Source organism: Heteronotia binoei, chromosome 2 (assembly GCF_032191835.1).
Source record: "Heteronotia binoei isolate CCM8104 ecotype False Entrance Well chromosome 2, APGP_CSIRO_Hbin_v1, whole genome shotgun sequence".
Classification (NCBI taxonomy): Eukaryota; Metazoa; Chordata; class Lepidosauria; order Squamata; family Gekkonidae; genus Heteronotia; species Heteronotia binoei.
In genome coordinates, this window is record NC_083224.1 from 102,346,656 (window position 1) to 102,490,834 (window position 144,179).

Sequence of the window (144,179 nt, forward strand, 5' to 3'; positions counted from 1 at the left end):
TTGTTTTAATTTCAACCCATTGGTTCTGGCCCTACCTCCTGGGGCCACAGAAAACAATTCCACACCATCCTCTATATGACAGCCCTTCAAGTACTTGAAGATGGTCAGTGCCAGATTAAACCCTGTGGAGGCTCCGAGGCAGTCAAAATCTCGGTGGCCCCCTCACAAATTATCTCAGAGTCAGAGCCCTGCTGCAGCCTGCATGCATCTTCTTGAAAGCCCCTTTGGCAAAGCTGGGGGAGAGGTGATAATGTCAGCAGGAGCTGCATCAAAGAGCGACTCAGTTGCTGTCTGTGCATGAAGGCTGGGAGGGCTGCAAGCAGAGGGAAAATCGGAGGGGGGCAGCCATCCCAGGGACCCTAAAGGTGTGGGGTCCCATAGGCCGGTGCCTACTTGGCCTAATTGTTAATCCAGCCCTGTGATGGTGATCATATCACCTCTCAGCTGCCTCCTCTACAGGCTGAACATACCTAGCTCCTTCAACCTTTCTGCATAGGTCTTGGTCTCCAGACCCCTCACCATCTTCATCACCCTACTCTGGACCTGTTCCAGCTTGCCAATTCACAGATCCTTATACTGAGCTGCACACATGTACAGAGAGAAAAAGAACATGCTTTGGATAGGGGTCTCCATGTGCTCAGCCACAATAGGTGGCTACATTTATGTAGGATATGAGTGGGGGAAAGAATGGAAGGAAACATGGGTTTAGATGGGAGGCTAAATTTACAATTTTTGCACAACAATGCATTAGCTGCATTATTATTTTAATCTACACAGCCAATCAGATTTCCAATAGCCAATTCAGAAGTAGTGCTAGGCTAGAGTCCCACCTGCTCCACCTTCTTTCAAAACATTTGGCAAGCACTAGGTAAGGTGTTTGTGGGCACCATGGCACCCACAGGAACCATGCTGGGGGACCCCTGTTCTAGTATGTTAGTATAAATGTATGAAATCCATTAAAAGATTATATCCAGAGTGCCATATAAACATTGTTTAAGATCTGTGGTCTTGAGAAAAATAACATGACATAAAAGATCAAAGTGAAATCCAAAGTATAGATTCAATTTTTTAAAAAATCTTGCATACTTGTAACTCCAAGTAACCATCTGCTGAATCACACATATAATGCAGAGCCAATTCTAGAAACTTCCAGAATTCTAACTATCAAATCCTTTTGCCCAAAGAAGAAACTTGCAAAAATGACTCTTGTTCCTCAGTAAATTCAGGTGTCATTCAGACATCAAGGCATTAGCACATGAGTTGCCTGTCACTGACTTTTATTTATTTTATTAGATTTATCTCATGCTGCTGCTATAACATAAAAGCCTGGCACTGTGTGGAAGAGACCCATGCAACTAGCCCCACCCACTTAATTCTGGTCCTTCAATTACTATAGCAGCAATGTGGGTTGAGGGTGTCAATAAGCAACTCCCACACTACAGCTGTAATTTATGAAGGGCAACCCAGTAACTTATGTTGGTGAGATATCAAATAAATAAATAAATAAAATATCCAAAAACCCTAGGAATTATTCCAGATGGAATTCTAATTTTGGTCCTCAGTTACTTATCCAATTATCATCACAACAAACACAAGTCACTTTCAGGAAGCATCTTGGTAGGCAAACCTTAAAATCCACTGGCTTCCTTGCATCCTCAGGGCATAGGGATGCCAGGTCCCTCCTGGCAACCAATGGGTGATGGAGGGACTTACTAGGAGAAAGAGAAAGGCCCAGAAAGTGACTTTATCATGCCAGTGGTTTCTGCACAACACTCTGGTATTCTACCAGTTTCTACCATAGAGTTTTTGCACAAATATCAGTGTTGCCAGAAGTCACTGGTGTGATAACATCACTTCCTATGCGTATGCAATGCTAGCAACGTGGCGTAGGCCTTCCTCTTCCTACTGGTAAGTCACTTGCCAGTCAGCTGATCAGCAGCTATCAGCCTTATCAAGGCACCATATGGGCTAGCATGAACACCAATACAGTTGAGTGAAATCCAACAATCAAATTTACATGTGTTTTGAGAAAGAAAATGAATATCTATTTGGAAAAAATATAGCATATAGAAGCACTTATATACCCAGTATATTATCCTCCTCCTGTTTTCCTCTTTTGTCTTTGGCACTCTTTTAAGAAGAGTTCTCAGTGGGGGACCTATTCACTAATCTGTCCACTTTCTGAAAAATACCTGTGGGCAACAACATTCACTGTTGGAGATTTACCAGTCAAACAAAACTTCAGGGAGCAAGAAAGAAGATCTATAAAAGCAAGAGAAAATATAACTCCAGCTGATTACAGTGGAGCCTGCAAACCAGTACTGCAGGGGGATTTCTGAAGATCACCACTCTGGAGATAGCAGAGAAGGCAGAAAAATAATTTAAATTGTTTCTCCACAACTTGCAATCTGATCAAGGATAAACCAGAGGAGATGTCAAGACCTGGCAGCCCTAAACACATTTCACCCCCAAATTTTCCAACTAACCTTACTCTTTGCTTTGGGCTTCTTCCTCGCCTTCAGCAAACCAGCCCTTGATACATTTTAAAGTTCAGGGTTGAACCAACACAAGAAAGAACTTCTGTCTATCTTGAGACAATAGTCAGTGCACAAACTGAGCAAATCAAACAACTTTAGATGCAGCTGGTCAAGACAACACAAGCAGATCACTTCGAATTGCAAAAGGAAGCCCAGATGATTCAAAATTCTGAACTCTACTAACTTCATTCTTTTACCTGACTATCTTTTGGTCTTCTACCCCTCCCCCCTTTTAAAATAAGGGTAAATAGCAAGTTTGCATGACAACAGGGATTCAAATCCAGCTAGGCTTCCCAATCCCCCATCCCAGGCGGGGGACCCCCCGATTTAGAGCCTCCTCGCCCGCTCGTCAAAAATCCGGAAGCAGGGGAAAAATGGCGGCCCTTCCCTTCCCACCCAGCCCCGATCGCAGCAGCTTCTCCTCGCCTCTTCCCTTCCCACCCAGCCCCATCACAGCAGCATCTCCTCGCCCCTTCCCTTCCCACCCAGCCCCATCACAGCAGCGTCTCCTCATCCCTTCCCTTCCCAAACAGCCCAGATCACAGCAGCTTCCCCTCACCCCTTCCCACCCAACCCCGATCGCAGCAGCTTCTCCTCGCCCCTTCCCTTCCCACCCAGCCTTGATCGCAGCAGCTTCTCCTCGCCCCTTCCCTTCCCACCCAGCCCCATCGCAGCTGCTTCTCCTCGCCCCTTCCCACCCAGCCCCATCGCAGCAGCTTCTCCTCACCCCTTCCCTTCCCTTCCCACCCAGCTCCATCGCAGCAGCATCTCCTCGCCCCTTCCCTTCCCACCCAGCCCCATCGCAGCTGCTTCTCCTCGCCCCTTCCCACCCAGCCCCATCACAGCAGCGTCTCCTCATCCCTTCCCTTCCCACCCAGCCCAGATCACAGCAGCTTCTCCTCGCCCCTTCTCATCCAACCCCGATCGCAGCAGCTTCTCCTCGCCCCTTCCCTTCCCACCCAGCCCCGATCGCAGCAGCTTCTCCTTGCCCCTTCCCTTCTCTTCCCACCCAGCACCATCGCAGCAGCTTCTCCTCGCCCCTTCCCTTCCCCTCCCACCCAGCACCATCGCAGCAGCTTCTCCTCACCCCTTCACTTCCCCTCCCACCAAGCCCCAATGCAGCAGCTTCTCTTTGCCCCTTCCCTTTTCCTTAGGCTTCCCAATCCCCAGGTCCCAGCCTGGGATTTCCAGTTTTACAGGCTTTCCTCAGCCAGCTGGCCGGCGGGCGAAGCTCCTCCCCCACAGCCACCCTGTACCTCTAGTTCTTGGGCAGGACCTGCAAACAGGTATAGTTTTAAAATGTGTGTGTGTCTTTAAATTGGAGCAGGAAGTACTTCAAGGGGGAGGGTTAGCAACAGCAGACCTTGTGAGAGTGCAGCCCCTCTGTTTGTTTTGCTTTCCTTTCGGATAAGTGAGTGTGTGTGTAAAAGAGCAGCGTAGCCCCTGTACTTTCCAGACCTGCTTGTGGAGGCACCAGAGACTCCTGCTTTGTTCTACTGCTTCAGACCAACATGGCTGCCCACTTGCACCAGAGACAGTTAAGCATGTGTGTGAGTGAGAGAGAGAAAACAGGGGAAAGGGAGGGAACTCTATTATTCCTTATGGAGACTTATTCTCATAGGAAATAATAAAAAATTGATCCGCGGGTATCTGGGGGGGCTGTTTTTTTAGGTTGAGGCACCAGATTTGCAGCATAGCATTCAGTACCTCTCCCCAAAATACCCCCCAAGTTTCAAAAAGATTGGACCAGGCGGTCTAATTCTACGAGCCCCAAAAGAAGGTGCTCCTATCCTTCATTATTTCCTATGGAGGGAAGGGATTTAAAAGATGTGTGGTCCCTTTAAATGTGATGGCCAGAACTCCCTTGAAGTTCAATTATGGTTGTCACACCCTTGCTCCTGGCTCTGCCCCAATGTCTCCTGGCTCCACCCCCAAAGTCCCCAGATAATTGTTGAATTGGACTTGGCAACCCTAAATTCAGCTGTCCTCCAGGGTCCCAGCCAACACTTTAGTCTAACAATCCCACCACACTGGCTCTTACATTGTTTCTATCATGGCTGGTTTCTGTCTTTTTGAATCCTGGGCAACAGAGTACACCTGCACCCCAACCCCCCTATGGTACAGTCCCTTTCTCCTGTAACCACATCCCTTCCATTTGACTGCACCCATTGGGTTCTACCCCTTCTTCAAGCATGTACTTTTCTATTTCAATTAGAAGAAGACGACGACATTGGATTTATATTCTGCCCTACACTTAGAGTGGCTCACAATCTTCTTTATCTTCCTCCCTCACAACAAACACCCTGTGAGGTATGTGGGGCAGAGAGAACTCTCTCAGAAGCTGCCCTTTCAAGGACAAACTCTATGATAGCTATTGGCCTACACAAGCCCATTCCAGCAGCTGCTTATTTTAGTAAAGAGAAATCATACAAAATTTTGCTTTCTTTTTAACTTTTAGTATAAGAAGAAAATACGCTTTCCATGATTTTATTTAGAGTGCTGTTCAATAAAACAGCCATTTGGCCTTTGCCAGCATCTGCAGCATGCACAAACACAAAATTCCAGATGTGGACAGAGCAAGGTACAAAGAATTCCTGAGGATTTTTTTCAGAACAATGGTTTGCACTCTTTTGGCACCATTATCATCACAGCACTGACCATGAACATTGGACACCAACAACCATACTTCTGCCCAGTTCAACACTATGCTTACAAGACCTTTTCCAGTTGTGTCCGTAATGCGCAGAATTTTTTTAAAAAGACCTTCTTGATGTTTACTTATTTGTGGTTAACAAAAAGAAGGGGAATGTATGATATCAGTGTGGGCAAATTGTCCCTTGGAGCCTTGGTGAGAGTTTAGCAGATGCTTACTTTCTCAAATAATCCATCACCAGGGACATCGATTATGATTGCAAGATTAGTTAGTTATGCTACCACAGTGAAGTACACAGGCACCCTAAAGGCATAATACTAAATGTAGAAAACTCTTCAAATCATGTGCCTTTTCAACTTGAGGTGACAGCAGTTGCAGACATAGCAGTGTGAGAAAGCAATATGCAAGTAATCTTTTCTACTCAAGGCGTTTGGATACTGATGAACAGCTCTTGCAATCACCACACATGAAGAGGGTGTGAGCTGAACTGTTAGGTAATCTAGTATCCCTGCTCAGAAGTGGATGTCTCATGTCTGAATATACTAGGCTTGCCAATTCCCAGGTCCCAGCAGGGGTTCTCCCACTTTCCCAGGCTCCTTCCTGTTCCCAGTCAGCTGGCCAGCGGTGGGGGGGGGGAGCCTCGCCCCCACAGCCACCATGTGCCTTTCCCCCTCCGAAGGCTTCAGACTCCGCTTGGAAAGATGGTGTGTCAGTGTCTTTAAGGCTGAATGGCTGCGGGGGGAGTAGGCAGAAGAACATAGCTGCTCCCAGATCCTCAGTTGGTTGCACAATCTTTGCAGAGGTCGTTTGCATAAGAAAGGTAAACTTGAACCTTTGGTTGCTCTGTGTTACTTTGAAGAAGTTGGAAGTTCAGCAACTCGTGGGTAGAGATGACAATCTCCTGCTTCAGAGTCGTCAGAAACCGGGGTGGGGGGAGAATGTCTGCTGGGCGCTTCATTATTCCCTATAGAGATAGATTCTCATAGGGGATAATGGAGAATTGATCTGGGGGTATTTGGGGCTCTGAATGGGCTGTTTTTTGAGGTAGAGGCACCAAACTTTCAGCATAGCATCTGATGGCTCTCCTCAAAATGCTCTCCAAGTTTCAAAAAGATTGGACCAGGGGGTCCAATTCTATGAGCCCCAAAATAAGGTGCCCATATCCATTATTTCTAATGTAGGGAAGGCATTTAAAAGGTGTGCGGTTCCTTTAAATGTGATGACCAGAACTCCCCTTGGAGTTCACTTGTGCTTGTCACAAGTTTGCTTATGGCTCCACCCCCAATGTCTCCTGGCTCCACCTCCAAAGTCCCCTGATATTTCTTGAATTGGACTTGGCAACCCTGTTGTTCAGTCGCACAGTCAAGTCTGACTCTTTGTGACCCCATGGACAAAGTCACGCCAGGCCCTCCTGTCTTTCACCATCCTTCGAAGTCTGCTTAAATTCGTGTTTGTTACATTAGTGACACTGTCCAGCCATCTCATCTTTTGCCGTCCGCTTCTTCTTTTGCCTTCTGTCTTTCCTAGCATCAGGATCTTCTCCAGGGAGTGCTCCCTTCTCATTTGGTGGCCAAAGTATTTGAGCTTCAGCTTCAGCATCTAACCTTCCAGTGAACGGTCTGGGTTGATTTCCCTTAGGACTGATTTGTTCTTCTTGCAGTTCAAGGGACTCTCAAGAGTCTGCTAATGGACGGCCGGCCTGGCTGCGTCCCGGAGAACCTGGACTTAGCATTGCAGGCCATGGCAGGTTGGCTCAGGCTGAGTGGGTTGAAGTTGAATCCAACGAAGATAGAGGTCCTTTGCTTGGGCCGTGGTGCCCTGGGGGGGGGGGAAATCCCCCTTTCGGCTTTTGACGGTGTACCGCTGAAAGTGGCCCATAGAGTCAGGAGCTTGGGGGTTCTTCTGGAGCCTTCATTGTCAATGGAGGCATAGATAGCGGCCACTGCCAAGTCCGCATTTTTTCATCTTCGACGGGCGAAGCAGCTGGCCCCCTTCCTTGGGCGCCAGGACCTAGCAACGGTGATCCATGCTATGGTCACCTCGAGACTGGACTACTGTAACGCCCTCTACATGGGGCTGCCCCTGTGCCGAACTCGGCGGCTGCAGCTGGTGCAGAATGCAGCGGCTAGGCTGCTGTTGGGGCTCCCAAGATGGGAGCACATACAGCTGGGGCTGCGTGGACTGCACTGGCTGCTGGTGGCATACCGAGTTCATTACAAGGTGCTGGTTATTACCTTTAAAGCCCTATATGGCCGAGGACCTGTCTACTTGAGGGACCGTCTCTCCCCACATGAACCCCAGAGAGCGCTGAGGTCAGCTGGAAAGAACCAGCTGAATATCCCTGGGCCAAAGGAGGCCAAATTGAAGCCTACCCGGGATTGGGCCTTCTCTGTAGCGGCCCCCCTACTGTGGAAACAACTCCCGGAGGAGGTACGGGCCCTGCGATGCTTAGTTCAATTCCGCAGGGCCTGTAAGACCCACCTCTTTAAAACAGCCTTCACATAAAACCGAGCCAAGAAAGACCTGTTGGATATGTTCTGTGTTTTATGTTTTAATCACTGGATTTTATGAAAGATCTTAATTATAGCACCATAATCTTAAGTCTAATGTAATTTTAATGATTTTAAGGATGATTTTATAATTGAAATTGTATTTGAATTTATAATTGATTGCACATGGTTTTATTGTATACTGTATTTACATGTTGTGAGCTGCCCTGAGCCTGCTTGCGGGGAGGGCGGGATACAAATAAAAGGTTATTATTATTATAAGAGTCTTCTCCAGCACCACATCTCAAAAGCATCTATTCTTCTGCACTCGGCCTTCCTTATGGTCCAGCTCTCACAGCCATACATTACTACTGGGAATACCATCATTTTGACTTTTGTTGGCAGGGTGATATCTCTACTTTTTATTATACTGCCCAGGTTTGCCATAGCTGTCCTCCCAAGGAGCAAACGTCTTAATTTCATGGCTACAATCACCATCTGCAGTGATCTTGGATCCCAGAAATGTGAAGTCTGTCACTACTTCCATGTCTTCCCCTTCTATTTGCCAAAGTGTAATGGGGCGAGATGCACCCAAATCGCCCATGCTTTGTGATGGTAAGGCAATCTGCTTTTAAGTTGCCTGACAAGCATAACAGTTCCCAAGGTGGTTTACAATCAAAACAAAACAGAAACAATTCACAGTTTGTAATCGTAACTCAGCTGTCATGGCAGCAGGTAGCATTGAGTGGGAGTGATGTTCAATTCTTCTTACCAGTCCTATAGATGTACTGGCTACTGCTTTTTCATGAGTGTATTGACTACTCCAGGGTGGATTTACTAGTCAACATGAGTCACATCCCACCACAAGAAAGGTCAAGAGCCATGAAAGCTATCTTTGCGTCTGACATTCAGTCACTTGAATCAGCAAGACAGCCGACATTTAAGGCAACTGTCTACTAGCACTGCGACGTGTTCCATGCCAATCAAGCACCCCAATAGAGAGTAAGAACTATAACCGTGAGTTATTTAATAAATTCTGATAATTGTGAACCCAAGGTAAGACCAGGTTCTACTTCTGTGAATTTTGCCTCACCCAAGAGTCAAGGATTTTCTTAAAAATTTCATCAAGACCAAAACATTCTAGGCCATAATATTTTTTACCCAGGCTTTTAACTGAGGGTCTCCATGTTTTAAAACTGTTGCTAGAGTCTGTTCCTAGCTTGAGGACTGTTTTCTATGTACATTGTTGTTTTGTGTTATTTTTATTGTTCATTTTATGATAATTTTAAAAATTATGTTATGTTATTTTTCCTTCCTGTGATATATCATATGTAGGAGTACTTTAAATGCCCTGTACCAAGAGAACTGGTAGCATGCAATGGTATACAAGTTCTCTGAAATTCTTTTAGAGATCAAGAAAACATTTTTATTTATCATTAAAAAGTAAGAGATGTGTGCACTCTCTGAACTTTGGTTGGGAGACTTTCCTGTACCCTCTGGAACAGATACAGAGAAATGCAAGCAAAATGGTCAGGAGGTAGGAGTAGTACCTTCCCTAAGAGAAAAGACTGAAGCAGCCAGGATGGTGAAGGTAGCTTTAAAAATAACTAAGAAGGATGTTTCCGTGAGTGATGAGCAAAGGCACCAAACTGTGGAAGCAGCAGCAAGCAGAATGAAAGTACATGGGAACAGGTTTTGCCCATCCTGGGCCCATACTGCTCACAGTTGTCCCTGTCCTTTCTGCACCAACAAGCCAAGCACCTTGCCTGACCTATCTCAAGATATCAAGGGCATGATTTCAGCAAATCTGACCCTCACAGTCATGATACATTAGAAGAGAGGGGAGGCATGATTTTGGTTGCATTGCAAGCACAAGGTTTTGAAAAATGAATTGGCTGACATCTACCTGCAGGGCAAATTCTGCTCAATAACAAGAAACAACAGGAAGCAGAGAGTAGGTATAGTTTGGTGTAGTGGTTAAGAGTGCAGACTCTTGTCTGGGAGAACTGGGTTTGATTCCCCACTCCTCCACTTGCACCTGCTGGAATGGCCTTGGGTCAGCCATAATGATGGCAGAAGTTGTCCTTGAAAGGGCAGCTGCTGTGAGAGTCCTCTCAGCCCCATCCACCTCACAGGGTGTCTTTTGTGGGGGAGGAAGATAAAGAGATTTTAAACCGCTCTGATACTCTGAGATTCAGAGTAGAGGGCAGGATATAAATCCAATATCATCATCATCATCATAAATGGACAGTTCTTTCAAGTGGAGGGAAGTAAGCAATGGGACCCCATAGGATCAGGATTTGGGCTACTGCTATTTAATTTGTTCAGAATGATCTAGATCTGGGTGTGGGCAGGGTAGAAGCCAAGTCTGCAGATTCAGAAGGATCTCAAAGCCATGCCATCTCACATTAGAATAAACAGGTGTTGGGAACCAAAATCAGCACCTCCTCTTGAGGAACTATATAACATGTCACTTTTAATTTGGGGCCAAAATGTGTTAAACTTATGCAGTTACCTTACACTCATGATGTATCCCAAGTCTAAACTTGTTTACTCAGGACTAAATCCCATTATGTTGCATTCAGTGGCCTTCCTCATAAGCAAACAGGGTAAGCCCATGGCACCTTAAAAACTACTTTATCATGACTCTGGATGAAGGGGTTCAGGCTCCAAAAAGATGCATCAAAGGTTAGGACTGAACCCTGTGCCTGTTTAGAGGGAATTTGCTCATAGCCACACTTCTCCACCTTACCACATCCATTCTTCTCTGCTATTTATTACTTTTGCTCACCATTGCATTTTAGATTGTACTAACCTTGGGAAAAGAACTGACCTCTTTGCTGTGTTTTGTTATAAAAAGTTCTTTGTACACACACAGTGCAAAAATAAATAGACCTGAGCAAAGTGACTGTGTGAGGTAGTCTAGACTTGCACAGTGAGCTATTAGTCATCATGGATTATGACAAAAAAGACCATCTATTTTTATCTGATTTAAGCAGCAAATACAAAAATATTATAATACTGGTGTGGTAAAATTACTAGCATTAATTTTGAGCACAGTAAGAGAGTACCACTCCTCCCTATGATCACTTTCTTGTGAGGATGCTCAATTAAAAGCTGTGGGATTTACTTCCATATCAATATGCATAAGATTGGACTGTGAATCTCCTAAATGGAATACACAGTAAATTCTGCAAAGGGGGCTCTTAAAAGCATTACACTGTAGTTGCTTTTGCTCATGGTGTGTTCTGCAATTTATTTTTAATAAGTGATTTTAAAAAGGAATATAAAAGATAAAAGGCATCTGTGGGTCTCAGAAGTATTTGTACAGACTGAGATTCCAAGGACTGGCAGGATTAGTTATCACACTACCCAGTATCTTTTAATATATAGATAGTATGTAGATATTGTGTATTCTAATTCTAGGCTTTAGAAACCAACACAGACACTGCCTACCCAATTTACTTTTTCCTGCAACAGGAAATTGTTTTGAAAACATGCTCAACTCAAATTTAATAATGCACACACACTTGCTGTTTACAGATAAACACCTGCACCCATTAAATGAGAAATTAGCAACAGGAAATCCTTTCATCTTTATATCTTCCCTGTTGACACCAACCAGAAATTCAATTCTTGCTTGGACCAGCAAGCTGTATAGGTGACCCTGATACAAAGTAGAACATAACAGAGCCAAGAAAAAATAAAAGTGCTGCAGCAGTGGAACAATAACCCACGCTACAACTGGGCGGAATAGTAAAAGATGAGCTGAGTTATACATTGCCAGTTCAAGTCTACAACATGAATACTTATTTGACTGAATGGTATCACACATTTAGACAGCATAACCATCTGTGAACAGTCTTCTGGCATTTGTGTCAAGCTCAAACATGGCTTTTCCAACCAATATTGCAGTCGGAAATATGAGAACACTTTGACATAAATCTCACACCACATCCTCCCTCAACTATTCTTGGTGGCATATGTCAACTCATCCCTCCTAGAGCAACCTTTTGATTTTGTGTCAGGCTCCCAAATGTTATTCCACAGTAGGGTTTTGATGCTTCTTTGCAGTCTGCAGCAGTAGAAAATGGCATGTTTCTTTGTTGTAGTCGAACACTTGGGTGCCATAATGATTCAGCTAAAATGATGTAAATTCATTGGCAAGAATGAACACAGAAGTGGGATCCACCACACAGAATATAAAAGGAGGGAGGGAGGGAGGGAGGGAGGGAGGGAGGAAGGAAGGAAGGAAGGAAGGAAGGAAGGAAGGAAGGAAGGAAGGAAGGAAGGAAGGAAGGAAGGAAGGGAGGGAGGAAGGGAGAAAGGGAGAAAGAGAGAGAGAGAGAAAGAAAGAAAGAAAGAAAGAAAGAAAGAAAGAAAGAAAGAAAGAAAGAAAGAAAGAAAGAAAGAAGAAGAAAGAAAGAAAGAAAGAAAGAAAGAAAGAATGAATCACCAACTGTTGAATTTCTTCAGGAGTAAATATTTTGCATTCATTTCAGGTAGTTTTGTCCAGTAACCGGGACCAGGACAATCTCATAATTGAAAGCTTATCTCTACCCATGGAGGCCCAGGTTACCACCACTGCCAGATCGGTCTTTTTCCATCTGAGGCGGGTCAGACAGTTGGTCCCATATCTTGACCTGGCCACAGTAACCCATGCAATGGTCACTTCCAGACTAGATTATTGTAACACTCTCTACATGGGCTCCCCTTGACCCTCCTCCAGAAACTCCAGCTGGTGCAGAATGCTGCTGCACAGATGTTGACTTCGTTGCCTGTACAGGCACAGATTCATCCTGTGCTGTGTGCACTGCACTGGCTACTCATTGAGTACCAGATCCAGTTCAAGGTGTTGGTGCTTACCTTTAAAGCTCTATACGGCCAGGGGCCAGCATACCTTCAGCACCACCTCTCCCTGTATGAGCCCCATAGATCCTTACAATCAGCAAACCAACAACTTTTGGTGATACCCGGCCCCAGAGACGTCCATCTGGCCCCAGAGACGTCCATCTTTCAGCCCTGGCCCCTGCCTGGTGGAACAAGATCCCCCTGGAGAGCCGGGCCCTGCGGGATCTGCTTCAAGTCCGCAGGGCCTGTAAAACAGAGCGCTTTCACCAGGCTTTCAGCTGAGGCAGTGGGCATCACTTGTTATCGGCCTCCCCTCCTCATTCCATCCCAGTGCTACAAGATCTGCTGAACCTGGACAATAGGTCACATCTGTGAGGCAGAATCTGCCATCTTAGTCTGTCTTATTTTAGATTTTATATATTTTAAACTGGTCTTTTACTATTTTTTCTGTTGACTGTTTTTATGATGTAACCCGCCCTGAGCCTGTTCTACAGGAAGGGTGGGCTAAAAATCAGACAGACAGGCAGACAGATAGATGATAGATAGATGATAGATAGAAGATAGATAGAAGATAGATAGATAGATAGATAGATAGATAGATAGATAGATAGATAGATAGATAGATAGATAGATAGATAGATAGATAGATAGATAGATAGATAGATAGATAGATAGATAGATAGATAGATAGATAGATAGATGATAGATAGAAAAGAATCTTGGAATTTACCAATAATTTGTAAATTCCAAAATTCTACTCTGTGTCTATTGTTGGGTATCGTAGTCCCCTGGTGCTGGGTACAGTCCCCTGAAATGAATGCAAAGGTCACCTTTTGGCCTGGCTCTGTAATCCTGGCAGATCTGTAATAGTGGTTATGGAGGGGTGGAGGGTTATGAGAGCTAATAGCCAGGGGGAAGTATGTACCACTGAGTCATGAATGTTACAGAGGCTGTAAGGCTCCAGAGATAAGAAGCATTAATACAAATATTTTGAACTTGATACATCGTTTTGAGAATCTCAATGGAAAGGCTTAAGTTGTTTATATGTGTATCTCTTGATAAAGATATTTATTGAAATGGGAAGTATAGTGATTAAAATTCCATTGAAAACCTACTTTATGCACATTTGGAGAATTTATATTCATACTACTCTTGTGTATTGAACATTCTTTACATATTCCTTGGAATCCTTGAATTGCATTGGCACTTGGTGGTTTGGTTTATGCTATTCTGATCATTGTATTTATTGGCAACAGTGTGTGTATTATAAAATAGTGAATTTTTCCTATAAGTATTACTAGTGTTTTGTGTATTTTTCATGTGTTTGTGTAATTTAGTACATTGTTTTCATTGAACAAGGGAGATATCTGGTGTTTTCTGGTTTCTTTGCCCTCAGCAGATGCCACTACCTTTTCTTTGCGGTGGTCAATGTTACTACCTCACACCAAGATCACTTACTTTGCAAGGAAGAGGTGGTGGCCAGGTATACATATGCCACTACCTTTAGTGTTCTTTCTTTGTGGTCCTGACCCCCGTTATTCTCAGACTTGTTTAGCAGTGACAAGAGCTAGAGTCTTCCCATGAGATTCAGCCCCATAGCCTGAAAATGTGGCTTCAGGGGGCTGTGGAATTGGCGGAGCATCATGGGCCCCCTCAGAGAGGCCTGAGAGGAGCAGAACAGAGCAGAGCAGCTCTGATAAGCTGAGACAGCTGAGTTTTGAAAGACTTCATTCTGAGGTTGGTGTGACTGCTTAAAAGGCTGAGTTGTGATAGCTGGGGAACTGCTGTATGTTTGGGTGAGTGGGCTAAAGGTGAAAGTGATTGAGAGTGATTGTTGATGGTTGCTTAGGAGTGGTCTGCTCCATCCACTTTGCATTTTAAGCTGCGCCATGCCAAAGGCACAAGCCTTTGGCGCGAGCCGAAGGGCGAGAGCCGAAGGGAGAGAGCTAAAGGGCTCTTGGTCTGGGGGCTCCCTAAGGACTCCCTTGGACTGGGGGCTCCCTAAGATCCCTGATTTCCTTGTTCTCCCAATAAGGTAAGTTGACCTTCCAGAAGGGGAGCCACTTAAACAACAGCATTTAAAGAGGACTGTATATATATATATATATTTTGAAGGTAGAATGCCAGCAGGAGGGTGGGGGCTTTCCAGTGTTTTGCACTGAGTGTCACATGTATGACTATCTGCCCACAGGACAGAAGTCTTAGGTGTGTGCTCGATGTAAGGAGCTCCTAGTCCTCAGGGAACGAGTTCGTACCCTTGAGGCCAAGGTGACTGCCCTGGAGAAGCAGAGACGGTCAGTTAGGCAATTGGGGAAGACTCTCGGGGGCGTATTAGATGAGCCCCGCTCTGAACGTGGCAGCCCCATTGCTGCCAGAGAGCATGAGGGTCGAGAGGGAACAGGGCACCGTGCTGAGGATAAAGGGAATGCGCCCTCAGAAGGGACCTCTTCTTCGGTTGGTGAGCAGGTATCCTTTCACGCCAAGGAACCATCCCTGGGCAGGGGGAGAGGGGGGGTCTTAGTAGTTGGTGATTTGATCCTTAGGCAAGTAGACAGCTGGGTGGCAAAACGGCGTACTGACCGTATGGTGACTTGCCTGCCTGGTGCAAAGATAGCGGACATTACGCATGTAGTAGATAGGCTGATAGACAGTGCTGGGGAGGAGCCGGTGGTTGTGGTGCATGTTGGCACCAACAATGTGGGGAAATGCAGTCGTGAGGTCCTGGAGGAAAAATTTAGGCTGCTATGTGGGAGACTTAAGGCCAGGACCTCCAAGGTGGCCTTCTTGGAAGTGCTACCTGTTCCACGTGCAGGGCAGGAGAGACAGGCACAAATAAGAAGTCTCAATGTGTGGATGAGACAATGGTGTAAGAAGGAAGGGTTTAAGTTTGTTAGGCACTGCGATGCTTTCTGGAACAAGCGGGAGCTATACAAAAGAGACGGTCTCGACTTGACTCCGAATGGAACCAGGCTGCTGGCACTTAAAATCAAAAAGGTGGCAGAGCAGTTTTTAAACTAAATCTTGGGGGAAAGCCGACAGGAGATGAAGTGTCTCTGGTTCGGGAGGACTCGTCTCAAAGAGATGAAGGGTTGGCTGCTATTTTTCTACCGAGTAACAGATCAGAGTTGTCCACAGTGATGGTGACAAACAGTATGGACTGTCTGCCAGATTCTCGAGGTGGCAGGAGGAAGGTGGCAGGCCTAGCTCGCCTGGGAAATTATAGATGTTTGTATGCAAATGCTAGAAGTGTCCGAAGTAAAATTGGTGAATTGGAATGTTTAGTGTTGGCAGAAAACATAGACATTGTGGGAATTTCAGAAACTTGGTGGAATGAGGAGAATCAGTGGGACACAGTGATTCCTGGATATAAGTTATATCGAAAGGATAAGGAGGGAAGGGTTAGAGGTGGGGTGGCTCTCTATGTCAGAGAGGATATATGGTCCAGTAAGACTGAGGTCAGAGAATTAGATTCCCTTTTAGAAATGCTTTGGGTTGAAATAGAGGGCCCAAAAGGAAATTTAACTATGGGAATTTGTTATCGCCCACCAAATCAAAAGACAGAGGACGATTATAATATGATGGAAGGATTAAAGATAGCGGCTAAACGTAAAAACTGTGTCGTAATATGTGATTTTAACTACCCGCAGATTGATTGGGTCAATATGTGTTCTGGTCGAGAGAAAGAGATTGAGTTTCTTGATGCTCTCAATGACTGTGCTATGGAACAGATCGTCTCAGAACCTACCAGGGTTGGGGCAATCCTGTATTTGGTCCTAAGTAATGCCCAAGACTTGGTGAGAGATGTAAAAGTGATTGCGCCGCTTGGGAACAGTGACCATAATGTTATTGATTTCACCGTTTGTATAAATAGGGAGTTGCCCAAAAAGACCAGCACAACCACATTTAACTTTAAAAAAGGTAAATTCTCTGAGATGAGGAGGCATGTGAGGAGGAAACTGAAAAGAAAGGTAAATATGGTCAAAACCCTTGGGGAAGCTTGGAGACAATTTAAAACTATAATCCTAGAAGCTCAGATAAAATACATACCACAAGTTAGGAAAGGCACAAACAGGTATAAGAAGAAACCTGCATGGTTAACAAACAAAGTAATGGAAGCTGTAAAAGGTAAGAAGGACTCCTTTAAGCGGTGGAAAATCAGTCCAAGTGAGATTAATAAAAGGGAACACAGGCTGCGGCACATCAAATGCAAGACTGTAATCAGGCAGGCAAAAAGGGACTATGAGGAGCATATTGCAAAAAACATAAAGACCAACAATAAAAATTTCTTCAAATATATTAGAACCAGGAAATCAGCCAGGGAACAGTGGGGCCCTTGGCTGACCAGCCAGGGAAGCAGTGGGGCCCTTGGATGACCATGGGGTAAAAGGATTGCTGAAGGAGGATAGGGAAATTGCTGAGAAGCTGAATGCATTTTTTGCCTCCATCTTCACCGTGGAAGATGAGAAGTGTTTGCCCGCCCCAGAACCACTAATGTTGGAAGTGGTGTTGAAAGATCTGAGTCAGATTGAGGTGACAAAAGAGGAGGTCCTACAACTAATAGACGAATTAAAAACTAATAAGTCACCGGGTCTGGATGGCATACATCCGAGAGTTCTGAAAGAACTCAAAGTTGAACTTGTGGATCTTCTAACAAAAATCTGTAATCTTTCATTGAAATCTGCCTCCGTTCCTGAAGACTGGAAGGTAGCAAATGTCACCCCCATCTTTAAAAAGGGTTCCAGAGGAGATCCGGGAAATTACAGGCCAGTCAGTCTGACTTCGATACCGGGAAAGTTGGTAGAAACCATTATCAAGGACAGAATGAGTAGGCACATTGATGAACATGGGTTATTGAGGAAGACTCAGCATGGGTTCTGTAGGGGAAGATCTTGCCTCACTAACCTGTTACATTTCTTTGAGGGGGTGAACAAACATGTGGACAAAGGAGACCCGATAGATGTTGTTTACCTTGACTTCCAGAAAGCTTTTGATAAAATTCCTCATCAAAGGCTCCTTAGAAAGCTTGAGAGTCATGGAGTAAAAGGACAGGTCCTCTTGTAGATCAAAAGCTGGCTGAGTAATAGGAAGCCGAGAGTGAGTATAAATGGGCAGTCTTCGCAGTGAAGGACGGTAAGCAGTGGGGTGCCGCAGGGCTCGGTACTGGGTCCCATGCTCTTTAACTTGTTCATAAATGATTTAGAGTTGGGAGTGAGCAGTGAAGTGGCCAAATTTGCGGATGACACTCAATTGTTCAGGGTGGTGAGAACCAGAGAGGATTGTGTGGAACTCCAAAGGGATCTGTTGAGGCTGGTTGAGTGGGCGTCAATGTGGCAGATGCGGTTCAATGTGTCCAAGTGCAAAGTAATGCACATTGGGGCCAAGAATCCCAACTACAAATACAAGTTGATGGGGTATGAACTGGCAGAGACTGACCATGAGAGAGATCTTGGGGTTGTGGTAGATAACTCACTGAAAATGTCAAGACAGTGTGCATTTGCAATAAAAAAAGGCCAACGCCATGCTGGGAATTATTAGGAAGGGAATTGAAAACAAATCAGCCAGTATCATAATGCCCCTGTATAAATCGATGGTGTGGTCTCATTTGGAGTACTGTGTGCAGTTCTGGTCGCCACACCTCAAAAAGGATATTATAGCATTGGAGAAAGTCCAGAAAAGGGCAACTAGAATGATTAAAGGGCTGGAACACTTTCCCTATGAAGAAAGGTTGAAATGCTTAGGGCTCTTTAGCTTGGAGAAACGTTGACTGCGGGGTGACATGATAGAGGTTTACAAGATAATGCATGGGATGGAGAAAGTAGAGAAAGAAGTACTTTTCTCCCTTTCTCACAATACAAGAACTCTTGGGCATTCGATGAAATTGCTGAGCAGACAGGTTAAAACGGATAAAAGGAAGTACTTCTTCACCCAAAGGGTGATTAACATGTGGAATTCACTGCCACAGGAGGTGGTGGCGGCCACAAGCATAGCCACCTTCAAGAGGGGGTTAGATAAAAATATGGAGCAGAGGTCCATCAGTGGCTATTAGCCACAGTGTGTGTGTGTGTGTGTGTGTGTGTGTGTATATATATATATATATATATATATATATATATATATATATATATATATATATATATATATATATTTTGGCCGCTGTGTGACACAGAATGTTGGACTGGATGGGCCTGAGCTAACATGGCTTCTCTTATGTTCTTATGTTCTTAATGTGGTGATGTCGATAGTGTTGTCTCCTTGAGTGGCTCTTCGAGTTTGAGTCAGCTCTCTAAGAGCTCTCAGAAGCCAAAGAGAAGGCAGTCAGGTGGCAGGGCAGTAAGCAATGCTTACCATCCTGCTGCTCGACTTCCTCCTCAGCTCTCTGAGCAGGTGCAGTGTGGTGTCATGGTGAGCCATTCTCCAGTAGCCCACCCTAGCACCTCATTACATTTGCCCCAGCCAACCAACCAACTTCTGGGACATGCCTGGAAAGTCAGAGGTGTGGCCATGGGATGCCACACCATGGCTATAGGCCTGGTGAGACTGCTGGCTCTTTAATTGCCACTCAGCTAACACCTGATCTCCAAAGCGGAAGTGTATGGAGAAGTTACTGAAAATTTAATGGCCTACTCAGCCCCTGTATATCAGAAACTTTTCTCTCTACTTGTACTATTCTTAGGAGTGACTTTGCATGTAGGTTACAAGTCTTTATGATGCCTGGAAGACCATGAAGTGGACTTCAGTTTGGCTGCCTTAAGATTTTCTTCAGGCATTCATTATTAGCATGAAAACAGATTTTAAGAATAGCTTTCTAGAAAGTTCAGCTTAATTTATATGAAGCAGACATTTTATCATTATAAATAATACCCCAGGTGTTAGAAAGAACCAAGTAATTATAATCAAGGAAAGTTGCCAACTGCTTGACCCAGGGAAGAGGCAGCACTAATTACCCTATACCAACATCCTCCATTTCCTAGGAGCAGCAGATCCACCTTGTTGTTAGAGAAAAAAGTAAAAACAGTAACTCTTCTCAGATTTAGAAATCAGCAAGGTGATATAAAACTGGCAACACAACCAAAATACAAAGATCACCAAGAAAAGCTATCCAGAGTCTGGGTCCAGATGGCCAGTATAAGTCACCTCAGGGATGCCCCACAACCAGACCAAGAAAGTACATTCAAACATTTATTTATTTATTATTTATTACTTTACATTTATATCCCGCCCTCTCCGCAAGCGGACTCAGGGCGGCTTACAACATCATAAAAACAATCAATTCAATAAAACATATAAAACCATAATTTACTTATCAATTTTAAAACTATTAGCACTGTTTCAGTCCAATATAGGCGGTATTGACTTCTAATTATCATCGCCAGCATTCTGTAGGATGTCCGGTGGCAGCCCCTTTTCAATCAACCACAAAAGCCTGTTTAAACAGTTTGGTCTTACAGGCCCTGCGGAACGCTGACAAATCCCGCAGGGCCCTTATAGCTTCTGGGAGGGTGTTCCAAAGTTCTGGTGCTGCCACCGAAAAAGCCCTGGATCTCGTTATGCATAACCTGGCTTCTTTTGGGCCAGGGGCAGACAACAGATTTTTTGCCCCTGATCGCAGTGCTCTCTGGGGGATACATGGGGAAAGGCGGTCCCGTAGATAGGCAGGTCCCTGACCATAAAGGGCTTTAAAGGTTAATACCAACACCTTGAAGCGAACTCGGAACACAACAGGCAACCAGTGCAGTTCTCTCAGCACTGGCTGAATGTGCCCCCGTCGTGGTAGCCCCATTAACAGCCGTGCCGCAGCGTTCTGCACTAGTTGTAGTCTCCGGGTTAGCGTCAGGGGTAGCCCCATGTAGAGAGCATTACAGTGATCTATTCTTGAGGTGACCGTAGCATGGATTACCGTCGCTAAGTCGTTGCGCTCCAGGTAAGGGGCCAGCTGCCGCGCTTGCCGAAGATGGAAAAAGGCAGATCTAACGGTGGCTGCCACCTGAGCCCCCATTGTAAGGGAGGACTCAAGGAGCACGCCTAAGCTCTTGACCTTAGGGACCGGTATCAGTGGTACCCCATTAAGGGCCGGCAGCTGGATCTCTCTCCCCGGACCGCCCCGACCCAGGTAGAGAACCTCTGTCTTCGTCGGATTCAATTTCAGCCGACTCAGTCTGAGCCAAGAGGCCACGGCTTGTAATGCCAGGTCTAGATTTTCCAGGGTACAGTCACACTGGCCACCCATCAATAGGTAGAGCTGGGTGTCATCCGCATATTGATGGCAACCCAGTCCATACCTCGTGACAATCTGGGCAAGGGGGCGCATATAGATATTAAATAGCATCGGGGATAGGACCGCTCCCTGTGGCACCCCACAACTAAGAGAGTGCCTCTGGGATGCTTCCTCCCCTATCACCACCCTTTGTCCCCGATCTTGGAGAAAGGAAGTCAGCCACTGCAAGGCAGATCCCTGAATCCCCACGTCGGTAAGGCGGCTAGTCAGTAGCTGATAGTCAACCGTATCAAAAGCGGCTGACAGGTCTAATAGCAACAGCAGAGCCACCCAGATCCAGATGTCGCATAAGATCATCCATGAGAGCGACCAGAACTGTCTCCATCCCGTGACCTGGCCGGAAGCCGGACTGGAATGGATCCAGTGCGGAAGTGTCCTCCAGGAATCCCTGCAGCTGAGTCGCCACCGCCCGCTCTATGACCTTACCCAGAAAGGGAAGGTTTGACACCGGCCGATAGATCGCCAATGTGGCCGGGTCTGCTGATGGTTTTTTTAAGAGGGGACGGACCACTGCCTCTTTAAGAGGTGTGGGAAAGATCCCTTCAGTCAGGGACCTGTTGATAATGTCCTGTAGTGGTTCACGTAGCCACGTTTGGCTAGCCTTTATAAGCCAAGATGGGCACGGATCTAACCTACAGGTCGTAGGGCGTACAGCTGCAAGGATCCTGTTGACTTCCTCCAGACTGAGTGGACTGAAGGAGTCCAGAATTGGACCAGAAGACGTGCTCGGTGCCCCAAGTTCATCTACTGTATTAATTATGGCGGGTAAGTCGTGTCGGAGTGACGAGACCTTATCTGCGAAATAGCTCACAAAAGCCTCACAGCCTATTTCCAATTCTCTATTATTTTGTTTGCCCTGCAGCAATTCTGTTAATGACCGAATTATACTAAACAATTGAGCTGGGCGTGAGGTTGTAGATGCGATTCTGGATGCAAAGTGATCCTTCTTTGCAGTCCGAATAGCCATCTCATAGGTCCTCATAAATGACCTATATGATGTTCTCGTAGCTTCGTCACGAGCGTGGCGCCATTGTCTCTCTAGTCGTCTTAATCGTCGTTTCATTGATCACAGCTCCGGGGTATACCACGGAGCGGATCGTGATCGAGGATGAAGAGGACGTCTGGGAGCGATTTCGTCGATGGCCTCGGAGAGCCGGTTATTCCAGGTCTCCACTAGTCCATCCAACGAGTCACCGGTGGGCCAAGGGTCCCGCATAGCCATTTGAAGCCGCAGTGGGTCCATCTGACTACGCGGGCGAGCCAAAATCTGCTCACCGCCTAAACGGGACAGGGGTGGCATGTCCACACGGGCCTTCAGGACCTGGTGGTCAGACCATGGCACTGCCTCGGCAGATATCTGACCCACTGTTACTCCCGCCGCAAAGATCAGGTCTAGTGTGTGCCCAGCCTGGTGCGTGGGCGCTGTTACATATTGGGAAAGTCCCAGTGCTGCCATGGAAAGCACTAGGTCCGTCGCGCGAGTGGAAGCTGCGTCCTCAGCATGGACGTTGAAGTCACCCAAGACTATTAGTCGAGGGTGCTCCAATGCCCAGCCTGTTACAGCCTCCATCAGGGACGGCAGGGCACTGGCTGGTGTGTTAGGCGGACGGTACACCAGCCAGATTGCCAAACTTTCCCCAACGTCCCACTCCAGGCCCACACACTCCACGCCCTTGATCTCTGGCGGCGGAAGTATCCTGAAGGAGCAATCCTCCCACATGAAAAAGGCCACCCCTCCCCCCTGCCCGCTAGTCCGGGCCTGGTGAAGGACGGAGAACCCAGGCAGGGCTACTTGGGAGAGAGCAACTGTCTCCCCCTCCCGCACCCAGGTTTCCGTCATGCAAGCCAGGTCCATGTCCTACCTGGTGAAAAATTCTTGCAGGACTGAGGTTTTATTATTTATGGACCTGGCGTTGCACATCACCAGGTGTGAGAAAGTGACCCCTCTTTCCCCAATATTGCAGTCACAAACGTGATTGCCAGGGCGCCTGGAGAAGTGAGCTTGCACCCGTCTGGCCAGAGAGTGCGAGCAGAGCTATTCAGGAACCAAAAGGGACTCATGTGTACCAACAGCATAAGTGTATACGTGCTTGAGACAGGCACCGAGTGTCTGCAGACACACACGGACGTTTCCCCGCTAATGCGTGGAACCCGCCATGGTGAGGAGGAGGTTACGCCGCCACAGAGCTGTCCAGGCGACCGGTGTTGAAGCGCTAAGCATGGAAGCCACTGTGTTCCGCTAACACCACTTGTAGCCATCTTCCTGCCTGGTTGGGCTTCATTCCTTCTTAGTGGGAACCTCACGTACACACCTTGAGTCATTACTAGCCCGCAAGCAACCCATCTGTTTCATGAATGGATTAATAGCTCGACTGTTGATCCTAATTGCTCAGTAATATCCTGCACAGCAATTCTTACCCAGGAGATGATGAGAAAGAGGAAGGATCTCTCCTGCCACATCCAGGTCCTTTGTCTACACCGGGGATACCTAGGTCCATATCTGATTCTCTATTGTCACATTCCCAGATAATCCCATCTTATCCCAATCACCCAACCATTTCCATACTGATATCACTGGAGCCGCCCCAGGCCCTGTCGCAACTTGGAAGTTTCCAGGATGCCCAGGATGAAGGTGAAGCTCATTGGTCGAAGCACACACCCAATCAGGTGTCGCCAAAGACTCACCATTGGTCCAGCCGATGTCCAGCCTTCGTGGTCATCAGCGGAACCTCCCATCTCCCCTCCCAGTCACCTCCCATCCCCTCAGGAGTGAGGTGACCCTATATAACCTGTGGACTAGCTACCCACAGGTGTGCTCTCTATTCAGCAACCCCCATATCCTGCTGTATAGATACACCCGCAATTCCTGATCAGTCTCGGGTCCTCCCCCATTCCCTCATTCGTCGCCATCGGAGTCTTCCTTGGAGTCTGCGAGAGGTAGTATCACCCTGTATGTTCATCCTTATATGTACCCCTATCGATCTATCTATATTTCTGTAGACCTGTGTGGATGTGTGATTGTTTTATGTTTTTACCTTGTGTGAAAGAACTATTATTTCAAATAAATTACAATTGATTTTATTAGAGTCCAGTTTATTGAGCATCACTCTCTGAATGGTTGAGCCTGGTATACATTGATAAAAAGATTCCTATTAAAGCCAAGTGTCCATTAAACTAATTCCCCAACCTTGTTTTGAGGGCATTTTGGCTTACACAGGGACGGAGGCGAGTGTCTCCTCTTGGCCCTCCCACTTGCCATCCTTGGGATGGGACACAGGCTGGAAGGAGGGCGGGCCCTCTTGTGTCTCGTACTCCTTCCGTTCACATTCTGCCTGCTCCCACCGCTGTACTTTCCCCTCCCCAGGAGCACTGGAATCCCCTGGCCCGACATCACTTACCAAAGATTTTCCGAAGACTGGGTCTCTGTCTTAAGTCAGCAACCACACAACGTGTTCTGTTCTTTTGCCCACTCTACCTAAAAATTTCTGACCACTACTAGTCGTCTCAACCAATTAAGAAGGATAATAATAATAATTTTTATAATAATTTTTTTTAATTTTTTAGTTCGCCCCCTCCCCCTACCCTCTTCTAATTAATTGGTCACTATCTTATCTCAATTTAGTGGATAATAATCCCTTAGGTCAAATAAAACTATTCAGTCGAATTTTAAATCAATTTAAGACCCCAAAATAACCCTAAATAATAGGTGGGTGGGCCACTAATTGCAGCTGGTAGTTTGCTTGCTGGGAGATTGGATGTGCTGGTATGCTGCAGTTCTTAAAGTGCTAAATAGTTTTAACACTGAGTGTTCTCAGTCTCTTTAAAAAGCAGGGAGGCAGGTTTTAAAGTGCTGGAATATTGCAGTTCTTAAAGTGCTAGATCGTTTGACCTTAGGTGTTCTCAGTCTCTTAAAGGTGCAGGAAGGCAGATTTTAAGTGCTAGTATGCTGCGATTCTTAAAGTGCTGGATAGTATACTGCAGTTCTTAAAGTGCTCTTTAAAGTGTCAGTGCGGAAAAGAAGGTGCTAATATGCTGTAAGTCATTGAGTATTGGCCAGTTGTTTAGCATAGGCTAATCCTGATCTCCATAAAGTGGCAGTACAGTGCAGAGGTATCAGAGTATGATGTACAGAGGTAGTGCGGAGGTAGCAGGGGGCAGGTCACAGCTCATCAGATTTTTCAGTGTCTGTTTCTTTGGTGTAACTTTCCTGCCCGCTTCTCGTTCACCGCCGGGTTGGGTCAGCCCCTGTCCCTCTTCGGGCCAGGCATCCCAACCTTCTGGTTCTTGTGCAGGTCTCCTCAGTATTAAATCCACCAGCTCATTGATCAAACCTAGTCCTTGTTCCTCTGCCCTTTCACACCCTCCTCGTTCTCTCTCCCCCGGTTCGAGTCCCTCACACAACGTCAGTCCCGCTCGAGCTCAGCCGCGGTAGTTCTCTGCACAGCCCCCTCCGCAGCTCCGCAACTCTCTATCTCGGCTGCCTGACCGAGCCGCTCACCTCAGTCCACGGCCACAGCGACCGCGGCCTCCAGTAATCTCCACAATATTTTCCTGAGTGCTTAATGTTTTCTTCATTGCACATCTGGATCCTGCCATGCTCCCACCCTCACCCCGTCCTTACCCATCTTCCTGCCGCCTCAAAAAGCTACCGCATATGAAGTGGTAGCAAATTGGCAAAGCGCTTCTGAGGTGCCTTTCCTGACCATCTGAAAAGCTGGGGAGTACCCAGGAAGCAGTGGTCAAGTGCATGAACAGTGTGACAGCTCCTCCAGGGCATGTGCGGCCACTCTCCATTCCAGCAGCAGGCTGCACGCTATCTGACTGCCCCAGGGCACTTCTCTTTCCGCCGGCTTACTTCTGGGATGGGAAGCTGCCACCCCAAGCTGGCCATCTGTACCCAGCCCTAGAGAGACTCATCTGACTTCCAGTAACACTCGAGTATACTGTAGAGTTCTTTATTTCTTCCCACCGAATGTCAAGTCGACGGATTCAAGAATGAGTCAAAGTTGATACTAAGTCTTCATTTATTGATAACCGGTACTCTGGCGCAAGCCTCTAGCTTGCTAACAATGAAACCAATACATGGATACATGGGTTTTAAGATACACTTCAAAACCATTCCTAGGGGGTGGGGGGTTTACAGGAGGAAACATTCACACACAACTACTAGATACTTTCTCAGGCAATGGATAGCAAATGCCCTTGAATTGTTATGCAAGGCTTCCCCCCACCTCAGGCCCGGAGAAGGCGCCGACTAGTTTCCTTCACACCAGTTACAAATCAAAATAAGAAAAGGGGGGAAGGGAAGCAACTAAGGTAGAACATTAGCAGCAGTGGATCCATTATGATTTTAACAGGGCCTCTTGCTTAGGCCATGATCCCCAGTCTTAAGTCGTTATTAGTCGATCTTGACACCGAACTCTGACTAGCTGCAGCAAAACAATTTATGAGAAACCAGCAACATATTGAAATTAATGCATATTGCAGAATTCTGGGGTTTTAATTAAAAATGATGCGTTAAGCACTGTGAGCACATTTCCCTGTCTGCACCAGGCCTTTTCATGCCCCAGCTAAATGCTCCCCATTACTCTGCTGCCATTACTACTATTTAGCTAAGCAGAACAAAAGACTGATATGGTTCTTGCTGGGGCGAGGAAGCAGAAAGCTGTAGAATGAATTGGGACATTGTTAATGGCTGGCAGCTTGTAAGTTTGGGTGAAGCAGAAAGGAAAGAGTGGGGGGGAAAGATTAAGGTATAGTGTTGTCAGCCTCCAGATGGGACCTTGGGATCCCCTGGAATTACAGCTCATCTCCAGACTACATAGATCAGTCCTCATGGAGAACATGGATGCTTTGGAGGGTGGACTCTATGGCACTGTTTGGTGTAGTGGTTAAGTGTGCAGACTCTTATCTGGGAGAACCAGGTTTGCTTCCCCACTCCTCCACTTGCACCTGCTGGAATGGCCTTGGGCAGAGGTTGTCCTTGAAAGGGCAGCTGCTGTGAGAGCCCTCTCCAGCCCCACCCACCTCACAGGGTGTCTGTTGTGGGGGAGGAAGGTAAAGGAGATTGTGAGCCGCTCTGAGACTCTTCGGAATGGAGGGCAGGATATAAATCCAATATCATTTTCTTCTTCATTGTACCTTACTGATGTCCCTGTCCCACCCCCAGGCTTCAGTTTCTCAACTTGGATCTGGTGGCCAGGGATGAGCTAGCAACCCTATCTACCAATACATAACAGAATGGAGACACATCTGTTTTGGGGGAGGTATGAATTTTACATCAACTGGGTGCATAGATCAGGAGGAGCTGAACCTCCTTCTCTCCTTCACCATGCTCTGATAGCTAAATTGCTTTTCTCAGTTGAGATGCTGCAAGTGATGTGGGCCGAGGAGAGTAGGTGATGAACTGTTGAAAGAAGAGAGAAGCAGGTCCCAGGGGGGAGTGCAAGATTTACCTCTTGAGCCTACAGAAAACAGATTCTAGACTGCACCCCATTAACAAGTGATCGTGCTGAGCTAAGACATTTTAGATAATATATTGAAGATACCTCACCCAATTACTGCTTCAGCTGCTGCAAAATAAACAATGTCTTTAATCAAGTCTTTAACAGAGTAACACCAACTCTTTAGTCACCTGCATCTAAAAATAAGTGGCCATGACTCAAGTGGCACTTCTGGCAGTCTTCTGTTACTGCCTCTACAAAGGTAGAGGAACAATTATTGGATCATTCCATCAGACCTACGACCCATTTTGGGCACCTATTCTTACACTTGGGCACTGAGCAGCCCATTTCCATATGAAATTGAGTCAGCATACTCCAGGAGAATGATCAGATACAGTATACACCGAAGTTAGTTAAACTAATGATGGACTACTCAACAGCTGAAGAAAGGCTGTATTCTATTGTGCTTGAAGCCCCACACAAACAGTATATGTGTGATAGAGATTCAGGTGGGTAGCATACATGCATGACAGCTGCTGTGGGATGGGATTTTGGCATGTACAAGTCTTCAGCTAGAAAGGTTTGGATGAGGGGGTCCCTAAGGATAAACTGGAGAGAGGAGAGGAGAGAGAGGACAAACACAGATTCTAAGTGCAGGCAAGTTATTGAGTTTTAATGTAATATCAAGTAAAGAAGTTAACTGCATTAAACTTTTTTAAAGGGCATAGTTTTTCAGTGCCTTCATAACCTCTGGCCAGAACACTGGGAAGTGAGAACAGCTTTGTTACTTACTGAGTAACTGAGCAAATTCCTATTACATGTTTCACCTGAGAGTGCTACAGTTAAGAAGGATATACACCTTCATTGATGTTGAAAATGTTAAAGAAGAGTCCTGAAATATCTGAGGGGGGTAGCCCCCAAGAAGCCCCCTTCAGCATCCATACAGTCAGCCACAGAGTTGTTTGTTTATGGTTTCACCTTCTCATGCAATTTGGATTGCAGGGACTGGGCCACTAATAACAGTTCCACCAGCTAGCAATAGCAGAAGTTAGATCTGAGCTGCCTCACCCCTGCTTCCTGAGATATAGCCATGTACATCCACTGGCTATTTTCTTCCATCCTTTCAGATTAAAAGATGTTACTGAAACCACTGAGGAAAGAGAAAACAAGCCAAGCATGCAGGCTGTGAGTACATTTGAAACTCCCATATTCCTTTCTACTTACCCAGAGGGCTCATCAGCTGCTCCACACACACACAACTACTTGAAGCCATGTTTACACATTTATGACATTTTTATCTTTACTAGGACTCAAGGAAGCTCTCTTCTTAGTACACATGCCTAGGGATTTAGTCCTATTCTTAGCCTGCCTAACCCTTCCTCTGACGATCTCAGGATAGCATATATACCCCTCTCCCCATATGGCTGCTAACTCTGGGTTGAGAAATTCCTTCAAATTTGGCTATGGAGCCAGGGAAGGTAGTGTTTGAGGAGGAGAGGGAATTCATCTTGTAGTCCACAATCCAAAGCAGCCATTTTCTCCAGGGGAACAGATCTCTGTTGTCTGAAGATCAGTCATAATTCTGGCAGATCCCCAAGCCCTGCTGGAGGCTGGCAACCCTATCTCCTAGAGCTGCCAATCCCCAACTGGAGACAGTGTGGTTTGGAGGCCCTCCCCCCACCACTTCAGGGTTATCAGAAAGTGGGGAGGGGAGTGTCTGCTGAACACTCCATTATACTCTGAGACCAGTTCTCATAGGGTATAATGAAGAATTGGTCCATGAGTATCTGGGGCTGGGGGCGTTTTTTGAGATAGAGGCACCAAATTTTCAGCATAGCATCTGGTGCCTCTCCTCAAAAAGCTAACAAGTTTCAAAAAGATTGGACCAGGGGGATCCAATTCTAAGGTGCCAAAAGAAGGTGCCCCCATTCTCTATTATTTCCATTGAAGGGAAGGCATTTAAAAGGAGCACGGCCCCTTAAATGTGATGGCCAGAACTCCCTTCAGAGTTCAGTTATGTCACAACCTTGCACCTGGCTCCACACCCAAAGTCTTCTGGCTCCACCTCAAAGTCCCCATATATTTCCTGAGTCAGGCCTGGCAGCACTACTATCTCCTCGGCACTGTAAGGTTATGTTGAAACATGAGTAATGACAGGCTTTGAAACTTTCCAGAGAGCTTGCAGAGCCTTTGTCAATCATCTTCCAGACCTTTTGGAGGACAGGAGACATGCCACAAGACTGGAGGAGGGCAAATCTTCATCCCAATCTTCAAAAAAGGGAGGGGGGATAACCCAGGAAACTATAGGCCAGTCAGTCTGACCTCTCTCCCAGGGAAGATACTGGAGCAGATTTTAAAGGGATCAGTCTGTGAGCACCTAAAGGACAACTTGGTGATCTGCGGGAGTAAGCACGGATTTGTCTCTAACAGATCCTGCCAGACCAACCTAATTTCCTTCTTTGATCGAATGATGAGTTTACTGAATCAAGGGAATGCTATTGAAGTTGTTTACCTAGATTTCAGTAAAGCTTTTGACAGGGTTCCTCAAGATCAGGCCTCAGATTCAGTGGGAGCTCACAGTAGCATAGTTCCTGAACCTTTCTGAGAGTTCCACCTCCTCCTTCCCTCCTTGTCCATTGAATAGTAGGTGCAGCTGCATAATAATCCCTGGATGAACTCCACCACCTATTTTTCTACAAAATGACGCCTGCCCATGATGTTCTGATGATTAAACTAAAGGATTGCAGACTGGACTCTAGGATACTTAGGTGGATAGGGAATTGGTTGGAGGACCGGACTCAAAAAGACGTTGTCAATGGCATTACATCTGAATGAAGGGAGGTGTCCAGTGGGGTGCTACAGGGCTCAGTTTTGGGGCCTGTACATTTCAATATTTTTATCAATTATCTGGATGAGGGTGTGGAGGGGCTACTCATTACATTTGCAGATGACACCAAATTGGAAGGAGCAGCAAACGCACCGGAAGATAGAGAATTCAATGAGATCTGAACACATTGGAGAAGTGGGTGGATGTGAACAAGATGCAATTTAACAAGGATAAGTGCTGAGTTCTACATCTTGGTAACAAAAGTCAGAAACACACATACTGGATGGGAGATACACTTCTGGGTAGCAGGGTGTCTGGGCTTTTTTTGTAGAAAAAGCCCAGCAGGAACTCATTTGCATTTTTTTTGTTAAAACAATTTTATTTGGTAACACATGGTAACCACCAGGACCAGGGCTTTCTCTGTAGCAGCTCCCAAGTGGAATGCACTCCCTGAGAACATCAGAGCCCTGCGGGACCTACCACAGTTTCACAGGGCTTGCAAGACTGAACTCTTTCGTATAGCATTTAACAACTAAAAGGGAGACAGCTGCAAAGCCTAAGGATTGTTAATATTGACTGACACCACTGCACCAGCATTATGAGTGCAATGACCACCAAAGAGTTGTTAACATTTGTAATTTTATTGATTTCATTGAATATTATTGTTTTAATGTTTTAGATCTTGTTGTTTTATTGGTTGTTAGCTGCCCTGAGTCTGTAATGTAGAGGGCGGGATATAAATGAAATAAAATAAATAAAAATAAATAAATAAGCCAGTCAGACTTTTACACAGAGTCAAGAATAGTTCAAAACTTCACCTTTCCTTCCTCGGAAAGTCACTTCATTTGGGTACCACCACAGTAAAAGTCACCAGCAAAAACGCAGAATAAGCTAAAACCAATTGTCTCAAAAGTCTTGTGCACTGATAGTGTTACCCAAGAGGCAGTCTCCTATTAATTGGGGGAAATTAGTTTTAAAGGAGACAAAGCGAGAGAGGGTAACTGGGATTCTCCACCTATGTGTATGGGGATCTTTCACTTAAAGAACTCTAAAAATAAACCAGTTAGATGTTCAACTGGACAGGTTTTTACCGAAATAAGAATAAAAAGGCAAAACACACACATAAAAACACACAGAAAACACAAGCTAATTAAGAGGAAATCTGGGAGGAGATGAGAGAAAGCAATTTCAGGGAAGCTATAGTTCCCACTCTCAAAGAGCAAGGTCCATGGAAGCAGACGCGAAATGATCAGCATTTCATGGAGAAGAGGAGTAGGACCACACATATATTGGGGTGTGAGGTATGGTGCCAAGAACATGCACACATTGCTATGTAGCGTTGTGCTACAATTAAAGGAGAAAATGCTTCCTGGGGCAGTCTGACATGTTTGCACCCAAAACAATAACTAGATGGGTTTTTCAGAGGTGAACAATGATTTGGGAAAACTTTGATAGTTGTCCCTGAGGTAAACTATAGGTGCTAACGGTGCTTTATGACCCTCTAAGTACTAGATGGGGGAAGCTACCTGGTTTCGTGAATAGCATTGCTTAATTAGAATAAATGGATGAGAGGAAGGGAGGCTAGGTGTGGATGAGGTTAATCCCATGTGAGGAGATTTGTTTTAGGAGAACCATTGTCCTAAATTATGCATCTCTTTAGGGTGGGGATGAGGTTGTTAGCAGGTCAGCCACTCTTTCCTGCACACTTCTAAACCATATGTCCTGGCTGGCATCCATTTTGTGTCATTTAAGGCCAGCTTGTGATATCTGAGCTGATACTTATATATTAGGAAGGGTGTTTGTGGGTTTTCTGTCTATAAACTGCCTTTCAGTAAGAGGCGGGGTCTGACTGCTAACAACAAATACAACAAATACTAACTTCTATCAAATGTATTTGGTGTTCTGAGACCCAAACTCCAATAAAACTTTGACAAACTTACCAGGAAAGTCATATTTCCCATTCAAAACTGATAACTCCTAGTTACATTAGGAAATAAAGATCTCTTCCCTCAAGCTCACATCACTGTGTAAGGAAAGCCCCCTACTTTTCATACATATGGACATCGTGATCACCAGTATGGTTGCCAGGGTGCCTGGAGTTTTGACTCTCACACATCTGCTCTAAGAAGTGGACTTTGCTTACAGTTTCTAAGGCTTATGTGGATACTATAAGCCTCAGCTTTGCAGCAGCATTCTACAAATGAGCTGCCAGCTACTCCTTGTGTGCCCAGTCTTGGCCACTGCAATGGCAGAATCCACACCACCATGAACTGTACAGGCAAGCAGTTTCTAGCCTGTTTTCCATGAACCAAGGGCTTACACCACCAGAGTCCATCTTCCTGCCAGGCTGGACTTCATTCCCTCATAGTGGAAGGCTCATGTACACACCCTGTGTCACCCTTGGCCCGCAAGCAACCCATCTGCCCCATGGATGGATTAACAGCTCAACTGTTGGTCCTGATTGTCTGGCAAGACCCTAAACAATGGTTCCTGCCCAGAAGATGATGGGAAAAGAGGAAGAACATCTCCTGTCTCAACAAAGTCTTTTGTCTATACCGGGGATACCTAGGTCAATATTTGATTCCCTATTGTCACCTTCCCAGATAACCCCATTTAATCTTAAGTACCCAGCCATTCCCATTCTTACCCCAGTCTAACACCCTGGAGCCGCCTCAGGCCATGTGGCAACCTGGAAATTTCCAGGTGCCCAGGACTAAGGTGAAGTTCATTGGTCAAAGCAAACACCCAATTAGGTGTCACCAAGGGACTCGCCATTGGCTCTGCTAATGTCCAGCCTTCATGGTCATCACAGAGCCTCCCCTTCCTCCTCCCCGTCGCCTCCCATCCCCTAAGGGCTCAGGTGAGTCCTTATAACCTGTGGACTAGCTACCCACAGGTGTGCTTCTATCAGCAACCCACATTCCGCTGCATAGATCCATCCTCGATTCCTGATCAGTTTCGGGTCCTCCCCCATTCCCTCAATTGTCGCCACCGGAGCTTTCCTTGAAGACTACGAGAGGTAATATCGCCCTGTCTGTTTACCCTTATATGTTCCCCTATCAATCTATCTGTGTTTCTTAGGCCTGTGTGAATGTGTGATTGTATTGTATTTTTATCTTGTGTGAAAGAACTATATTATTCTAAATAAATTACAATTGGTTTTTATTAAATTAGAGTCCTTTTATTGAGCATCACCCTCTGGATGGTTGAGCCTGGTATATATTGGTAAAAAGATTCCTAGTGAGCCAGGTGCCCACCTAACTAATTCCCCAACCTTGTTTTGAGGGCATTTTGACTAACAACTGATAATGCAGTTTAGGAAGCTTTTAACCTGCTTCTCAGTAAGATGTCCCTAAGGCAAGAAACAATATCAACAGAACAATAATGAAATCAATAAATCAGACAGTAAAGACAATCAAATCATTTCAAATTGCAGCGACAAGCAGTAATTGCACCTCTACCTGGCATTTTCCAACAATCCAATGCTCATAGGAATAAATAAGACTTTAATTAGGTGAACAAAACCCTGGAACTGATGGATTTCTTGCAGAAGATGTACAAGATTGCAGAACTAAGGGCGTTTTCGCACTGACCTTACTCGGGAGCGACGCCCCTCTTCAACGCGCAGCATCTGCGTGGATTTCGCACTAATTGCTCCGCAGAACCCAGAAGAGCCGCAAAGTCCTGCGGCTTTTGCCAAAAACCAGTTTACATTTGCGATGCAAAAGCCGTGGGACTTTGCAGCTCTTCCGGGTTATGCGAAGCAATTAGTGCGAAATCCGCGCAGACGCTGCGCAGTGAAGAGGGACATCGCTCCCGAGTAAGGTCAGTGCGAAAACGCTCTAAGAAAAATCTCTGCCATTACCAGTGATTTCACTGAAGCAGTTATATATCTGTCCATTACATTTGTATCACACCCTTCGCAGTGGCTCAGGATAACAGATTTTGTTTTCTCTATTCAACCACCCTACTAGGTAGGCAAGGCCAAGACAGAGTGACTCACCTGAGATAACCCAGTAAGTTTCATGAGTGAAAGAGTATTTCCTGGTTTTCCTGGTTGCAGTCTGACACTAACCATTACATTACACTGGCTCTGCACTTGCAAACAGTCTACTAAAACCCATGCATTTTATCCCATCTTTCCTTCAAGGAGCCTACTAGATCTGAATATATAGGAAATTTACATGTAGGAAACGGTGAAATACAAATACCTTGCTTTCCGCTGTAAAGGACCTTTTTTAAAAAGGCAGGAGGTAACCAATACTCCCTCTAAGGTGTGGAGTCTTGTGAGCAAAAATTCTACTTTGTGAGCTATTGGCATTAAAGTTGTGAGCTACTGCATAAATTAGTTTGTTCTCGGGCCATTTTTCCTGAGCGAAGACAAAAATGTGTGAGTTGGAAGCCAGAAAATTGTGAGTTAGTTCACATTAACTCAGCTTAGAGAGAACACTGGAGGTGACCACTTTTAATTTGACCTGTAAACCCACAGGCAGCCATTACAGCTTACAGAAGACTGGCATTCTCAGCTCTCTGTAACGGGCACTCATAGTCAGCCAAGGTACTGTACTTTGTACTAGTTGGAAACAGGGATTCTTGATTGCTCACCAGTCACAATAAGGAAGCCAAACATTTGTAGAGCTGTTTGGATGCTATCTAAAGGTATCCAGCTGATCAGAGTGCTTTGTTGCAGCTGCCCCCCATGTGGTGCTGCACAGCTGCTACTATCAGCAATTGTTCAATGTTAGCTCATTTAGAGAGAAAAAATTGCTTGAGAATCTGGTCATTTCTTGTATGTCTCTTGGCACGAAACCTAACTAATCCTGTGATCTCTTCTTGGAGTCTCTTCATGCACAGGCACAAATTATTTGTTTGTTTGTTTGCTTGTTTATGTTAATTTCTATTTCACTCAATCCCACAGATGGGCTCAGGGTGGATTACAACAAATACAAGCCAAGATGGTGACAGGGCAGTGGGTGCATTGAATTACACAGAGTTTTATTTTGCTTAATTCACAACTCAATTAGTGATTTTATTTAATTCACAACTCAATTAGTGGGATTACCACAAATTATAAGAGTAACATTGTGCAGGATTATAATTATAATTATTTTTAAACTTTTTTTAAAACTATTTTTAAAAAGAACATCAATTGTAACTCCTTCAATCTCTGCTTGAAATAAACAAGAAACACTAGGAAATGCTAAGTAAGAAACACCCAAAGCCAAGAAATGCTGAGCAAGAAACATTGTGAGCAAGATATACCTCAAACACCTATGGACTAATGTAACCCTTCCAGGTCCTGGACCTAGCAGAGGATATTTGCCTGAATCAACAAGAGATTGGAAAGCGGCTCTGTGCAGAAGGTGGTGTTGAGAATGCGGTTTCAATGACGAGTCAAAGTTGATACAAAACTACATTTATTGATAAACTGATACTTTCAGTGTAACAGATTCATGAGAGTAATGCTGCAAATACATTGATACAATACTTTTAAGGCTTACTTCAAAAGGATTCCAAAAGGTGGGGGCGAGGGATAGCTCTCACACATAAACTATCATAAATGTCTACATTCTCATAGCATTATCAGGACTCCGTCCTTGCTTTCCCCAGATGGGTCACACTCCCTAACAGGAGTGTATGGAAAGGTGCTGATTACTTCTTCTCAAGTTAGTTTCTTTTCTCTCTACTTCTACTTTGCAAGCAATAAAGCAGGAGGGGGGAGGGGAAACAATAACAGAGCTAACAGACCTTGGTCTTCCAAGATACTTCACAGACCAGTGTTATGGAGGACCCTAAAACAATCAATTAGCAATGGAATTTTACCTTGCTTGACATACTGCCCCCCTTAACATCAGTGTTGGAGTTTTTGAGGGAATGCTTTATAAAACTTGTTTATCAAATCAGGGGCTAAACCATCTTTTTCTGCTACCCATTCATTTTCGCTGGCCGGGAAATGTTTCCATTTAATCAAATAATACAACACTCCACGTTTTACTTTAGCATCTAAAATTTCTTGTTCTTCATGATGACTCTGATTCCCAATCTGGATAGGTTGTGGAGCTGGCAGTTGAGGGTGCCAAGGAGTACCACCTGGGTCTCTTCGCAAAAGACTGCAATGAAAGACAGGGTGTATTTTACTAAACATTTTGGGCAACTCCAGTTCTACCGTCACTTTATTGATTACCCTCTTGAGCTTAAAAGAACGCAGAAATCTATAAGTCAGCTTTTTTGAGGGCTGAGTCAGTGAAAGGTTTTTTATTGACACAAACACAGAATGCCCCACTTGGAAATCCCAAACGGGCACATGGGATTTATCATACTGCTTTTTATAAGCTTCCTTGGCCAATTCCAAGTTCTCTTGGATCCCCTTCCAGCTGCTCTCCAATTTGCCCCACCATTGCTCGAAAGAGGTGGGGTCTTGGGTTTGCTCTCCCCCCGGCAACAATGGGACAGGCTTGCCTTCATACCCATTTACAATCTGGAACGGGGAAGCTTTGGTTGAGCTATGCATACTGTTGTTGTAACCATACTCAGCAAATGGCAGGAGGTCCACCCAATTAGACTGTTGGTGGTTCACATAACACCGTAAATACTGTTCTAAAAGAGCGTTCGTCGTTCTGTCCGTCCGTCTGTGGATGGTAAGCTGAGCTCAACCCCTGTTCTATACCCATCAGTTTGCAAAACTCCCGCCAGAAGTTGGCAACGAACTGTGGGCCTCTGTCACTAATGATCTAATCGGGGAAGGAGTGGAGTTTCACAATATGGTGGAAAAACAAATAAGCTAGTCTCTTAGCGGTTGGCAGTTGCGCACAAGGAATGAAGTGCGCCTGTTTGGAAAAGGTGTCCACTACTACCAGAATTACAGTCTTCTCTTGCGAGGCTGGTAGTTCGACTATGAAATCCATTGACACTACAGACCAAGGACATGTGGCTGTTTCTAAAGGTTTCAATAACCCGGCGGGCTTTCCTCCCCTTTTCTTAGCCATTAAGCAAATAAAGCAAGAAGCCACGAATTCAGAAACGTCCTTTTTCATGGATGGCTACCAAAACTGCCTATTAATCAGATGCAGTGTCTTCACATACCCAAAGTGCCCGGCTAGCTTGTTGGAATGGCAAAATTGCAGGACCTCTGAGTGGAGGCTCTTAGGAACATAAAGTTTGCCATCTTTATACCAGAACCCATCCTCCCCCTTTTGCACTTCACTCAGTCGGTCTTCCCCTTCCTTTTCGGTCTCTGTGGCCAGTCGTTCCCCCCTCCACACATGCACACTTCTCCGTTTGCAGATTCCGTCTTGTTTTGGATTGGGTGGTTACCATGGCGGCTACTTGAGAGGGGGAGATCAAGGAGTCCACTACCTCCTCTTTTTGGCTATTGTGCTGAGGGAGGCGCGAAAGGGCATCTGCCAAGAAATTTTTTGTCCCCGGGATATGCCTTAGTACGAAATCGAATTTGGAAAATAACCCCGCCCACCTAATTTGCTTTTCATTGAGTTTACAACGGCCAGTGAGCACCTCCAAATTTTTGTGATCGGTCCAAATTTCAAATGGCAGTTTGGCGCCTTCCAGCCATGACCTCCATGTTTTTAAGGCATAAGTCACAGCAAGAGCCTCTTTATCCCACACCGACCAATTTCTCTGCTCCTGGGAAAACTTTTTAGAAATATAGGCACAGGGCTTTAGCCTTCCCTCCTCATCTCTTTGCATGAGGACGGCTCTGACCGCGACATCGGAAGCGTCACATTGCACAATGAAAGGCTTCAATTCATTGGGATGGCTTAAGACTGGCTCACTTGTGAACAGCCTTTTGAGCCTATTGAATGCTTCCAGACATTTCGGCATTCAATTTAGCTTTGCTCCCGGTTTTGTTGGAGTCTGGACCCTTCCCCTTTGTTTTCAAGGAACTCAGTGAGGGGCAACATTATTTGGGTGAACCCCGGTATAAAGATTCGGTAAAAGATTGTGAACCCAAGGAACGATTGGAGCTGTCTACGTGTCCTTGGGGGAGCCCAATCTAGTACCGCTTGAACCTTGCTTGGGTCCATAGCCAACCCCTGCCCTGACACTCTGAAACCCAAATAGTCGAGTTTGGTCATGTGGAACTCACATTTTGACAACTTAGCATACAACTTATGCTTCAACAGTGTACTGAGGACTTCCCTCACTAATTTCACATGCGATTGGGGATCTTGTAAATAAATACTTATGTCATCCAGGTACACCACCACCCCCTTAAACAAATATTCTCTCAGCACTTCATTGATAAAGTTCATGAACACTCCCGGTGCTCCTTGTAACCCAAATGTCATCACTAGATACTCAAATTGTCCCATTGGTGTATTGAACGCCGTTTTCCATTCATCCCCCTCTTTGATGCGCACTCGGAAGTACACATCCCTCAAGTCCAGCTTAGTAAAGATTTTCCCCTCCAACACAGTACTGAGTAAGTCCTTGATGAGGGGTATTGGATAAGCATTGGAGGTGGAAATCCCATTAATCCCCCGAAAGTCAGTACAAAGTCTGAGTGAGCCGTCCTTCTTTTTCCTAAAGTGGACGGGGGCTGCATGGGGGCTGTAGTGGGTCGGATAAAGCCTCTCTTCAGGTTCTCATCTAGGAACTTCCTCAGTTCCACCTTTTCAGCCCGCCCCATTGAGTACAGCTTGGCCTTAGGCAGGGTCTGCCCCGGGATCAGTTAAATGGCACAGTCCATGTCCCTATGGGGTGGAAGTTCATCGGCTCCCTGTTCACAGAACACCCCCTTTAAGTCTCGATAAGCCTTAGGTTGAAGAATCTAACATGCTGACAAGGCGGGTGTTTGGCCAGTGTTTGCCTGCCGTCAGACATGGGCTCAGGTGGCTTTGGCTGCTGTTGGGCTTTGTAAGGCCTGGTGGTTGGGTGATTTCATTGGGTTGGATGGCTGCAGTCTGCCAGTGGACTTGTGCAATTCCTAGACAGCCCCACCAATGAGCAGGTGTCTGGGAGGTGGTGGGGGCTGGCTGCTTGGATGATTGTTTGGGCTTGGCCTCTGCCTGTCACTTCAGTGACCCTCTGTGGCTCAGATGGAGAATCTGGAGTGCCTGTATGGTCCCTCAACATACGTTTTTATAGAACTGCTTCCTCTCCACCTCTAGTTTTCCACTTGTCTCAGCAAGCTGCTGCTGAGAAGAATCAGATGTCATTGGAATCCTTCAGGAAAATTCAGGTGCCCTTAGGAGTTTTCAGAGATGAAGTGCCCAATACATAAATGAAGGACTAAAAACAGTGTTGTCCCCTGGCTATCAAGAACTGGTGGCTGCCTTGAGATTGCCTAAGGGACAGGAGAACCTGGAAGCTCTCATAAGGTTGTGTGCAGAAGTGAAACAACATTCATCTTCACCCCCTGTAGATCAGGGGCAGCTAGAAAATCCATTCACAAGAACCTCAATTCCCCCATTTATATATTAATGTAGACTAGAATATTAGGAATTTTAGAATATTGTTTATTGTATTACAAGGGAGTAGGACTGAATTTTTTTAGAAGGGTTTTGTGGCTAGTTAAGGTATATAGGATTGTGATTTTTGTATTGGAGTGCTAATATGAGTGGGTGGAGAAATGGACTTTGGTTTCGAGATGATAAGCTTTGGGTTGGGGATCCCAGTAATTGGGGGACAAGGAAAGTATGGTGGTGGAAGAAGATATTTTAAGGGAAGATGATGATATTGGATTTATATCCCACCCTATACTCTGAATCTCAGAGTGGTTACAATCTCCTTTACCTCCCCCCCCCCCCACAACAGACACCCTGTGAGGTAGGTGCGGCTAAGAGAGCTCTTACAGCTCTGTTGGTGAGCGGGTATCCTTTCGCACCAAGGAACCATCCCTGGGCAGGGGGAGAGGGGGAGTCTTGGTAGTTGGTGATTCGATCCTTAGGCAAGTAGACAGCTGGGTGGCAAAACCACGTATTGACCGTATGGTGACTTGCCTGCCTGGTGCGAAGGTAGCGGACATTACGCGTGTAGTAGATAGGCTGATAGACAGTGCTGGGGAGGAGCCTGTGGTCGTGGTGCATGTTGGCACCAACGATGTGGGGAAATGCAGTCGTGAGGTCCTGGAGGAGAAATTTAGGCTGCTAGGTGGGAGACTTAAGGCCAGGACCTCCAAGGTGGCCTTCTCGGAAGTGCTACCTGTTCCACGTGCAGGGCAGGAGAGACAGGCGCAAATTAGAAGTCTCAATGTGTGGATGAGACAATGGTGTAAGGAGGAAAGGTTTAAGTTTGTTAGGCACTGGGATGCTTTCTGGAACAAGCGGGAGCTGTACAAAAGAGACGGTTTCCACTTGTCTCCGGATGGAACCAGGCTGCTGGCGCTTAAAATCAAAAAGGTGGCAGACCAGTTTTTAACTAAATCTTGGGGGAAAGCCAACAGGAGATGGAATGTCTCTGGTTCGGGAGGACTCGTCTCAAAGAGATGAAGGGTTGGCTTCTATTTTTCTACCGGGTAACGGATCAGAGTTGTCCACTGTGATGGTGACAAACAGTATGGACTGTCTGCCAGAGTCTCGAGGCGGCAGGAGGGAGGTGGCGGGCCTAGCTTGCCTGGAAAATTATAAATGTTTGTATGCAAATGCTAGAAGTGTCCGAAGTAAAATTGGTGAATTGGAATGTTTGGTGTTGGGAGAAAACATAGACATTGTGGGAATTTCAGAAACTTGGTGGAATGAGGAGAATCAGTGGGACACGGTGATTCCTGGATATAAGTTATATCGGAAGGATAGGGAGGGAAGGGTTGGAGGTGGGGTGGCTCTGTATGTCAGAGAGGATATACGGTCCAGTAAGACTGAGGTCAGAGAATTAGATTCCCTTTTAGAAATGCTTTGGGTTGAAATAGAGGGCCCAAAAGGAAATTTAACTATGGGAGTTTGTTATCGCCCACCAAATCAAAAGATAGAGGACGATTATAATATGATGGAAGGATTAAAGATAGCGGCTGAATGTAAAAACTGTGTCATAATAGGTGATTTTAACTACCCGCAGATTGATTGGGTCAATATGTGTTCTGGTCGAGAGAAAGAGATTGAGTTTCTTGATGCTCTCAATGACTGTGGTATGGAGCAGATGGTCTCAGAACGTACCAGGGGTGGGGCGATCCTGGATCTGGTCCTAAGTAATGCCCAAGACTTGGTGAGAGATGTAAAAGTGATTGCGCCGCTTGGGATCCCGCTTCTCTGAGATGAGGAGGCATGTGAGGAGGAAACTGAAAGGAAAGGTAAATACGGTCAAAACCCTTGGGGAAGCTTGGAGACTATTTAAAACTATAATCCTATAAGCTCAGATAAAATACATACCACAAGTTAGGAAAGGCACAAACAGGTATAAGAAGAGGCCAGCGTGGTTAACAAACAAAGTAATGGAAGCTGTAAAAGGTAAGAAGGACTCCTTTAAGCGGTGGAAAACCAGTCCAAGTGAGATTAATAAAAGGGAACACAGGCAGTGGCAAATCAAATGCAAGACTGTGATCAGGCAGGCAAAAAGGGACTATGAGGAGCATATTGCAAAAAACATAAAGACCAACAAAAAAAATTTCTTCAAATATATTAGAAGTAGGAAACCAGCCAGGGAAGCAGTGGGGCCCTTGGATGACCATGGGGTAAAAGGATTACTGAAGGAGGATGGGGAAATGGCTGAGAACCTGAATGCATTTTTTGCCTCTGTCTTCACCATGGAAGATGAGAAGTGTTTGCCTGCCCCAGAACCACATGGGCACCACAGCTCCTTCCTGCAAAGGCAATGAGCTGATTTATGCTCATCTGCAGAGACTAATGGACCCTATTGGGCTCCATCCAGAATGTTCTGCAGGATCTGATGCTCCTTGTTAAATGAGCTGATAAAGGACTAGAATCTCCATCTCTCTGAAGCTACTGATGACAGCTCCCCGATGACCTCTTTGCCCCAATCCCAAATTTTCCCCATGGTATACTATGGCACTTAGGAGGATGAAACAGAAGCTGATTAGAGCCAATTTGACAGTGATCTTGTGATGAAGCTGCCAGAACATCTTATAGGATAATTATGAAATCCTGAGATGGTGGTGAAGACCACTAAAAAGGAATTTTATGTGGCCTCCATCACATCCACTAGTTCTCGCCCAGCGCAATTGTTTAGAATTATTAGGTCTTTAACCTCCCTCTCAGAGAGAACCCCAAATGTTTTAGAGATCTGGAAATTAGCTATGAAGCCTTTGAAAGCTTTTCTACATATAAAACCTTGTTGCTCTGCCAGGATTTGCCAGCAAATATTGATAAAGTATGGGGACTAGATGCCCCTTGGGCATCCTAATTCCAATATTGGACAAATTCAATTAATGCTCCTGGGACAATGTCAAAAGGAGCTTGGATGCCCCTTAGACTCGTGCCCATTGTGGCTGATGAAAGCTAATGACAGTGGAGAACAGAGCCCTCGGGTGAACATAATCAATCTGCCCCTAAGTTCAGGGGTCTATGCAGGGAGACTTAAGGAAGCTGTGGTAAGACCGCTCCTGAAGAAAAGACAGGTTGCTTACCTGTAACTGTAGATCTTCGAGTGGTCATCTGTGCATTCACACTCATGGGATAGTGCGCCTGCGCCGATCCCCAAATCGGTACCTGAAAAAGCCCGGGATTTTTTCGCGCTCGGCGCCAATGGGCATGCGCAGGCGTCCCAATGCGCATGCTCACCGGCGCCAGCGCGGGGATCCCGCCAGTTCCTTCCTGACCGCTGAAAGCCTCTTACTGGAGGGAGACCGTCAGCAGTGGGGAAGGAGGGCGGGTAGTGTGAATGCACAGATGACCACTCGAAGATCTACAGTTACAGGTAAGCAACCTGTCTATCTTCTTCGTGGTCTCTGTGCTTCACACTCATGGGAGATTAGCAAGCAAAGCATACCTGGAGGCGGGAAGACGGTCAACCTGAAGACACAGCTTGCAGCACCGCAGCTCCCAACCGAGTCCTCTGCTGAGCATGCACGTCCAGCGCGTGGTGCTTCATGAAGGCATGCGGAGAAGACCAGGTAGCCGCCTTGCAGACATCGGAAAGGGACACACCCTTCAGGAATGCCACTGACGTGGCCATCACCCTTGTGGAGTGTCCACGAACAGGTCCAGGTAAAGGCTTCTTCGCCAACAAATAACAAAGTTTAATCGTCTCAGTAAGCCACTTGGAAAGTCTTTGAGACGAAATCTTGGACCCTAACTTAGGGGCAGAGTAGGAGACAAAAAGCTGGTTGTCCTTACGAAAACCCCGTAAGCGATTCAAATAAAACAGGAGGGCACGTTTAACATCTAATGCGTGCAACCTGCGTTCCTCATCCGAGGAAGGGCTAGGATAAAACGTGGGTAGCCAAACTTCTAAGTTAAGGTGGAATTGGGAAACCACCTTGGGGAGAAAGGTGATGTCCGGAGCTAAGGAGACCCCTGATTCCCTAAAGGCAAGGTAAGGGTAGTCACAGCGCATTGCCGTGAGCTCCCCCGCACGACGTGCTGAGGTAATGGCAACTAAAAATACAGTCTTCCAAGACAAAAGTTGTAAGGAACATGTTGCCATAGGTTCAAAGGGACGACGAGTCAACTTGTCCAGAACCAGAGTCAAGTCCCACAACAGTGGGGGGGATCTAGAGGGGGGGTGAAGGCGGAACAGACCCTTCATGAACCTCTTGGAATGAGGGTGGGTAAAAACAGAGTAACCCTCTACTGAACCATGGAAAGCAGAGATAGCTGCCAAATAAACCTTGATGGAAGAGAATACCAGCCCCTCATCCACCAAGGCTAAAAGAAATTCAAAAATTGCTGAAAGCCCAACAGAGTCAGGCAACCTAGGGGAGTCAGCCACAAAGCTACTAAATTTCTTCCACTTCCTCTCGTAAGAGGCACGCGTGGAAGGCTTCCTGCTGCTTTGGAGGACTTGCTGGACCCTGGTGGAAAAAGCTAGTGATTGATGAGCCACACTGTCAACTTCAGGTGAGGCACGTTGTGGTGGAGTACGTGCCCGCCCTGGGCCGACAACAGGTCCGGATCCGTCGGGAACTGGTAGAAGACCCCCCTCGACTGCTGGAGCAGGATCGAGAACCAGCTCTGACGGGGCCACCAAGGAGTCACCAGGATGCAACGCGGCCTCTCCTGCACTAACTTGTGGACTACCCTCGTCAGCAGAGGTAGGGGTGGGAACATATAAAGGAACCAACCCCCCCATGGAAGTAAAAGTCCGTCTCCCAGCGAGGCTGGATCTGCACCTCCCCTGGCACAGAACAAGGGGCACTTCTTGTTCTCCGCCGTGGCAAAGACATCCAACCGTGGGTAACCCCAGAGTTGGAACACCGGCTCTAGGAACCGCCAATGCAGTTCCCATTCGTGTGGGGAAGCTCCACCCCTGCTGAGAGAGTATGTTGAGGACCCCCGGCAGATGCGTTGCTTTCACAAAAATGTCCCACTGGAGGCACTCCGTCCAGAGATCCATCGCCAGCGAGCACAACCTGTGAGACACTGTCCCTCCCTGTCTGTTTATATAGCACAGGGCCGTGGTATTGTCCGTAAACAGTGCCACAGTCCTCCCCGCTAACAGTGGACGGAAAGAACGAAGGGCAAAGTGAACCGCCAGCAGTTCCAGGTAATTTATATGGCACCGCCTCAGTTTCGGAGGCCATTGACCTCCCACACATAGATCCTCCAGATGAGCTCCCCACCCCCACAGGGAAGCATCGGTAGCGATAGTCACAGTGGGGGTTGGAAGATGGAAGGGAGCCCCTTGGCAGATGTTGCTCTCCGATCCCCACCATTGCAGTGATTGGAGAGTCCCAGGTGGGATGGTGAACCTCTTCCGAGGTGAGTCTATGAGAGGGCGGAAATGGCGCAAGAACCATAGCTGTAGCCCCCGCATTCGTAGTCTTGCGAAACGTAGCACGCTTGTCATCGCAGCCATCAGCCCCAGCATCCGCTGAAGCTGCTGGGCCGTGCCCCACTGCCGCCTTTGAAGTAGCTGCACCAGACTGATGATGTCCTTTGCTCTCTGCGAAGGAAGGAATGCTCGGTGTTGATCTGTGTCCAACAGAGCCCCTATGAACTGAACTGTCCTTGACGGAGTAAGATGGGATTTCTCCAGCTTGACCTGCAACCCCAGGGTGTCGAGAAGACGCAAGGTGATGGCAATGTGTGTTGTTAGACTCTCTCTCGACATCGCCACAAGAAGCCAGTCGTCGATGTATGGAAAGACGACGACTCCCTGAAGACGAAGGTGGGCAGCCACCACACTCATCAGCTTCGTGAACACCCGAGGAGCAGTAGACAGTCCAAACGGCAGGGCCCTGAACTGGAAATGCCGAGCACCCACTGCAAACCTTAGGAAACGCCTGAACGCAGGATGAATGCTGACATGAAAGTAGGCATCCTTGAGGTCCAGGGTCGCCATCCAGTCCCCTTGATTGATGAGGGGGAGGATTGTTTGCAGCGTGGCCATTCTGAACCTCTGGTACAGAATGAATTTGTTCAGACTCCGGAGGTCCATGATGGGCCTCAGGCCCCCGTCCCGTTTGGGGACCAGAAAGTAGCGGGAGTAGAAGCCTCCTGTTCTGGCCTCTGGTGGAACTTCTTCTATGGCTTGTTTCTGGAAGAGGTTGCTCACCTCCGCCAGCAGAGGTGGGGAAGGGGGAGTGGTAACTACCACGGACTGGTTTGGCATCTGAACAAACTCTATTTTGTAGCCCTCTTTTACGATGGACAGAGCCCACCTGTCTGTGGAGATCAACTCCCAGGCAGGCAGGAAAGGGCATAGGCGGATGGAAGAGCCAACAGTGGGAGCGATGACGCGTGCTTGGAGGAAGTCAAACCCCCTGCTTCTGGGGATGAGTCCCCTTAGACTTGTTGGAAGGTTGAGCCCCGTAACGGTTCCTGCCGTTACCAGAGTAGGAGGGTCGTTCAGGCTGCGTAGGCCGAGGACGCCATTGCTCGGGAGAGAACCTTTGGTAGGGCTTCTTGGTCCAGGGTTTAGGCCACTGCTTGGATCTGGAAGCCTTGGGGGTAGAATGGACGCCCAAATTCTTAGAAGTCTTGACACTCTTGTCGAACTCTTGCAGTGCCGTGTCAGTTGTGGTGCTGAAGAGCCCGCCACCTTCAAAAGGCAAATCTTCAATGAAGGTTTTTGTGTCTTGGTGAAGTGCCGTAGACCTGAGCCAGGAGTGTCGCCGAATGCAGACTGCAGAGGTGATTTGCTTGGCTGAAGCCTACACCATATGTTTCGCTGCAGCTAGTTGTTGTCTAGCCACAGCGAGACCTTCTTTCTGCAGCTTGGTTGCAGCAGCCCTCTTGTCCTCACTTAGAGAAGAGAGAAACGGGGAAAGTTGTTCCCACACGGCATATTGGTACCTAGCCATGCAGGCGGCATAGTTAGACACCTTGATGCCGAGTGCCCCCGCTGAATAGACCTTACGGCCCATTCCATCAATCTTCCTCCCTTCTTTGTCAGGCGGAGAAGAGTGGACCTTCCTGGCCTTTGAGGAAGAGGAAACTACCACCGAGTTAGGCCTCGGGTGAGTAAACAAAAATTCAGCCCCCGTCTCCTGGACCTTGTACATATGGTCCAGCCGTTTGGATGACACCGGAGTCGAGGAGGGTTTGCTCCAAGGTTCCTTGACAACTTGAAGGATCACCTTGGTAACCGGCAGGGCAACCGCAGTGGACGTGTTCTTCTGCATTATGTCGAAGACATTATCATCCACTTCGGGTTCTGGCTGGGTCACTGGCAGTCTGAGGGTGGCAGCAATACGTTTCACAAGGTCCCCATAAGACTTCAGATCCTCCGACGGCGAAATCGGAAGATCCTCAGCCGTCTGGGAAACCGGCGAAGGTTCCAAGTCATGGGCTTCGTTGTCCGACTCCGATGACGAGGAGTCTTGACGAGCGGAGTGCTCCGAGAGAATCGGGGTCGACTCACGCAGTGGAAGCTGGACCGGCGGTGGTCGCCTTGGAGTTTCGACCGGGACCAACTGTCGATCCGGGGGAACAGACACCGACGCCTTCCGGGATCGGTGCGATACCCTCGACATGGAGGAGAATTCCAATGCTCGCTCCCAGTCCTGGTAGACCTCAGGGTACCAATGCGAGGATTCGTAGCAAGAGTAAGGAGGTTGCCACCTGCGTTGCTCCCATGGCGGTATCGGGAAACGTTGAGGTGCATAGAAGGGTTCCGGCTCACGCCTGTCCCGAGGCCTGCACGGGACCGGCGGAACTATCGGTGCCGACGCCTCCACCTCCGAGGTCGATCCACTGGCCGATCGTCGACGGGACCCGGAAGATGATGAGCGCTGGGTCAGGTCGATCTCCGGCTCCTGCTCCGACACCGACAGACGCTGCTGAGCCACAGGGCTTCGGCGTGGAGAGGCCATGATCTTCTTTGGCGGTTTAGAGATCGCCGATGCCGACGTGTTGACCGACGGGGAAGGAGTGCGGGGTCGCTTCCGCTTCTCCTTAGATTTTGCCTTCCTAGGAGCTCGGGTCCCAGAGTCCTCTCGGCGCTTCTTAGCGGGCGTATCCACCGAGCCCTCGCGGGAACGTTTTGTGGAGCCACGCTCTTCCGGCAGTTCGGACAAAGTCAGTGTCGGAGTAGCATCGGCCGATGCAAGCTCCTGTGCCGGGGTGTCGGTCGATTTCGGTACCGATGACTCCATCGGTCGATGAGGCCGAAGCGCCGATTCGGTTAACGCCACCGATAACCGAGCCGCACGATTTTTTCTGGTCTGCTTCGAGAAGTGGAGACAGTGCGGGCAGGTCTCTACTCGATGCGCTTCTCCCAGGCACAGCAAGCACAGGGAATGGCCGTCCGGAGGGGCGATCTTCTTCCCACAAGCACGACAGCGCTTGAAAAACCCCCAGCGACTTTCCATAGAAAAAGGCCGCACGTAAAAACTACTCAGAGTGGTCTGAGAGAAAAACGGGGGAAAGCGAGAGCGAAATACCCCGAGGGGCAGTCCGCCAGGCAAACAAAGAACGCTTTTTTTTTCTAACACTAACTATACTATCAAACTACTAACTAACTAACTAGGAACAATAAACGGGCTAAGAAACGAGAAAAGAGGCAAAGCCAAAAATTCTCACCGACCGGGAAACAGAAAGGTAAACCTCTCAGCGCAGCGGTCAGAAAGGAACTGGCGGGATCCCCGCGCTGGCGCCGGTGAGCATGCGCATTGGGACGCCTGCGCATGCCCATTGGCGCCGAGCGCAAAAAAATCCCGGGCTTTTTCAGGTACCGATTCGGGGATCGGCGCAGGCGCACTATCCCATGAGTGTGAAGCACAGAGACCACGAAGAAGATCCATCTTTAGATCCTATAGATCTAGCCAACTACTGCCAAATATTGAATTTATAATTTCTGGTAAGACAGTTAAGAGAACAGCAGGTGAACAGCTCCAGACTTTCCTAGATGACTCATCGGCTCTAGATCTATTCCAGTCTGGCTTCCACCTCACCCATGCAATGGAGATGGTGCTGTTCACTCTAATAGAGGGTAAGCATTGCTGTTATTACTTGATGCGACAGCATTTGACACTTTCGACCATGAGGTGTTTACTCACCATCTTGCTGAAGTAGGAATTTGAGGGAGTCTTGACACAGCTTATCTCATTCCTTTAGGGTCAAGGGCAAAGTGTGGTGCTAGGGGGAGGGTCTCAACACAATACCCATTGGTGTGTGGTGTCCCTCAAGAGGTGACCCTCTCCCCAATGTTATTTAATATCTATATGTACCCCCTTGCCCAGCTAGTGTGGAGTTTTGGGCTGCGTTGCCATCAATAAGTGAATGACACCCACCTGTTCTGTTGATGGCAGCCAACCAGATGTTTTGACCAAGGATTTTTTTTTTGGGGGGGGGGTGTCTGGATGATTGAATCAGAGTTGATTGAAATTAAATAAATCTAAGACAGAGGTCCTGTGTCCTGTGCTGTGAAGATGCTGGACTGGAGTGCCAACTTCCCACTCCCGGCACAGACTGTCAGAAGTTTGGGTGTGCTTCTGGATGCCTCCCTTTCAGTGGAGGCCCAGATCACAAACATAAGTAGGCTGGCACTTTTTCATCTGCACCCAGCTAGGTAATTGGCCCCCTTCCTGTGTCTCCATGACTTAGCCATAGTAATCCATGCAACAGTCATCTCCAGGCTGGATTACTGTAACTTGCTGTACATAGGGCTACCCTTGATACTGACCCAGAAACTTCAGTTGGTCCAAAATGCAGCGGTGCAGGTTCTCACAACAACCCCACTTAGAGCACACATCCAACCAATGCTGTCAGCTGCACTGGCTACAAACTGAATACCAGATTAGTCAAGGTTTTGGTGTTAACCTTTAAGGCCCTAAATGGTCTGGGACCAGCATATCTACAGGACCACCTCACCTGGTATGTCCCCCCAAAGAGCATTGCATACATCTAATGATAACTTGCTAGTGATCCCTGGCCCAAAAGACATTTGGCTATCCACAATTAGAGGCAGGGCGTTCTCTGTCTAGCAAGACCTGGGCCCTGCAGAGTATGAGACATTTTTTCATGACCTGCAAGGCAGAGATGTTCCACCAGACCTACGGATAAGGATTAGTGATGGCTCATCTGTTCTGCCACCCCTTTTCTCTTTCCCCCAATGGTATTCAGCTTTACAGATGATATTTATGCTGCATTAGTTTTATGTGCATCAATTCGTTTGAAATTGTGCAAGATAGTGCTGAAAAGTATTTTTAATTTTAATTGTTGTTACCCACCCTGTGCCTGCGATGCAAAGGAGGGTGAGCTATAAGTCTAATGTAATACGTAAATAAATAAAAAGTAGGCAATGCATCCAACACCATGCATTTGAAGGGTGCATCCAAATGCATAGGCAGAAAGGATGGATGCAGTGTGCATTATTCTTGGCAAAGTAAGTCAATGCAGTGATCCATCCTGGATCCCAGGAGATATGTGCCTCTTCTCCCATGATCAAGAAGACTGTGTTCGCAAACAGTACTAAAGCAACAGCAACCACAAATTACAATACAAATGTGTTACTTCTGACACTGGCTATTGTACAGGTGCAAAGCAGCTCAGTTCAGTGCTCAAGGTGCATTTTTGAATTAAACAATGGAGACAATCTACCAGCAGCTTGCACCACGAGAAAGGCTGATCAAAGCAAGTTAGCCTAGTAGTTACTTCACAGTATCCACAGTAGACAGTTTCAAATTGAATAAGAAGCAGCCTAACCTAAAGCTCATGACAGTAGCCTAAATGGCACAAACCATAGTGGTCAGTAAGCTGTGTATTAATTCATGCAAGGCCATCTATTGTCTAGGTACCCTTACTGAGTAGGTGCTTGTATAAAAAGAAGTAAACCAGCCCCTGAAGTGCCTTTTCCTCAGAACTAGAAATGGCATCTTTTATTTAAAAACTTGGATGCTTCACTTCAGTCACTGCCAACATTTTTGAAATGTCTTCATCACTGTGTTAGTAACAAACAGTGAAGCAATAAATGAAATTGTACGGAGGGAAAAGCTTAGAGAGTGGGCAACCAGCATATGCTTCTTCAGAATTGTCAAGTCTTTGGTTGCCATGGTAGCATGTTCCTAAAGAAACCAAATTAGGTGCTTGTGCTTTGTCACCAGACTGGTCCAGAGAACATTAGCCATGAGGATTAAATAAACAGGATTTTTAAAGACTGATAAACTGTCCTGTTCTAAGATTCCACTGAGTTGTCATCTCTGGAGGAAAAAATATCCATATAGATCTAACCATAGTACATTTCTATGTTACTGATATATATATATTTAAAGTTTTCCTGGAGCTTTGATGGAACCTGCTCTGAGCCCACTTGTGGGAAGGGCAGGATACAAATCTAATCAAATAAAGATGAATTATCTATTTTAAGTTTACTAAAAGTAAAGAGCCCAAGCAAGGACACACACTACATAATTCTTGTACTGCAAGATTACAAGCTCTAAGATTTGCTAGGTTACATGTTCTATTATCAACCAACATTCTACTAGGAGAAGTAATCAACAGAAAAGCAACATATATATCCAGCTATTTCACTGGCATAGCTAAAATTATTATGATATGCCCATACATGTGTTTTTGACAAGCACCTCACCAAAGACACTATAAAATTTAGCAGTCACGGAATAAGAGGATGCGTCCCTTTTTGGATTAAAAACTAGTTAACTGACAGGAAGTAATGAAGAGGAATAGTAGACAGTTCTCACAATGGAGGAAAGTGAACTGTGTTACAGGAACTGCATTGGGAGTGGTGTCATTTAATTTATTCATAACTTATTTTTAAGTATAGCAGTCAAAGGTGGAGATAATATCATTCAGGATGGTGAAAGCCACAGCAGCTCTAGGAATGTCTTCCTAAACTGAGTGAGTGGACAACCCAGCAAATGAAGTTCAATGTAAGAAAGTGCAAGGTGATCCACACTAGAACAAAAAAAATCTTAACTTTAAATGTATGGTGATGGGATCAGAACTGGTTGAGACAGAGGGAATGAATCTTGAGGTTGTAATAGATAGCTGAATCAAAATGCTGACTCAGTGTGCAGTAGCAATCAAAAACGCAAACACCATACTGAAGATTATCACGAAAGGAACTGTAAATAAAACAGCCAATACTGTCATATCCCTATATAAATCTGTGGTGCAATTTCATTCAGTTTACTGCACACTGTTCGGGTCATTGTATTCCAAAAAAGGCATTACAGAGCTGGAGTACAGAAGAGAGCAGCCAAGATGATTAACAGGTTGGAGCACCTTTCCCAAGAGTAAAGACAGTAGAGATTAGGACTTTTCAGTACAGGAAAAAAAATGAAGGGCCATGATGGAGGTTGATACAATTTTGCACGTTGTAGAGAATATTTCTCTGTTTCCTTAAACACTAGATGAAGGAGACAGGCAACAGACTTGGGATAAACAAAAGGAACTATTTTTTTATTTGATGAGTAATTGAATTGTAGAATTTACTGCCTCTAGAGGTTGTGATAGCTGTCATCATTGATAGTCCTATCCTTCTTTAAGCTATCAGTGGTTACTCACCATCGCAACTAAAGGGAACCTCCACATTCAGAAGCAGTAAACCTCTGAATTACAGGGCTAGGAGGAATATAAGAGGAAGGCCTTGGAACAGAGGTTCCCAAACTTATTTGGCCTAACACCCCCTTTTCAGAAAAAAAAAATACTCAGTGCCTCCCTGGAAATCTTCAGCTCCAACTAGCACAATGGGAAGGTGTCACCGCCCAGCTTCTTTCAACCCAAAAGCAAGCAGGTAGTGGTAAAATGAGGCGTTCTTCGGAGGCTTCCTTGGAAGGCAATGTTTGCCCTGCAAAGAAAAGCAGTGGCACAGTAGTGCCTACCAGGGCTCTCGGCTTGCAATCGTGCCACATGGGAAGGGGGAGTAAGGAGAAGCCAAGTATTACTCCCTGGCAGAGTGGCACCCTAGGTGGTTGCCTACCCCACCTACTCCCACACACTGGTCCTACAGAAGACACTCTGTCTGGGGCATTACAGTTGGCTGAAATTAACAGAAGCAACCACCTGGTAACCAGAGGACTGTAAGAAGCCTGATGCTCTGCAGAAAACTTTTTGAGGAGAAAGCTACAGGTTGGAACTCTTCAGAGAAGTTTGTGCAATTGCCTCACTGCTTCCACTGTCCTGACTTGAACTGTATTGCTGAGAGAGAAACTGCAAGCAACCTTGAGAAGCTGCTAGCTATAGAAACTATTGGCTAGGATAGACTAGTAAGGTTTTTTTGTTTCTGTGTTTGTCTGTACATCTTTTTTTTATTCTGTCTTGTAAATAAACTGCATCCTTCTTATATTTTAATTGGAAGAAGTTCTGGTCCTCATTACTAGTCTAATTGGGTGAATTCACACTAAGTACAGGCCTGACGCTAAGTGTTCTGGCACCCCTAGGCAGAGGCCTGTTCCCCTGCCCCTCCTGTTCCTTATTGCGCGCGTCATCGGGCTGCTCATACTTTGCATGAGCACTCACCCCCGCCCCTCTCCAAAGAAAGCCAGCTGCCTCCCTTTGAAGTGGGGGAGGGGGGCAGCCTGAGCACTCACGAAGAAGTGTCATTGGACGCCAGCGGGCGCAGGGAGATGTAGGCTGGCAGGTGTGGGGAATCCGGTGAGGTGCGGGGAGATGTAAGTCGGTGGGGCACGTGGGGATGGAGGCCGGCAGTGAACGGGGAGGCGGAGGCCGGCAGGGTGTGGGGAGGCAAAAGCTGGTGCGGCATGGTGGCGCCCAAGGCGGCCGCCTACTTGGCCTACTCCCACATGCCGACCCTGACTAAGTAGCAGACAAAATTGGAATTTTTCTCTAAATTAGAAATTCTGGACCCCTCCCAGAAATGTGATGTTTTGACATCTCCCACTCCTCTTTTCTTCCCTCCCCCCTTTATGCTTCCACCACCCCCTTATTTTTATTCACCGCCCTCCAATTGCACCCAAATCTACTACCACCCCCCTGGATCATTCCAGAACCCCCCAGGGGTCAATATCACCCACTTTGGGAAACACTGCCTTGGAATCTATAATCTTTTTTTGGGGGGTCTTCTAGGGCAACTGATTAGCCGCTATGTGAAACAGTTTGCTGGACAAGATAGACCATTGGCATGAACTAGCATGGCTGTTAGGTACACCTGCTTGACTATGATTTAAAAAAAAAAAAGAATATGCACAGTCAAATGTATTTGCATTCTGCCTGGATGTGAAGCAATGTATTTGATGGTTCTTGTGCCCACCATTTTCCTCACTGCATCACAGATTGTGCTAACACTATTGTGCTGTATCAATCTATTGCCACTATCCACTAGTTCCTCTGAACTCCCTGCTCTCATTTAAAACCAGGTCAGGTTTTGCTTAAATTGCCTAGAAAGGAATGGAACAGGAAGGAAGATGCAAGATTGCTGGAGCAAAGCAGGAATTCAATGTTCAGTCAGTCATCTGGAGGTTTGGCTGCTACACAAATCTCTACCTTCGGCAGCAGAAATGAATACAGCATGGAGATTTAGTGTAGATTTAGTCAGTTCAGTATTCATGGCCCAGTGTTCCCTTGTAGCTCACAATTCCAAATTTTACCCACATATAAAGTACAATAAAGCCAGAATTAATCCCCTCCAAGAAGATACCTGTAGCTTATATACCCTCAGAAGCTCTACAAAATAAAATGCCCTCTAAGCACAGCCCTCCTCAGGAATCCATTCCTTTGGATGGGAGCTACTATAGAAAAGCATGAGCACTAGTAGATTCCAAGTGGGTTTTCTTAAGTAGCTGGAAACTGGAAGACCATCAAAGCTTGTAACTAGTATTCTGCAAGGAGTTCCAAAAGATCAGCACTCTACTATATTCAAATGTATGAATTTCTATATTAGTTCTACTTAGGAGGGAAGATCTGTAGATCAACACAAGAACAAGAGTAACAGAAATGAGGTAAGTTTAATTTTCAAAATACAATATTAATAAATGCATCACATCAATAGCAGTATTTCTTCCTGAGTTTTCCATTGCTTTAAAAAACCATTAACTATGAAATACATTACAACTATAGCAGCTTAAAAAGTATTCTTTAAAACCAACATAATGGTATGATGCATTCTACACATTATCCACCAATATGTCGTAATAGTATGTATGGCAATGCAATACACACATTTTATACCTAAAGGAAAAATGCAAAGCTGTTCCAACAAGCAGAGTTAGGAGAATTCAATTTTTTGCTTGTTCAATTTGTTCTCTTTCATGCATAAAAGAGGCACAATATATATGGATCTTTTTGAAAAGCATATTCTCCGTTTCTCATAATTAACTGGCCTAAATTTTCAAAAGCTGCAAACAAATCAAATAATCTTAATTTAAAAAGGAACTGTATCTGCTGGGGTGAACAGTTTAGCACTTTCATTAAAACACTTTCCTTGGAGTACTTAAGATGGTCATTAATTTGTGTTAGCACAGACAGTTGTGGAACCATGGGTGTTCAGAAGCTACTGTGTTTTCAGAGACACTAACACCACAAAGGTATGCTACATTTAAAACAACAATGGTTTTGCTCCCATCAGCTGGTGTTGCACTGTACTAGAACAGGCTGAGCTACTTCTGGAAAAATTCTGTTGTAGAAGCGCAGGACATGGAGGCACAAGTCACAGCTAAGCTAAGCAAAGAAAAGTAGATGGTCATAGGATAATATATGTAATTTCAGGCCATGTAATTAGCATACATCAATGCTTTAGACTGATTATGGAATGCTTGTCCCAAGATCACACTTTCTTAAACTGACCAAATAAACTGACCAAAATAGAAAGCAGTGTTGGGACTGGTTTATCCAGCTAAACAGTGCATCTTTTTTTTTTTAATTGGAACATGACTACTTATCACAAAAGCTGCAAATTTTTGTACAAGAAGAAATTCAGCACTGTACCTGAAACAAGTCTTATCAAAATAATAAAATATCTAATAATTGGGTGCTCTCCAGGTACTTGCTTGTGTGATGGAAAAGGAAATATTGATCACAAATATGCAAGATGCTATCAAAAATGTTGCCTGCTATAGTACAATGCTTGTATTAAGGAAACAGCTGTGGAATTAGCACACCAAACTGAGGGCAGGGGGCTTATGTGAGTGACTGCGAGAATTAGATACATCATAATGGGACAAAGGGGAGGTGGAAGACCAGGTGCTATGTGTATATTCCAATTTCAAAAAAATTTGAGAATCATTTGTGTTGACATGCAAAGGTCACAAGCAGCAAGACTGCTGCACTGAGTCTTGAACACTCTTGTCCTTTGAGTCACAACCTATTCAAAGAACCACCATGATGCAAGCACCACTATAAGCTCTTTCCAATGGTGAGACTACAATGAAGAATGGTGAAATATAAATTTTGTCATTGCTGCTCAGACAAATGCAACATCCCATATTTCTCATGGCACATTTGAGTAGAAACGCCCCCCCCCCCAAAAAAAAGAGCTTACAGATGTTGCTATCACAGGGAAGAATTTCCCAGGGCACTCTATGTAGGAGCTGTAATGGATAGTGAGAAGGTGCATTCCTTTGGAAATACTTTGAAAGTTAAACATTTCACGTAGATGCAATGTAAAAGAGTGATTTGGAAATTTGAGCTTACAAGACAAACATTACTAAAGGCAGGAAGCCTTTATATGTTGGAAGGACTGCTCCCCAAAGTACTTTTTGCCAATGCCATACTTAAGATGCAGTCTCCATCAGTGACTGAATGGGGGTGGGAGTAGGTTACTTCTACCGGGATAACACAAGCATTGAAGCAGCTTTGCCCCTATTCATTCTAAAATAGTGTTTATATACATTCATACAAGTAAAGAGTAACATATAACTCTGCTCTTAAAGGAAAGCTGAAGAATGTTAAACTGAATGGGCCACCTCAATTACATGGTAGATACAGGTAAGTAATAGAACTATACAACTACATCTAGCTCATTCAATCATATCTCTACCAGCCACAGGGCTGGTCATGGAAGTGTATGCTCTAGTCACAGAAACTGATGTGTAAATATAGTCTTGTTGCATCATAGCAGCAGTATCTAAAAACTTTATACAATTCATTTTCAAATTTTAAAAAGACATTCCAAGAAAACTGTCCTTTAATTCACTTCATTAAAAGTTTTGTTCTACAAAGTTTTAACACTGATAAACCCAGAGTCCTTTAAAATAATTATACAAAAACTGACCCCTACCCCACTGCTGAAACTTGAAAATTAGTATCAAAAGGCAGCAGGAGTAGCTGGTTGGAATTCACTGTTTTTTGTGGCCTGACTCAGAGCTCTGCGTTTGGCAAGGCGGGACTTTGAAGGGGGTGAAAGCTTCATGGAACATATGGCCTGAGAGATACTTTCTTCCTCTTCACCGAGATGATTTTCATGCTGGGAGAGCTGGCGGTTTAGAGCAATAGCCTCAGCTGCAAAGAGAGTGAGCTCTTTTGTGCTGCTGTTCCTGTAGATGGTGAAAAGAGTGACATACAGCCAGAGGAGTGAAAATACAACAAAGCTAGAAAAAGACACAAGGACTCTTCATTGTTCAGTTACTTCCAATCATCCAAGAAAAAAATTAGAATAAACTACAAACTCAAGAAAATACTACTCTTCAGTTCAGCTTATACAACCCAGTGTTTTCTCCCAATATCCTCCTATAGGAGGAATCCACCCTTCAATTGCTTTCCATCTCATTACAAGTACTTAAGAAACAGTTACCTTTGAAGAACTTGTGGTGTAGGCAGTCCTCTTTCAGAAGCATTCTACACAAGATTGAAACATTGAAAACTAAGTGGAGGTTCTTAGCATAATAAATATTTATCTGAGGGATAAGAACATGATCATTATGTTTCACAGCTCTCTATTTTTAACAGCATTCCATGAGCAGGCTACATTTCACATGAATTATAGGGTGAAATATCGAAGATTACAATGCACATTTAGATGTGCATTGACCAAGCAGTAAGGCAATAAAGGCAGCCACAAGGCTCTGAATTTCACTCATGTCAATTCCTGCAAGAATGTCATTGGCAACAAAATAGACAACCTTCCTAGCATTTCTAGAAGAAACCTTTTAACAATGTAGGAGTACAGAATACACATATGTTCTTATGAGGAAGAAGCTGTACATTCAGGTTCTTGCATGCACCTACACAGATAACCAGTACTTGATTTAAGAAGAGTTGGACATTCTGCAGTAAGGAATGCAGCCAAAGGTGCTTTGACACATAGATTGGAATGCTCCATGGCACAGATTAATCCTCTAAAGCAGCTTATATACTGAGATTATGCTTTATAAGTAAGGGCTTTGCAACACAGTACTTACCCCTTGCACCCAGGGATGCTGCAGAACCTGAGCAGCGCTAAGCCTCTCCTTGGCATTACGAACTAGCAACTTGGAGATCAGATCTTTGGCATCACTGGAGATATGCAACCAGTCCTTGTCAGGAAACTCATACTTGCCTTCTTGGATACTCTCAAAGAGTTTGTTCTAACAACAACAAAAATTTGTTTGCTCTAAATGTTGGAGGTTAAGTTAATTTTTCTCCTGCTTAAGAAGCCTTAAAATCCTTACATGCTGGGCTTAAGCCGCCTTAAAATCCTTACATAGTTAGCTCTGGGAATTCTGATAGTGAATTGCTAGTGTAAAAACAGGGCTGAAATTCTCCATTAGGGATGTGCATTCGGCTCGGCCGAGTCGAAAATACAGCCGAATCAACGCTGATTCGGTTGTATTCGGCATTGCCCGCAGCCGAATGCCCTTGCCGCCAAAAATGCGGCTCCTGAATGCGGCTCGCCGTATTCTTCCGAACTGCTATTCGGGAGAATACGGTACGGCTGTCAAAAGGCTGCTGTCAATTGTCAAATTCCATAGAAAAGGTGGGAAGCTGATTCTGCAGCCTCAATGGAGCTGCTTGCTTAGCTTCCCGCCTTTAGTGCCCTCTTCCCGCCTCTCCTATAGCCTCCCTGGGGTCAGGGAGGAGGGGGGAGGGGGAAGAGGAGCCCCAGCAGCCAATCCAAAGCATGCATTTGCAAAATGCATTGCAAATGCATGCTTTGCACTGGGCTGTTGTTGTGTACTGTGTAGCTGATGGCCCAGCCATCAGCTACATTGTTATTTTGATCTTTTGCTTACTTGGGTATCCAAGTAAGCAATGTTCTCTGGCCAATCAGAGAGAGCAGTGCTTTTTTTTGAAATTGCTCTCTGTAGGGCCAGAGAACCTTTTTAAGGAGTCTTCCTGCTGGACTCCTCCATTGCTGTGTGTATGTGGCTGGGTTGGTGTGAGAGAGATTGTGCTGCTGCTTTTGGCTGGCCCTTGGCTTCAGCTCCTGCCTGCTGCTCTCTCACTGCCTTACCAGAGACCTCCCTGGACTCAAAGAAGACAAGGTAAGACAGTTTTGGGGGTTTTGTTTTAGTTTTTGTTGGTAAAAGGACTAGAGTCCCTTTACTTGTTCAGATTTGGGTGGGTGAGTACTGGGTGGGTAGGGTAACCTATTTGGGGTTGGGGTTAGGTTCTGCTGGGGGTGTGGGCCTGGGGTGGGGTTTTTTTGCTAATTTGCCCATATCTTAATTTAGTGAGAGGACTTTTTAAAGTGCAGTGTCCTTTTACTTCTCCTGATTTGGGTGGCTTGGATTTCTTGGGGTTAGGGTGAAGGGTTTTTTTTTGGGGGGGGGGAGTTCCTGTATTATTAAAAGTTGAGTTTTTTACTGTTTCATTGTTTGATTTGTTGCTGCTGTGTTGTGTTGCTGCTGTGTTACTTTTATCTTCAGGTTATTGGGGGGGGGTGCTGTTTGGCCTAATTTTCATTGTTTTGTCCCCCTTTTCTGGTTCTGGTTTTAGGGGTGGGGGTGTTGTTGTTGACTGATTTGGCCTGAGTTTTCTTATTGGTGAAAGGCCACTTTTTAAAATCTTGAGTTGCTTTGCTTGGCCTCTTGTGATTATCTGGTTTTGTTTTGGTTTTTTAAAATCTTGAGTTGGTTTGCTTGGCCTCTTGTGATTCTCTGGTTTTGTTTTGGTTTTTTAAAATCTGTTGTTTTAAAATGTGTTGTTTGGGGCAGGGAAGCTGGCACCTGGGTGAGAGACCCAGAGGCAGCAGGCTTTTTGTGGTTTGCCAGCTCTCCCCGTGTTGTTTGGGGCAGGGCTGGAGAGCTGGCACCTGTAGATTGTGTTGTTTGGGGCAGGGAAGCTGGCACCTGGGTGAGAGACCCGGAACCAGCAGGCTTTTTGTGGTTTGCCAGCTCTCCCCGTGTTGTTTGGGGCAGGGCTGGAGAGCTGGCACCTGTAGATTGTGTTGTTTGGGGCAGGGAAGCTGGCACCTGGGTGAGAGACCCAGAGGCAGCAGGCTTTTTGTGGTTTGCCAGCTCTCCCCGTGTTGTTTGGGGCAGGGCTGGAGAGCTGGCATCTGGGTTTGCTGCAGCCAGGTCTGCAGAGCAGACCTTGAGCAGATTGTGTTTTGTACTGCCACGACGTTGGCAACTGGGTTTTTATTGGTGCCAGGCCTGCAGGGTTCATAGATTAGATAGAGGGATGTAGTGCATTTGGGGCCTATAGAGATTCTCTGGTGTGAAGTTAGTTTTGGCTTTGGGTGCCCCTGGAATGGGGCCCCCTGGCCCAATCTTTTTGGGACTTGGGGGGGTTGTAGGGGAGAGTCCCCTGCAGGCCCCCTGCAAATTTGGGGGCTCTCCCTCAAACCCCCTCCCCTCCAGGCGGCTTCAATTATACCCTATTTGCCATTGATTTCAATGGCCCATAGGGTATAATGATGGAATAGGGGCACCCTCTTTGGGTGCCCCTGGAATGGGATCCCCTGGCCCAATCTTTTTGGGACTTGGGGGGTTTGGAGGGGAGAGTCCCCTGCAGGTCCCCTGCAAATTTGGGGGCTCTCCCTCAAACCCCCCCCCCTCCAGGCGACTTCAAATATACCCTATTTGCCATTGATTTCAATGGCCCATAGGGTATAATAGGGCCGTATATTCGGAAATAGCCGCGCATTACCGTATATGCGGCTATTCCGAATACGGCATTCAGCAGTACAAGGGGAATCCGATTTTTTTTTCCCCGTGTACTTCCGATTTTTTTTGCACATCCCTATTCTCCATATCTTGTGCAGAACATGCACTTAATGAAGTCACCGTTAAACATGAATCGCAGTCAGTGAATCCCAAGCCTTTTATTTCATATGGGCTTGCCCAAACCAACTTTCTGCACAACTGTAAAAGTGTGACATTTGAGGCCTCTTTACTCATAATTGCATTTCATGACTCATCATGAAATAGCATAACAATTCATTACTCCAGATCTCTCGGTTTGACTTCGCGAACGAAGATTTAAGAAGGATCAATCTCTCTCTAATGGTTCAATCTACCTATTCAGTATTACTCTGACTGGCAGCAACAAAATCAGAGGTCTTTCCAAGACCAGCCAGGATCCTGTCAAGTGCAGATGGAAGAACTGAACCCAGGACCCTCTAGATGCAAATATTTCTTTTTAAGTTATGAATTCTCCCATGCCACATACTTTCCACTTCTCTCTCCTCACCCTCAAATTTCACAATTCAGACTTGATCTACAGATGAAAAAGAACTTCCTAGTCATCATCCAGAGAAGGAAATACAGTCCACTTGCTTGAGCCCTCTATCAGAAAGAAACCTATTCCAATTGCCAGATACTAGAAAAAAGCAAGGAAAAGACACTCTAGATGCCATCACTTGCAGAGGAAAAAAGTTCATAAGATAGTTGCACCACTTTTGTCAGTATCAGCCTGGTACTGTCATGTATTCAAGGGAAGTCCCACTATTTGGATTAAAAACTTAAATAATGGGGACACTCAAATACAGGATACATGTTTTTTCAATCCAGTTTCCAGGACACCCCTAGTCTTTAAGAGAAATGGAATGAACAAAAAATAAACGTGTATTGAGATCTTACAGTGTTGTTTGGGCAATCCAGAATAGCTGCTGAGGTATTACAAGATCATAATTTATTTGGTTTTTGCACATCTTACTAATGTAAGAATTCTTGGGTGACAACTAGTGGAAGAGCAACATATAAATCTGACAGAAGAATGAGGTGGGAATAGGCTGCAGAATGCTGAAGTGATAGGACAGACTACAGTACTTTAGATTACAGGCAGAGGACCATGTTATGGAAAGACTCCCTGGTGCAGAGGCTCTCTCCCTATTGTGCTTCTACTCTGTTTTCATATGCAATACTAGAACCACCTCCTGCAGTCCAACGATGCACTGCATTCTACTGCACAAGGGATCTAACAGCAGGAAGGAAGTATGAGACTTAAGACATTGCACTTACTAGGACTAACCATAGCCTTCTTTTCAAGCCAGAGTTATATTACAGATTGCTACTAGATGGGCTGTAGAACAACTTTGTCAAGCTGTTTTATTAACAAAGACATTACAATCATTTCTATTAAACCCTCAAATTTACTTAGTTACCTGGCAAATTTTGCAGACTTCTCCTCTGTCCCAGCCACAGTCTGTGCCACAATTCCCCACAAAAGGAGGATAGCCACTTAACATGATGTACAAAATCACGCCCAAGCTCCACAGATCACAGCGCTTGTCATAGAATGTGGCTTCATCTGTGAATACTTCTACTACCTCAGGGGCCATGTACTCTGCAGAACCACACTAGTGTATATGCAAGAGAGATTGTGTCAAAGCTTAATGAAGTAATAAGCACATTAAAGGACAAGTGAAAACAGAAATATGCAAATATTTAAGGACATCTAAATCACAGCAAAGGCTGGTTTACTGTACAAATTTATATGCTTTTTTAGAATTTGTCTTTGACAAGTTCTGTTTAAAGGCATATAAAGCTGCGTTTTTCAATATTTCTATTTCAGATTATAATTGCTAATATTTGCACAAAGCCTAAAGGCTCTCTAGAATACCTGTTCTTTCATGCAAAATTGGTAACAGTCTAAATCCAACATAAAAATACCTCCAGATGATTATTTTAAACACAAAGCCCAGAAGAACTGAGGCAAAATAGTAGGTAATGATCAGAAGGAAATCACTTAATTTTTTTCCTAACATAATGAGTGAGTCCTCAACCTTCAGATGCAAGGAAGCTCTGAAATTACAACTGTTTGCTCCAAGGCTGGCAGATACAGATATTAAACACAAGGAGCAGTGAAATCTGCATGCAAATCTAATTCTAAGACTATAGAAGAACCTTATTCAAAATATTTAAACCACTGATTTTTCACTGATGACAAGTTTCATGCTTCTTGCAAGCAGGCATCAGACCACCTCCCACAACACTGGCAAAGTATTGTGCCAGTTGCTGGGCAACAGCTACTGTAGAAGCAAATAAAGGCATGGAGCATTCTTAGGTAGTTCATGATACATCATTTGAATATGCACACATTTTAAACTTATCCCCACATGGAAAGAAATTAATGATCTTGGAGTATCATCCTTATTTAAGTACAGCACAGAGTCTCAGCAAATATGCCACATTACAATTCCAAGTCTCTGTGAATCAGTATCAGTGGCTGAAGTAACTGTGCAAAATGATGTTCACAGGAGACAATGTTCCAAACCCTTGTTTCAAACAAGGATGGTGAAGGAACCTGAAATGAGCACCTCATGCATGTTATCAATTTTTAAGTTTAAAGGACTATACTGCCACCTAGCATTTATTTGTTTGAGCACTCTTCGGTGTGGTGCTAAACTAATAAAACACATCCTAGGTATAGGGCTTGAAACCCCAAGGATGAAGACTGTATTTAAGCAGTAGACCTGGCCAGACTGGGTGTTTTACTTATTTATTTAGGTAACTTTATATTCTGCCCTTTCCCAAGTGGGCTCAGAGCAGATTAGGGTACAGTGTGAAACAGTACCTTGAGGTACAGTGTGAAACAGTTCTGCTAGATGCAAGTTAATTGGGGTTTCATGTTGTTGTTAATATTTAACACTTCCCAATATGCTAAAGTGTATGTGCAGGAGCCCTCCCTTTGATTGCTGCCTTGAAGTGGTGAGAGGGCTTCCGCGGTTCAGTGAGGCTGTGGACTATGCCATGCAGGGCCACCCAAGATGGACAGGCCACAGTTAAGAACCCAGACAAAATGTGATCCACTGGAGAAGGAAATGGCAAACCACTCCAGTATCCTTGCCAAGAAAACCCCATGGACAGTAACAAAAGGCTAAAAGATATGGTGCTGGAAGATGAGCCCCTCAGGTCCGAAGGTGCTCAATACACTACTGGAGAAGAGTGGAGGGCAAGTACAAGTAGCCACAGAAAGAGTGAAGTGGCTGGGCCAAAGCTGAAATGACACTCAGGTGTGGATGTGTCTGATGGTGAAAGGAAGTCGGATGCTGCAAAGAACAATACTGCATTGGAACATGGAATGTAAGATCTATGAATCAAGGTAAGCTGGATGTGGTCAAACAAGTGATGGCAAGACTGAACATCGACATCTTGGGAATCACTGAACTAAAATGGATGGGAATGGGCAAATTTAACTCAGAAGATCACTACATCTATTACTGTGGTCAAGAGTCCCACAGAAGAAATGATGTGGCCTTTATAGTTAACAAGAGAGTGAGGAAGGCAGTAATGGGATACAATCTCAAAAATGATACAATGATCTCTATCTGTAACCAAGGCAACATTCAATATCACAGTAATCCAAGTCTACGCCTCAACCACTGATGCAGAAGAGGCTGAAGTGGACCAGTTCTATGAAGGTCTACAACACATTCTAGAACACCAAAAAAAGAGAGATGTCCTCCTCATCATAGGGGACTGGAATGCCAAAGTAGAAAGTCAAAAGGTAACTGGAACAACGGACAAGTTTGGCCTTGGAGAACAAAATGAAGCTGGGCAAAGGTTAATAGAGTTTATCAAGAAAACAAACTGGTCATAGCGAACACCCTCTTCCAACAACCTAAAAGGTGACTCTACACATGGACATCTGATTTCTGTGTAGAGTCACCTTTTGTTCTCCAAGGCCAAACTTGTCCGTTGTTCCAGTTACCTTTTGGTGTTCTGTGATATTGAATGTTGCCTTGGTTACAGATAGAGATCATTGTATGCAGATTTCCAGAGAACAGCAAGAAGAGATAAGGAGACCTTCCTGAAGGAACAATGCAAAGCAATAGAGGAAAACAATAGAATGGGAAGGACAAGAGATCTCTTCAAGAAAATTGGAGAAATCAAGGGAACGTTTCGTGCAAAGATGGCCATGATAAAGGACAAAAACAGTAGGGATCTACAGAAGCAGAAGAGATTAGGAAAAGGTGGCAAGAATACATAGAAGAATTATAAAAAGAAGGATCTCAATGTCCTTGACAACCATGACATTGAAATCGCTGACCTTGAGTCAGACATCTTGGAGTGTGAAGTCAAATGGGCCTTAGAAAGCATTACTAACAACAAAGCGAGTGGAGATGACGGTATCCCAGCTGAGCTATTCAAAGTCCAAAAAGATGATGCTGTTAAAGTGATGCACACATTATGTCAGCGCACCATTGCACTCATTTCACCTTCCAGCAAGGTCATGTTAAAGATCCTACAAGCTAGGCTTCAGCAGTATGTTGATCGGTAACTACCAAAAGTTCAAGCTGGGTTTTGGAAAGGTAGAGGAAGTAGAGATCAAATTAATAATAAGTTTTTATTTATACCCCGCCTTCCCCGCTGAAGCAGGCTCAGGGCGGCTTAGAAGGCATGATATAAAATATCATGGTATAACAATAAAACAAAATAATACAATCAATAAACAGAACAATATAAATTATACAATATATAAGTTAACATTAAAATCATTAATCTAAAAACAGTATAAAGGTGCTACCGTCGCAGTATATACAAGGTGGCTTGATGATAATTCCAGGTTTATCTTAAAAGGCTAGTTGGAAGAGGGCGGTTTTGCAAGCCCTACAGAACTGGTTAAGATCCCGTAGGGTCCGCACCTCTTCTGGTAGCTGATTCCACCAATGGGGTGCCTTTATAGAGAAGGCCTGCTCCCTGGTTGTTTTTAATTTGGCCTCCTTGGGCCCAGGGATTTCCAAGAGATTTTGTGAGCTGGAACGCAGTGCTCTCTGGGGAACATATGGAGAGAGGCGGTCCCTAAGGTAGGCAGGTCCTTGGCCATATAGGGCTTTAAAGGTGATAACCAGCACCTTGTAACGAACTCAGTAGACAATTGGCAGTCAGTGCAGTTCCCGCAGCCTAGGCTGCACATGTTCCCACCAAGGTAGTCCCACTAGCAGTCTGGCCGCTGCATTCTGCACTAGCTGCAGTCTCCAAGTTCGGTACAGGGGCAGCCCCATGTAGAGGGCATTACAGTAGTCTAGCCTCGAGGTGACCGTCGCATGGATCACTGTTGCCAGGTTGCGGCGTTCCAGGAAGGGGGCCAACTGCCTCGCCCGCCTACGATGGAAGAAGGTAGATTTGGCAGTGGCTGCTATCTGGGTCTCCATTGTCAAGGAAGACTCCAGCAGCACTCCCAAGCTCCTGACCTCGCGCACTGGTACCAATGGCGCCCTGTCAAAAGCTGGAAGGGAGATCCCTCCTTCTGGACCGCCGCAACCTAGACAAAGGACCTCTGTCTTTGCTGGATTCAATTTCAGTCGCCTGGTCCAGATATACAGGGACGTCACCAGTTCAGCCACCCATCAGTAGATAGAGCTGGGTGTCATCAGCATACTGGTGACAACCCAACCCATACCTCCGAGCAATCTGGGCAAGGGGGTGCATATAGATGTTAAATAACATCGGGGAGAGAACTGCCCCCTGGGGCACCCCACAATTAAGTAGGTGCCTCTGGGACAGCTCACCCCCAATTGCCACCCTCTGTCCCCGACCTTCAAGGAAAGAGGAAAGCCACTGTAAGGCTAACCCCTGAATCCCTGCGTCGGCGTGAATCCCTGCCAACATTTGATGGATTATGGAGAAAGCACGGGAGTATCAGAAAAATGTCTTTTTGTTTCATTGACTACGCTAAAGCCTTTGATGGACCAAGGGTCTGGTTCAGTATAAAGCAGCTTCATATGTTCATATGATTGTGTGGATCACAACAAACTGTGGCAAGTCCTTAAAGAGATGGGAGTACCAGACCACCTGAAATGTCTCCTGAGAAACCTATATAAGGATCAAGAAGCAATTGTCAGAACAGGATATGGAACAACTGATTGTTTTAAGTTGAAGATGAAAATATTGGATTTATATCCCGCCCTCCACTCCAAAGAGTCTCAGAGCAGCTCACAATCTCCTTTACCTTCCTCCCCCACAACAGGCATCCTGTGAGGTGGGTGGGGCTGGAGAGGGCTCTCACAGCAGCTGCCCTTTCAAGGACAACCTCTGCCAGAGCTATGGCTGACCCAAGGCCATGCTAGCAGGTGCAAGTGGAGGAGTGGGGAATCAAATCTGGTTCTCCCAGATAAGAGTCCGCACACTTAACCACTACACCAAGCTGGCTCTCCTGTTTTAGAACAGGAAAGGGTGTTTGACAAGGATATATATTGTCACCCTGCTTTTTTAATTTATATGCAGAGTGCATCATGTGGAATGCTGGCCTGGATGAAGCACAAACTGGAATTAAGATTATTGGGAAAAACACAAACCACCTCAGATATGCAGATGACACCGCTCTAATGGCAGAAACTGAGGAGGACTTAAAGAACCTTTTGTTGAGGGTGAAAGAGAAAAGCACAAACTTAGGCTTGAAACTCAACATCAAAAAGACTAAGATCATGGCATCTGGCCCCATCACACCTTGGCAAATAGAAGGGGAAGACATGGAAGCAGTGACGGACTTCATATTTCTGGGATCCAAGATCACTGCAGATGGTGACTATAACCATGAAATTAAAAGATGTTTGCGTCTTGGGAAAACAGCTATGGTGAACCTAGGCAGTATATTAAAAAGTAGAGACATCACCCTGCCAACAAAAGTCCATTTAGTCAAAGCGATGATATTCCCAGTAGTAATGTATGGCTGTGAGAGCTGGACCATAAGGAAGGTCGAGCGCAGAAGAATAGATGCTTTTGAGCTGTGATGCTGGAGAAGAGAGTCCCTTGCACTGCAAGAAGATCAAATCAGTCAGTCCTAAGGAAAATTAACCCAGACTGTTCCCTGGAAGGTCAGATGCTGAAGCTCAAATACTTTGGCCACCAAATGAGAAGAGAGCAGTCACTGGAGAAGGCCCTGATGCTGGGAAAGACAGAAGGCAAAAGAAGAAGGGGACGGCAAAAGATGAGATGGCTGAACAGCTTTACTGATATAACTAACACGAATTTGAGCAGACTTTGGAGGCTGGTGGAAGATAGGAGGGCCTGGCGTGACTTTGTCCATGGGTAGCAAAGAGTCAGACTCGACTGTGCAACTGAACAACAAAATGTGCAGTAAAGTACTTTTTGTGAAGTGATGCAAAAGTGAAGTAAATCAAATTTATAAAAGAGGACTGCAAAACGGGATTTACTACAGAGGAAAACCACATATGATGCTGTGCTTTATGTGCAACAGGTAATTAGAAAACAATTAAAGGTTGATCTCATTTTACTGCAAGTAGCCCTTCCCTTTGACTTAGACCTGTCTAGCACCATTCCCAATTTTGCCTAAGGGTACCAGTGCCAGAGGTGGTGATCTGAGATCTTAATATCAAAAAGCACTGTAAATATAGTACTGGGCTCCCATAACTGTGCTTAAGAGATCAGGAATTATTTATAAGATCATGTCATTTTCATCCTTATCACAGCAAATACTTCTCTCTCCTCTCCCCCTCTGCTGTCCATGCTTACAGCTAAACTTGTTTTTTCCACATAGACAAAAGAAGCCATAAGTAGGAGGCAGATACCTCCCAAACTAGTTTTGTGACCATAATATGGCTTTGGGTAAAGGAGGGCCCACTACCTAAGGTCAGTGGCTAAACAATGATATAATAAATTAACTTCTATTAGCCATATATTGTGAAAGTGTCCTGAGCACATGTATGCAGGGCTGGCACTGGAGTTTTTGCCACCCCAGGCAAGGCTCTGTCCCCTGCCCTCCAGTGGGAAAGGGCCCCCAGCACCGGCCCAGATCAGGCCCCATTTGCACGGAGGGCTTCTCTTGAGGAGCGCTCTGTTCGAACCACGCCCCCCCCCCAACCCTCCTGCCGCACAGGAAGGCTGAGTGGGGACAGATGGCTCCGTTTGCACAGAGCTCAAGAGGAGCCCTCTGTGCAAACGCCCCCCCCCCCAGCTCAACCATCCTAGTTCGCTGACTCCCATGCGCCGGTCCTGTACGTGTGCTTCATTTGTTAGAAGCATAATGCTCGGTAAAGACTGATTCATTCAGAGTGCTCAGTTTGTATCCATTATTCTTAGGAGAAAATAGTTGCAAGAGAAGCTGGTTACATTAGTTATTCGGAACATGCAAGAAAAGTGGGAGACAGTTAATCAATATGTTTGAGGTTCATCTTCAGAAGACAATTTTTGATAAGGGCAAGAGCCAAAACTTTAAGAAATTATCATCATTAATGGCGTGACATGCCCAACATTTGTACAACTTTTAGGCAATTCATTAACATCTCTCCTTCCTCCTACATTACCACAACACAGCTAAACAACAGAAGAATGTACTTAGCTACATACTGGAGTAGTCAATTCAGGCGTAGTTATTGGTGTACATGCACTGTTGAGCTTCATTCCACTCCCAAGGTCAAAGTCACAAATTTTCACCGGTGACACCTGAAATGGGAAATGCACCAAGATGATGAACATAACCCTGAAGTAAATTAGACTTTGATGACTAACAAGTTCATTTTAGTATAACTTCCCATTCACAAGAACCTGCATATAGTGAAGTGAGCTGTAGTCCAAAGCTTATGCCAAAATAACAGCTGATTATCTTTAAGTTGCCATAAGTTACTTTGTTTTACTTCAACAGTAAACAGAGCTAGCCCTCTACCATTATTAATCCTGAAAAACAGCTACACACCAGCATAGAGCAGCTACAAAGCATGAACTACCTTATCGTGAGATTCACAGAGTATGTTTTCTGGCTTCAAATCTCGATGAGCAATACCTAAAGACAAAGAAAGAGGTCCTGTCAAACTGAGATAGAGAAAAACTATAACAGCGTTTGCTTCTCAATGTTCTCATAAAAACAGAATTATAATCAGATTGCTCATCAACTATAATCTCAAGGCACAGCAAAATATTATACTGAGTGGCAGTAGGTAAGCCAAAAACCAGGCTTATGCAACAATGATCATTTTTGGAGTTTAATTTCCTTCATGGCCAAAGCTCTCATATCAGTTAACTAGAAATAATTAAGACAGACTAGGGGCAAGCCATCACCACCCCCTCAATCTCTGCGCTCAGGCTGCAGCTGTATGGTTTCTATTCCTCTATTCTAGATGCCTCTGTTCACCTTGGAAGAAGGAACTGCCAGAGAGTCTACGATCCAAGACATTGCCTAACCAGGGAGCACAGGGAAGTTCTCCACTCTAAAAGCTAAAGCTATTGCATTTTTTGTAGTGATTTTAATATTGTTGGAAGCCGCTCTGAGCTGTTTGGGGAGGAGCAGGATATAAATGTGCAGAAATAAATAAAGGATTTATACTTCTTTGCTGCCTGAACTCTCTGCCTTGTGACTACAGATTAAAGGCAAACGGGATTTCCTCCCAGAAGCCATAGAGTAAAGGTGCTCACAAGGCAAGATGAAAAACTAATGCAAAGAGGCTAAGGGGAGAAAGAAATAAACAAAAACAGGCTTGTGGGTGGAAAAGCTCCCTGGACTCTTGTCTAACCAAGGTCCTGGCTTGCCCATCTCAAAGATGACTCCTTCTGATGATCACAAGCTTTGGTTTAGCTGTTCTCTTTGGATTGTCTACCAAAATTCTCTAGAGCAAATCTAAGCCTGGTTGTCTTCCTTGCTGTCCCCAAATATTCTCTTGTAACATTCCCTCAGAATTCTGCACCCCAGTCCCTCCCCTCTTCTATATGCATGGCTTCCTGAGCTGGGTGCCTGGTGAGACTCTATGGAAGTCTCTGATGCCTGGAAAAAAGGATTATGCATAAGCTCTGGAGAAACAGTGTGGTGTAAACAGAGTGTCAAAGTAAGATCTGTGAGACCCAAATCCTCACTCTGAGATGAAGTTGCTGGATGACCTTAGGCGTGTCTCACACACACACAGCCTAACCTACCACACTGGGTTGTTGCAAGGATAAGATGGAGGAGCACAGAACACTGTTCCACCCTAAGCTCCTTGGATGAAGGGCAGGATGAAGATGCACTAAATAAAGAAATTGGTTTCTTGGTGTCACACCTACTGTTCATAAGAGGAAAACCAAAAGAATATTCTCAAAAATGTAGCCACTAACTCAGTACCACATAGAACAGCCTCTAAAGAATGTGACAAATGATTAGTAATATACTGTACTAATATACTCATATTTTCATATGAATCGCTGTATTTAAACATGCTAGCTTTAACCAGGAAAAATCCAGCAATATAAAATTTTGCAAGTCATGAGCTGTACTCAAACCTCTCCCCAACTTATTTATATATTCTTTACACTTTTAGGCCGTCCTTCCCTGAGAGCAGGACTCAGGTTGGCTTACATCAAGGTAAAAACACAATGTGTATTAGTTAAAATTAAGTTAATAAAAGCATAATATAGACTCCCAAGATAAAAACCAGTTACAGATGGCAGAGTTTAGATTCAAACTGCAACTCCCCAAAGCATCTAGAAGGCAGGTGGGGGGGGGGGGGGGAGAGAGCCCAGGAGTGCTAGACTACTTGCTATCCTGTGGCTGTCCTCAACTGAAAGCCTGGCGGATCATCTCTGCCTTACATGCCTTGCAGAAAGGCAGTAGACCCTGCAGGGCATTGATATTCTCAGGAAGAGAGTTCCATCAGGTGGGGGTCAGGGCCAAAAAGTCCCTGGCCCAGGACAGCCGTATTTCTCTGGTGGCCAGGGACCACCAGAAGATTTTTCATGCCTGAGCGTAGCGCTCTACTGGAGGAATATTGGGAGAGGCAGTCCCGAAAGTATGTTGGTCCCTAACCACGAATGGTCTTAAAGGTTAAAACCAGCATCCTGAATTTGATTCAAGGTTAAAATCAGCACCTAGAATTTGAATTTACTAGTAAATGCTTCTTTCCAGAGTCTTCTTGTGAAATGGCTCTCCCGTCACCTTTACCCTGACTCTGCAGAAGGAAGAAAGCAGCAATACAAGAGACCCTGTCACAGTTGCCACTAGAGGTGTGTGTTTGGAGAATATTAGAGAAAATCTTATTGGTATTTTCCAGGTATTTCTTAAACCAAATACATATTAGATAATCTGATTTGGCTACCAACATAGATGATACTGAATTATTCGGCTTTACTGTATAGCTGCTGGTGCAGTGGTTTAAACTTTAAAGAGCTACAAAGTTACCGTTCACTTCTCTCCTCCTGGGCTCTTTCCTACCTTTTGCTCTGGATTCTAGGGTATCAGGAGGGAGGGGGAAAAGAGGCATCTCAGCAGCCTACTGGTAAAAGCACCTTAGGGGGAACTGTAGTGCCTTAGAGCCAATCAGTGCAGTACATTTGCAAATGGCACTGAATTGCAGGTATGCAACTTTGCAAGGTTGTTGCTGGCTTTAGTAAAGTAAAGTAAAGTAAATTTATTTTTCTATCCCGCCCTCCCCCGCCAAAGGCGGGCTCAGGGCGGCTCACAGACATGGAATACCATGATTTGGATAAAATACAATGTAAACAGGAGTTTTAAAAATACAATTCAACTACATAAGTTAATTAAAATAGATAAAACAGGTACTATAAGGTGCTATAGATCACAATCATGCATAAGATGACTAGATGGTTACAGGTCGGTTTAGCCAGGTTCTAACTTAAAAGCAAGCTGAAAGAGAAAGGTTTTGCAAGCCCTGCGGAATTGATTCAGGTCCCGCAGGGTTCGCACCATCTCTGGAAGTTGGTTCCACCATCGAGGGGCCATTGCTGAAAAGGCCTGCTCCCTGGTTGTCTTCAGTCTAGCCTCTCTTGGCCCAGGGATTTTTAAAAGATTTAAAAGATTTTGAGAGCTAGATCTCAGTGCTCTCTGGGGAACATATGGGGAGTCAGGCTTTCCCCACCTTGCTTTAAATGTGAAGTCAGGCTTTCCCCACCTTGCTTTCCCCACTCATTTCCCAGGGAACAGGAGGGAGAGGGAAAGGAGCAGTGGCAATTTGGCAAATAGGGCAACTACTCTTTAGTCAACACAGAAGTTTGTTCTTTTGTGCATGGACAAAGAGCATAAAAAAAGGAGTACGGCAGAGCTAGACTCCATTGCTGAGAGAGGTTTGGAGTGTGTATGGCTGGCTTCGGCTTTAGCTGCTGCTCTGAGCCTAACTCCTGCTACCTGAGAGGCTCTGCTGTGGACTTCAGATTAGATCCTGCCTGCCTGGAGAAGACTAAAGACAGCAACCGGCTTGACTTAACACTATTTTAAAAGTTTTATTATTTTACCATCATTTGTTCTTTGGGTTTGGTGGATGGTAGGTTGTGGGGGGGAGGGGGTTGTCAGGCCAAAGGCATCAAGCCTTTTTTGGCCCCCTCTGGTTTCATTCTTAGGTTTTACTTCCTTCTGGGTTTAAGTTTGGAGTGTTTTGCTTTAATGTTTGGGCATGGTGGATGTGTGGGGGAGGTGAGGCCAAGGGCCTCAGGCCCCTTTTTTGTTTCCTTTGGGTTTATTCTTAGGTTTTATTCCTGGTTTTTTGAGGCTTGCAGATATTTGTGTGGAGTTTGGTATTGTCTAGACCTGATGGTAGGTGGGGAGGCCTTCTTTCTGCTTTGGTTGCTTTTTGCTTAAGTCCTTTTCCCCACCTTCCCCCTCTGGTATTTCTTCCCTTTAATTTCTAGAAGGTTGGGTTTTTTGGGAGGTGTGTGTTTCACTGTGTGTGTGCTTCTGGTTTCAATGTAGGACTACTGATCTGAGATTGTGATTCTGTGCTTGACCTGTTGAGTTGGCATTTGCCACAATGGCACTGTGTTCTGCTGCTAGGCACTAGTAGGCTGGCACTGTGTTCTGCTGTTTTTGCAGATATGCCCCTCCCCTCTGCTTGTACTTCAAAAGTTATCAGATTTAACCTTTAGTTATTTTATTTTTATTTTATTTATACCTTTGACTTGATGAATCACTCCATCCCGACCAAGCCAGTCTCTGGGTGATGTACAACATAATTTATAAATACAACACTTAAAACCAATTAAAATAAAAATTACAAATTCTAATGGCATCCTATTAAAATTTTCTGACCTAGATTTCCAGATGCAGGCAGCAGTAAGGGACCCCTACGGGGTGGGGAGAGGTGCCATCCCGGCAACTGTTGTTATCCTAACTGAAAGCCTGGCAGAATATCTCTGCCCTACAGGCCCTGTTGAACTGTAAAAGATTGTAGGGCAATGATGTTCTCTGGCAGAGAGTTCCACCAGGTCAGGGCCAGGACTAAAAAAGTCCGAGCCGTCGTTGAGTACAGCTAGACCTCTTTAGGGCCAGGGATCGCCAGTGTAGCTGGCGCAGCACAGGTTGAATATGTGCTTCAGCAGCTATGCTGCAAATTTGATGCCTCTACCTCAGAACCCCCATCACCACCACTGACTTTAATGATGCGGCATTTACTTTCATGTCATTTGAGTCACTGAGTATCATTTAAAGGTTAAGTTAGTTAAGTTAGCCTTTATTGGCATAAAATATATAGATGTATATATCAGAGCAAATTGGTTTAAAAAAAGATAAAATGGAACAATTGCATACATATACATCAGGAAAAGCATAAACAAACAATTTCTATGAGATCCTCTGACATGCCTTTAAAACAGAATAAAGAAACTTAGTCACTTTCTCAGTGACATTAGATAAAGTATCGTTCAAAAGATTATAGACCTTAAGTGCATCAGAACAATCAACCATGCTAACTAAAAGAGGATGTAAATACTCGTGACGAAGATCTGTATACAAATTACAATAAGGAAGAATATGAGTAACTGACTCCACACATTTTTGGTTACAGAGACAGTATCTGACTGAGTAGGCTGTCTTGTTAAATCTGCCATAAAGAATGGCAGAGGGCATGGCGTGGCATCTGGCAAGGGAAAAAGCTCTATGCCGCTGTGGCACCTGCAAGATGGATAGATATGAGGCCATTTTCCCTGTACTAAGAGAGATCTCAAAACTCAGTGGGGAACAAGTTTTCTTAGCCAGACTGTATAGGTCTTGGCGCTCAATATGCGCCCCCTTGCCCAGATTGCCCAGAGATTTGGGCTTGGGTGCCACCAATATGCAGGTGACACCCAGCTCTATCTACTAGTGGACAGCCGGCCTGACTGCGTCCCGGAAAACCTGGACTTAGCATTGCAGGCCGTGGCAGGTTGGCTCAGGCTGAGTGGGTTGAAGTTGAATCCAACGAAGACAGAGGCCCTTTGCTTGGGCCGTGGTGCCCTGGGAGGGGAAGAGGGTCAAGAGCTTGGGGGTTCTTCTGGAACCTTCATTATCAATGGAGGCACAGATAGCGGCCACTGCCAAGTCCACGTTTTTTCACCTTCGACAGGCGAAGCAGTTGGCCCCCTTCCTTGGGCGCCAGGACCTAGCAACGGTGATCCATGCTATGGTCACCTCGAGACTGGACTACTGTAACGCCCTCTACATGGGGCTGCCCTTGTGCAGAACTCGGCGGCTGCAGCTGGTGCAGAACACAGCGGCTAGGCTGTTGTTGGGGCTCCCAAGATGGGAGCACATACAGCCGGGGCTACGCGGACTGCACTGGCTGCTGGTGGTGTACTGAGTTTGTTACAAGGTGCTGGTTATTACCTTTAAAGCCCTATATGGCCGAGGACCTGTCTACTTGAAGGACCGTCTTTCCCCGTATGAACCCCAGAGAGTGCTGAGGTCAGCTGGAAAGAACCAGCTGAATATCCCTGGGCCAAGGGAGGCCAGATTGAAGACCACCCAGGATCGGGCCTTCTCCATAGCAGCTCCCCTACTGTGGAACCAACTCCCGGAGGAGGTACGGGCCTGCAAGACCCACCTCTTTAAAATAGCCTTCACTTAATACCAAGCCAAGAAAGTCCTGCTGGATATGTTTTACGTTTTAGTCACTGGATTTTATGGAAGATCTTAACTATAGTACCATAATGTTAATCTTAATGTAAGTTTTAATGATTTTAAGGATGATTTTATAATTGAAATTGTAATTATTGTATATGGTTTTACTGTACATTGTATTTACGTTTTGTGAGCCGCCCTGAGCCTGCTTTGCGGGGAGGGCGGGATATAAATAAAAAGTATTATTATTATAATATCTAGCAACCTGTTTTTAATTTGTTGGACTGCAGTGGTGAAGGACAACATGGACAATAGTTCTAGGGATAAACCCATTGCTTTTATTTTTCTCTCAATTTGTGCTGACCAATTTGACAAATTAAATTCAGAGAGCATTTGAGAGATATAGCTCCCCGGTTCAGAGTTGTAGTACAAGCGTAGCCAGAATTTGAAGGTCAAGAGCCATGCACTAGTAACCATTAAAGACATGCCAGTTTCTAAGCAGATAACTGCATATGGGACACATTTTGGCATGCCCAGAATTTTACGCAAGAATTTGGATTGGACACGTTCGATAGCACCTTCATAAGATCCAATCCAGATTGGGATGCCATACAGAAGTTGTGAAATCACTTTGTTTTGGATATTTTTATGGCAGCTGGCACAAATTGGTTACCTCTGCCATAAAAAAGCGAGCTATGGCAGATGCACTGATGTTAGCTATCTTCACTGCATACTTGCGATGGGTAGATCAAGTCACATTATATTGAAAATAAACACCTAAGTATTTAAAATACTTGACTTGGTCTATCTCTTTACCATCAATAACCCATTTGTAAAGTCTCCACTTTTTTGAGAAAACTAAGATTTTGGACTTCTCGTAATTGAGCTGGAGCTTATTACTAGTAAAATACAGAACACAACGGGACAACAGACATCTTAAGCTGACTCTAGAGCAGGACAACAGCACTTTATCGTCAACATAAAGTAACAAGGGTACATGTAATGCACCATGTTTTGGACTATGGCAGTCAGAACCAGACAACTGAATAGCCAGGTCATTAAGGAAGAGATTGAATAAAAAGGGAGCCAAAATGCAACCCTGTTTGACACCCTTATTGGCAGCAATCTTCAATGGTAGGTTGCCTGCTAATGAGCATTTGATCTGGCAGGTGGTAGAAGTGTGTAATCTCTTAATAAGCATAAGGAGTTTTTTATCCATGTTTAGTTTATCTAGCTTAATCCAGAGGAGGTCCCTGTCAACTGAATCAAATGTGTCTTTTAAATCTAAAAAAGCAACAAATAATTTCTGGTTATTATGCACAGTGTACTTGTTACCCTAGATGGGATAGGGTAATGCAGTGGTCTAAAGTGGTCTTCCCTTTGCAGAATCCCAACTGTTCAGGGCCTAGAATTTTTTCCTGCAACATCCAGAGATTGAGCTTGACTAATAGATGTTTGGAGTAAAGCTTGCCAATGATGGAGAGTAGGCTAATCGGCCTGTAATTGGCAGGGTTAGTGTGATCACCTTTTTTGTATAGCGGTACCACTATAGCATTCAACCATGCCAAGGGAATTATGCCAGTTCGATCTACAATTGTAAACAGAGATGCAAGGGGAGAAACCCACCAGTCTGGGTCTAATTTTAAGATTTCTGAGGAAAAGGCATCCAGGCCAGGAGCCTTTCCTAATTTCAGTTGTATAATTAATTCTTTTATTTCCTCTGGAGGGACAGGAGGCCAGTCAGGTAAATCGGCTAGAGGAAAATCAGAGTTCAGCACAAGTTAGATCTTGATGGAACATAACTGAGAAGTGCTGAAACCAAACATAAGAGGAAATGGCAGACATAGATGGGTCATCGGCCCAGAATGCACCCGAGACTATGGCCCAGAACTTATTAGAATTTTTTAAGGCAGTAGCATGGTATAGCTCTTCCCATTGAGTTTTAATATAATTGTGCCTCTTTTTTGTGATAAGGTGGTGCAACTGAGTCTTAAGCACAAAGTATTGTGATGGCAAGGTCAGGGCCTTTGAATTGCGGTATTGGTTGAAACTTTACGCAGAAGAGTTTGTTTCTTTACATTCTCTGTTGAACCATCGGTGTGTAGAATTTACTAGAATAATTGCACCTCTGCTTGGGCACCCTGATCTGACACTCAGTGATTCAGAGATATAAGATGTTAAAGAATTGTAAGTTGATATAGATACATTAGGGTCAGATGCACATATTAAAGAGAATCTGTATTCTACAGCGGGACCAGATCTGAAGAGCTGTTGGGTTTTCCAAACTGTGTGATCGTTCCATGGAATTCTGGGCAATAAGTCAGGAGTTACAGGAGGGATAACTGTGAAAACCAATTTGAAGAGTCAAAGTGAGGGGAAAATGGTCACTAATAATAAAATCCCCCAATGTAAAATCTTTGACATAAGGTTTCAATAAAGGAGAGATTAAAATGTAATTAATTATGCTACAGCCCCTCGGGGAGACAAAGGTGAATTCTCCTGAATTTGGATAGCCAATCAAACGTTTAACCAAATTCTGTTGTATTGCATACAGAATTTGGTAAGACAGATGCCTGCTGAATTAGGAAGGCTATCCTTGGAGTATCTTGGATAGGAGAAAATGGGTGGAAGGGTGTAGTCTTGGTTAAAATCAAGGGCTTTAAAAATATACTACAGTCCTTCCCTACCCTAGCATTAAATTATTTCTGTAGTTTGAAATTTCCTCTCTAATCCCTCCATGAGTGTGGTCAAGTGTTCCCAATATTGCAAAAGAGTTAGCTTATCTAGAGAGGGTGGTACATTTATATTCACAATAATTAAGGAGAATTTTTTGAGAAGCTTGACGACCTGCACCATAGAGATGTTTGCCTGTAGAGTGATGTGTTCCAAGGCAAAATGTGAGAAGACAAGTATAGACTATCCTCTTTGAAAATGACCCCTTGTCATTACTCCTGAAGGCTGGGAGGGAATAGGACTTGTACCCTTCTAGTTGGATCTGGTGTGGAGTCCAGGTTTCTTGTAGTAGTATAACATCAAACCCCTTAAGATATCTTATAAACTCAGCATCCTTAGCCTTATTCTGCCAGCTGGCCACATTCCAGGAGATGATCTTAATATCCAGAATGGTGAAGGGTTTGGATGGCGAGAGTATGAAAGGGGTGGTGAGTCAGTCTTCTCTAGTTAGTTGTTCAAGGGTGCTATTGGTATCATGAAACACAGATCCATTACCCAAGCAGTTCGAGATGTTCTTAATTAGTTGACTTGTATTTGGCCACACGATCTCACTATTGCTGCTCAGAAGGGGGTTCTCAGCAATTACTGGAGACGTATGAACTTCAGCTTGTGTTGATGACTCAAGGTTCTCCTTGAGATCCAATTTGCCTTCTATGGAGGAAATTAAATCAGTCTTCTCTTCAGGATTCACTTGTTGGAAGGGTGAGTGGTTTACTCCTGTTTTCCTTTGGTCTACCTCCATAGAAATGAGAGGAGTTAGAGGGACTGATAAAGCTGAACCATTCTCAAGAGTGTTGGGCATCATGAGCAGGTTAGATACTTGTTGTGTGTGATCACTTTTTGTTTTCAAAAGTTTGTCCCTCAACACTTAAGAGTTTAGTTGTGATTGCAAGTTGTTCCATAGATGGGAGAGCTGTGAAAGAGTTAATTAGATCCTGTTCTATGGAGTTCTCAAGAAGGCAGCGGCGTCACTAGGGCGGGGCCAAGGGGGCCATCGGCCCTCCCCCAGAGCATTCTCATTGGCCCCAGGCACTGACCCATGACCCCCCCCCAACAGGAAGGGGCTGGCCCTGGGACTAGAATGCTGCTGCTGTGTGTGGGCTGACCGGGATTCTGAAACCGGGGCCGCGCTGCCGCCGGCTCAGCTAAAAGCGTGTGGGTGAGTGGGGGAAACTTAAATGCTGCAAAACTGGTATCTTGGATTACGGGGGCTGGTCATGTGACCAGAGGGTGGATGAGGGAGGGGCGGGGTTGTGTGCGGAGGGGGTGACGCAGCCCTCCAAAAGGGGTGATGCCCAATGGGGGGGGGGTGACTTGAATCAGTTACACCCCAGGGTGCAACCCACCCTAGTGATGCCTCTGCAAGAAGGAGATGCTCTGAAGCTGGGTTCAGGTAGAAAGGTGAATCAGGACCCTGAGCCAAGCCACTCTGGTCTCCAGCTTTCGTCATTCCTGCCTTGAAATTAATGTCCTCTGTCAAAGAGCCCTCTTTTTGCCAGTGGGGTAGCAGGGGGTTTATAAGAGAATTGACAAAGACCCTAGCTGGAAAAATCGCCTTGGTGTGAAGGAAGTCTTTCTGAGACTGCAGCAGATTGGGGATCCTGGAACTGCTGAAAGTGAGCAAGATTCTTTGAGCCTGATTTGGGCTGGTAAGAGGTTCCACCATAATTAAGTCAATTGATGGTAATTTCCCCCTTATGTGCTTCAGCAGCTATGCTGCAAATTTGATGCCTCTACCTAAGAACCCCCATCACCACTGACTTTAATGATGCGGCATTTACTTTCATGTCATTTGAGTCACTGAGTATCATTTAAAGGTTAAATGTTGAGCAAATATGTAAAAGGTCTGTTAAAGCCACAGACTACAAGCAAATTTCTTTAAGTATGCTATGTACTACAGAGATCTCAAATAAGATGTCTAGTAGAAAAACCACATGAACCATGCACTGGTAAAATTACGATCTTCCATGGATCTTAATTGTCATATGTAGCAAATACTTCACCTTCTTGTTTAATAGCCTGTATGCCATCGCTTATTAAGTATTTTAATACTACACAGCGGAATCATAAACTAAATGAGAAATCAGAAATATTACAGATGACTACTCTGCAAACATTTCTTCCCACAGCATCTCAGCAGCCACTTCAAAAGTATTTTCTGTCATGGTTATTTGTCACTGCTCATCAATTCTTCACATGAGCAAGCACAATTGACAAGGGTCATTTTAAAAATAAACAAGCGAGTCACTAGATTCCAAAGCTGCTGATACTTACATTTGCAGTTACTTTAACAATACTTACTGCGTTTCAGAGTTATTTCACAAGGCAACATTACCTTCCCTCCAAGTATGCTATACCTTTAACGCAAAAATGGGCTGCATCTTAGGAGGAAATTTTCCATTCCCTCCCCATTCTCTGTCCAGATAGTCCTTTAACTATGCTATACAATCCCTAATTAAATAGTTATGTTCAAACACTTTCTTTGTCGCATACCAAGTTATTCAGTTCAGCTATGGCATTTCTAGATATTAATTTCTCCAACAGGCAAGCCAGTTTTGCTCCTCAGATTCTATAGCTTCATGCAATGTTAACTTCACTGCATGCTAGACAGTTGTTGCTAAAGTGGTACCAGAAAATAAATGATTTCTTAGAGTAAGAAGTAAATATAGCACCACAATAACAGCTGCTGAAAGTGGTCACTTGCTTGATCAATAAAAGAATTGTTGCCCATTAAATATAATTTTCCTTTAGCTAGTACTAGTTAACATAAAAATGCTAACAAAACTCAGCTTCTGATTGTGAAAAAGAAAAGGCCTATGTCTATCTCAGAGGTATCATAACTGCCTTATCGGGACAGGTATTCTTACAACCCAGCTTCAACTAGTTATCTTGGAATTCACTGCCACAAAATAGAAAACAGCTTTGTGGACTAATCTGCATCTCTAATTCTGAACCTGGCTCTACAATTAAAAAAACCATAAATGACGCCAGGATGGACATGGAGGAAAAAGCAGGAAAACCTAAAATGTTTTTTTAAAAACTCTAAAGAAGATAAATGCCAACAAAGTTCTTGTGACGCTACGCCACGAATCCTGGTTACTACCCTGCAAATTGCTAGGCAACCCTGTGTAACACTGCAAACCAATTGCTGGGGGACAGTGGGCTTGGAACTGAAAGCTCTAAGACTCCCCTCAGCAGGGAGAGATGGGCACCTCATCAGTTCCTATCCTACAAGAAACATCAATAACAGCAGAAAAAACAAGAGAGTAGGAATCAGGAGGATGGGATTTTCCCTATCACTCTTCCACGTGTCTTACCTTTTCTAGCCACCTGCAGGTGCCAAGATTGCATCATCTGTTAGGCCATGTGCAATTTAGCCCCCCAGAATGCCTGTGAAAGTGGAAGCCTTCCTACCTTTATAGCCACCATTGAAAAGTTATAATGATCGTAAACTTTGCTTTATGTCTTAATTGTGTATTTCTTAAATAAGTGACTGGACAAACATCAGACACAGCAAAAACATGCAGCTGCTATGTTCATTTTTTAGTTGCACAGTCGAGTCCGACTCAACTGCAAATAATTCAGAACCACATCTAAGAGTCAGCTGATCTATATATCATACTCTTGGCTCTTATTTTGCACATAGAAAAGATGCCATTCATCTTCTGATGGCACAGGAAATGACTGCTGAAAGATGTTGCCATTTTCAGCACTCCAGACACTGCATCAACTTCCCTCACTAGTATTTGCAGAAGCCACTTAAGGTCTTACATCTGTTTAAGGAAGCAGAATAAGAAACAGTGCAGCACAACCTCTGCCACTCTAGAACTGCATATACATCTATTCAACCTACATCTGTAGTCATGGATTGGAACTCTGAAAAAGCCAGTCATAAGATACCCTGACCTCAATGAATTTAAGGCGTACTGGTCTTCATCCAAAAATCTGCCCAGCCTCCTTCATAACACATAAACTTAGTTGACTATCAGACAACTTCAGGCATGAAGTCAGTAATCAGGCTTTTGCAAGTGACATGTACATGGCCTGAATCATTGCATCTGACTCAACTCATGCACAGAACATGCTCATCTCTACTAATTTCAGAAACTGCTGCACAAAGACAGTAATAATATTGCCAGAGATCCTATATTATGTCTCCACAAGAGAAAACAATAAGCTTTTAACATGATTTCAAGGTTTCATGCTGAATTCTTTATATGAATTTGATCTTGTCTGACCTGAAAGATAAGCAATGTTAATGAGTTAGTAGAATGAAGGGTTTGTATTTTACCTTTTGTGTGGAGGAAATCCAGAGCACAGGCAATAGCTTTCACTACCCTGCTGGCTTCTCTCTCATTAAAGTGCTTTTGCTTTTGTATATGGGCCAGGATAGAGCCTGTGAAGAAAGAGGACAAGCTGGTGCTTTTTAGTACAAAGGCATCTGAAAGGGATTCTAGAGTCCAACATTCCACAGATCTGAACCAATGTGTTCAATACAAACCAAATATCAATATTTCTGATCTCAACACCAGCCAGGCCAGAATTATTGTGTTTTTTGGTAGGTTAACCGGCTGCATCAATAAATAGTTCATGCAAAATAAGGGTCTGCAGAAAACAGGAAATTTGAAAAAACACTAAAGCTTCGGTCTATAAGCTCAGGCACGAGTGGTGCTGAAATAGTATCATGGAATTCACTTTTAACCTTTCAGACAGATACTAGCATGAATGGAATAATTCAAAATGACAAGGACTGCATGAACTGTGCTTCTGCATGATCAAGAACTCAGGTGAGTGATGGAGGTCACCATGAGACCAGTGTTCCCTCTAAGCTAAGTTAATGTGCGCTAACTCACAGTTTAACCTCTGGCTCACACATTCTTGTCTTAGCTCAGGAAAAATAGCCCCAGAGCAAACTAATTTATGCAATAGCTTAGAACTTTAATGTCAGTAGCTCATAAAGTAAAATTTTTGCTTACAAGACTCCACAGCTTAGAGGAAGTATTGCATGAGAGTATGGTGTGCTCATGTCATTCACTCACAATGCTGTTTCACTACCTGTCCCAGCTGAAACTATGGATAAGGAGAGATGTGGGGGATGGGGAGGAGACTGGATTTATATTCTCCCCCCCCCTTCATTTGAAGTCTCAGAGTGACTTACAACCTCCTTTCCCTTCCCCTCCCCACAGCAGACACCCTGTCAGGTAGGTGGAGATGAGAAAGCTCTGACAGATACTGTTCTTGAGCAGAGGCTCTGAGAGAGTTATGACTGACCCAAGATCATTCCAGCAGTTGCAAGTGGAGGAGTGGGGAATCAAACCTGGTTCTCCCATACAAAGAGTTCATAAATTTAACCACTACACCAAATGGGCTACAGATCCTTATTTTCTACAAACCCTTATTTTGCATAAACCAGGGCTTTTTTTGTAGAAAAAGCCCAGCGGGAACTCATTTGCATACCCTCTGACACAACTGCTTTGCATAGGGCTCCTCTGTAGAAAAAGCCCAGCGGGAACTCATTTGCATATTAGGCCACACCCTGTGACACCAAGCCAGCTGGAACTGTGTTCCTGCTCAAAAAAAGCCCTGGAATAAACTATTTATTGAAGAAAAAGAGGAAAGAAAGCAGTAAGACTGCAAAAAGAGGGAAGCAGGAAAAAAAGGATGTGGGGAGGAGAACTGAAAGAGAGGGGACACCAACAATGGGGAAAGGTTGAGAAGAGTTCAGGCAAGAGGCTCTTGCTCTTCTGCTGTCATTGACATGACTAGTTCAGGGTTTGTGTTTGTGTGTGTGGGGGGGTATGTACTTTTACAAAGTGCATCCTTTCCCTTTCCTGTTCACACTACAGAATATAGGAATCTATTTATATTTGCTTCTCATCATAAGTGTGTTGGGGGGGCAGTGAGATGGCAGAGACAATTTTATCTACCATCTTGGGAAATAAAGTATAGCATTTCCTTTAGCTAAGTTTAATGCATACAGAGGAACTATGTTAAGCAACAGAAGGAGGCATCTTGCAGAATCTTAATGTGTAACAAGTTATTCTAGCATTAACACTGTGGACTGGAGTCCACTTGTATGCATCTGATGAAGTGCACTTCAGTCTGCAAGAGCTTATGCTAAAATAAAAAACTTGTTTATCTTTAAGGCACAAAATTCTTACTTATTATTGCTTTAATACTGCCACTCTTCTAGATTAAAATAGCAAGCTGTGTTCAGCATAGAGCTTGCTACTGATAGTAATTATGCAAACAATGAGTATTTATCTAGGTTTTATTATCCCTATTATTATTGAGTGCTCTTTTTATACCAAAGTGGTATGAAAACAAAGAAAGAGCAGAGTAGCCATGGAGAAAATGAATGTATTCAGACTGCAGAAAACCAACATTATTCCTCTCATGCCATCAGCAGCTACTATCACACATTTTCAAGCTTTTCTCCACAACCATGAGGGCTAAAACTTGCTATTTCTAAGACACACACTCCCAAATTTCTATATAACATTTTTTATAGAACAAGATTTTGGAATTAACATAAAGGGAAATAGTAAATGAGTCTCAGAAGAGGCATGTAAGGCAGAATCAGGTTGTGGACAATACAGCTGTGTTGTTTACTTATAAATTTAGCACTGCTGAGGAATGTTTGTTCATTACAGTTGCATAGTAGAGTACAATGACTTTGATTTTCAGGATGTAAATTACAGCAAGGAAAAAATTGGTGCTTTAATGCCTTCATTTTTTAAATCCTGACCCAACTTAACCACCCTCCTTCGACTACAATTATTCTTTGTTGATTTTATTAACTCTAATCTTTGAAGCTTTGAGACTGGATAATCAGTGGATGTCTAGACACATCGATATACATCATCTCTGAAGATGCACTTTACACAGGACAAAATGAATAATGTACATAATACCAAAAAGTCTTTGTATTACATTTTCACTCTGATCATTTCTCTCAGAAGTTTAAAGTCTTATAAACCAACAGTTTGCAAAGCCAATTTATTATGAACACATGCACACAAACATTATGTACATACTGTACCTCCAAGCAGCTTTTCAAAGACAAGGTAGTACTTTGCATCATCTTCAAAAAATTCTACTAGTTCCAAAATGTTCCTTTAAAGAAAGGATAAACTGTGTTCAGTTTTTCCCCTACATATTTAAAACACAGCACACTGAAGAACAAAACAGAATATTCTTATTTGAAGATGTCTTGATACTTTAATAAAATATCAAGTCAACTTTGACTTTTTTCAGAGGCTGTTCAAAAGTGCTTCTTGGAACAGAAGCTGACCTAAGAACAAGTCAGGAGGTCAGATCTGAGGAAGACGCTGACTGTGCAGACACTACAGAGGGTGCAAAGGCCTTCTTTTTCTCCTTCAACAGGGCAATGCAACCGTCTCCTATAGTGCCACTTTCAGTCAGGAGGCTCTCCTATGATAGACCTTCAGGGTAAACTGCTTGCAAGCCTCACAAACACTGACATTATGGGATTCACCCAGACACAACAGGCACAGGGAGGGTTTGTCCAATTATGTCATCTTGGTACCATATTTGGTACATATTCTGAAGAAGGCAACTGTGAAGACTAAATTTGAGGTGACAACCTTTTTTCCCCAATGAAATCACCAATGAAAGAAATGATGGAACACAAACAGCAAGAAGATCAGCAAACTCCTCTCGCCAATAACCTCTGTCCAACTGAAGAGAAAAATTCTCCTCAGAAGCAAATTTCACCTCAGAGAGGGAAAAAATACAGCACATCCTAACTTCATGGCAACAAAGGAAGGACTGAGGGAAGGGGCTTTCTCCCCAGTCACATGTCGGTTTATGTAGGAAGAGCCAGCACAAGGGACTACACAAAAGCCAAGAAGATGAAAAATAATTCTTATAATGTGTAAAGATATTGTTAAGTGCTGCAACAGTTACTTACTTGTTACCTTGACATTGATACAATGTTTCCACTTCCCGAAATACCCGACTCCGGCTACGCCCAGCACTTTTTTCAATTATCTGTTAGAAAAATAGAAAACTGGTTTTTAAAGTGAGAAATTCACCTGGACAGTTTTGGCAGCATTTTCCCAATAATTTTCTTATATTTTAAAGAATTAAACAGGTTTGATTTTGTTATTTGAAAATGCAAGATGTTTTGTGGCATTATACAAGTCTAACATATTCAAATGTACTTAGGATGATTCAGCACCTAGGCATATTTACATCACATTTTTTTGTAATATGCATAGCTTAACTTTGTAATATGCATAGCTTAACTTTCTCACTAGACTTCTTGCAGCCCAGACTTGTTAACTTAATGATCACAGGTGAGAGGCATCATACAGGCATAATTCTGCTTCGTTATTTCCAATGAAGTCCCTCATTGGTCTTGTCAGCCACCAGCGAGCCTGCAGCAGACGTGGACTATTGCACCCTTCTTAAATCTTCGTTCGCGAAGCCAAGCCGAGAGAGATTTCCAATGAAGAAAACCACAGTGTGTATATATATGTGTGTGTGTGTGTGTGTGTGTGTGTATAGTCACTCTTCAGATATATATATATATATATACAGAGAGAGAGAGAGACACACACACACACACAGAGCGTTGGACTGGATGGGCCATTGGCCTGATCCAACATGGCTTCTCTTATGTTCTCCCATTCCTCAACAGGAGTGTTGAAAGATTTAAAAATAAAATAAATTGTTAGTGTGCAATGTTCTATTATTTCAATAAGGAACTCGAAAAGGACAACATGCACACACACCTTCAAATCACAGGTTGTTATATAATAATAACCTCATACTAAAAAAATTCCAACACAAAAATGCTTATGACAGCCACAGAAGGTCCACTCTTCAGCTATTTGATTTGTTCAGGATATACAATGGGAATAATTCAGATAGTTTTGTTTCTGAGAACCTCAGCTATGAGTTCAATTTTTACAGAGACCCCAAATGTAAATGGATTTGTTGCGGCATGAATAAAATATTCAATCATCTTACAGACAACATGAACATTAGATGCAAATGATGACTGACAAGTAACCTTCCAGAGCATTCAATGGGTGATCTCAAAGTAGATGTTTTACTGTAAAGGAACTTCAAAAACAGAATGGAAAGGAAAATTCCTGAATTACAAATTATTATGAAACTTGGAACAAACACTTCCCTGGGACTGAACAGGGATATTGGTTTTTTATCTCATTATATATGCCAGGGATGGCCAACGGTAGCTCTCCAGATGTTTTTTGCCTACAACTGTTTTTTGCCTGTATTGTTAGCCGCCCTGAGCCTGCTTCGGCAGGGGAGGGCGGGGTACAAATAAAAATTTATTATTATATTATTATTATTATATTACTCCCATCAGCCCCAGTCATTGGCCATGCTGACTGGGGCTGATGGGAGTTGTAGGCAAACAAACATCTGGAGAGCTACCGTTGGCCACCCAATGCTAAACTCACTCTCACCAAGTATAGCTATATATCCACAGTATTCCAATGTATTTCTCTTTTAGAATAGTGTATCAGAATAAATGTCTTTTTTAACATACTCAAATAAGGGATATTGGCTGTTTATCTAATTACATATACTAAACCGACCTGCCACAATATTTTAATGTATTTTTTTCTAATGGCAAACTAGAATGATGTTCATAATGTATGTTACATGTTAAAAAGTAAATTAGGTAGACAGGAACACCTCTGAGTAAGACATGTCTTCAGTTAACCCAAACTTGCTAGCAAAAGAGCAATTAACAGACATTTATTGCCTCATTCTCCCATTCTGACATGTTACTGTTTTATTGGTTTCCCACACAAATGCTATCAAGACCAAATGTTCTTTCAATTTGTTAATTTCACTATTTTGCCATTGGATTCTAATTTTGTACCACTTAGCATTCTTAACCACTGCCCACCAGCTTCAAGTAGCTCTGTTCACTGTACCCCATTCCATTGTCTGATGCAGTATGCATACATATGAAAGTTTACATTCTGAATAAAACTTTGTTGGTCTTAGAAGTGCTACTGGGCTCCTACTTTGTTCTACTGCTTCAGACCAACACAGCTGCCCACCTGGATCTACGTAGTTTCGTAACTGATATGTTATACTTTTAAAATGTACATTTCATAAGAAAACTGTTTGTATTATATAAATAATATGTTCAACAGTTGAAGCAATGCTCACTAAGCACCTACAAAAACCCAAAGCACCATCCACTGCTTGCTATGCACAGCTATAGATTAAAAAGTTAAGCAGTTGCTGAAGCATGCATGCACACTATTGGCCTTTTGAATAATTTAGACATTATATTATTTCATGCTGATAAGTGTAAGATGGAAACATATGGAGGAGCACCTAAGGTTGGAAAATGAGTATGTTGTTTCCATCATGTACAGTCCCCACCCAGTGAGGTACAAGAAAAATTACAACTGAAAACGATGCAGTAAGGGCAGTACAATACAGAGAATCAAAAGTGCTGACAACATGCAACATTACATGACTGCACAACAATAAAGTGAGTTTCTAAATGCAGAGTAACAAGGCTGGGTTACAAAAGTAAAGGAAAACTCAGCAGGGCTCTTTTTGTGTCCTTATGTAATCCCCACCTTAATACACACAAGGAAAACTACACAAACCACCTCATTTACTTCATACACATTGTTAAGCAACTACAGGCAGTCAGAGATTCTTTATGTGCTCATTTCAGCTTCACCTTTGAAGAATAGGTGTTTGTGTTGTTTCAAAGTTTTCATAACTCATTTGGTCAGAAGTGGCAAATAACAGGAGGATCCATGTGTATTTATATCCATCCACTTACTCATGCCTAAAGCAGAAATGGGAGACCTTTTAAGATCCCCAATCTCAGCTACAGAAAGAAATAGGTGGACATGTGTCTACACATACAGTTAGTTTAACCCATAGCATCATAAAAGAAATGCATGTTCACCAAAGGAAGTGATGCTTGCCTCAATATTTAACAACTTAACATTTAAAATCCATCCCCAGTCTATGAATTTTTCAGATATCAGACCATCTCTATTTCTCAGATATTCCTGGGTATGCTTCCCAAGCCAGTCCATAATAATTCTAAGCAATAAAAAGCTTTTAAAAACTATACTTACCTTAACTGCATACTCCTTCCCATTTTGCAAGCTGACAGCTCCCTGAACTTTGGCACAGGACCCTTCACCAAGCAACTCTGCAGTAAGTTTGTATAAATCTGTCAAAGAAAGCCAGCATACAGATATTGTTAGCAGAAGACACTCTGGAAACTAGCAATGATAGGCTACTCAGCTAATGGTTCCCTCAGATTCAGCTCCTTTACTAACAAATAGGGCTGATAATTTTCATTATATGATAACAGTTTTAATTATATGATCAACCTAATTAATTGATAAGAACAAAGTCAAAACAAACAGCAATGAGGGAGTAGACCTAATCTTTGATAGACAAAAATAGTAGGTTGTAGTCTGCCATTAAACTCTGAGCTTCCTCCAGGAGAAGTTGTTCTTTGCACTGGAAGAAGGTTTCACACTTGGTTTTAAAAAGTAGTAGGATTCAAACAATTAACTCCAGAAAGGATAAACTGGGCAAAACATAAGACCCGGCTGAATTGGCACACTACCGGCAAGTCTCGAATTTACCCTTTCTGGGTAAAATTATCAAGAGGGCAGTAGCGCTACAGTTACAGAGCTTTCTGGAGGACGTTTCTATCCTAGACCCACACCAGTCCAGCTTTCACCCAGGTCATAGGACGGAGCCAGTGCTGGTCGCCCTGGTGGATGATCTCCAGCGATATCTGGATTGAGGCGGTTCGGCAGCACTTATGTTGTTGGACCTGTCAGCGGCGTTCGACACAGTCGACCATCAGTTGCTGATCCACCGCCTTGCCAACGCAGGGATTCACAGGTTGGCCCTGCAATGGCTCTCCTCCTTTCTCTACAGTCGGGGACAAAGCATGGCAATCGGGGGATAATCGTCCCAGAGACATCCACTTAACTGTGGTGTGCCTCATGAGGCGGTGCTCTCCCCGATGTTGTTCAACATCTATATGCGCCCCCTTGCCCAGATTGTCCAGAGATATGGGCTGGGTTACCACCAGTACGCTGATGACACCAAGCTCTATCTACTGATGTATGGTCAGCATGCCTCTGCCCCAGAAAATCTAGACCTGGCGTTTCAAGCCGTGGCAGGGTGGCTTAGGCTGAATCGTCTGAATCAGACTCAGAGGTCCTTTGCCTGAGTCGCGGCGGTCCGGGAAGGGAAGTCCATCTAACAGTTTTTGATGGGGTGCCACTAATATCAGCGCCAGTCAGAAGCTTGGGAATGCTGCTGGAGCCCACATTGGCAATGGAGGCCCAGATAGCCACTGCAAAATCCGCCTTCTTCCATCTTAGGTGGGCAAGTCAGTTGGTCCCCTTCCTTGAGTGCAGCGACCTGGCAACTGTGATCCATGCAACGGTCACCTCAAGACTGGACTACTGCAATGCCCTCTACATGGGGATGCCCCTGTCTCATACCCAGAAACTGCAGTTGCTGCAGAATGAAGTGGCCAGGCTGTCATTGGGTCTCTCTATATGGGAGCACATATTGTCAAGGCTGCGGGAACTGCACTGGCTGCCAATAGTATTCCAGATTCGCTACAAGGTGCTGGTTATTACCTTTAAAGTCCTATATGGCCGAGGACCTGTCTACCTTAGGGACTGTCTCTCCTCACATGTTCCCAGAGGGTACTTAGATCTGGGACGCAGAACTTATTGTTGATCCCTGGGCCGAGGGAGGTGAGACTGAAGTCTACTAGAGAGAAAGCCTTCTCAATTGCGGGTAAGGGCTTTGCGGGACCTTGCTTAGTTCCACAAGGCCTGTAAAACAGTACTATTTCGACTAGCCTGCAGCTGAATTATACTACAAGAGGATGCCCAACATTGCTGAATATATTGAAATTGAAATTCATAGTAGTCCCAAAACTGTTTTAAATTGTTTTAAATTATTTAACTGTTTTTATCAATTGTCGAAACTCCAATGTCTTTTCATTGTTTTATTGTTTAGTCTTGACTGTTGTGAGCTGCCCTGAGCCTGCTTCCGTGGGGAGGGCAGGATATAAATCCAAGGAATGAATGAATGAATCAGTCAATCAATACAATAAGCCAGTGCCAACGTAATGACAGCAAAAATGTTTTGGACCTGAATTTAGACAGATTTTTCTCCAGAAGAAATCCAAGATATTAGGCTTATTTCATGATAACATATCTACAGCTAGCACAGTTCTCCCAAGCAAAAACACACTAAGTTCCCTCTAAATTTAACCCCATGTTAAGTTCCCTCTAAATTTAATCCAAACAGCAAACTTTCCAAAAGCTTCGTGGAAAGTATTTTTGACAACAGAAATGATCAGGGATTTTCCCCTCAAAATAATTCTAAATATTTCCAAAGAAGAAGTAGAACAACTCACACAAAGATATTTAGATACTTCAGATATTTTACTGTCTTGGAAAAGCAAAAGTGCACAAGGAAAATAAAGACCAGATGCAGCTCAGAATGAAGTCTATAAAAACACACAAGTTCAATCTAAAAATCACTAACGCATCTTAATTGATAACATCAGGCAAAATTATATTGACACAAGACACAATCTAGATGCAAGACCAACCTTCAAACCTTCCTGGGAAATGATCTGAAGCTCTGGTCCGTTTCTTTTTTTTCCTTTTCCCATTGTCTGAGATAGGAAGAGGTTGGCTGCTCACCATTTCTGTGGAACAAAGTTTATAGCAATCCATGTTTAAGATGGAAAATTAAAGCAGTCTGTATTCAAGTGCATCCTTTCTACAGTTTCCTTCACCATTAAACCTCTTATCCCATTCCTCCCACATTGCTGTCTATTAAACAGACATTTTTTGGTTATTCCCACAGAATATGACTTCTTTAAGCATGAAAGATCATATTGTGCACACGAAGTATTAGGACCCACAGAATTCTTAGACATGATTTTAGGTCTCTTCTTGCTTGCTAGCACTCTTTGTCAACCCAGGGCTTGGAGAGGTTATTGGATCTCTGAAGTTGGGCAGAGGCATCTTTAACCAATAGTGGTTTTAAGAGTTGAAGGGACAGAATAGCAACCATTTTCAAATGGGAAAGTACATAATGCTTTATCCAAAGTAATTATGGTTACAAAAAAAAGATGACTCTCTAAATGGTAAACTGCCAGCTAGTTAATAACATATTCATCCAGGCTTTTAATTTGTTTTACCTTATCAGCCTTTTAAATGCTCTGCTTCTGTTTTATGCTGCTTATATTTATAAGCTGCCTCGAGCAGCACTCTGAAAAGGCAGCATAGATATATTCTAAATAAATAATGAAGCTATAACTGACCATTCAAATTGCCAAATTAAACAGCATCACTATTACCAAAATCAGTTTCCTTGTCAGTCCCACCATGTGAAGGGTGCTCTCCATACACTGAGAACTAGAAAATGCAGGGCATTTTTTGAGCAGGAACGCACAAGAATGCAGTTCCAGCTAGCTTGGCATTAGGGGATGTAGAAAAAGTCCTGTGTGAAACAATGGAGATGTTGGGGTGTGGCCTAATATGCAAATAAGTTTCTGCTGGGCTTTTTCTACAAAAAGTTTTGAGAACATGAGTTCTAAGGTGAAGAGAGATACTTGAAGTCTTTTGTATGTATGGGTTCCAGTGTGGCCCATTAAGCACTCCAGTGAGAAAAAGATGGAAGGGAGAGAGCAGCAACTTACTTTACTGTGCTAACCAAGATACAGAGTAGAAATTGAAGCTTCAGTAACAACCATTCAATACACAGTACTAACTTTTGTTAATTTAAATTAGATGCCCAATTAAAGTTACTTTACTCCAAACCATTTTCCATTTACTAAACTAGAGCAAATCAACCCAGGGTAAAAAAGAGAGTGGTTACCAAACTGGAACCAGAAGGTGCAGTAGGAATGATGGAAATGGAGGACTAGGGTAGAAAGGAGGGGTCCCCGCCGAAGGTGCAATGGGCTGGCAGGCAATAAGACATATTTGCCTTCCTCCCTTCCCAACATTCATCCCTCTCATCACCTCTAAAGACTATTCAGGATTACAGCTACAGTATGTCATGGAAGCAAGTACACCCCCTCACATTTTGTAAATATTTAAGTATATCTTTTCAAGTGACAACACTGAAGAAATGACACTTGGCTACAATGTAAAGTAGTGAGTCTACAGCTTGTATAACAGTGTACATGTGCTGCCCCTCAAAATTACGCAATACACAGCCATTGATGTCTAAACTGCTGGCAACAAAAGTGAGTACACCCCTAAGTGATAATGTCCAAATGGGACCCAAGTAGCCATTTTCCCTCCCTGGTGCCATGTGACTTGTTAGTGGTACAAGGTATCAAGTGTGAAGGGGGAGCAGGTTATAGCTCTCACTCCCTCATACTGGTCACTGAAAGTTCCACATGGCACCTCATGGCAATGAACTCTCTGAGGATCTGAAAAAACAAATTGCTGCTCTACATAAAGATGGCCTAGGCTATAAGAAGATTGCCAAGACCCTGAAACTGAGCTGCAGCACGGTGGCCAAGACCATACACCGGTTTAATAGGACAGGTTCCACTCAGAACAGGCCTTGCCATGGTCGACCAAAGTTGAGTGCCTGTGCTCAGCGTCATATCCAGAGGTTGGCTTTGGGAAATAGACGTATGAGAGCTGCCAGCATTACTACAGAGGTTGAAGGGGTGGAGGGTCAGCCTGTCAGTGCTCAGACCATACGCCGCAGGCTGCATCATATTGGTCTGCAGGGCTGTCGTCCCAGAAGGAAGCGTCTTCTAAAGATGATGCACAAGAAAGCCCGCAAACGGTTTGCTGCAGACAAGCAGACTAAGGACATGGATTTCTGGAACCATGCCCTGTGGTCCGATGAGATGGTGTCAAGCGTGTGTGGCAGCAAACAGGTGGAGTACAAAGACAAGTGTGTCTTGCCTACAGTCAAGCATGGTGGTGGGAATGTCATGGTCTGGGGCTGAATGAGTGCTGCCAGCACTAGGGAGCTACAGTTCTTTGAGGGAACCATGAATGCCAACATGTACTGTGACATACTGAAGCAGAGCACGATCCCCTCACTTCAAAGACTGGGCCGCAGGGCAGTATTCCAACATGATAATGACCCCAAACACACCTCCAAAAATGACTACTGCCTTGCTAAAGAAGCTGAGGATCTGACACAAATGGGACTTTGTGGGGCGGGGCCATGTGTGTTATAAAATGTAATGTATATATTTATTATTTATCTTTTATTAAATTGTATATATGTTACAATGAACAAATAAACAAATAATTAATTTACATACATCAAAACAGACCACTCATCAAACATCCAGTAACCCATCACCATAGTCACCTCTACTAATCTGTCTCTGTCTATTACTTGCCTAATCTCCAATGTTGCTCTCTGGTTGCCACCACCCCCCACAGTACGAGAGTAATTTCATTTGCACTGCGATGCCCTTTATGTCCTTCCGCCCTAATGGCCAAATTCCGTCAAACTGCTGAAATTGCATCAGACATCGATAAACTATCTTTTCCTCTACCGCCAGTGCGAGCATTTCTTCTAACCAGAGGGCTACAGTGCCTGAAAAATCTGTTCTCCACATCCACATAATAATCCTCTTAGCCGTCATCAGTGCCCGATACCCCCACTGTCGCTGCGGGCATGACAGTGCCCAAACTGACGGAAAATAGTTCAGCAAAATTTGAACAGCGGTGAACTTATATTGTGTCCCAATCATACGATTCATCCAGACCAACACTCCTCCCCAAAATTCCACCAACGCCGGGCATGTCCAAAGCATATGACACAAACCTGCTTCAGCTGTTTGACACCGCCAGCACAATGATGAATAGGAAAGATTGTGTTTGTACAAACGGGCTGGAGTCCAATAAATTCGAAAATGATTTTTTTTCTGGATTAGTATCAGACGCTGATCCTTAGAAACCTTCTGAATCGTCCTACTAATCATACTCCACTGAAATGGCAGAATGTTAACTTTTAGGTCATCAGCCCATTTTATCTGCAATTTCTCAATTAGCTGTTGTTGTTGCATTCCGGACCAAAAGGGCACATATAAGGCTTGTACCGGTTTGTCATGTTGTAAAATATGCCTTATTCTTACTGAAAGGGGCGGGGGGTCCGGAGCAGCCAAAGCATCCGGTCCCAATAGCAGTGTTAAAGCTGTCTTCATTTGACGATGTTGCAACCATTGATTAGGCTCAAGTCCATATTTATCTTGAAGTTCCGCAAAAGTCCAAAATACTTCTCTATTTGTATCACGGAGATGATCTAAAGTGACAATCCCCTTTTCTGCCCATCTCGTCCAAACCACCGGGCGTTCACCAACCTTTAATACTGGGTTGCCCCAGAGAGTCACAGCAGCATGTAAAAAAACATTAAAGCCTGTGCAGAGCCAAATTGCTGCCAAATTCATCTAGCATCCTGAATCGGTGGAGGTAGGACATCGTCTCGACAGTGATTTGAGCCCAGTACTTCTAACGAAGACAGGGGGACAATCGATGCAGCCTCCAGAGCAACCCATTCTGGGGAGTCCCCTCCGTTGGCCTGTCTCCATCTATTAGCCGATGCCAACAAATAGGCCTTGTGATAAGCACTTAAGTCTGGTAAGCCAAACCCGCCTTGATCGGAGGAGAGTTGTAGCCGTGCCAAAGAGAGACGCGGTCGCTTCCCTTCCCACAGAAAGTTCGCCACTAATGAGTTAAGTTCTCGAAACCATTTCTGCGGAATATACTGATGGAGGGCACGGAGAGCATAAAAGAACCGGGGGAAGATAACCATTTTCAAAGCATTAACTTTTCCCGACAGAGACAGAGGGATAGATCTCCATCGAACAAGATCAGACTTTGTCTTATCCATAAGTTTCGTAAAGTTCAAGCCCACTAAGTGCTGTATTCGGCATGGGATTAGCAATCCTAGATATTGAATAGATTCCTCCTGAAGTGCAAACTGCGATCCCACTGCGTCTGAAGTCTTCCTTCCGCCCACTTGAAGTAGCTCCGTTTTCCCCCAATTCACTTTGTAGCCTGCGAGTTGGCTAAATTCATCAGTAAGTTTAATAATAGCTGGGATTGAAGAATCTGGCTTGGTCACCGTCAGAAGAGCATCGTTGGCATACAACAATATTTTGAATTCAGATGAGCGGTACTTCATTCCGTATATATAGGGGAGGGACGGTGGCTCAGTGGTAGAGCATCTGCTTGGGAAGCAGAAGGTCCCAGGTTCAATCCCCGGCATCTCCAAAAAAGGGTCCAGGCAAATAGGTGTGAAAAACCTCCGCTTGAGACCCTGGAGAGCCGCTGCCAGTCTGAGAAGACAGTACTGACTTTGATGGACCCAGGGTCTGATTCAGTAGAAGGCAGCTTCATATGTCCGTCCGTCGACGCACCGCTTGGGCGAGTTGTTCAATACAAATATTGAACAAAAGAGGGGATAGCGGGCATCCCTGCCCAGTTCCACACAATAAATCAATTGGATCTGATAAAACACCGTTAACCTTGATTCTTGATGCAGCATTTTCATAAATCAGCTGGGTCCAGCGAAGGAACACATCCGGAAAGCCCAAGTGGCTCATCACATTTCTCAAGAACCATCGGTCAACACGGTCAAAAGCTTTTTCAGCATCAATGGATATTAAAAAAGCAGGTTCTTCCTTCTCATTGTATATACTTACTTAATTACTTAATCGGTAATTAAGTAACCATTATCCGCGCCCGCACGGCCCCGAATGAAGCCCGTCTGTGCTCTGTTCACCACCTGAGTTATTACTGACTGGAGGCGCTGCGCAAGTATGGATGTCAGTATCTTATTATCAGCGTTCAGTAGGGATATCGGGCGGTAACTTGAACAAAGTTGTAGGGGCTTCCCCAGCTTGGGGATTAAAGTGATAGATGCTGCATTGAACTCCTTTGAAAGCATACCCTTATCGAAAATAGCCTGGTAAGTCTTTAACAGTTTAGAAGCTAGTATATCTTTAAACCTTATATACCAAGCCAGGGAAAACCCATCTGGTCCAGGAGCTGATGCCTGCCGGAGTGCCCCAATCGCAGCCGTTACTTCCTCCAGTCTTAGGGGCGCAGAGAGCACCCTTGAGCTTCCACACTCAGTTCTGGTAAACAGAGCTGTCGCAAAAAGGCATGTTGTCTATCATCAGTCGCATCCACATGGCCCCTATAAAGCGCCCGATAAAATGTAATGTAGTGGAGATATACACTTTATAAAGGACACAGACAAACACAGTTAAAGATATTATGTTTTAACTTAAAATATAAACATGCTTAAAACTCTTGCACTATTTTGTTTAAAATAGAAAGGTGGGAGAACAGTGGGATATGGCAAAGCAATTTTTAAAATAAAACATCCAAGAAAAAGCACAAGGATCATAAAACAAACTAAAAATATAAAATGTTCTAAGCCTGGGAAAATATTAAATGGCTGGACATTGCAAGTTTCTCCCCAACCCATCTACACAAATTAGCAACGGTTCTCCAGTGTAATATCCCCCTTTGACTGTCAGTTCCCAGGTTAGAGTACTCATGAGGTACCAGTTCTCAGGTCCATTCAGCAGAGACAAGCTGGCTCAAAGTATCAACCCTTTATTTGCAACATCACAACTCCAAGAAGCATGAGCTTCAGCTGGCTATAGGAACTCTGAAAAATGAAACTGATCTCCACTCCATTGAAACACATTGCAGCACAAAGTTGCAGGAAAATGTGGAATGGATTTTCCATTAAAGTCTCTGGGTCCTGTCTCCTTTCTCCATGGGAGCTGATCTCTGCCATCTGGAGAGCAGCTGTAATTCTGAGTGATCTCCAGCCCAAACCTGGAGTGTGGCAACAATGGTTCCCCAGGACAAAGTGATTGGTTTGGTGGGTGGAGTCTATGGCATTGTACATGTCTGACGTCCCTGCCATTCTCAAATTCTACCCTCTCCAACCTCCACCCCTCAAATACCCAAGAATTTCCCAACCAGGAGTTGGCAACACCATCTCCTTCCCAGCCAACCATCAACCAGCCAACCATGGAATGAATGCAATCCCCAAATTTTGGGTTTCAGGGTCCAGATGTTTGGGCTAAGTGCTGTTGAGTCAGTCAGGGAACCTGCTCAAACAGCCAATTTTGTTTGTCTTGTTGCACATACTAACCCATCCTCCACTGTATTTTAATGTCTTCCTTTTTTTCTAATGGCAAACTATAATGGATGTTATAACCTCTTGAGAAACCATGCCATCTATTTAAACAAAGCCAGAATGTTACCTAGATTTATGGCACTTCGCACCTACAACAGCAGTCTGCTTTTTATCACCCTCTAGTGTTGTCTCAGCCCTGTATTGTTCTAATGCTAACAAACACAGATCCCTATTTGTGATTCTTTCAATCTGCTAAAAACATTCCCATGATTCTACATACCAACTCAATGCCCACTTATATTAAGAATTGCGGCTTGCCATTCCCATTTTGTCTGATGAAGTCTGCTTAAGAGCATATGAAAGCTTACATTCTGAATAAAACTAAGTTTATAGGTCATAATATGTTTGGATTTAATTACAGGGGGGAAACCAGTGGAGCAATAAAAATATCTAAGTAGAAGACTGATGTCTAAAAGTATCTTCCTTAATTGTTAAAGAGTAAATGAGTATCTGGTCGTTTTCGCACTCACCTTCCGCCGGTGCGACCCCCCTCTTCACCGCGCAGGATCTGCGCGGATTTCGCACTAAACGCTGCGGAGCAGCCAGAAAAGCCGGAAGCTCCCGTCGCAAAAGCTGCGCAAACGCCAAACTGCTTTTTGGCAGTTTCAGTTTGAGCGGCTTTTGCACCGGGAGCTTCCGGCTTTTCTGGCTGCTCCGCAGCGTTTAGTGCGAAATCCGCGCAGATCCTGCACGGTGAAGAGGGGGGTCGCGCCGGCGGAAGGTGAGTGTGAAAACGACCTCTGAGACTCTCTTAATGATTAAAATACTTTTACACATTAAGATAAAGGTGCCACTGGACTCAAAATTTGTCCTAACATTGGTCTCTGTTTTTAATCTGCAAGCTTTCTTACCCTGCAGCAATATTTTTATTTTTTTTCTAAAAAACAAACTTTACCCTTGCTAAAAGCCTTTTGAAAATGTAATAAGAAACCTTACTGTGTTTAGTGCTAGGGTTCACAGGGTTTTATTTCCAGAAAAAAGAGCTTTCCTAGAATGAACTGAACTATTTAAATGAAACAGCCATTCATTAAACCAATGATCCACTTGTAATTAAGTTTTCCAGTGCTTTTTGCCCTGAAGTAAATGTGGCAATTTAACACTTCATCCATGCCATATCATCCAAATGTCAAGCACTACCTTGGTCCAAATAACTGATTTCTTCTCTCTAGCTGCATTGGGACAGCTAGCATACGGGCAACCACTGGCTGAAGAATTGCTCAGAGCAGATTTCTATCCTTTCCTTTCCAGTCTACCACACCAGAGGTTAAAGAGTTATTTTCTGCTGTGAAAGAAAATTTCACTCAATGACATATCCAGCAGGCATACAAGAGGTGTTATTTTAGCTGTTTATTCTTCCTGTGGTTTAATCAGAAATGTAAGATATAACCTTGGCATGACCTGTATGTTTCTCCTCTAGAAACAACTGGCCAATTTTTACCGTGTGCAATTGAAAACATTTTAACTGTCTGCTGTCTAATACTGGAAAAGAAGCCAAGTCTTCTGGTTTCACACTCAACTTAAAAGTATAAGGTAATTGCCATGCTTGACAAAGTGGACTGAGAGCAGCCCTAGGTTAATTTCTTAACACTAGTATTCTTTTGAAAGCAGAACACCAAAGCTTCTGAATGCCAGCTCAACTAAAGGTATACAGTTATGTCCTTCTAATGGGCATTGTTCTACTGAACTACAAGTTTCTCAAGTGCCTCATTGTCACAACCCCTGATTAAGGCCTTTCAGTTACCATTAAACAATTCCCTCAGGCTGGACGGTTGTTAACCACCTCACCACTCATCCCATATTAAAAGGTCCACCTTCAACTTGGAGTGTGAGGCAAATTAGATTTATTTTACACGGGATCTTTTGATCCTTAAACCAGAAATCAAAGCAAATTTGCCCTTTTACATCTAGCCTAAGGAAAAGTTCTGGGAACTTGAAAGCTTGCACATAGTTATTTTGTCTGGTCCCATTAAAAGTAATGCAGGATTTCTGTGGGTTCACATCTCCTTGCTGGTTACTCATCTATTTTTGCATGATCAAATATCCTAGCATTACCTAGTGTGCCTAGAGAGACATTCACAGGGACATTGATCATGTTGGCTGACATGCTACCAGGTCAGAATTTATAGGCCTTCTTAAATATGTTAAGAAAAGAGGATAAATACTGATTTACAGCAGGACTATTTTGTGACTGAAAGTAACAACACCCCACTGAGATGTGAAGTTAAGTGCTCAATACTACTCTACAATTATACAGGGAGCTATAACACCCTGGCCTATACACCTTATCCATTAACACACACCTTATTTCCTTAGCTGGCTCACAATATATGCCAGAATTAACCCTTCTCATTCTCATTTCCTAGCCACTATTTGCACAAGAAAGTCTCTCTTTATACATACACACACAGACACCTGTATGGTTCATAGGCCATTACACACAAGCTATATGTATTCCACAGGAACACAAAAAAGTCACAGCATGTGGTACTGGATACATAATTTAGTTTACATTTAACAGAAACAACTATTTGGCCACATATTTATAAAGATATTTAAATTACACAAGCAACACTTGATGAAATCTTTAGTCAGAGTTGTTGAGTAAGTGTCCTACCAGTCAGCTTCAATGTCAACCTTTTTAAAAGAACAAGGTTTGAGTTCAGTGGCAAGAAGTCTGTGTGTACACGAAAGCTTGTACCCAGAATAAAACCTTGTTAGTCTTAAAAGTGCCACTAGACTCAAACTTTGATCTGCTGCTTCTGACCAACATGGCTACCCACGTGAATCAACCTGTTTAAAAGTAGCAGAGCCCATGGGCTATGTAAAACTCACTTCAAAGGAACACAACAGCCATTTTTTATATGGGACATGAAGAAATATTCAACTCTCCACTTTACTATTTAAGTAAATATGAATGCCCAAATCACAGTATCATTCTCGTAGTCTAGAATTTTGAGAATGGAGAATTCCAGACATATAGATTTCACAATTCAGCAGATTCTGCTCCTGTTCTCATACAACTATACAACATCACTGCTTTGAGGGGTAAGGGGAAAGTACTTATACATGGCTGTGAAATTAAAGCTGCCTTCCCTCTAATTAAGCTTATTTCTAACAGTGATGACAGGCTGCTAGAAGGGTAGCAGAGTGAGAGCAAACCAAAACAGAACCTTCTCAGTCATGGAGCCAAAACTTTGGAATTCTCCTCCCAGGGAGAACTGTCTCTTTCTATCACTGTCTTTTGCCAGTTGGTGAAAACCCAGTTTTGTTTGGCATTCCCTCACTAACTTATTCCTCCTCCTCCCTGTTTGTGTGCCATATGTTTTGCTTGGTTATAAACACTAATTCAATGTTCAAAGTTTTAATTTTGCTATCTTACGGACCCTGGGTTGAGTTGAAAGATGGCATTGAAATGTTCTCAGTAAACAGACATTCCCACACCGGGGAGGGACGGTGGCTCAGTGGTAGAGCATCTGCTTGGGAAGCAGAAGGTCCCAGGTTCAATCCCTGGCATCTCCAAAAAAGGGTCCAGGCAAATAGGTGTGAAAAGCCTCAGCTTGAGACCCTGGAGAGCCGCTGCCAGTCTGAGAAGACAATACTGACTTTGATGGACCAAAGGTCTGATTCAGTATAAGGCAGCTTCATATGTTCATATGTTCACACAAGGAGCAGTTCTTCTAGGACAAAGAAGAAAATATCTCTGAGCCACTCTAACTCTGGAAGAAGTCAGCAGCTTAGAGAGGTTTCATCCTAACAACACTGCCTCTCTTGAGATTGCAATACCCAGACACCAAAGAAGCAGTCCTTCAAGTTACAGCCCACTGAAAAAGGGGATGGGGAATGCTCAGAGGCAATTTCTGTGCTAGTTATGACCACTAATCTCTACAAAGCAGAAGGTGAAGACATAGTCCAAAATTGGGACATGTAGCTGTTCACATTCATACTTATAATGTCAACCATTTGGTTTGAAAGCTTGCACGATGACCTTGGATCACCCACACTCTCAACCCCACTATTTCACATGGTAATTGCAAGGATGAAGTGGCCACTGAGCACTATGAAATGCAGAAAGCACCTCTCCAACGGGAAACAGCAACTCTTATTTGGAAGACTTATTATTAGTTGACTTGCATGTTACTTGTATTAAATATAACAGGAAAGAACTTAGTACTTTGCAGAAGCGATATTGGCCATGGACACAAAGAAGGTAGTACATATTGCTTCTGCAAAGTACTATATTCTTTTCTGTTCTTACATTTAATACAAATAGCATGCAAGTCAACTAATATTTTACAATTCCTCCAATTAAGAGCTGCTATTTCACAGGCATTGAAGCTCACTCTATGCAACTCATCCTCCAACAAAGCATGAAACTGTGCTTTCAGGATTAAATCTAATTTTCAAATTTGCATTTATCTTCCTGTAGATCAGGAGTGTCAGATGTGTGGTACATGGACCACATCAGGCCCCTAGAGGGCTCCTATCAGTCCTGGGAGCAACTCACTGTCATCTGCTTCCTTCTCCCTCTCTTACTTCCTTCTGTGTCACAGCTTGCTTTGCCAGACTTGCTTAATTATGCTGCAAAGTAAGGTCTCTATTTTCTCCACTGGCTGACCAGCACATGAAGCAACTTATGTACAAAAGCTCACAATGCCCAGCCATTTCACATCTTCCTCTGGATCTTAGGCTCAAAGAATTGACCATAAGATTTCTGTAATGAACATCAATAAATCAAAAGTAGGTTTGTAAACTACAGATACACACCTGAACAACACCTGATCAGCATACTCAAGATTGCTACAGCACAGATATTGTCTCCAGATGTTGATGCAATAACTCAGAGCAAGAGGTATCAGTTATCAGGGACTGTTAACAAAATATTGCAAGAGTGCTAGTCTTTTAAGCATGTTTTAAGATTTTTTTAAAAAAAAATCTTTAATTGTGTTTGTCTGTGTTCTTTATAAAATTTATATTTCTACTACCTGGCATTATATTTTACGACACGTATGGCATGGCCCAACAAGATCTCATTCATGTCAGATCCGTTCCTCATAACAATTAAGTCAATACCACTGCTGCCGATGCTCATTTCCAGAAAGAATACCAATACCTAGATTACATTTTTTTTTGCCACTACATTTTTTGTTTAAGAGTTCTCACAAATTACATACCAGTATTATATTAAATTTGTTAAGAGCTTGTTAAGAGCCATATTTTCCCTAAGGAAGGATCTTAATTATACATATTCTGTATTTCATCGTTATCAAACCTATGTGAAAAGTGTATTCATTACCATAAACCATTTTTCTTCACATATGTAAGCCTTCCCAGATTTCTTAGGGAAAGGTTTTAAAAATATTCAATCCAGGATGACTTATTCTCATAAATGACATTTTAGACCAAGTCTAAAGTTACAAGCAAATTATCCTTGCCTAACTCCTACACAGAGCTGCTTTTCAGAGATCTTGTGGATTTTACTGATTTAAATGCTTTATATTTTGTGAACTATCTTTAAGAGTACTACATTATGCTTTACTGCATATAACTGCTATTAGCTACTACAAGAACCTGAAGGAGAGGAATAAAAATGCAGCTGAGATGAACCGGAACTATCTACTGTAAAGATCTACTGTGGGTGGCTTAGAAGAGATGCTTACTTGTCTTAGGCAACTAAGCCTTTTTTATATTTATATAGTTCAAATAATGACAGGGTAGAACTGGACAAAGACATTCCAAAAAGAACAATACATACATGCTTGCATGCAAAAGCCAGAATAAGACAGGATGGGTGAATTGGTATGCCTGGAACTAAAACAAATATAGTAAGCACATCAAAACCTGTTAAAACAGCAAAGAAGTAAATGGGAAATCCTTGTCCCAGTACAGGAGCCCACACAAAGGCTAGTCTAGGTAACTTTATAAATAACAATGTCCTGGCTTCTGTGCAGACAAGGCTCGGCCCTTCCCAGCCAAGCTGGCATCGCCGGCGTTCAGGCTGGGGGCCGTCTTTGCCCCCGCGGAAGAAGGGAGCATCAGACTGACAGCCTCGGCACATCCGGGGCTAGGTCTGGGCGTGGCGTCAGGGCTATATAAGCCCTGGCCCCGCCCGGACCTCGTGCTGACTTCTTGGCTCTCTGAGGGAGAGCCTCATGCGGGAGCAGCATCGTTCAGGCCGGTCGGGCCTCGGAGCGTCGAGGGTCGGTTGTGTCGGCCTGGTGTCGGAGCGTTGGTGGAGCGGTGCAGGCGTTGGCGGTAGCGCGAGCGGCCGGTGCCTGATCGTCGGTTCCGCTAATCCGACGGGAACGCGGTGTGGTGTCTGGTGCAGGGGGCTCGTAGCGCAGGCGGCGGCTGCTTTGGGGGTCTCTGCGGGGTTTAAAGGAGCCTGTACGGGGCCAGCAGCGGCCAGGCTCGGTCCGCGGCGCGCGCAGCAGCCGCTTTGTGGGGCGGTGGTCCTCTGGCGAGAGGGAAGCCCCGTGCGCTGCACAAGGCACGTACAGCGGCTATTTTACGAGGCGGTCGTCCCTTGTTCGTCCCCTGGTGATAGGAAAGCCCCGTGCTCTGCACAAGGCGGGGACGTCGGCCATTTTACAACGAGGTCGTCCTCTGGCGACAAGGGGAAGCCACGTGGTCTACACAAGGCGCGTGCGGCGGCCATTTTCTTTGAAGTCCGTTTGGGCGGCAAGGAAGGCACATCATTAGCCGCCCTGAGCCGCCTGGGCGGGGAGGGTGGGATATAAATAAAATTTATTATTTATTTATTATTATTATTATTATTATCGCTACCTGTGCACTGCGCACGCGGCGACCATTTTAAGTGACCGTTATAGCGGCCATTTTACATAGCGCGGCGACGAGCATTTAATAGAGCTCACCCACCGGCGTGCGCGGCGGCCATTTCTGGTCCTCATATTTTTGTGCTAATATTTATGCCACGTGATGGAGCATTGGCCTAGTGGGCTGAGGTGCCTTGGCGAACCCCCTGGCATAGCCAGCTGCCTTGTTCAAACGGTTTTCAAGGGGGTATATCTCTGCCTGTGATCCTGCAGAGAGGTTGCTGGGGGAGTAGTCTTCTTCATTTGTCTTCCTCACTATAGGGGTGGTTGGGTGGCTTGTGTTAATATAATCAAGGTTATCATTATGGCACCTAAGAAGGGCCAAGGTAAAGCCAAGGGCAAACAGCCTGCGCGTATACCCCGTGTGCGTCCAGCTGAGGAGCAGGGACAGGGGGAGCAGGTCCGTTTGGCCATTATTAGCCAGGTAGAGGCATTAGAGCAGCAACGGCTCGCTGCGGGGGCTCCCATATGGCAGGGGCGTCGCCGCACTTCGGGGCGGTCGACGCGCATTACATTTGAGGCAGAGATGCTTGCTCGACTGTCTGCCTTGCAGGGCAGAGTGCCGGTGCCTGATTCGCAGCCGGAGCCGGATGACGAGGATGACCCTGGCGAGGGACCATCTGGCGAACAGCTGAGCGGCTGCATCTTTGGAGGCGGTGTGCCGCAGACTCCAGAAGGTGGTGGAACTCCGGCTGATGCTGGGGGTAAGTTGTTGGCACAGCAGACTCCAGGGTGGCCCTGGGGACCTATTCAGATGCCCGCTCTTCCCCCAGGGTTGGGAAGGGAATTGGGGCGTGGGGCAGCCTGGCACACCCGCCGTCCAGTGGGGGGCCGGGCTGCCCTGGCCTTGGGGCCTACAGAGTTCAGTTACTCAGGGACCTGGGTTAGGGAGTGCTGGCTTACAGGCAGCAGGTCTACAGGCAGTCTCGGCGACACCTGCAGCTTCCACAGGGCCTCCTTCTCAAGGGGTTCTGCCTTGGGGTGGGCAGCAATATGCCCAGCTACACGGAATGTGCCCTGCTGGGCTTGGAGGCGAGTGGTTTTACCCACCGAACCCTTATGCGAGCATACCATTCCACGCGTTCCCATATGGAGACACCTCGTTGCCTCTGGGAGATCATTTAACGGGGGTTACCCGGGAAAAGATCCTGCGTGGAGAGTATGTGGATGTGTTCGGCCTTCTCTATAGAGAGCTCGAGAAGAAAAGCAAAGATGAGCTCGACGAGAAGGAGAAGGAAAAATTGAAACGCCGAAAGGTAGATAGGTCTTGGGCCAACTGGCTGCCTGGCTTTTTAATTTATGCGGGCATTATTGCCAGGGCGCAGCCGGCCCGTGCGGCCGCCCTTTTTCAATACATTGACATTATTTACAGGGCATATACGGACTTCGTCAGTGCAGCGTGGCTGCAATACGACGAAGCTTTCCGTATGAGGGCTGCCGTCAACCCAGGGTTGCCTTGGGACCAAGTCAGCCAGCAGCTTTGGCTGCAGCTGATGTCCCTGGCAAAGCCTAATGCTGGTGACAGGTCCGACAGCGGACATTTGGTCCAAAAACAACAGCAGCAGCTTACTGCAGGGGCCCGCCCATCGGCGGGCCAGCCGGTTCAATCCCGGCTGCTATGTTGGGAGTTCGCTTCTAAGGGAGTGTGCCCCAGGAAGCTCTGCAAGTTCAAGCACGAGTGCCCGCTGTGCAGCGGGCCTCATGCCCTTTCCGCCTGCAGTAGATCTAAGCCAAAAGCCTGGGTCAGGCGCTCGGGGGGTGGCGGCAACAGTCAGCAGCCCCCTGGAAAAGGGGCCCAGTCCCATTCGGCTGAGGGTTCTCAATAATTTATTGAGAAAGTACCCACGCAAGGCGGATGGGCAATACTTGTGGGAGGGGTTTTCCTTTGGGTTCAGGATCCCTTACCGGGGGCCTAGGGCCCCTTGTCTAGCTCCCAACCTTAAGTCAGTGGCGGGTCTCGAGCACATAGTTCGAGCGAAGATCGCCAAGGAGTGCCAGGAGGGCAGGGTCCTTGGACCCTTTGATTCGCCGCCTGTCTCAACATTGCGGGTATCTCCCTTGGGGGTGGTGCCTAAAAAGGCGCCCGGAGAGTATCGTCTCATCCATCACCTGTCCTACCCCAAGGGGGCGTCGGTCAATGACGCCATCCCTGAGGAACTGTGTTCGGTGCGGTACACTTCATTTGACCAAGCGGTCAAAGTAGTGCGGGGTTGTGGCATTGGGGCCGAGATGGCGAAATGTGACATCAAGTCAGCATTTCGTCTCTTGCCAGTGCACCCCGAGGATTTCGAGCTCCTAGGTTTTTGCTTCGAGGGCAAATTCTAAATGGACCGCGCCCTCCCCATGGGTTGCTCGGTATCCTGCGCCGCATTCGAACGCTTTAGTTCCTTCATTGAGTGGGTGCTTCGGGACAGGACTGGGTTAGACGACACGGCGCATTACCTGGATGACTACCTTTTGGTTGGTCCTCCGGGCACTGGGCAGTGCGCCAAGTTGTTGCGTTCCTTTCAGGATTTAGCCGACGAGCTGGGGGTTCCGTTGGCGCATGAGAAGACTGAGGGACCCAGTTCGGTACTTACCTTTCTGGGTATTGAGCTGGACACCCACAAACAGGCTTCTCGGCTGCCAGAGTCGAAAGTAATGGACCTTAGGGCCCAGTTGGCTGCACTGAAAGGTCGGCGCAAGGTTTCGTTGCTTGAGTTGCAACAGGTGGTGGGTCACCTTAACTTTGCATGCAAAGTGGTGGCACCAGGTAGGGCTTTCTTGCGGCGTCTCTGTGACGCTATGCGGCAATTGCGTTCCCCCCATCATCGTGTCCGGGTGACCGCTGGAATGCGGGCGGACCTGGAGGCTTGGGAGGTGTTTTTGGATGCATTCAGTGGTGTTTCTTTTCGGAGGGAGGAGTTGAAGATCGAAGCTGAACTTCAGATCTCCTCGGATGCCTCCGGATCTACTGGGTTTGGTGTGTACTTTAGGGGGCATTGGTGTGCAGAGCAATGGCCTGCAGAATGGTTGGACAGTGGGCTCAGTGGGGATCTGACATTTTTGGAATTTTTCCCTATCCTAGTCGCCGTTTGGCTCTGGAGCGAGCAACTAGCCAACCATTCTGTGCTCTTTTGGTGTGATAACATGGCAGTGGTACATGTTATCAACTCCTTGACTTCAAAGTCTCTGCTGGTCATGAATCTGGTTAAATCCGTTATGCTTCGGTGCCTCCAGTTGAACATTTTGTTCACGGCAAGGCATGTACCCAGGGTCTGCAATGGGGTGGCGGACGCTCTATCTCGCCAACAGATGGAGCGTTTTTGGCAACTTGCCCCAGAAGCGGACTTGCGGCCGGAGCGGATGCCCTTGGATCTATGGCGGCTTGGGAAGCTGAAGCCGGTAGGGCCATTCAGTTGGCTTTAGCGCCTAGCACTAGAAGGGCTTATGATAGAGCGGCCTCTCAATTTCGGGAGTTTAGGAGGGCTGCTGCGCTGAAGGATTGCTGGCCGATTCCCACGGCTCATATTATGCAATTCAGTGTATTTCAGAAACAGAGGGGGCTGGGGTTAAAGACTATTAGAGGCCAACTGGCGGCATTGGCCTTTATTAGTAAAGCCTATGGGTTTGCAGATAGTACGGCCGATTTTAGGATTAGGAAAATGCTGGAGGGTTGGGCCAGGGAGTGTGGCCCGCGCGTGGATGACCGGCAGCCCATCTCCCCTTCCGTTCTGAAGGGGCTGTTTGGCAGCTGGCCGGCCATTTGTTCTTCCCCTTTCGAGGCCGCTTTGTTTCACGCGGCTTCGTTGGTGGCAATTTTTGGTGCCCTACGGATCAGTGAATTAGTGATGCAGTCTAAGACTGATGTGTCAATGCGGGCGCTCCATGCTGGAGACGTCAAAATCGACCAAGGGCAGGTCGTTTTGACGCTCCGGCGGCCCAAGACTGACCAATGGCGGAAGGGGTCCATCATCACTCTTGGACAGTGTACGGTCCACGAGTTGTGCCTGGTGCGGGCTGTTAGGCATTATATTCAGATTAGGGGCACTGGGAAGGGCCCCTTCTTCCGGCATGAGGATGGATCCCCCCTCACAAAATTTCAGTTCTGGGCAGTGACGAGTCGGGCTCTGGCCGCAATAGGCCTGAAGGGCGTCAAATTCGGGACCCATTCGTTTCGCATTGGAGCTGCCTCCACTGCTGCTTCAATGGGTTACACGCCAGCTTCTATACAGCGCATTGGGCGATGGCGGTCGGCGGCCTTTAAAACATATGTGCGCCCTTTAGTGCCATAAGGGGTCGAGGGTCAGGCGTGGGTGGTATTGTTTTTCTAAGATCACCGGCCTGACACTTTTATGTCTTGCAGGTGCTGTGGCTCGGGGTGAGAGGCGGCGTATTCTCATCTGCGGGCACAGCATGGTGTTCTGGGCCGCCCATCAGGCTCGGCGGTCTTCATTTGGCACAAAGCTGGGCCTCAGTGCATGGGCAGTCGTGGAATGGCTGGGTCGGCGGGGCCTGCGGTGGCCTGGTATTATGCCCTTATTGTTCAGGGAAAGGGCTGCTCCGCCTCCACACATATTGGTTGTTCACTTGGGTGGGAACGACTTGGGGATGCTGCGAGGGAAGGCTCTCTCACAGCAGGCATTGGCCGATCTCCGAGAAATTAAACGGAGATGGCCTGGGGTGATCCTGGTGTGGTCAGCGATTCTGCCACGCAGGGTGTGGAGGTACGCCCTTTCGCCTGGGGGGATTAAGCGCGCTAGGCGTAAGGCTAATAGGGCTCTACAAAAAGCCATGGAAGATGGCTTGGGAATTTTCCTTCCCCATCCGGCCATACGGGTCGAGGATGCTGACCTGTATCGGTCGGATGGGGTTCATCTTTCAGAATTGGGCAACCGGGCCTTTTTGGAGGAGATTCGGCAGGGCTTGCGGTCGGCTCTGGGCCGCCCATTGGGGCGCTAATGCCTAAGTCCCCCGCTTGGCATTGGCGGTGGCCGGGGATGTGTTGGCCACAGTGTTTGCAGAGGAGCACCTATGGCCTAGCACCATTGGTGCGTGTGGTTTGTATGAACCGCAGATGGGCTACACGGCTCAGTGCAGGGAATGCAGATCACGGTGAGCCTCACCTGGGCGAATCTTTCCATGGGGGATCGATGCTAGCCCAGGTGGAGAAGGGCTGGGGGCCTGGCCGCTCAGTTACAACCCGAATACGGCGGGTTTGTGCTGGGGGCAGGGTTGCTCGCCCTTTGGACAAGGCGGGGTCCGTGGGTGACCCCAGGGGCTTGTCTGGTTAGGTCTTATCTCTGCCGAGTTTACAGGTTAATTGAGTTTAATAAAGCGGCCCGGTTTAAACCCAATATCTTGTGTCTGTCTCTTCTTTCGACTGGGGGGCAAGGCTCGGCCCTTCCCAGCCAAGCCGGCATCGCCGGCGTTCAAGCTGGGGGCGGTCTTTGCCCCCGCGGAAGAAGGGAGCATCAGACTGACAGCCTCGACACATCCGGGGCTAGGTCTGGGCGTGGCGTCAGGGCTATATAAGCCCTGGCCCCGCCCGGACCTCGTGCTGTCTTCTTGGCTCTCTGCCCGCCCACCCTCCCTTGGCAGTACAGGTTTCAACCGGTCGCCTTGTTGGGGGCCAGGTAGGAATTTTTTCATCTTCACATAATTGGCCCATGTGGAGTTGTTTTTCGCCTACCTTGTACTGCCTTATAGCTTCAGGTTAATTATGTAGTTTGTAAGTTGGTCGCTGGCCGGGGATGTGTTGGCCACAGTGTTTGCAGGGGAGCACCTATGGCCTAGCACCATTGGTGCATGTGGTCTGTATGAACCGCAGATGGGCTACACGGCTCAGTGCGGGGAATGCAGATCACGGTGAGCCTCACCTGGGCGAATCTTTCCATGGGGGATCGATGCTAGCCCAGGTGGAGAAGGGCTGGGGGCCTGGCCGCTCAGTTACAACCCGAATACGGCGGGTTTGTGCTGGCGTCAGGGTTGCTTGCCCTTTGGACAAGGCGGGGTCCGTGGGTGACCCCAGGGGCTTGTCTGGTTAGGTCTTATCCCTGCCGAGTTTACAGGTTGAGTTTAATAAAGCGGCCCGGTTTAAACCCAATATCTTGTGTCTGTCTCTTCTTTCGACTGGGGGGGCAATTAAATTATTGCAAGGAGGTCAGAAGTGAAGGACTGCATGGGCACACAGAAACTAGAGCAGTGGTATTGCAGAAATGACAAGAAAACTGAAGAGATATGGTAAATGCCGCAGGTAAAGATAATAGGGCAATGGAAGAGTACAGAATCAAGAAATATATTTTCAGAAACTAAGGTTTAGTTTTCAGGTAATGCAGCTTCCCAAGCAAGATCATTGAAACTTCCCAGTCAAGTGTCAGAAATAGGGACAAAGAAACAAAGGGGGGAGAACCCCAAACACAAAAACGGCATGGGTACTCAGAAGGCTGAGTGTAATAAATAGTTTTTTATTTTTATTACACGGTGTAACGATTGACAATTAAAAACAAGATATATCGAAATACTACAATCCAACCTATAGGAATTGTACATCAACTGAACATGAATCACAGAAGAGAATATCTCATAAAGCCACTAGGCCAGATGAGTTTCTGCTAAAACCAAGCAGCACACTTAAAACAAACTGTTAAACTTAAGGGCCAGGCAGGTTTGTAGAATTTCAGTATGAGGGTGGGCTTCACAAGGAAGTAATGCCTATAATATAATTCTTAGTTAATCCACAAAGAGGACAGTGTCTCTCCAGTTATTCTTTTTCTGGTCAAGTGTCCAATTTGCTAATTCATGTTCAGTTGAGATACAATTTCTATAGGCTGTAGTATTTCTATGAATCTGTCTTGTTTTTAATTGTCAATTGTTACACTGTGTAATAAATACTTTAGAAACAGGGAAGAGACTGAAACTCTGGAATTACTGTCAAGATTAATTCTGCTTGAGGAGAAACAATATATTAAAGAACATTCAGCTACTATCCTACCCATCATCCCTGGTGGCAAGAAGCAGGCTGATCTTGAGGCAGAGGGAGTGCCTACCCTCTTCAGTCTGGATACTTTTTTAGCAAGACTTCATTTGTATTGTGATTCTATGAGTTAGTCAACCCTAATTAAAAATGCTGTGCTGGTTGTCAGTATCAGAATAACTGAACATGACAGAAGCATATACAACAATGCAAGCTGGCAAGGAAAACTTGTGGAACTATGATAGCAAAACAGTCAAGAGAGCTGCTTCAGCCATGTTGGGATGGGGGCTAAGAGTTATCCTCTCTCTCACACACACACACCCTAAACAAACAGGATGGGTCCAGAATGCCATTTTTTTCCTCAAGAGAAATGAACTTTCATGGTAAGTCCAACATTTACCTAGTTTGTAGTTCTTGACTAAATTAAACACTGATGCCCATGTTGCAGCTTGCAAGTACCACAGATGGAAATATTCATCATAAAGGCTGCAGTGAACTGAACAAACAGTAATCCAGTATGGCACTTGCAGAGACTTAGAGACAGGCCCGTAGTTACAAGGGCCCCAGGAAGGGCAGGCCCATCCAATCGAAACTCTGCTTGCCCTGAGCTGAGGCAAACTCTCACCCTCCTCTGGCAAACCCCTTTGCCTCCCCCGCAGCCGCAGCCGCCCCAGCCAGCAAAGGGGAAGGGGCCTGCTGCTGCTAGTTTCCCATGCCCAGGATCACTTCATGCTGCCTCGTCCAGCTCCATGTCCCCACAGTAGTGCCACTGCTGCCAAGCAATAGGCTTTTCTGCTTTCTGGAGCCAACTCTTCACTGACCAGTACCAACTCTATGAAGAGCTCGGAAACTTGCAGCCCACCTTCCACTGCCTCGGCTTCGCCCAGCTTGGGATGGAGGATCCTCACATGCACTCTCTAGGGCAGCTGGAGCCGACTCCTCGGCATGAGGGGCGGGGGGGAAGACAGAGAGGGAGAGATGGAGGCAGAGTTCGCTCAGGTGCGTCCCTCATGCTGCCCACCGGTGTTGGGGGCAGTGCTGCCAGGTTTTTATTTTATTTTTAAATTGCCCCGTGGCCCCCCCTAAAATTTTATTCCCTGCCCTCCCTTAGAAGTTTTTGGCTACAGGCCCACTTAGAGAAGCATGCTTCAGAGTGGGATCCATTTTCTCAGAGTCCCCTTAGACGCTAAAGCTTATAGACTGATGACCAGATGGTAAGCAACAGAAAGACAGTCTGATTTGGGAAAGGGTATAGTTTGTCTAAGATAAATACAGATAGCACACTGGAAAACTAGCAAGTGCCAATATTTGCCCTTATGTGGGAAGGGTTTTAGAAGAAGACCGTAGATTTATACCCCACCCTTCTCTCTGAATCAAAGTTTCAGAGCGGCTTACAATCTCCTTTATCTCCTTCCTCCAGAACAGACACTCTGTGAGGTGGGTGGGGCTGAGAGAGCTCTCCCAGAAGCTGCCCTTTCAAGGACAACTCCTATGAGAGCTATGGCTGACCCACGGCCATTTCAGCAGCTGCAAGTGGAGGAGTGGGGAATCAAACCTGGTTCTCCCAGATAAGAGTCTGCGCACTTAGCTACTACACCAAACTGGCTCTTTTAGGCAGAATGGCATGAGAGAGATTTCTTGCAAAATGACAGAAAACTGAATTTACCCTTTGGCATGAAAATCAAGTCAAGGCAGAGCATGACCTTGTCTTTAGGGAAAGATCACAGGCGTTTGGCAGTGGATGCAGAGCACCCAACTCTGAAACCTTCCTGAATTTACCCTTTGGCATGAAAATCAAGTCAGGGCAGAGCATGACCTTGTCTTTAGGGAAAGATCACAGGCGGTTTGGCAGTGGATGCAGAGCACCCAACTCTGAAACCTTCCTGGCTGGTCTTACTGCTACTACAAATAGGACCTTCAGAGAAGTTTTCTTCAGCAATTCAAAGGAAGATTAGGCTAGTGCCTACAGAACCACATAGAGTCACCAGTACAGAAGACAGTGAACCACTGAAGGGTGAAGTAGAAACCTTGAGAAACCACTTTATGAGAGGGTAACTTCCCACTGGGGAAGCACTGAAATCACAGTTAACACCAGTCAGAGTGGTGGATCAACCGTTGGAGAGAGGCCATGAACTGAGACAGATAATAATCAGCAATTCTCTCACAGCAACATATGTAACTGTTATGTTTCTGCAGCACTGTAGAAAATATGGACATAAACATATCCAGATATTTAAATATTATATAATTCAAAACAGTTAATTAGATAACCTTCACATGTTACCTTAAATGAAAAAGGGAAATTCTTCAGTTCTAAAATGTTATGTTGCCTCATTGCATTTGACACCTGGAAATGATGAGAGCAAAATTATCCCTGCCTCTTAGAAGCATTGTAAAACAGATTAGAGTATGCCATTATTTTACATAGGATTCACAATTTTTAGAAGGGATAATTAAAATACTGCCATACAAACACTGAAGTTCAACATTCACAAGAGACCCTCAAAGGTCACCATTGGGGTGCATTCACAACTTGCTTATATCACACCTTTCTCAAAGAGGCTTATGGAAGTTTACGGTAAAATGCAATTAGCAACACACATCCAAATGGCATCAATTATACATTAAATTCCACAATAAAATCTAGCCAATATTACATACAATAATCTCTGTCATCAACAGAAGACCCATCTGAGATACGCAAACTTATCTGTTTTAAGCAATGCATGAAAAATTGGAATCCTGCTTCTTAAATAATGTTGGGTCCAAAAGCACCACCAAACTTTTCACCTGACCTGAATCTAATTCAACCCCATGCAACATAAGTGATGGTGCCTTTTCAGACATGCACTATCAGCCCATCTCGGACTAAGCCACAAAGTTTGGACAGTGTCATTCAGCTGCCTGATCTAAGCGTGAAGATTAATGACAATACCACAAGCTGAGGCATCACAACAGGACAGACTCCAAACGAATAATTCAGCATTGACAGTGGAAACCCTTCCATATGTCTCAACAATGAGAAGTATACCAACTTTATTTTCCAAAAATGACAAAAGCTATTTAAAAATCTAATAGGACCATAAAAGCTGATGTCAAGCTATATAGGGGTGGCCAAATTTGCTTAACATAAGAGCCACATAGAATAAATGTCAGATCCTCGAGAACTGCAAGACATGAACATCAGATGCAGCCAGGTAGGCAACCAGGGCGTCTCAGCCACAAAACCTGTCTGAACCCAGACTGAAATAGATCAAGGTAAGACATCACAACCAGGAATACCTGAAGTTGTTCGTCCAAAAAACGTGCCCACCCAAGAAAGTTAGAAACTGTTCTATCATCAGCTGTGCCCTCAGTTGCCAAAGATTATTATTTTAATGAAGGTTAAAAAAAAAAAAAACTAGGAGAAGTGCTGCCAAGAAATAATAATTCAGAAAACAAACTCTAGAGATGTCTGGTCACAATACATTTAGCTGTAGCACATATGCCAGGGATTGCCAACCTCCAGAAGGGCCCTGGAGGTCTCCTGGAATTCTAACTGATCTCCAGGTGACAGAGGTAAGTTCCTCTGGAAAAAAATGATGCTTTGGAGGGGGGACTCTATGGCATTATACTCCCATTGTGGTTCTATCCTCCCCAGGTTTCACCCCCAAATCCCAAGGAACTTCTGAACATGGAGCTGGCAACTCTGCATAAACCTCTTATTTTCTAAGATCTATATTCCTAGAACTGCATGACAAACAGTGCTTCTCCTAAACCAATGCTGATGGTTTAAAAAAGGGCCTAATCATTTGTGGTCAGAACTGACATTCTGCATGTAATGGAATGGACTTCTCTATTTAAAAAAAATGAACACACTATATACAAAACACTGACCACAAGTTAGTATTCACAAACAAAAATGTATAAAGATTTCTTTCCCAAATTGTAAGTTCTCTTGCACAGGGATATCTTTTTAAACAATCTCACTCTATGACCATCAGTGTTCCAAGGATGATAGCTGCATGAACAATAAAATGGAACTCCATGTACAGGGGCACTGTGCAGTTAAATACCAGATGCTAAAGAAAGGCAGACTATCACTTCTGTGCATTGTGTTTTCAGAGTCATCTGCCTGGCTGCTGCTGGAAATAGAATGAAAGATTATGCAGACTTTGCCCTGACCTGACAAAGCAATTTTTATATTCTTAATTTCAAGGGTTTAAGAATCATTCGGTGCTCGTGCTCCTAATCCTTGAAGTTCATGTGTGCATTAAGCTTTAGCCCCCCCACATCCCTATCATTTCAAGGCTACTAGCAATAACGGTAACAGACCGTTTAATATGCACAGGACCCTGGATATTTCCTGTGCTCTGGCAAAGGTTGCAAAAGTCTAAAAGGTTTAAGGAAAGCTTGCATACTCCTATGCCAATCTATGTACATGACACCATTATATCCTACTTGCATCTTCTATTCCTAGCTTTACAAAGCAGCCTTCATCTAAAGAACTGAATAATCATCAGGAGTTTCACATCAAATGATCACTTATTTTACTGATATGCATCACAAGATAGATGTTGAAGCTCATGTTAACTTACAGGGTAAGTTCTTACACCGAGCAAAACAGGGAAAGCAATCTGTCTTTGAGTATCAGAGAAAGGGGCACCCATAAAATAATAGCTGTGGAGTGTAGCTTACCACAAATCACTACATACCAACATCAAATAAGAGGGGTACTTTAACTACATCCAAAAGTTTCTACCGTTTGCTAAGTGCATACATTTTCTGTTCCGGGCATAGGAGCTCCTGCTTCCAAAATGTCCCCAGTAAACTTCACAACTACGCGTGAAAGAGCGAGAAGAACCGTCTCTCACCACCTCCCTTCCGCCAGGCTTCGTGTGACGATTTCTACCAATACCTTAGTAGACCCGAAGAACATGGCAAGCCTTAATAATAAGGACTCTGAGCATATACAGAGTTCCCTATAGCTACCAAACGACCACAGCCGAAACCCAAGAAAGGTCAGGAAGACTTCAGAGCTCGCACCGCCCTTCTGGGCGTCCTCTCCGCTCAGCAGACAGCAATTAACCCAGAAGAAGCTGAAAGGACTGCTTTCTTCGCAGCCTCCCTCTTTCGCCATCAACCCAAACATCGCCCTCTCCTTCGGCGTCCACCCTCTCTCCCAGCCCCAGCCCCAGCCTCGGCCCGTCCGCACAACACACATACACCCGATTGCCGCTTCTTGCCTTGCAGTAGATGCTCCCGCTGTGGAAGGAGGAGCTATGAGAGCGCTGTTGAATGCTGATGGCTTTTTAGAACGACATGCGCATGCTCTCCAAATCCCCGCGCCTCGGGAACAGAACAGCGCAGGCGTATTAGCGGCCTCAGGAAGGCGAATTACAACGTCTGGTGGGAACTGCGGACTTTTCTTGGGGTTTCTTTAGAGTAGCCGCGCGAAGTCGGGATGCTGGCGGGGCTCGAAGCCTGCGTTTTATGGGAGTAGAAGTTTGCCTGCCGAGCTATAAAAGAACGGGAAGTGTCTCTAGGGTCTCGTCACATCCTGATGTCGTCTTCCTAATTTAGGGTCGTGAGTGGGAGATCATATAACAGGGTGGATGCCATCGGTGCAAGTGACCTCACTGGTCAGAACGAAAGGCCCCTTTAACCGGCTGTCACATGCGCGACTAGTGTGATTACAACGGTGTAAGGACTGGTTTCTCCGCCGCTCGTGAATAAATAGGAATTCTAAACAGCATTATTAATTATTGTAACGAGTCTAGCAGAAGTTTATTTTCGAGTCCAGTAGCATCTTAGCAACCAACAAGATTTTCGGGGTGAATCAAAGCTCCCTTTGTCAAATTTTCAATACAATCGTAAACACATTTAGGATTTGTTTCATTTATAGTCCGGCTGTCTCACTAAGGCACAATTAAAATCAAAGCAGAATTCGCTAACAAAAGAACTGCTTTACAAAATAAAGGAACAAATCAATAAAACCAGACTAACATATGAAACCAGCAGTGCAATAAAAATGTAAAACAATGCAATAACTACAGTATAATCAGTGCTTTTCTCTTTCATTTCCCTCGAGAGGTCTGGCACCTCTTTTTCCAGAAAAAAAAATAAATCCAGAAAGTAAGCAGCACTTCCCCCAGAAACCCAAGAGCTGCAGCTCATCTCCCATCACTGCAAGACTTTGTGACAAGGCAGAACACATCTAAACCTGCTTGGACTAAAAAGGACTTCTTTCCACTGTTGAGTTATGTTGCCTTGCTGTGTGCATGTGTACAAAGAGAAGCAGAAGGAATTTGATCACTGTGTATATACACTAGTAGTACTTTCTTCCAAAAACAAACAAAACAGTAACAGTTCCACAGGGTTTTATGATGCAGTGGGTGACTCTCCTGTCCCCTATTTTGAAGACAATTGTCAAAACTGTCCTTAAAGGGGCCACATACCAGATTTCTGACTAAGCGTGAATATGTTCCACAGGAGTTGGGAAGGGGTAATTGTTTTGCACTGCTTTAATGAAGAATGGGGGGAAATCCCAAATGTATCAATTAAATGCTTTTGATCAGAACATAGATGGGTGGAATTTTGTTCTTTAAAGCTGAAATTCAAAGCATGCTCACTTAATTTTTAAAAAAAATAAAATCAAGGAGCCTAGTAAAAACCCTATTAGATCAGGTTCAGAGGTCCATTTGGTGCAGCATCTTGTTTCCCAGGGCATCCGGACAAACGACTCCAAAAAGCCCACAAGCAAGGCATGAGAACAACTGGATCCAACTGATATTTAAAGGGCCACTGCTCCTGAACATGGATGTTCCCTTTAGCCATCTTAGGTAATTACCAGCAGTGAGTCCTTTCACAAATTGGTGTAATCCCCCTTTGGAAGACATCTGTGGTCACCACAAGGCTGCAGGCCTGGGCTGCCATTTCCCAATTTGTTGCCTTGCCGGGGAATCTATTTTTATCCTCTTAACTTCTCTTCTCCCCCTACCCTACGTAAGTTGGTGGACAACAGCTTGCAATTGCTTTTTAAAACAAGAAGACCTGGTAGCCGTGATTCCATCCCTGCTAACAGTACCACTGGCTTTGGACTTTTACCTCCCACAGAAAGACAGAGAGAGAGAGGCAGAGGCAAACGGAGAGGCAGAGAGAGAGAGGCAAAGAGAAGGGGACAGAGAGGCAGAGTATCTCTTGCACACGAAGCAGCCACCGAGCTCTCCATGTGCCAGTGTTTGTGTGAGAGCAAGGGAAGGAGGAAACAGGCAGGAAGCAGGAAACAAAAAGCCAGGGAGCTGGCACAGATGGCTCCTCAAGAGGCCCACACCCTATTCAAATCCCGTCCCCCCCGCGGCACAGGGAAGCCGAGCCCATCCCCCACTAGACCTCCTTGCGGCATGGGGAAGTTGAGTGGGGCTGAATGGCCCCGTTTGCACACAAGGCTCCTCTTGAGGAGCCCTTCATGCAAACGCCCACACCCCACTTGACCTCCCTGCGGTGCAGGGAAGCCGAGTGGAGCTGGATGGCCTCATATGTGCAGCGGCCCCCCTCTTGACTTTCTTGCAGTTCGAGAAAGTCTTGGGCAGGGAAAAGAGGTGGCATGGGGCCTCTGCCTCACTCTCAGGCTGCCTTCCCTGCCTGGGAGCAAGGCCAAGCAGCCTCTTTCCTCCGCCCAAGTCTCGGGTAGGAGAAAGATGCCGCAGGCCAGCTGGTGTGTGGGGAGGGGGTGCCTAGTGATGCCCTGTAGACCATGTGCGGCCCTAGGCAGCCGCCTACATGGCCTACTACCACGCAGTGGCCTTGATTATGACTTCCTTTACTGAGTAATTCCATCTTATGTTGGGTCTTTCTTTTCCTGCTACCTTCAACTTTTCCTAGCATTATTGTCTTCTCAGAATGTGACCAAAGTACAATACCCTCTGTTTTAGCTTCTAGGGAATGTTTGTTTGTTTACTTACTTACTTTGGATTTATAGGTCACCCACTCCACAAGCGGACTCTGGGCAGCTAACAGTCATAATAAAACATTTTAAAATTACAGTTGTAAAAAGATAAGAAAATATATATAAACAATTTAAAAAACCAAACATTTGGTGCTGTGAAAAAGATTTTGTTGACCCAGGCGGTTTATATAGATATCTCAGTTCTTCAGTTAGTCTGTTAGTGGTCTGCAGATAGTTTGGTTTTACAGGCTCTGCGGAATTGGGAGACGTCCCACGAGGCCCTTACGGCCTCTGGGAGAGCATTCCATAGTGTTGGGTGCTGCCACTGAGAACGCCCTGACCCATGTAGAGTTTAGTCCAGCCTCCCTTGGTCTGGGGATGGATAATAGATTTTGGGCTCCTGAACACAGTGCTCTCTGGGATGTATATGGGAAAAGGCATGCCTTAGACAGGTCCTCGGCCATATAGGGCTTTGAAGGTCAGTACCAACACTTTGAAATGGATTCGGTATACAATAGGCAGCCAGTGCAGCTCTTTTAGCATCGATTGAATGTGCCCCCAACGAGGAAGCCCCATTAGCAACCGTGTCACTGCATTCTGCACAAGCTGCAGTTTCCAAGTCAGAGTCAAAGGTAGCCCCATGTAGAGGGCATTACAGTAGTCTATTCTTGACTGTAGCATGAATCACCATTGCTAAGTCACGGTGCTCCAAGAAAGGGGCCAACTGCCGTGCCCGCTGCAGATGGAAAAAGGCAGACTTGCCACTGGCTGCTACCTGGGCCTCCATAGTCAGGGAGGGCTTCAGGAGCACTCCCAGGCTCCTGACCTTTGGGGCTGGTATTAGTGGCACCCAATCAAAGACTGGCAAGGGAATCCTTTCTCAGGCCACCACAACTCAGATAGAGAACCTCCGTCTTCATCGGATTTAACTTCAGTCAACTCAGTCTGAGCCAGGATGTCATGGCTTGTAGTGCCAAGTTGAAGTTGTCCGAGACGCAGTCGGATCGGCTACCCATCCGCATATTGATGGCACCCTAGACCATAGCTCCTGACAATCTGGGCAAGGGGGCGCATGTAAAACTGCCCCTTGTGGCACACCACATGTGAGTGAGTGCCTCTGGGACAATTCTTCCCCTAGCACCACCCTTCTTCCCTGACCATGAAAGAAAGAGGCCAGCCAATACAAGGCAGACTCCTGTATTTCCCATGTCGGCAAGGCAGCTAGTCAGTTGCTGGTGGTCAACTGTATCAAATGCAGCTGACAGATCTAATAACAGCAGCACCGCTGAGCCACCTCAATCCAGATGGCGCAGGAGGTCATCTATGAGGGCAACCAAAACTGTCTCCATCCTGTGACCTGGGTGAAAGCCGGACTAGAACAAGTCCAGTGCAGAACTGTCATCCAAGAACTCCTGTAACTGAGTCACTAGTAGTGACTCTATAACCTTACCCAAAAATGGTAGGTTCGACACTTACTGATAGTTCACCAATTCGGTCAGGTCAGCAGATGTTTTTTTTAAGAGGGGACGAACCACAGCCTCTTTAACAGGCATGGGAAAGATCCCTTTGAAGAGGGATCTGTCGATAATCACCTGTAATGGTTCATGTAGCATTGTCTGGCTAGCTGTCACCAGTCAAGACGGGCACAGATCCAACCCACAGGTGTTAGGGCGCACAGTAACGAGGATCCTGTTAACTTGCTCCAGGCTGAGTGGAGTGAAGAAATCCAAAAAAAGGACCAGAAGACATGCTTGGTGCCTCGAGTTCACTCACTGTATCAAGTGTGGTGGGGAGGTCATGTCGAAGCGACGAGACCTTATCTGAGAAAAAAATTGCAAAAGTCTTACAGCCTATTTCCAATTCCCTAACTTTTGGTTTACCTTGTGACAAGGTTGTTAGTGACCAAATTATACTAAATAATTGTGCCGGGCATGAGGTTGCAGATGCAATCCAAGTCGCAAAGTAAACCTTCTTTGTGGCCCGGACTGCCATAGGTCTGCATAAATGACCTATAGGAGGTTCTCACCGCTTCATCATAAGTTCGCTGCCACTACCTCTCTAGTTGTCTTAGTCACTGTTTCATCGATCATAGTTCCGGGGTGTACCATGGCGCCAATCAAAAAAGGGGACAAAAAGAACACCATAGAGCGATCTCATTGATAGCTGTGGAGAGTTGGTTTATTCCAAGTCTCTGCAAGCTCATCCAACGAGTCACCCAAGGGCCAGGGATCCGACAAGGCCATCTGAAACTGCATAGAGTCCATCTGACTTTGTGGGCAAGCTAGAACCTGCTCACCGCCTAAACAGGGTGGGAGTGGGATATTCACACAAGCCCTCAGGGCATAGTGGTCCGACCATGGTACTGCATCAGCAGCAATCCGGTCCACTTCAACTCCCATCGCAAAGAACAAATCTAGCATGTGCTCTGCTTGGGGGTTGTTATCTATTGGGAGAGTCCTAGTGCTGTCATGGATGACACTAGGTCTGCCTCCCGACTAGAGGCTGCATCCTCGGCATGGACATTGAAGTCACTCAAGACTATGAGTTGAGGGTACTCCAAGGCCCAGCCTATTACAACCTCCATCAGGAACGATAAGGCACTGGCCGGTGCATTAGGCGAACGGTACACCAGCCATATTGCCAAACTCTCCCCAATGTCCCACATCAAGCTGACACACTCTATGCCAGTGATCTCTGGAGACGGGAGCGCCCGGAAGGAGTAAGCCTCCCATATGAAAAAAGCCACCCCTCCCCCTGCCCACTAGTTCGTGCTTGGTGAAGGACTGAGAATCCAGGTGGAGCAACTTGGGATAGAACTACAGTCTCCCCCTCTTGTTTGATGTTCAGGCCTGATTTAATCTAGAACCCACTTACTTGTCTTTTGGGCAGTCCATGGTGTCCATAAAACTCCCTCCAACAGCACATTTCACATGGAACCACTTTCTTCCTTTCATCTTTCTTAACTGTCCAACTTTCACACCCATAGTAATGAGAAATACTATGGTATGAATTATCTTGGTCACCAAAAATGCAGACTTGGTCACCAAAAATGTAGACTTCAGAATCTTTTCTAGCTTTGTCATGGCTGCCTGTCTCAGTCTCCTGATTTCTTGGTTGCAGCTTCCCTTTTGGTCGATGATGGAGCCAAGAAATAGGAAATGTTGAACAATTTCAATTTCTTCATCATCAACCTTCAAGTTGTGTGGGTCCCCAGTAGTCATTACTTTTTTCTTCTTGATGTTTAGTTGTAATCTTGCTTTGGCATTATCTGCTTTAACTTTCATTAGTAGTCATTTCAACTCTTCATTATTTTCTGCCAGTAATATAGCATCATCTATATATCTCAAACTGTTAATGTTCCTTCCACCAGTTTTTATTGCACTTTCATCTAAATCTAACCCATCTTTTCTTATGATATGTTCTTGAAGAGATAGGGATATTGAAGAGATAGGGACATAAAATACATCCTGTCTGACACCTTTGCCCATTGGAAACCATTACAGTATCACTTTACAGTAGTATTGTCAAACAATATTTTAATTCTTCAGCTATAGGATCCAGAAATCTTGTTATAATTTGGTAGGTCACAAGAACTATATTCTACAAATTGTCTTGTATTGTCTTTCAATAGTTCCTTCTTAAGGATTATTTTTAAAAACTATTTGTGTATGTACAGCTTATATGTGACTGGTGCAGCTTGGTTGCTGCTTGTAAAAAATGGAGTCCATATCATACCAGTAATATCTGAAGGACCAAATCATATGGATTAGGTAGATCATTCTATTTCATGGGATTGGATCCTTCAGATGTTTCTTTTAATTTTTAAGCGATGTATTTTCCCTTCTATACTCCTCACTGCGGCTGTGAATTGTGATGTAGTATGTATCCTCTAGCGTAGGTATCAGATCATGTGCTATGTTCAGCTATCATAAGAAAAAACACTCATCAGAAAGAAAGAGCCTTAAGAGGGTCACCTAACAACCGTTTGTATTGGTGTACTTGTGCACTGACAGTGGGATAAAGCATGCTAGTATAGATGGTCAGTGAATCTTCTCCTTAAAGAGCTGTCAGGACAATTAAGATGAACTCTTATGAATAAGAAATACAAGCAGTACAAAGCAAAATGTTAGCCATATTTTTTTAAAAAGACAACAGCATCTTCTAGTACTGTTAAACAGGACAGAAAGTGCAGTTTATTCTGGGCAGGGCAGGGGCTGTGTAAGTCAAGAGCTCACCCTTGAAGTTTTTTTACACTCACAGTTATGCTCTTGGAGACATATCATACTTTATCCAGGGCAGGCAAAAAAGGCAACATAGTTGGCTTATATTTATACCTCTGATTATTATTGTCTTTCAGTATTTCTGATAGCTAATATTGCTTATGCTTCCTGCTTAATTTCCCTTCTTGTTTCACTCATTCTGCTTTGGAGTATTAAATAGACCCTCATCTCTCAGAAATTAACATGTGAGCAAGACAAAATCAGCAAGGGGTTCCAATATTTCAGCTTCTAGGCAGCGGAAGAACAAAATGGAAACTTTCAGAGTGGCTCTTTTGCCTTCCCGTACTGTTGTTTTCAGCTTCTACTTTGTGTCACGTCTCAAATGAGCAATTTTGTCTAATAACTGGAGCTGTCAAAGTGGAATGCAATGCTACTGTCTATGCTCCTTGCAACTAAGGGGCTCTATAGGATCAGGCTGGTAACTGCTTATACCATATAAACCGTTGGGGTGTCATATGAATGAGCATCTTAATATTCATTCTTAATTTGCAGAACTAGAATTATGAAATGATTCTTGTTCTGTAAATTAAGAATGATATTAAGAATATTAAGATGAATATTAAGATGATGTAGTAGTTAAGTGTGCAGACTCTAACCTGGGAGAACCGGGTTTGATTCCCCACTCCTCCACTTGCACCTGCTGGAATGGCCTTGGGTCAGCTATAGTTCTCACAGAGTTGTCCTTGAAAGGGCAGCTTCTGTGAGAACTCCCTCAGCCCCACCCACCAGTTTGTTGTGGGGAAAGAAGGTAAAAGAGATTGTGAGCCACTCTGAGACTGAGATTCAGAGTGGAGGGTGGGATATAAATCCAACATCATCTTCATCTACCAAAAGTTTTTAGAAAGTGGGTGGGGCTGTCACCTAGCAGAGTTTCTCATCGGCCATTGGATATCTAATATGCTATGCGTTTAAATAACCTCCTTTTGGTAGCAGCTGGTGCCTCAGTGTTGATTTTATTTATTAAAATAAATATCCATGCAATGGTCGCTTCTAGATTAGACTATTGCAACATGCTGTACACAGCCTACCCTTGTACCTGATCCAAAAGCTGCAGGCAGTGCAAATACTGTCTATGATGCCTCTAAGGGCTCACATTCAGCTGGTGTTGTACAGATTGATTGCACTGGCTGCTGGTAGAGATCTGGATCAGTTTTAAGGTGTTGGTTTTAACCATTAAGGCCCTGAACAGGCAGGGACCAACATACCTGTAGGACTGCCTTTTCCTTTATGTACCCCAAAGGGTCTTACCATCAGCCAATTGATACCTTCTGGTAATCCTCGGCCCAAAAGACATCCATCTGACCTCAACCAGGGCCAAGGCCTTCTGTTCCCTGGCCTCAACTTAAGCTTGCCAGATCCCAGCAGGGGATCCCCCAGTTCTGCAGGCTCCTCCCTGCCGCAGCTGGCTGGTGGGGGAAAGCCCCGCCCCAACAGCCACAATGTGTTTTTAAACTTTAGCGGGCTTAGAAGATGCTTGCAACTGTTTGTGTTTTGGAATGTCTGTGTGCTTTAAAATCTCAGTAGCAGGAAAGCAGGGGGTGGGGCAAGCAGGCAGAGCCATGAGTGTGTGAAGCTGTGAGAAAGGCAGAGACCAGAGTCCCTTTTTCCCACTCACTTCAGAAGTCATTTCTAAAGTAACATAGATAGGAAAGAGTTAGCTAGAGCCTGTTTATGGGATGGAGGAAAACTCCAACCCCTAGGCTGCTCTCATGTCTAAAGAAGCTGGCTGAGCTTCCGGGTTATGTCACCTTGAGCTCAGCAGGGGTCCGCAGATTGTCTCTCCAGCGGCCCCTCTGAATCAGGTGGTTGGAGGGGTGCCACATCTGGAGACCCTAAAGGGGTTTTCTTTCGGCATAGGACTTTTGCAAGAAGCCAGAAGCATAGCGGTGGCTGTTCCTGTCTTTCTTGTATGCCCGGAAGCTCTACTGCCATGATAGCTAACACAGCAGAAAGAGGTGAACGCCCGACCATTTTCTTTCTTTTCCACCCCCACTCTCCCTGTGAATGAGGCTTCAAAAAGTTAAAAGAACAACTTTGAGCATTGGCAACAATCTGAATTAGACTGAATACAGATACCTAAATCGACCCGGATTATAATTGGATATGTGTTAAAGAGGCTATTATCTGGCTGCAATATGGTCTGAACAAAAATGAGATATATTCTAGAGAGATCTGTCTTTGTCGTCTGATTGCAACTGAAATGGTAACATCCAAAATCACAGCTGGAGGAGATTTGAAGAGGCAGACTGAGCTACTTTTCAACTTCGATTAATAGACTGAGTTTGTTGACAGAAAAAAATGGCATTACCAAGCGAAATGTTTTATAAAAAAGTCATATTATGTAGCATAATTTCTCTGAAGCAGGATCTTGGTTCATTAACAGAGTTGATTAAAAAACAAATGGGAGCTTTTATGATGAAAGCTAGCGAAATCTCAAATCTACATGAGCAGAGTGTTAAAGAGTTCCTGGTGATGTCTGTGGAATTGGAAAGGGAGAGTGATTCGCTGGGAAACGAACAAAAGAAAACCAAAATGGAACTTTATGGCGCAGTTAAAAAGGAAATCGAGACTGATTGAAGTTTTTTTGAGAGGAACAAATGGTGTGGAATCCTTCCTACTTTTACCGAGAGGGATGACTTAAGGAGAGAGAAGGTGCACCTCAGCCAAAAAATCAAGATGTGGAAATTTTTCAGGAAGAAGGGTTTTTGAATTGTCTCTCTCTCTGTGGGTAGTCGGATATGGAACTCTCAATAAGAACTGATATGCAGTCTTAAAAGGCTAAGTGAAATCTTTGGGTTATATTAAGCTGTTTCTTCTAGAGTAATATGGATATAAGAGCTAAAGGATTGAAAAGTTTTGAAAAGAATATGCAAATAAATAGTTAACTTGGATTAACTTTTAAGAAGGTAGACAACATAATTATCTTGTAATTTGGTAAATCTGCTCTTTACAGATAAAGATATTTGTTTTTTAGGCTCATGTTAATGACAATATTGTTAAACTAATAAGCTAGTCTGCATTTTCAACATGGTTGAGTTAAGCAGCAAAAAATCAAGACATGGAAATCTTTTAGGAAGAAGGGTCTTTGAACTGTTGTTCCCTCTGTGGGTCATTAGATATGGAATTTTTAATAAGAACTGATATGTGATTTTAAAAGGCCAAGTGAGATCTTAAGGATTAAGTCACCAGGTCCAGATGGCATACATCCAAGAGTTCTGAAAGAACTCAAAGTTGAACTTGTGGATCTTCTGACAAAAATATGTAATCTTTCATTGAAATCTGCCTCCGTTCCTGAGGACTGGAAGGTAGCAAATGTCACCCCCATCTTTAAAAAGGGTTCCAGAGAGATCCGGGTAATTACAGGCCAGTCAGTCTGACTTCAATACCGGGAAAGTTGGTAGAAACCATTATCAAGGACAGAATGAGTAGACACATTGATGAACACAAGTTATTGAGGAAGACTCAGCATGGGTTCTGTAAGGGAAGATCTTGCCTCACTAACCTGTTACATTTCTTTGAGGGGGTGAGCAAACATGTGGACAAAGGAGACCCGATAGATATTGTTTACCTTGACTTCCAGAAAGCTTTTGATAAAGTTCCTCATCAAAGGCTTCTTACTAAGCTCGAGAGCCATGGAGTGAAAGGACAGGTCCTCTTGTGGATCAAAAACTGGCTAATTAATAGGAAGCAGAGAGTGAGTATAAATGGGCAGTCTTCACAGTGGAGGACGGTAAGCAGTGGAGTGCCGCAGGGCTCAGTACTGGGTCCCATGCTCTTTAACTTGTTCATAAATGATTTGGAGTTGAGAGTAAGCAGTGAAGTGGCCAAGTTTGCAGATGACACTAAATTGTTCAGTGTGGTGAGAACCAGAGAGGATTGTGAGGCACTCCAAAGGGATCTGTTGAGGCTGGGTGAGTGGGCGTCATCGTGGCAAATGAGGTTCAATGTGGCCAAGTGCAAAGTAATGCACATTGGGGCCAAGAATCCCAGCTGCAAATACAAGTTGATGGGGTGTGAACTGGCAGAGACTGACCAAGAGAGAGATCTTGGGGTCGTGGTAGATAACTCACTGAAAATGTCAAGACAGTGTACGATTGCAATAAAAAAGGCCAACGCCATACTGGGAATTATTAGGAAGGGAATTAAAAACAAATCAGCCAGTATCATAATGCCCCTGTATAAATCGATGGTGCGGTCTCATTTGGAATACTGTGTGCAATTCTGGTCACCGCACCTCAAAAAGGATATTATAGCATTGGAAAAAGTGCAGAAAAGGGCAACTAGAATGATTACCGGTTTGGAACACTATCCCTATGAAGAAAGGTTAAAACGCTTGGGGCTCTTTAGCTTGGAGAAACGTTGACTGCGGGGTGACATGATAGAGGTTTACAAGATTATGCATGGAATGGAGAAGGTAGAGAAAGAAGTACTTTTCTCCCTTTCTCACAATACAAGAACTCGTGGGCATTCAATGAAATTGCTGAGCAGTCGGGTTAGAACGGATAAAAGAGGTACTTCTTCACCCAAAGGGTGATTAACATGTGGATTTCACTGCCACAGGAGGTGGTGGTGGCTACAAGCATAGCCAGCTTCAAGAGGGGGTTAGATAAAAATATGGAGCAGAGGCCCATCAGTGGCTATTAGCCACGGTGTGTATATATATATGTATATACATACATATAAATTTTTGGCCACTGTGTGATACAGAGTGTTGGACTGGATGGGCCATTGGCCTGATCCAACATGGCTTCTCTTATGTTCTTAAGGATTGAAAAGTTTGGCAAAAATGTTATATAAATAAATAGTTAATTTGGATCAAGTGTTAAGAAGGCAGACAGCACAATTATTTAGTAATCTGGTAGATCTGCTCTTAGTATGTTTGTTTGGAGAAACTGTCTATACTAAGACAGATAAACTATTATGTCTTATCTTTAGTTTATTTTTATTTTTCTCCCTATGTTATATGACATTTTAAATCGGTATTTTTTTATCTTTCTTTCTGTTTGAATTTAGTTAGAAGGATAAAGATATTTGTTTCATATGCTTATTTTAATGACGATATTGTTAAACTAACAAGTTAGTCTGTGCTTGTAATATGGTTAAGCTTAGCCAGCCAGTTCTGTGTTGAGATGACTCTGACTCTTTTATACTTATATGTGCTGAAGAAGAATTGTTTAGGCTTGTATTTTAAGTAATAGTTTAGTAAAAAATCTATAATAACAGTTAAAGATGGTAAAATATATGAGGAGAACCTCATACTTGCAGGTAGAAAGAACTGGGTATTTCACTTGGAGGTAGAATTGTAACTGACATATTTGCATTTCTCTTTGTTTCTGTTTTTCCCACTTTGTGTCCACTCCTTCCCCTCTTTAATGTATCTACGCTTGTGCCTTTTTTCTTTGTAGTTAAAATCAATAAAAATTATAAAATAAAAAAGCTGGCTGAAATACAGCAGATTGTTACATTCAGCAACTCCTGAGAGTAAATTGCTCCAGTGAGATCACAAAAGTGTGAACTTGCAGATTCTGTTTATTTTGCCTGCTTTGTGAGTATGTGTGTGTATCCCTTTAAAAAGCCATACTTGGAAATGTTTCCAAGGCCAGACAAGAGGACCTGTGGGGGTATGGCAAAATTCACTTTCATTTGGTGCCAGGGCAGGAGGATGAGGAAAGGAAGACTGTATTCAGGGGGGCTGCACTGCTGTTTGTTTGTTTAGGGAATGGAAAGTCTCCTGTGTTCACCCGCAAAGTTCCCACAAAGTTTCCTGAGTTGGGCCTGACAACCCTACCCCATCTTGGTGGAATGAGCTCCTTGTAAAGATCAGGCCCTGTGGGACTTGCTACAGTTCTGTAGGGCCTGACAAAAGGAACTCTTCCACCAGACTTTTAATGGAGGCAGCAGACATCTAATATGGTTGGCCCCTCCTGCTCAGATCCCCATGATATGCTGTTATCGGCTTTGATATTTGGGGAACCCATTGATCAGACAAAATTTATTAACATCTGAAACAAAACCAAGGTGACATGATTTTACAATGCCATCTTAATGTTACTGCGTTTTAGACATGGTTGTAGAGACCCATATGTTATATCCTGTCCTGAGTTTGCTTTTGCAGGGAGGACAGGCTAGAAATTGAACTAATAAATAAATAAATATGCCCTATATACTTTTGAGTTTTGCTGTACTGTATACAGCTGCACTTCTTGCATTTCATGGCCTACCAACCTACAGTTTTTGTTTTTCCCTTCCTCTGAGCTGAGATTTCACTTCACACACTTGATGAGATGTTTATGCTTCACAAAAACTTATGTGTCAGTAAATCTATTATTAGCGCCATGTGTTTTCTTTTTGGTATTACCAGTAAAGGCAGTTGTCTAGTAGTACTACCAAGGATTTCATAACCATGCACTGTAAGAATGCAATTATATGTTATCACTTTCCAAAGATAGATGGTAAATATCTGCCTAGTTCTTTATGAACAGAGAGAAAATGGGGGCTTCTTTGTATTTTACTTTATTATCCTTCAATAATAAAGTAAAATGCTTCTAGGAAATGATAAAATGATTCTGCTTCTAGGAAATGATTATGTTAATTTTCTATGAATTAAAAAAACAATTACAATGCCTTCATATTGTACTATCTGCTGTGCCGTATAAAATAACTAATTTTCCACATCACTTTACTTGATGTGCTCTGCTAATATATTTTTCTGGTAGTTTTCAAAACTCTGTCTTAATTTCTTTTAAAGATATATAATAAAATAACCAATCTGACAAACAATCCAGGGAGGAAAAAATCTTTAATTTTACACAGATGTAGCAAAAGTAGCATGCAGAATACAATCCTAATTTACTGGGATATCAAGAACATCCATTTTCCCAAAGGGTTGTGTGGTCTGGATGCTACCCATCCTGACATGAGATATTTTGTTGCCCTAAATGACTACATACCAGGAATATATAGCAACTTGAGACAAAACATGTTTTATCAGATCCATGGTCCATCCAGTTCATCATCCTGTTTCAATGACTGCATACTTGCTTGCTTCTATGGTTAAACCATAGAGTTCTGGGTGAATGCTTAAAGTCCAGGAGTGGCCAACAGTAGCTCTCCTGATGTTGTTTGCCTACAACTCCCATCAGCCCCAGCCATTAGCCATGCTGGCTGGGGATGATGGGAGTTGTAGGAAAAAACATCTGGAGAGCTACCGTTGGCCACCCCTGGCACATTGCCCATATGCAATAAAATGTCACTTCCATGTAATGCCAGATGTCATGTCACCACATCATCAGTGAAGGCCCTCACCATGCAGTAAATTTCCAGTTTACCCCCACCCCATTTCCCCAAGAATTTCCCCCCGCTGCATAGCTAAGTGGTGGTAGGCAAAGCTGGCAGGGGCCAGGAGGTCTATCCCAAATCATTGTTTGCGTAGGTGGCCAGCTGGCCCTGGACCCAGCATAATTTAATCCAGGTTCTTAAAAACTGTTAATCTGTCCTGCAGTGTTACCAGAGGCTAATCACCAACTCAGACGTTTGGGAGTGACAGACTTTAGAAAATCAATGCTGTTTGCAAAAGCCACAGAACAGTCAGAACAAGTTCTAAACTGAGATATACACTGAGATATTATCTAATTAAAAAATTAAACTGATCTCTGATTTGAAACATTAATATGAAGAACTTTTTGGATCTGTCCATTATTCTAGCACTTGACTGTGCGAGATGGTGGGGAGTGGGGCAGGAATGAAGAGGGTGAATTCAGACAGTGGTTCAGAACATATGTAACCGATAAGGACTGTTTCCAGTCAGCAGAGTTACACAGATATTTTTGCTGAAGAAGGTTATACTGATAGATTTGTCTTTCTAAAGTGTTTGCAAATATACCCCTTTCTGCTGGGTAAATATAGTGTCTGATGGCATTTTATCAATTATTTTTATATTATTTGTACTTGCTGCCTTTGTTATTGGATTGCAGAATGTCAATTTGGGCCTGTTCAGTAATGAATACTGTTGTTACCTATAAAAGGAAAATGAAATAGCTGCCTGAAATTTGGCAAGTAGAGTCCTTTGGGTAAGGGGTATGTATAATTCCTAAGAATTTCATCCTGAGCAGATAAGGGGGGAACGTTTATAGCATACACACGCATGCATGGTCCAGCCCAAAAAAGTGATATTTGTGTCGGATATTTATGTCAGATCTGGCCCTCATAGCAAATGAGTTCAACACCTCTGGAGTAGATCGTTCAGTGTCATTTCACTGCAGTTCTCATACAGTGGCTTAGACAAGTTCAATATGTTTTCTAGTTAATTGCGCTCCTGCTGTTAGGGCTTTTCCCCCCAGACTCAACAAGAGCTGTTGTGCAGTAATATTATATTGTTTTCCCTTAGCTTTTTGTCTATCCACACAGTAAGCCATCCCAAGGAAAACCAAGCTTCTTAATTTTTTTAACATTTATTCATTTTTTTATGCTCCCTTTCCCAAGAAACTCAGTTGAACTAACATTGTGTTTCCCCCAAAATTTATCCTCACAGCAGTCCTGCATAGTAGGTTGAGAGAGAGTGAGCAGTCACTATGCCACACTGGTTGTCTCTTACTAATGATCCTACTAATGATTTGCAATGAAGGATTATAATTTATTTTCAAGCTCCTGCATCAAGGATGCCAGTATTTGTTACCCTGAAATGTTTTGAAACCATCTTTTCCACAAAGCAAATAAGGAAAATCTGTCTAAGATATTTTTCAATATGAGCAAAATACCATAAAGTTGCTTTCTGGGTAGTGACAGATGGTGTACGCTCCCTCCCTCCTCCGCTATGCTCATACCCCATTCACAGCCTCCACACCTGCTCTGACGTTAATGAGTCACTTCCTATGATCCCAACTGTAGTTCCAGAAGTTGGTCATAACCTTCTGGCTTTTAAAGGTGCCTTGTGGCACCTGTAAGAACTAAATTGATTATTAAGTGTAAGCTTTTGTGAGCTGAGCCCATTTTTATCAGGTGCATTAATTGTAACATTCAGTTGGCAGAGATGTAGATGTTTTCTGCAAAGGAAGGAGGAGGAGATGGTGGTGGCTAGATTTATGCCATGCCCTTCACTACCCAAAGGAGTCTCAGAGAGCCTTACAATCTCTTTTCCCGTCCCCTCCCCACAACAGACATCCTGTGAGCAGTGTTCCCTCTTAGGTGAGTTAGTGTGAGCTAGCTCATAGGTTTTTAGCCTCTGGCTCACACATTTTTGTCTTAGTTCAGGAAAGATGGCCCCAGAACAAGCCAATTAATGCAGCAGCTCACAATTTTAATACCAGTAGCTCACAAAGTAGAATTTTTGCTCACAGCTTAGAGATAATATTGCCTGTGAGGTAGGTGGAGTTGAGAGAGCTCTGTCAGAAACTGCTGTTGAGCAGAACAGCTCTGAGAGAACTTGTGACTAATTCAAGGTCATATCAGCAGGTGCATGTGAAGGAGTGGGGAATCAAACCTGGTTCTATGCACTTAACCACTTTACCAAACTGGCTTTCTGTTTCTGCTGTAGTTTCCTTGTCTTTGCTGCAGCTGCTAATACCTCATAGCACTAACAGGGGTCCCACATAGCAGGTTTCCCTGGTAGGGTTGCCAGCTTTGGGTTGGAAAATATCTGGAGATTTGAGGGTGGAGCCTGAGGAGGGTACAGTTTGTGGAGGGGAGGGACATAAATGGAGTGTAATGCCATAGAGTTCACCTTCCAAAGCAGCCATTTTCTCCAGGTGAACTGATCTCCATCATCTGGAAATCAGTTGTAAGAGCAGATCTCCAGTTGACAACTCAATTTATTCCCTGGTAATTTTTTTTAATCAATGATTTAATTGCACTTTATCAATATGATGTTATGTTAAAAATGCTTCAGGTTCTCTGAGACCCCAGCTTTCATTTTTAAAAAGCTCATTTCATTGTGGAGATATGCTTTTTTTAATTGCTATTTTTTTTAAAAAGGAGTAGGGAGAGGAAATGGGTACTGTGGGGAAAATGGCTGCTATGTGGGTGGGATCAGGAAAACACAAACTTTTCCACTGGTACAGCAGCCGCTCTTTCCCCAAAACTTCAGAGCAAAGTGGGTTTCAGAAAGATCAGAGAAAAGCCAGGAAAACCCTGAGAGGTGCATGGATATACCACATTACTGAGAAGCCCGGCTGTGTGTGTATAATATAATTCTGAGGTTGAAAGTGAATTGAAAGAACATGCAAAAAAAAAACCTCCCTAAGAAAGAGACTGGGGAGACTTGAATTCAGATGGAGGGTTGTTCCGGGGCATGTATATATTTGGGACCCGGACCACGTTTCGCCCTCTTGTGATGTACCAGCTAATAAAGTATGTTGCCTTCAACACATCTCATCACTGAGTACATTACACTGGCGACGAGGATGGGATCTAGCTAGGTAACTCCCCAAGCGGGAAGTTGATAACCTGGCTGGAGACGAGGAAGGCACGGAGCCGCAAGAGACAGAAGCGCCCGCCACCGCCATGGTGCACCCGAGTGTAACAACGGGCCACCTTGCTGAGTTCGACCCAGCCAACCCCGAGAGGTGGGAGACCTACACGGAGCGGGTCGAATGCTACCTACGTGCAAACCTGATTACAGACGACAGCCGCATGAGAGACGTCCTCCTGAGCGTCTGTGGGGAGGCCACCTTCGAGATCGCCAAAGGTCTCTCGGCCCTCGTGAAGCTCACCAACAGAACGTACAGGGAGATCGTCAGACTCCTCACCAGGCATTTCTTGTCCCAGCCTTCCATCGTCGCCCGTCGATTTCTCTTCCACAAGAGAGATCAAGGGCCAGGAGAAACGGCTGCTGTCTACCTGGCTGCACTCTGCCAGATTGCAGGGAACTGTGGGTTCGACAAGCGGGAGGAAGCCTTGAGAGACCGATTCGTATGGGGCCTCCGAGACGAAAGGCTGCAGCAAAAGCTCTTCACAAAGGAGGAGCTCACCCTTCAACAAGCTTTCAACGAAGCAACCGCGTTTGAAAGAACCACCAAAGCATACAACAACCCGTGAGGAGAAGTCCACCAGGAAGAGATGGCGCCCGGCGACCCAGAGGACGAAGAGGACTTCCAGCTCCGCCGCCAACAAGGAATGGGCCCGAGAGCCCCCACGTGGCAATGAGCCACAGAGAGACCGACCAACAGCAAGTGTGCCAGCTGCGGCGACCCCCACGAGAGACGGAACTGCCCCTATCGCAACATGGACTGCAGGACTGCGGGAAGGTGGGTTACATAGCGCGGGCTTGCCGGGCCAAAGCAACTCGCAGACGCCAGGCCGCTCACCATGACTCGACCGATGCTCACACAACAGCATTGGCCAGCCTGCAGGTGGTGAACTTGCCCCTCACTGCCCCCGACAAGGTTATACTGTCGGTCCTAATCGAGGGCACTCCATGCAAAATGGAGGTGGACTCGGGCTCCTCCATCTCTATAATTTCAGAGGAGACCCTAAGAAAACTGTGCCCCCATCGCCGGCTCCAATTGAGACCGGTGTCACGGGCTGGGGCCAGGCCAGGCGAAGTCCAGGGGCAGTCCAAGGTCTGTAGCTAGGTAGCAAGGAGGGTCCAAAGCGCCAAAACCGAATCACAGTCCAGGTATCGTAGGTCAGAGGTTCAGAAGCCGAAGTCAGGGGGTCCAGAAGTCAATGCCAGAGTCAGGGAGTCCAGAAGCCAAAGTCAGACGCCGAAGTGGATGCTAGAACGTCAGGTAAGTGACTAGTTGCTTCCACAAAGCCTTCTCTTAAAGCCCACAGCTATATAGCCCTCTGCTGTCTGTTGCCCATTTGAGCTAATTGCTGACTCAGAGGGCAGCCAGGATCCTGCTGAGACTCAAGCACCCTCACTCCTAGAAGGGCCAGAATCCTTTCAAAACTCAGGGCTCAGGGAGCGTCTTGCTCGTGAGCGTGCCGCCCTCCTCCGATCCCTGAGGTCCTGACAAAGGCGGTCACGCACACGAGCCACCCGAGAGGGCGAGGCAGGGGGGCTTGGATCTTCTCCAGCAGGAGGCAGGGGCACTGGTGCAGGTGGCAGGGGCACAGTTTCTTCTGCAGGCTCGGCTTCTTCTGCAGGGCCCCCAGCACCCATGACAACCGGCTGATTTTATACTGCGGGACTTTTAGAAAAACCCCGTGCACATTTTGGGCTGGGCCACGGTACAGGTAGAGAGGAAGAACTTCAGGGGGCCACTGGACATTCTAGTGGTTAAGCGCCAGCTCACCACATTACTGGGGCTGGCCTGGTTTAGACTGCTAGGTATTCAATTAGTGGGGGTGCAGCAGATGCAAACAAATAACTTCGAGAACGTGTGCCGGGAATTCCCCAAAGTTTTTGATGGGACCCTGGGGAGTTACAAGGGGCCGCCCATCACCTTACCTCTCGATCCCCTTGTTAGACCGATAAGACTGAAGGCCAGGCGAGTTCCGTTCGCTCTAAAACCTAAAATAGAAGTGGAGCTGGACCAACTCATGGCCCAGGGAGTGCTGGAACTGGTGTCCTATGTGGCCTGGGAAACACCCATAGTCACCCCAGTGAAGCCGAACGGGGAAGTGCAAATATGCGCTGACTACAAGTGCACTATCAATAAAGTGTTACAGGACAACCCATACCCCGTCCCAGTGGTCAGCCACGTCCTGGCGGCCTTAGCGGGTTCCAAGGTTTTTGGAAAACTAGACCTGGTCCAGGCGTACCAGCAACTCCCGGTAGACGCCAAGACAGCAAAGGCTCAAACTATTGTGACCCACAGGGGAGCTTTTCAGGTGCGGTGGTTGCGATTTGGGGTTAGTGTAGCTCCGGGGATCTTTTAGAGCATAATGGACTCTCTTCTCAAAGGGATCCCCGGAGTGCAACCGTTCTTTGATGATGTTCTGATCGCAGCCCTGGACGCAGAGGAGTTCAGCAGCCGCCTGAGAGAGGTGCTCCACCGCTTCCAGACGGCGGGCCTGAAAGTAAAAAAGGAAAAGTGTTCACTAGGGGTGCCGAGAGTGGAGTTCTTGGGGTTTGCGGTAGACGCCGAGGGAATCCACCCGACAGAGGACAAGACCAGGGCGATAGTCCACACCCCGCCCCCCACGTGCAAGGCAGAGCTACAAAGTTTCTTGGGATTATTAAATTTTTACCATTTGTTTTTGCCCCACAAAGCGGCCATCGCGGAACCCCTTTACAGGCTGCTCGATAAATATGCCCCATGGGTCTGGGGGAAGCAGCAAGCCGCCGCTTTTCAGGCAGTCAAAGACCTCCTTGTTTCCAATGCGGTGCTCCACCATTTTGATGAAGCCCTACCATTGATTTTGGCGTGCAATGCTTCCCCGTACGGCGTGGGCGCAGTCCTGGGGCATCAACTTCCAGATGGGAGGGAGGTTCCTGTGGCATATTATTCGAGGACCCTGACCCCTGCAGAGTGCAACTACGCTCAGATCGACAAGGAGGCCTTGGCGATTGTGGCGGGTGTGCATAAATTCAATGACTACCTGTATGGTAGGCACTTCACGATCGCCACGGATCACAAGCTGCTCCTGGGCCTCCTCGCCCCAGACCACCAGACCCCGCAAATTGTATCACACCAAGTCCTGAGATGGAACCAGTTCCTAAACTCGTATACGTACGCCCTGGTTCACCGCCTGGGCAAGGCCATGGGACACGCTGACGCCCTAAGCCACCTGCCATTACCCTCGACGGATCCAGATCCCGCCCCTGCCCACCATGTGATGCTTATGGAGACTCTGCCCGAGCGGCCCCTCCATGCCGCTGAGGTGGCTTGGGCCACGGGGAGGGACCGTATACTCGCACGTGTTTTGGACTGGGTGGGAAGGGGATGGCCTGAGGACAAACTGAACCCAGAATTCAGGGCATTCGCATTGCACAGAGACGAGCTGTCCACACACAAGGGGTGCATATTCTGGGGTAGCAGGGGGGTGGTCCCCCCCCACTGTGGAAACAAGTGTTAGAGGCGTTACACGAAACACACCCGAGGATAGTGTGGATGAAGGCCCTGGCACGCAGTTACATATGGTGGCCGGGTATGGATGACGAGATAGAGGGGTGGGTGAGAAGGTGCCAACCCTGCCAAGAGTCCCAGCCTGATCCGCCTAGCACCCCCGTCCACCGCTGGGAGTCCAACAGGAGGCTGTGGTCCCGGCTTCACTTAGATTTTGCAGAGCCATACCAGGGCCAGATATTCTTGATCTTGGTCGATGCATACACCAAGTGGTTAGAGGTGATCCCCGTAGCTTCCACCTCCACAGCAGCAGCGGTCTGAGCCTTGTGAAGGGCCTTTTGCACACACGGAATCCCCGATACCCTGGTCACGGACAATGGGACTGCTTTCACCTCCCGGGAATTCCGGGATTTCTTGAATAGCTATCTCATTCAACACATTAGGTCCGCCCTCTGCCATCCGGCCACCAACGGCCAAGCTGAGCGCATGGTGCGCACCACCAAAGAGGCCCTGGGGCGTATTGTACAGGGCGACTGGGACCACCGCCTGGCAGCCTTCCTATTTGACAACCGAATCACCCCCAACCCCGTCATTGGGTCAAGCCCTGCCGAATTACTAATGGGGAGGAAATTGATCACGAGGTTAGATAGGCTACATCCCAACCGGGCCACTGACCTCTGCAGTTCCCCTGAAACCAGGGAAGCCGCCAGGGGGTTCTTCCCAGGGGACCCAGTGTATGCTAAAAACTTCGCAAGCGGCCTGGAGTGGTTAGCCGCCCGGGTGCTGCGCGTGACCAGGTCCCGCTCATACGACGTCTTGATGGAGGGGGGGGCATATCGATCAGCTGCGCTGCCGCACTTTACCAGAGGAACCGACAGCCATTGGGGGTGGGGGAAGCGGGGGAGCACTGACAGCAACACCCCCGGAAACTACACCACCCCTGCCGGCCGCACCGACTGCATGACCGGAAGAGCACCACGGCGGCGGGAGTGACCCCCCCCCGGAGAAGGGTCCCCAGAAGAGCAACAAGCGGCGGATAGCCCTCATCCAGCGTCACCCCAACATGGGGAAACCGCCACCCTGCCAGCCATGGCGGCCGCGCCAACTCCACAAATAACACCAAGAAGGTCGACCAGGGAACGCAGAGCACCAGCCTACTTGAAAGACTTTGTGTCCTGAACTAGGGGGGAGGAGTGTTATGTATTGCATCCAAGTCTTCGGGTATAACACAGTGAACGCTACAGAGGCGACCAGGGGAAACCCACTGGTCCCCGGATGTAGCTCGCTAATACGCTCCACCTATCAAGATCTGTAGCGGGAAGTTTAACTGGACAGGATTGGACCTGGCCAGATGGAGTGTTGTTCCAGAGCATGTATATATTTGGCACCCGGACCACATTTCGCCCTCTTGTGATGTACCAGCTAATAAAGTATGTTGCCTTCAACATGTCTTGTCACTGAGTACATTACAGTTGCCAAGTCCAATTCAAGAAATATCTGGGAACTTTGGGGGTGGAGCCAGGAGCAAGGGCCTAACAAGCATAATTGAACTCCAAGGGAGTTCTGGCCATCACATTTAAAGGGACAGCACACCTTTTATAATGCCTTCCTTCCATAGGAAATAATGAAGGATAGGGGCACCTTCTTTTGGGGCTCATAGAATTGGATCCCCTGGTCCAATCTTTTTGAAACTTCGGAGGTATTTTGGGGAGAGGCACACGATGCTATACTGAAAATTTGTTGCCTCTACCTCAGAAAACAGCCCCCCCCAGAGCCCCCGATACCCGCAGATCAATTCTCCATCATTCCCTATGGGAATCGTTCATGGAGGTGCATGATGGCTGTGGGGGCAGGGCTTCCCCCGCCGGCCAGCTGGCTGGGGGAGGGGGGAAGTCTGTAAAACCTGGGGATCCCCCCGCTGGGACCTGGGGATTGGGAAGCCTACTTTGTACTCATTTTCTTACACTAATACAAACTGCTAGCTATGCTTTACTTTTTATGTGCTGGGACAGGAAACTTTGGATCCCATGTGTTCTGGGAGTTCTGTGATTTCCTGGTGTGTGGGCTCAGTTCAGATTGTGTTGCAAATGGAAAAAAAGGATTAAGGGCTCCAGTCTTCTTCTCTGTGCCATTTTTCCAACCTGAAACGGCCCAGTGGAGCCACTGTTTGCTGTGTTGGGAAACTTACATGTAGCAAATAGCAGCTCCCCAGGGATACTTAAGTGCAGGAAAACTGTTGGGGTGTATGTGGGGAGAGATTAAGCCCCTTCTCCTTGTGTACTGTAGTCCCAATCTGAATAATGCCCATGTCTAGGAAGCTTAGGACTCCCAGTGCGCATGTGGTCCAAACTCGTTATGGTGGCCATGAGGACTTCATGTAGCATTAATCAGCCCTGTGATTCAAGAACCACCCTGTTAATTGAACAGGCGCAGAGCCATGTTCTACTGGAGCAAGAAAATCTGAGAAAGTAGGACATAGTGCATCACTTCATTGAGTGTTGACAAGGACAATATAAATTGAGCTGATTCACAAACTTTAATCCTAAAACTCAGCAGTAACAGTCTGTGTACCCTCTGTGTGTATGTGATGGTGGGGGGTTAATACAGTATACAGACACTGATGTAGTAGGTAGAAATATTATTACAAGTATCAGTCTCTCAGTGTACTGAAAAATGAGGGCAGAGAAGGAAAATAGATCAAAATTTTATGTTTCTGGGACAGTTTGTGCTGTGGATTGTTTGTACATCACAATGAGATTTTTGAAAATAGATGCAACTGAATTATAGTTCTGTATTTTGACTTTCTGTCATCATGTACCTGCTCACACTTCCTTGCCCACCCATGCATCCACCCCCTAGTTACTGGCTCATTTTCCAGCACTCCTAGTGCTCACACATTCTCATGGGCCAGCCAGCTGCCTCCTCTGAGGAGGAGGAAATGGGTCAGGACCCATACCAGTAGAAGACTTGCCTGAGCAGCTGGGTCAAGAAGCAGACCCAGTGAGAGAAGCATTAGGAGGTAAAAGCACTTTCCAGCCACAGCTAGGCTGCTCATTCTAGCAAGTTAAGAAATGACACAGAAGTCAGCATGTCAGTCACCACTGTTTTTTCCTAAACCAGAAGAGCTCAGAAGGAGAGAATGCTTGACAGCACTACAGAAACAAATGTGTGCCTATCTGAGCACCCAGCAGCAATCAGGGTTAATTCCTGGAGCAGAGTCTTTGCATAAATAGGGATGACAAGCTGATGGGGAAGCAAAGGACTTGCACCTGGAGGATGATGAACTCAGCAGTAAGAAGCAACACCTGGGCTTTGGGGATGAGTCACCTAATGAGAAAGATAAAAGGAACATGTTGAGCAAAGCTCAGTGTGGAAGTAACTTTGCGTGTCACACTGGGGTTGCAAGGTTCCTACAGTGTTCTGGGGTTGACAGGGACATCACTTGATATCCCTGGTACAATTATATTGCCTGGAAGTGATGTCATCATGTGGAGATGCTCTGGTTTTGGGGTAAAACTCTAAGGTAAAATTGGGCTTAAACCAGAGTTTTGCCCAAAAACCAGAACATTCCTGCATGTCATTGCATTGGGAATGTTGCGTAGCAATTTCCTTGTTTAGGGGTAGGGTTGGTCTGTGGTGGGGAGAAGCCCCCCCAAACTGGGGGATTCCCCAGTGGGGCCTGGGATTAGCAACCCTATGTCACACACCTCTGAGCTGATGAACTCTACACTGACTTCTGCCTTTGTATTCTGTCCTTGCTAACCTTTGCTTGTGTTCACAGCTATAGGCCGGAACTTGCACCTTCCACTGGTTCCAAGCCCTGGAACCTCTTTTCCTCTCACCCCTGGACTGAACTTTTGGCTCCCAGATTTTGGACTGATTTTTAGACCTTGCTCTTGTCTCTTGCCTTGTTGATTGTCACTGTATTTGTGTATCCTGGAAAGAGTAACAGTGCTAGGCTTTGTCCTGAATATGACACACATCCATCCTTGACTGTACTGGGCAGTGTATGCAACCGGGAGCATCATTACCCACCTCCTGCATTCCCCTCCCCAACAGTATTGGACAATGTATGAGGGTAGTGAGAGTGTTCATAAGCAAACAAGTGGGCAGCAAGGAGAAGAGTGGGTGAGGGGCACAAGCTTCCACTGGAGGACCTGGGCCTCAGCAGCTGCCCTGCTTCAGGGTATGCTGATGCCAGCTTTGAGGCTCACCATCTCTGGCTCCCTCCCTCTCACTCCTGGCTCGCCCCTCACCCACCAGCTCCAGCTTTCCCCCATGTCTCATTTTCCAGCTGGCCATCACCATTCCTCTTCCTCACTGGTCTTTCCCCAGTATTCATAGCAATTCCCAAAGCTGCCTGAATTCAGTGGCTTAGTTGTTGTGATATCTCTACCTGTGCAAATGTTCCTCTTACATGTTTTACTCCCAAGTTATTTTTTAAAAACTTATTTTGCAAAGTTGGGGATTGTTCTCCTGCTTGCTGAACCCTAAATGGTAACTGTGGCTGGCACAGGTGTGGTATGGATTTGGCTGTCAACACTGAGTATTTTATATATTTAAACCCTCATGTTTTATATATTTTATATATTTAAACCCTCATATTTTATATATTTAAACCCTCATTTTTCCCCAGTGGGGATCCAAAGGGTCCCTTCCTTGATTCTGTCCTCACAACAACAACCTGGACAGGTAGGCTAATTGAGATAAAGTGAGTGGCTCATGGTTACTCAGCACTCTTCCCTAGAGTGGGAATGGAACCTAGGTTTTCTAGACTATAATGATGTGTTTTAAATACCACAGACATTTAATTTGTGAAACTCTAAAATGGTTTATGTAAGCGGAAGGTGAAAATAACTTATTTGTGGACAACATAAATATGAGCATCATCAGTTATTCACTTACAGCTGTTAGTATTTGGCAATGTGTGAACAAGATGATGGCCTTAATACTAAGTCCTTTGACCCACCAAAATGAAAATATAAAACTGACATTCCCTAACAACACAAAAAATTATCTCAAGCCAGCCTAAAGTCCTAAACTGGTCCTGGAAGCATGTGGTACCCAATTTACTTCAGCCTTAGATTTTTAAAAAGCTTCCTTTTTCACATGTACCATGGGACTAAGCTGTTGATTAGTTCTGTTCCTGCCAATTACCAAGCTGAATAAATAAGTGAATAAAGCAAAACTGAGAGCTAATTCAATTAGCAATGAAAAGCAGAGAAGGTCCCCCAAGATAAACAGGAACTTTCATCTTGCAAAAGGGTATTAGAGCTCCCTAGATTTGATGGTTAAATTTGTTGCATGTTATATTAGTAAGTAGCTTTATAGGACAGTCTCACTGTCTTGAATCTACAGTGGAAAACCAGGCCTTCAGCATGTAGCTCAGTAGTTGAACCACCTAGCTGCTTCAGTGCAGTCCTAACACTGGCGGAAGAAGTTCCCAGGGAATCAACTAGTTGTTATGCCGGTGTATCTCAAAGATAAATATCAGCATAAGTGCCCCTCTGCCACTCCAGGCCTTGTGATAGCCACCCAACAGTGAGCTAGTAGTGTAGGCCCCTGTGCTGGTGTAAAATTGGGCAGGCCAGGAGGTGTGACAGGAGTTAGTTGGCTCCCTAAGCCATTTCAGCTCTGA

At 45.1% G+C, this 144,179-nt stretch overlaps 1 protein-coding gene across 1 annotated transcript; it reads right to left on the reverse strand.

The window, feature by feature from the left end:
- Positions 1-54,492: 54,492 nt before the first annotated feature.
- On the reverse strand, positions 54,493-114,735 carry MKNK1 (MAPK interacting serine/threonine kinase 1). Its single transcript, XM_060231771.1, has 12 exons — positions 114,670-114,735; positions 91,993-92,091; positions 89,465-89,562; positions 86,281-86,360; positions 85,390-85,463; positions 82,639-82,743; positions 69,553-69,608; positions 69,176-69,271; positions 62,029-62,223; positions 57,902-58,066; positions 57,295-57,338; positions 54,493-57,037 (listed from the first exon to the last, which is right to left on the reverse strand). The coding sequence occupies exons 2-12, from the start codon at positions 92,087-92,089 to the stop codon at positions 56,809-56,811; spliced, it is 1,239 nt and encodes a 412-aa protein (XP_060087754.1). The 5' UTR covers positions 92,090-92,091; positions 114,670-114,735; the 3' UTR covers positions 54,493-56,808.
- Positions 114,736-144,179: the final 29,444 nt, after the last annotated feature.

Bases quoted from the DNA above. Each gene is read 5' to 3' on its own strand.
- MKNK1 (XM_060231771.1), bottom strand. From the start codon at position 92,089: ATGGTGAGCAGCCAACCTCTTCCTATCTCAGACAATGGGAAAAGGAAA. The intron at 69,609-82,638 runs GTAAAATACAAA...CTTTGTCTTTAG, and splicing joins GGATTTCCTCCACACAAAAG to GTATTGCTCATCGAGATTTG. The intron at 57,038-57,294 runs GTAACTGTTTCT...CACCATCTACAG, and splicing joins ACACCACAAGTTCTTCAAAG to GAACAGCAGCACAAAAGAGC.